Below are 122,718 nucleotides of genomic sequence, written 5' to 3' on the forward strand. Positions count from 1 at the left end.
CAAGCTCCGCTCCCGGGTTTACGCCATTCTCCTGCCTCAGCCTCCCAAGTAGCTGGGACTACAGGCGCCCGCCGCCTTGCCCAGCTAATTTTTTTGTATTTTTAGTAGAGACGGTGTTTCACTGTGTTAGCCAAGATGGTCTCGATCTCCTGACCTCGTGATCTGCCCGCCTCGGTCTCCCAAAATGCTGGGATTACATGTGTGATCCACCGTGCCCACCCCGTTTTTCTTTAATTTTTTTTTTTTTTTTTTTTTTTTTTTTTTTGAGACTGAGTCTCGCTCTGTCGCCCAGGCTGGAGTGCAGTGGCCGGATCTCCGCTCACTGCAAGCTCCGCCTCCCGGGTTCACGCCATTCTCCTGCCTCAGCCTCCCGAGTAGCTGGGACTACAGGCGCCCGCCACCTCGCCCCGGCTAGTTTTTTGTATTTTTTAGTAGAGACGGGGTTTCACCGTGTTAGTCAGGATGGTCTCGATCTCCTGACCTCGTGATCTGCCTGTCTTGGCCTCCCAAAGTGCTGGGATTACAGGCTTGAGCCACCGCGCCCGGCCGTTTTTCTTGAATTTTTAAAAAATTTATTTTTGTTTTCCTCTTAGACTCAATGGTTACTCACAAGTGTATTATTTAATTTCCATATATTTGTGAATTTTTCATTTTCTTGCTGTTATTAATTTGTAGTTTCATTCCATTTTAGTCAGAAAAGATACTTGGTATGATTTCAATCTTCTCAAATTTGTTAAGACTTACTTTGTAATCTAACATGCAATCTATCATGGAGAACGTTGCTTGTGTGCTTGAGAAGAATATGTATATGTATGCTGTTGAGTAGAAAGTTCTGTATGTTTGTCAGGTCTATTTGGTCTATGGTATTACTCAAGTCAGCAGTTTATTAATTCTGTCTGGTGTTCTATCCATTTACTGAGAGAGGGATATTGAAGTCTTCTATTATTGTATTGATGTCAATTTCTGCCTTCAGATCTGCCAATATTTGCTTTATGTATTTAGGTGCTCTAATATTAAGTGCATGTATATTTACAATATTTATGCTTTCCTGTTGAATTGGCTCTTTTATCATTACATGATGACATTATTTGTGACAGTTTTTGAGTTAAAGTCTATTTTTTCTGATATGAGTGTAACAACTTCTGCTTTCTTTTGATTACCATTTGTATGGATTATCTTTTCTATTCCTTAATTTTTAGCCTGTATCTGTCCTTTAAGCTAAAGTGAGTCTCTTATGGAAAGCATATTACTAGCTCTTTTTTCTGTATCCATTTGGCCACTTTATGTCTTTTGATTGGGGAATTTAATTCATTCACCTTTAAGATAATTATTGACAGATGAGGACTTACTATGGACATTTTGTTGTTTTCTGTCACCTTTGCTATTGTTTTGTTCCTGTCTTCCTCTCTTACTGTCTTTCGTTATTTGATGACTATCTGTAGCAATTTCTTTGATTCTTGTCTCTGTATTATATATATATCAGGGTTTTTGTGCCTACCATGAGACTTGTATAAAGTATCTTGTAATCATGACTTTTTATCTTAAGTTGGTAATTTAACTTGAATTGCATACAAAGGCTTTACATTTTTACTCCACACTCTTGGTGTTCTTAAAGTCAGTTGATTCTTTGTATAGTATGTATCTATTAACAAATTTTTGTGGTGTTAGTCATCCCTAACATTTTTGTCTTGTAATTTCATGTTTATGTTAAAAGTAATTTATGTTCCACCATTACATTGTTGCATTGTTCTGTATTTGTATATATATTAACCTTTACTAGCAACATTTATGCTTTCACATTGCTCTTTACTATGTTTTTATTTCAATTTGAAGAACCCCCTTAGCATTTCTTGTAAGGCAGTTCTGATGGTAATGAACTCCCTCAGTTTTTCTTTGTCTGTAAAAGACTTTCTCCTTCATTTTGAAAGGATAGTTTTGATTAGTATAGTATTCTTGATTAGCAGGGGTTGGTTTTTTTTTTCAGTATTTTCAATATATTATCTATCCTGCTCTCTCACGGCCTGCGAGGTTTTTGCTGAGAAATCTGCTGACAGTCCTGTAGAAGTTTCTATTTATGTGTATAAAACCTCTTCTTATTTTATTTTTATGGACTGCTTTCAGCAGGTAAAGACCTTCTCTTGCCTCATTCTCAGACTGATGGGACTGCTTCTTGGATCACAGTCAAGTGGGGCTAGAAGTGGGTCACATGGCTATAGCCTGGTCTGCAGTTAGTTCCGCAGTCTGCAGTCCTGTTACGAGGGGTATGGGCAAGCATGGTTCCTGCCATGTCGTTTTGTTCTTGCTGCTTTCAAAACTCTCTATTTTTGACTTATGACAGTTTAATTATAATGTGACGTGTTTCAGCATAGGCCTTTTTATGTTCAACCTATATGAAGTTCTTAATTTCTTGAATCTGGATGTTTATTTTCTTCCCCAGATTTGGGGGCTTTTCAGTCATTTCTCCTTTAAATAAGCTTTTTGCTCCTTTCTCTTTCACTTTTCCTTTTAAGACTTATACAATGTACATGCAGACTGGCTTGAAGGTGCCTCATAAATTCTGTAGCCTTTCTCATTCTTTTTTAGTCTTCTTTTTTCTCCCGTGGCTGGATAATTTCAAATGGCCTGCCTCTGGGCCCAGTACATGAACAAAATGAGAGTTATGATTTCTACATCTTTGTTAAACCTCTCATTTTGTTCACATACTGTTTTCCTGAAATATTGATTTAGTTGTCTGTTGAGCTTGTAGCTCACTCAGCTTCCATAAGACAATCATTTTCAATTTGTTGTCAAGAAATTCATAGATCTATACTTTTTGGTACTTGGTTACTGGAGCTTTATTAATTTCCTTCAGTAGTGTCTTGTTTGCCTGGTTCTTCATGATTCATATACCTTTGTATTGGTATCTGCTCACTTGAAGGAGCAAACACCTCTTCCTGTTTTTATAGACTGCTTTCAGCAGGTAAAGACCTTCTCCTGCCTCCTTCTCAGACTGATGGAACTGCCTCTTGGGTCAGAGTCAAGTGGGGCTGAAGCTAGGTCACATGGCTGTGGCCTGGTCTGTAGTTGGTCCCACAGTTGACAGTCCGGTTACCAGGGGTGTGGGCAAGCATGGGCGTGGTTCCTGCCAGATCCCCAGATTGATGGAACCACCTCCAGAACCACAGTTGAACAAGGCTAGAGCCTGGTCATGGAGTTGCTTCTGTTTCTGCAGTTGAGTCTGCAGACAGTCGGTCTGCTGCCAGAGAATACCTGCTAAGTGTGTAGCTCCACCAGGTCCCTGACAGAACAGACTCCTGTTAGGGCCCTGTTTAGGTCTCTGGGCAGGAAGGACTTCCCCCAGTATTGTGGTAGAGCAGTGCTGGAGCCAGCTCACAGGACTGCAACAAGGTTTACAGTCAGGCTCAAGGTCAGTGGGTCTACCATGAGGGGCATGTATGCCATCAATTCTGTGAGCAGGCAAGATTACTCTGAAACCATGACAGAAGGAGGCTGGAACTGAGTCTCAGGGCTGCTTCAGGGTCCGTAGCCAACACTGACTTAGGGTCCACAGCAGGGACTGAGGGCAGCAAGCCTGCTACCAGGGGCATAGACAGACATTACTTGGTCTTTGGGTGGGCAGGACTGAGAGCAGGGCAGGAGCTGGGTCACAGGGACTCTTCAAGAGCCACAGTAAGGACCAAGGTTGGTGAATCTATAACCTGGGGCATGACAATGTGTGTTTCACAAGATCCCTTCGAAGGCAGCACTGACTCCAGACTGGTGGTAGAGCAGGGTTGAAGCCAAGTCACAGGGCCATTTCAGGATCCACAGCCAGGTCTGTGGCCAGTAGTGCTGTTACCAGAGGCATAGATTGATGTGGCTCCCCCAGGTCTCTTGTTGGATAGGGCTAGTTGCAGCACTGCAGTCAAGCAAGGCTAGAGCCACATCCATGGGGGGACGGGGCTGCTTTGGGTCTCTAGCTGGAACCATGCTCAGTGAGCCTGCCACTGGGGAATTACCTACCTTCTTGGAGTAGCTCTCCGCAGTCTTGAACCACGCTCAGTGAGCCTGCCACTGGGGCATGTACCTGCCTTCTCAGAGTACCTCTCCTCAGTCTTGAGCTTTGCCAGGGTTTTGTGACCTCTTATCTGGATCCCAAAGCTCCCACAAAGGCAGTTTTGTTCATGAACAGCTGCCAGACCATTGTTTGTGTTGGGGAACATGAGCTGGAGACTTATTCTGCATCTGCTGGCAACTGCGGCCATTTACATTTGGCCATAAGAAACTAAAGCTCTCCATAGCCAACATATTCCCACGACTCCACACAATTTCCACACATCTGGAAATAAAGGTGACATTCTTCAAAATAATATTTCAATAAAACCTGTTCTCTGACTTTTAAGGGACAAATGATTATTATGATCAAATTATTAGCTGACTTATAAAGTTGGTTTGCCTATTTTGAACCCAATTATTGTCAAGCCTCCTGGAATGTACTGGTTAAATATCTGACACTTCTCTTTTCTATCTTTTCCTACTGCCAGTACCCTGGTTCAAGTGCCTATGTTTGCCCTTCAGCAAATCTGTCTCTTAACCTCCTAATTTCTCTAAATAAAATAAACTCTTCATTCCTTCCAGTTCATTCTCCACTCCAATGCCACAGTGATTTGTGTTAATGCAAAAGTAATCATATCACTCCTAAACTCCAATTAACATCCTTCAGTAATATCCCACTTCTCCTAAGAAAAGTTTCCCAGTCCTAACATGGCACATAGCACTGTCCAATACAGTAGCCTCTGCTGTACAAGCCACATGTGATTATTAAGCACTTGAAATGTGGCTTATCCAAAATTAATTACTGATATGCCACCCCTCACGGCCTGTTTGCATTTATATAAAACCATTCAGCACCTAAACAAAAATAATTTACAGTAAAAAGCTTCTAGTCTCACCTCTGCTATATGGGAAGATTGGAAGTCATATCTCCCATCTTACAATAAGAAAAGCTGAACAAACTGAAAATCTGTGACTTTAGTTGGACCCATCAGAGACTGAAGTAGCAGGGCAAATCACTGCCCTGAAATCTAGAGAGACAAGTACATCCAGAGACTCATAGCCAAGATCTGCTTACCTGGAGCAGAAGCTGCTGGGATCATAAACGCAGCCACAGGTTCCACACGGTGGCTATAGTTAGATTGAGGATTTGATTTCTCAGCACCTGGCAGATGTGGAAGGCTTTTTAAAGAAATGAAACCCAGAAGTAAAACATTTTACACAAGGCATGAAACCTAAAGAAGAAGAAGAAAAAAGTGTGACTACATAAAAATGAAGAACATCTGTATAACAGAAGAAATGTTAAAAGATAACAAGAGGCCAGGCGCGGTGGCTCACTCCTGAAATCCTAGCACTTTGGGAGACTGAGGCGGGTGGATCACGAGGTCAGGAGATTGAGACCATCCTGACTAACATGGTGAAACCCCGTCTCTACTAAAAATATATAAAATTAGCCGGGCGTGGTGGCGGGTGCCTGTAGTCCCAGCTACTCTGGAGGCTGAGGCAGGAGAATGTCGTGAACCCGGGTGGCGGAGCTTGCAGCGAGCCGAGATCGCGCCACTGCACTCCAGCCTGGTATCAGAGGTGGTGGGCGCCTCTAGTCCCAGCTACCAGGGAGGCTGAGGCAGGAGAATCGCTTGAACCCAGGAGACAGGGGTTGCATTGAACCGAGATCACGCCACTGCACTCCAGCCTGGGCCACAGAGCAAGACTCCGTCTCAAAAAGAAAAAAAGAGATAACAATAAAACTCGAAGGAAATGTCTGCAATATGGGTAACACAAGGTCAACATAGATAATATTACGTTGGTGCAAAAGTAATTGCGGGTTTTGCCATTACTTTTAATTACTTTTAATGGCAAAATCGCAATTAATTTTCCAACAACCTAATACATAAACAGTACCTACAAATAATCTTTTAAAAGACAACTCAATATATTGAAGGGTAAGCAGGCATTTTGAAAAGTATATATTTTAGAAGGAGTCTAGTAGATTGAGAAAAAAAAATTTTAAAGAGAATGCTCAGTGTTCATAGAGATGTGGAGAAAAAGGCATTCTAAAATAGCATTAGCAGGAATGTATATTAGTAAATCTTCTTGGAAGGCAGTTTTTTGGGCCAGGAATTTCCACTCCTAGAAAGGTATTAAATTCTAGTGTGGACATAAGACACATAAATAAGAGCAAGTTCTTTTCACATTGTTTCTAATATGGAAAAATTAGAAACAAACTAATATTCACTACTAAGGACTGACATAAGTAGGATATACCCATTCAATAAGATTCTGTGTAACTGATAAAAGGATGGTTGTAACTCATCTATTCCCCTCGTAAAAATGTCCACAATTTGTATTTCAACAGCAAAAGCACAGTAAATATTGAGAGTTTTATTATCTCAAACCAAGGGATTTAATTTATGTATTCAAGACTTCTTTAATGGCCCCACAATGGAATTTCACAGTTTTCTTCCAAAAGGTTCTTTACGTTTTTGGTTAAGCTTGTTTCTGGATATTTTATTTTGTGATGCCAATATGAATGGAAGATTTTCTTCCATTAAATTCCGTATGTGAATTTCTGTATAGCTTATATAAAACCTCTTACTGTTCATGTAAGAAATCTTCTGATTTTGTATATGGGCACCTTAATAAATTATGTTATTGTTTCTAGTAGTTTGATAGCTGTACCTACCCATTCTGTTTTTTATGTTTCCTTTGGTATTCCTGGAGAAGAGCTGTTAAATACAATTGTAGTTCAGTGGAATGTTATTGCTAAACACCTGGGAAAAGAGAAAAGGAAATCATAAAATTTGGAAACAAAGGTTTTTTTACAAAATCAAGCAACTACGTGGCTCCCGAAATAAGGTTCCTAAAGTTGTTCTCAGTCTAGGCAGTGATGTTCCCTCATTTTTTTTTTTTTAGGCAAGGAGCTCTTTCTCCCAGTGAAACTTTGGACAGGAGCACAATGTCTGCAACTGAGCTGATTTGACTGACACTGTGGTAAGGGCAGCTGCCTGGGTAAAGGAGAAGCCTCCTCTGAATCCTTGAGAGACTTGAGAACAATGCACCAAGCACAGTCTGAAAATCTGTACAGCTTTCTGCTCTCCTTCCCCTTTCATTTCTGAATATGGAACTCCTGAAGTTGAGCACGCATTTTTTTTTCTTCTTTAGTCCCAACTCTTCTCTAGAATCTGTATTTCTCTTCTGCCATAAAGATCAGTCTATTTCAATGATAGGGGTCCCAAGATAACTTTTAGACACAAAAACAGGGAATTTGTTTACGGTCTCGATGGAATGTTTCATGATCACCATATCCTGGGATTTGATTTGGCTTCAAGGAACCAGAAAACAAAACACTGTTCATGATGATTCTTTGCTTTAAAATTTATTTAATCAATTCTTGAGAATTCTTACCTTTTTAACCTTAAAAATATAGCACAGTAATGAACATTCCATTGTTTCTGCTGATTCCGTGTCCTCCTGCAAGTTATCAATTTAACAAAGGTCTTATTCTGAATGCCCACCGTTGCTTGATGAGGGAGAGCTTCTCCACAAGTCAGGAAAATCAAATCAAACAGAACTGGAGGAAAAGCAAAAATATTAAAACAGTCTAGATCCAGGATAAGGCTTTACAAGAGCAGGGCTTTCATCCAAAACTGTTCCTGGTACAAATCATTCTTCAAGGCCCATTTACATAATTGGCTTAACTGAGAGGTCTGCTGTCTGGCAAGCACCCGCTTATAAATTTGGTTCTTCCAGTCCTATGTTAGGCAGAGCTGGCAGCTGTGCTTTGAAATTTCTCCTTTTACTATCCTGGCACACTTCTACATGTGCTTGCATAAAATTCCATCTGGTAGTATATGGGGTGCTTTTCACTGGAAGACTGCGTTTGGTGAGTAGATGAGATAATGCATCAAAAGTTTTCCACATGATGAAATTGCCGCTCCTAGCATTATACTTTTTGATTAACTGACTAGGCTACACTACATTGTTTTCGAGCAAAAGCTTTCTGTTCAAATCATGTCTTATGGCAGAAGGAGCTGTCATGCTCTGAACTATCACACTGACCGGGGGGTTTTCCGTAAAGTAAATTCTGTCAGCTGCCAGAGACTCTACAGAAAGTAAAGTATGGCATAGAGATCCAATGAGTATGTTTGATAACTGCTCTGCCACAACTGGTGTAACAAGAATAAATATCCAGCTGAGAAAATTATAAGTATCCAAACTCACATTACTTAATTAAGCTTAGCCAGGACTGAATGCACTAGTCATTTTGCCCAGAGCATGCCCCGGTTTCACTTCCCTTTCTTAAAATGTTCTTGTACACCCATCCCCAGACTGAAGATAAATTCTAGCTTTCTCTTTGGATTTAAGTGTAGACTTAAAAGTCAAAAATGCAATACTTCATAGCTCGATGCCGTATATACAAGTTCTATTGGTATCATTTTCTTTCTGTCCAGAGAACTTTCCCATTGATTCAGACTATATTCCATATTTGTTTTATGCATCAAGTGTTGCTGATGAAAAGTCTGATATCATTCTGTTTTTCTTTCTTTTGTAGACAGTCTGTGCTTTTATCACTTGTAGATTTTTGGAATTTTTTTTTTATCCCTAGTGTTTTCAGGGTTTTCCCCCGCTCCCCCACCACCCCCGCCCCCAGTGTTGGGTTACACTACACTTGGTTAATATTTGTGAAAGGTGTAAGGTCTGTGTTTAGGTTCAGTTTTTTTTTTTTGCTATGGATTTACAATGGTTCCAGTACCATTTGTTGAAAAGGTTATTATTCCCCTATTGAATTACCTTTGGATCCTTATTCTGTTCCATTGATCTATGCCAATCTTGTATGTCTGTTCTTCCACTAATATCATGCTATCAGTTTTCCCTGTGTCTTCATCCATTTTCTGTCACTATAATAGACTACCTAAGGCTAGGTAACTTATAAAGAAAAGAGATTTATTTCTTCCACTTCTGGAGGCGGGGAAGTCTATGATCAGGAGTCACATCTTGTCAGCTTCTGGTGAGGGCCTCCTGCTGTGTCATAACATGGCAGAAGGCATCACAGGGCATGATGGGTACACGGAGAGCCAAACTAACTTTTATAACAGACTCATTCTTACAAGCCCACTCCTATGATAACCTGTTAATCCATTAATCCATGAATGTATTAATTCATTCATTAGAACAGAGCCCTCATGACCCAGTCACTAGTTTCGTGAAGAACGACATTGGTACTTTGACAGGAATAATGTTGAATCTGGTAGCGTTTTAAGTTATTTGAGAAATCTTCAAATTGCTTTGGGCACTATGGCCATTTTAACAATATTGACTTGCAGGACTGGGCACAGTGGCTCATGCCTGTAATCGCAGCACTTTGGGAGGCCGAGGCAGGTGGATTGCCTGAGGTCAGGAGTTAGAGAGCAATCTGGCCAACATGGTGAAACCCCATGTCTACTAAAAATACAAAAAAATTAGCCAGGCGTGGTGGCACATACCTGTAATCCCAACTACTCGGGAGGCCGAGGCAGGGAAATTGCTTGAACCAGGGAAGTGGAGGTTGCAGTGAGCCGAGATTGTGCCACTGCACTCTAGCCTGGGTGACAGGGCAAGGCTCCGTCTCAAAAAAAAAAAAACAAAAAACTTTCAATCCACAAGCATGGGATATTTTCCCATTTATTTGTGTTGTCTCTGATTTATTTCAGAAGTGTTTTGTAGTTCTCTTGTAGAGATCTTTTGCCTCCCTGGTTAGCTGTATTCCTGGGTATTTCATTTTCTTTGTGGTTATTGTAAATTGGATTATGTTCTTGATTCGACTCTCAGCCTGAACATTGTTGGTATATAGAAATGCTACTGATTTTTATGCATTGATTTTGTATCCTGAAAACTTACTAACATTGTTTATGAGTTCTGTAGACTTTTGGCAGAATCTTTGGGGTTTTCTCTGGATAGAATTATATTGTCAGTGAAGAAAGACCATTTGGCTTCTTCTTTTCGATTTAAATGGAATTCATGCATTCTTAGCCCAGGTATACAGAGGGGTCAACATTAGTGAGACCATCCTTGACCATGGGGGACAGAAGCCAATGAGCAAAGTCTCTTTTCTTGCACTTCCCAAGCAAACAGTTTATTTTATAAGACTCCTCACAAGGTTCTGCTGGATCCAAAAGTGGACAATTATAGCACTGGGCCAACCCAACAATGACTCCTTGTACTGGCTTTCCTCCTTCCCTGTTGCATTCCTCCATCCTCCACCCCTGCTTCCTGGGATTATATTTCCAAATAAACAGATTTCACACAAGTTTATATCTCAAGCTCTGCTTTAAGGGAAGCCAAGCCCAAGACACTTCCTTACACTTTCAAACTGGTTTTTTATTCCTCCAGAGTAGAGCCCCCTAGAACATGGCACCGGCCTGGAATCTCACAAATTGTCACATTCACCTGACTTTTACTGACAGCCAGCTTTACTCTGATTGCCCCTTCAGTTCCTTCTAGTTTCCAATTACCTTTCACTACTCCTTGGCTGAGAGGCAGAAAATAAAACTACACAATAGACGGCCACTAGATTGCGAAAGCTTTGGATGCCATGCTTAGAATTTATAGGCAGAAGAGTTCCATTGAGTATTTTTAATCAGTGTGATCATGTTTTAGAAAAATAACCAATGGCATTATATAAGTTGGATGAGAGGAAGAAAGTCTGGAGCCATGAAGATTAGAAACAAAAAATGTTGAGAGATATCTGCTCTGATGGTTGCTATTTTTCCCTTCAAAACGGTCATCTGTCAATAGTGCTGGGCATAAAAGTAAAGCCAAGGCCTGAAGAGACGGGTAGATGTGCCCTTCGATGAGATCCTCCTATGAAGAGTTGGGTTACTCTGGGTTCGGGGCTGTCATGGTAGGTGCAGTAGAAGGATAAACAGATGAAGGAACCTGGTGATGTGAGAAATATGGCTGAAGGGATGGATCATGAGAGTCAGATTGGATAGGGAAGGTAAAGAAGTCAGGAAGCAGGACCGATAAATTCCAAGAGTAAAAAAGTGATGACTTCAAGAAGGAGAAAGGAGGCAAAACCTTACAATGTCCATCTTGTTCCTTTATTACAATTCTGAGTGGAAGGATTGTTATAGAAAACAGGGATACTAATCATTTAAATGAGGTTTGAGGATTATCTCTGGATTTCTAAGATAATTGGATTGAATATGCAATGAAATTCAATCCTGCTTAACTTGTAGGAACTATCTCATTTTAAAGTCTAAAGTGAGAACGGACAAAAACTTCTATTCATAGAATACATTCAGCAGAAATATTAATATGGATCAATAGTTGTAGAGCTAGAAAAGTGAGGCCAGAACCAACAAAGAACCTTGGTATTGGCAAATAAGAGTTTTAGCAATTATTAAAAATAAAATCCTGAGCCATGACCCTAAATTTATTGAGAATAATGCTCATCGTGGTCAGCAACTTAAATCACACAGCATTTGGAAGATTAAAGAAGCTGATAAAAAATGCAAGAAAATTAACATCTTTCAAGTAAACTTTACAAATCAATTTGGTCCTCTAATTTGGTAATTTGCCCTTGGTTTTAGTAATTTAACTTTCCCATTTTCTTTCTGTAAATGGATAATTAATTACTTCTCTTCTTTTTCACTATTAAAAATATTTTCATATATATATTTAAAGCCAAGATAAATGCAAAAAGCAAAGTTAGAAATCAGGTTTAGAAACTATCAAGGAGGAGAGAGGGAAAAAGGGAGGTAGGGAAGGAGGAAGGGAAGGGAAGGAAAGGAAGGGACGAAGAGAAGAAAGAAAGTAAGGGAGGGAGAGGAGAAAAGGAAAAGAAATAAACTACTAAAGAGGTTTTCGCTTGCTTGTTTGTTCTTTTATCCAGTTTTAATGTGTATTGTCACTTCAGCACGACTGCATTTGCTACTTCAAATAATATCCAGAAAAATATACCAAGGCTTTAAAAACTACAAACTAATACAAGTACCAATTTAAAAAATGGTTAAATTCCACTGTATCAGTTGCCTATTCCCACATTAATACTGTGTAACAAACAACCACAAATCCTCAATGACATACAAAAACGAGTGTTTAGTCTTAACCTGCCTGTGGGTTAGCTCCATAGTTCTGTGATCAAGTGGCTGTGAGTTGAGCAGGTGGCTCTGATTTAGTCAGAACTTTATTGCATCAGCTTAGCTGGGGAAATCATGCTTCTATTGTTCTGGAACTAGAAGGCTAGCTAGGAATGTCCTTCACATGGCAATGTCAGAAGGCTAATTGCAAAATCACTTTTCAAATCTCTGCTTGAGTCACATTTCTAAGATTTCATTAGCCAAAGCAAGTCATTTGAGCCTGGGAGTGGTGCATACACTCCTGCTCACGGTGGAAGAAGGCTGATCACAGCCACCGGTGCAATCTAGCATGTCCGTTTTTAAGAATTTACTCAAGGAAATATTTTAACAAGATGAAAAGCACAACTATACACAGGGATATTCATCAATATAATGATTACAATATGGAAAAATTGGACACCTAAATATCCATGAATAGGGGCCTCTTTAAGCGCATCATGATGTAAGAAAATGAAAAATTTGGCAACTATTAAAATTGTTGTAGATTCTTTTTTAATGCAAAGATGTCCACCACATATTGTAGGGTAAAAAAAGAAAAGCCTTACAGAATAGAATTGATGTTATGAACCCATTAATGTAAAATGCATACATACAAGTATTTCCACATATATTGACACATAAGAAATATCTGAACCATGTGATCCACAATTTTCTCTGAACTGCAGATTTTCAGATGCTAGTTTCTTTCTCTGCGTTATTTAATTTTTTGTAACGTACAAGTATTATTTTTATAGAAGGAATAAAGTACTCAAAAAGAATAAGCAAACAACCCACCATTAAGATTAAATGTAGAAAAAATAGGCTTTTTCTCTTAATTTAATTCCTAATTTATTGTCAAAATTTAGATGGGGAGTCCTAGTTTTTATCTATAAAATAGAGAGTAAGTATTTATTTCAGAACAAATTTTATTTTTTATTAAACTGGGTGAAAAACACAAAACTTTTTGTTATGCTATGCTTTATTTCTTTTGTATGTCTTAATTATTTCACAATAAATATTTTTAAATTGTTTTAAAGCATATCTGTTTCACTACTTAATATGTTTATATTACAAATGCAATGTTTATTAGTTCTGAGGACCTTAATGCCCAGTTAGGAAAATGTTCAAATTTGAGACTGTTTTTAATAATTTGCTAGAAGTCTTTAAAAAACAAGCACTCATTTAATAAAAGATTTATTAAACTTCTGCTATATACAATGCACTATATCAAGGACTGTGGGTGTTTTGTTTTATTTTGTTTGTTATTGTATGTGACAAAGAGTCTACTCTCAAAGAGCCAAAAACTTTGTATTTTGAAGAATAATTAAGTGTGAAATGATATAAAGAACGTTTTCCTCTAAAAATATCAGTGAAAGCTAGATTTCATAGAGAAGATTGATTCCATCTATGAGACTCTCATGTTAGACTTCAATGATTTGAAATGACCACATAGATGTTCTGGACCCATCCTTCAAGTGGCTTGAAAACTTGCTCCAAAAACTGTGGACAGTCCAGCTGCCAACTTTGATTGTGCCCCAACTGCAAGCATCCTGGTTATGGGATACCAAAAGGAACATGTATTAAAGAAAAAGAACAAAAGCAATAATCATATATTAACCAGCAAGCCTAGCACAGTGATCCAAAATTGCCTAGTGTCTCAAGGTGACTTTTTCTCAAGACTACTTAAAGTTCTCAAGGATGGTTTATTGTCCAAAAAGTCTAATATGCTGATCTTGGCTTAGTATGACTGCACACAAGGTTAGCCACCACATTTTCAATTCATTGTCTTCTACTTCCTACCAAATATGAGGATTCCAGCTATCTGTATGTTTATGTACAGTGCAGGAGCTTTGTATCATTACCAAGCAACATATTGCCCCCAGACTTCCTAGTAAAATACTGAATAGGTAATACCTTCATCTTAGTTCTTAAATACCAAACACAAGCTAGAGGTGATATTTGTTTCTTTAAACTTCAGTAGTTCATTTTTCAGTACAATCACACTTATATGTTAATTTACATTTAAAGAGACATTTGCATTCAGGTCCCACCTTTCTTCACTGATTGTATGTTCTTTGAAAGCAAGAACAGCCTCTATTAATACTGATAGCCCCAAAACGTCTGTTACAATGTCTGGTGAAGAGCAGGCTTTCAATAAATAGCTTCTAAACTAAATGAATAATTCTAATTCTATTTCTGTTTCTGAGCAATAAAAATAAGTCTGATGAAATAAAATTAAAAGAGCTGAACAGTGAGTGAAGAGATATAGTAGACACTATTTACTATCAACTCCACATTCACTTCCCAATACTGTTGTCCTTTACAGCAAGATCTGCCTCCAACAATGGACATTAAAAATGTCAGACATTTACTTTCACAGCCTTTCTTGCAACTAGGAGTAAAAATGTAAGCAATTCTGGCTGATGAGCTATATGGGAAAAATCTTTGAAGAATGATTTCTCAGAAAGATGTTTCTCCTGATTAAAGGAGAGGGGAGAAAGAAGGAATGTGAGCGAGAAAGACAGATGGAGAAGGGAGAAAGAGAGGTACAAGCAGAGAAGAAGAAAGAAGGAGAGGAGAGAGAGACAGAGATGGGAGAGAAAGAAAAAGAGGGAGGAAGTGAGAGAGAGAAAAAGAGGAAGGGAGGCACAAAGAAAGAGAGAGGTTTCCCCCTCCCTTCTTGCTTTTGATTCTATAATGTGAAGATGTGATGTATGGAGCTGCTGCAACCATCTTGCAGCCTTGAAGGAAAGATCAAAAAAATTAGAGACACAAATGTAGCTTCTTGAACTAACCAGGAACAACTTGCCTCCAGTCTTTTTCTTCCCCAGCCCCAGCCCCACCCTTTTTTTTTTTTTTTTTTTTCCAGACAGAGTCTTGCTCTGTCACCCAGGCTGGAATGCAGTGGCATGATCATGGCTCACTGTAGCCTTGACCTCCTGGGCTCAAGAAATCTTCCCGCCTCAGCCTCCTGAGTAGCTGGGACTACAGGCATGCACCATTACACCCAGCTAATTTTTAAATTTTTTTGTAGGGATGAGGTCTCACTATGCTATTCAAGTGGGTCCTGAACTCCTGAGCTCAAGCGATCCTCCTGCCTCAGCCTCCTAAAATGCTGGGATTACAGGCATAAGCCACCGTGCTCAGCCCAGTCTTCTTTTTATGTGAAATTCTTTATTGTTTAGTCACCATTCACCAAATATCTTGTCAAGTGTAGCTGTATCTCTGATTCTTCATTCTCTATCAAGTCCTTCCTCATAGCACTGGTGTAATGAATGGGAAAAACATTGACGACAGTAAATGGCTATGAAAATTAATTTATCTACAAATTGAAGTGAAAGATATTCTCACATTTTTTCAATAATTGTTGGATTATTTCCTCAAATCCCAAAATCAACAAGTAAAGAAAAGCATACCATAAAAGCAAAACCATAAATGAAAAGCAAAATCTCCTGAACAATTATTAAATTTCACATATCTCTAGATTATCTTCCTTTCAAAGTGAACTCCCAGAACCTCATTTGACCAACTCCAAGAATTAAGTTTTCTGATGCTTACAGCATGATTTTGAATAATAGAGATTTTATTCTCCTTAAAGATGGCCAGGAGACATTTTTCTGGAATAGTTATAGCAAATATGTACTAATTACAGGATAACTGCGAAGGATCTTTTTCTATGACAGATTGTACACTAACCTGCCATAGCTAACTTACTGTGGGTAATGGCTTAGTCACCTACACTAGCAATATAATGACTCAGCATTTACAGCTATGCCTTTACCAAGTGAAGTCATGTAAATACTATAGAATAGACTGTAAGTACAGCAAATGATTCAGGAAAGGCGTAAGTGGTTTATTTTCCAGTTGTCTAGTCTACGATTCAGGATGATTTGTTCCTCTCAGATGCACATATTTGTGTGACTGATCCCAAACTACTTGAACTCAGACATCCAAACCAAATGAGAAGGAGAGAGAGAAAGAGAGAGAGAGAGAGAGAGAGAGAGAGAGAGAGAGAGAGAGAGAGATCTAGCTCAATCTTCCCCTGAACTAAGAGGCTCAGGCTTGAAGACTTCATGCTGGTTAGAGTAGCCTGCAGTGACCACTATTTTCATCTGCTCGGTATACACAGTTTCCTCTGTTCTTTTTGGTAACATACTTTCCACTAGCCACAGGGTTGGCAGATGACCCAAACTGAGTCAGTCAAGTGCCACATACTACTGACCCCAGTAGTATTCAGGAATGTGCATGTGACCTAAGCAGGACCAGTCAGAATCTTGCTTTTGGCTTACTATATGAATGTTAGGAGAAATCCATTTTCAATCAAAGTGAATCAGCTCAGCATACAGAGAAAAAAAAAAAAAAAACTAGTTTCATTGTTTGGGTCAGGTTTTTAGCTTTTGCATAACTGGCAGGTTGCCAATTCAGATGACTTCTGACAAATATGCACCAGTTAATGCAAGGATGCTCCTAGGATTGCTGCTCCAAATTGCTTCAATTGCTCCTCCAAAAGGTAGCAAATAAAAAGTAGATGGTGAATTCAGCTATAATCTGAATTGAGAGAGAAAGAAAAGATTTGGATTAGCTATGCCATTGAAACAATGATTAACATAACAAAGAGAAGTAAAGAGTAATTGAGAGTAAAAATTAATTGACCCAAAGAAGAGAAGAATGTGAAACAGCAATATCGAAATATAATATAAGCCTTTATGTAATTTTAAATTCTCCAGTAGCCACATTTCAGAAAGCAAAATAAAGTGAAAAAAAATTTACAACGTATTTTATTTAATCTAAATGTGCCCCAAATCTTACCATTTCAACATGTAATCATTATTTTTAAGTTATTAGTGAGATACTTAACTTACTTGCATTAGTACTAAGCCTTGAAAGCCTACATGTATTTCATACTAACTTATAGCTCTTCTCCATTCAGACTACCCACATTTCCAGTGCTCATATTATCTGTATCCACATGTGGCTAGCTAGTGGCTGCCATATTGAATGGTAATAATCTGGAAAATACAACATCTTGGTTTGTAATTTTTGATGGCAGGTCCCTAATATCTTTTTGGGCTAGGAACCAGAGTGATCCCCTACATCCAAAACGCCACTTACTGGTACAATAAGTGGAGTAAAAATTCCATCCTGGGGATTTAAATGGCAAGTTCCATTATTACAAGTGAATATGGGTACACCCAAGACTGTGTGCCAAGAATCTCAGACATTTCTTGTGGACTACTATGCCTACCCTGTGAAAACACAAATATGAATTCCTACTCAGCACTTACACTCAGTTTATTGAGCTCCCTCGGAGAAATTAACATAACCATGAGCACTGGTACCATCACAAATTCGAGGCTTTAAACCTCAGTGGAAACTCAGTGTGAGTCGGAAATCCTGTCCCTGATCAATTCCCTTTCCTGTTTTTAATAGCTACTTACATCTTCACCGTGTTCCTTAAAGCCACTACCTTTGTATACAACCTTTTTTAAAAAATCATTTTTCCATGAGCAACCCTAATCTTTCTTCACAGAGAAATGGAAACCTCAAATAAGAATTCCATTTCGCTAAAATTCTGTTTCCTAATTCAACCTTCAAACTTACATACTCTTCACTCATCCTTCTTGCCTATTGTCTGAGTCTCATTCCAGTCACCTCCCATTTTCTTCAAAATTGTTCTATCAACTACTTCACCCCTTGCATATTCACCTTTTCTTTTCTTCTCTGCTTTCTCTTTCTCTTCAGCGTATAAACACGCTCAAATTTCTCTTGCTTGAAAGTTATCCACATCCAGTTATTGCTACTGCTTGCTTTCTCTGCATTTTTCACTGAAGCAATCTATCCTCCTTACTCCATTAAAACTGCCCTAAAATAATCAGATACTTCCTTTTGAAAAATCCAAAAGAGCCCGTTCTATCTTTAACTTTCTGTTTCTCAGCAGTATCTGACAGAGTTGGGCACATCCTCTCTCTTGAAAATCTTCCCACCATTGACTTTATGACGCCAATATCTCTCTTGACTTCTTCCATCTCTGCCACTTTTTAACATTCTCTTTGTAGCTTTTTTACTTTTGCCTATTATTTAAATGGCGTTGTTACTCAAGTTTCAATCATCTACCTCCTTGGTTTTCCAAGTGTGGACTGTAAATAAGCAAAAGTAGCGTCACCATCTGTGAGCATGATGCAAATTCAGAATCCTAGGCCTCACTCCGGAACTTCTGGATCAAAATCTGCAATTTAACAAGATACCCAGGTGATCTATGTGCACATTCAGCTTTGAAAAGTGCTGCTTTACTCTTGACTCATCTCATTCTAGACTTTCTCCCTGAGTAATCTCATCCTCTGTGACTTTCATAACTACCCATGTATTAATGACTTCCACATTTGTATCTCCAGCTCAGTTCTCCCTCATGAACTCTACTACATATATAGAATTTTTCACTGAACATCTCCACCCATTTGCATGACAGGAATACCAAGCTAAGTATGACTCCACAGACATACCTGGCCACATGTGTTCTAGTAAGAGAGTAATCATAAGGGATTCCGAGTGTTTGGATAAGGAGATCATGAGAGAAGGGTAATTATAAAAGACCTTATGTTGGCTTTGGAACTTGATCTGAACCCTAATGGATAGATTGGAATAGAGGAAGGGATTTAGATAAATGGAAGATGACAGAAAGCAAAAAGCACATTTTATCTTTAGAACTGATAAGGAACCCTTTCTATCAAGGCAGTAGTCTTCTGCCAGGGAAACTAAAGAAAAGGAAGCTACTCAGGGTTTCTTTAGCTTGTGTGAGAAGTCACCTAAATATCTTGGTCTCTGTCACCTACTAATTTCTTTTCACTTCTTGAACAGACATTTATTGGCTTCTACTACTATGTCAGGTACTGTTCTAGGTGCTCGAGATAAAGCAATAAATAAAATAGACAAAAATTGCCGCACTGACATTCTTGCTAGCAATATTAATTTTCTTCCCTTAATGGGTCATTTGAAAGTGAATTGTCATGCAGGGTGAGTCCCTTTGTGATCAACTCCCTGTTAAGCTCCAGGGTTCAGAAAGAATTACAAATCATCACATGAAATAGTGGAAGGCAAAGGCTTTGTATTGGGGAAACTTACAAGCAAGGTTCAGTAGGGAAAGAAAGCCTGGATCCCTCATGTTCTCTTTGCCCCCACAAAGAAGCTTGCTGGAAACTGATACCCTTGTCACCCAAAAACGACTGATATGACCGCAAAATGTGCTTACATATGCTGGACCGTGATATCACAAAGAGGAATAATATCTCTGCCCCTTGGCAGGGACGTGAGGCAAAGTGTGAATGGAATGGTGCAAATCTACCACCAGAACTGAGAAACTTTTTCAAAGTAGATGAATAGCGTCATCAGTCTATATAAAAACAGTATGAAACATTCTGTTATATCCTTATTTTATACAGATTTGACTTGCCATACATTCCCCGTTGCTTTGATAGACTAACTAAAACCAGTACCAGGGTTCAATTACAATAGTGCATCATAAAACTAGAAAACATAAAACTAGTGACACACACCCACAAATGTGAAAGTAATCTATTTGAGTTCAGTTATGAGCAGACAAAAATACTGATAACAGAACACTAAACCACAGAAAATTTACAGGTGAATTACAGAGTAACTGAAATACGGGTCATACTCCTGACACTTCCATTAAATAATGTTTTCCTCAAACCCCAAAGGTCTTGCTCTTAAATATGTTTGATAATTGTAAAAAGTTTGACTACCACACTCATCTCTTTACATTTCTGTTTTTATATTGCATTTTAGTGCTGACAAAATAGAGGAGAAAAAAGTAAAGCTTTGATATCAGGCTGCTTACTGTTTCGTTTGATTTCAGCCCCATTATCACACATTTCCAGAAATACACAATAATACCAAATCACTTTCTCCATTTTGGGTTGGTTTCTCGACATATTAGCTGTCAGTGTAAAATTATTGTTCCTCCTACACGGCAACTAAAATCCCAAACAATGGTTACTGACAAATTTCTCTATAGTTCACTGATTCCTCAAAGAAAATGAATTTTCTACCCAGCTAAGATTAATTACCATTGTTACAGAAATTGGAATGCATCTGACAGCTTGCACAGAAAACACTGTGCTTTGCTTTCCTTTCTATTGTGTCAGTAATCACATGCTCCAAAATCAATTAGAATCACATAATCTTCCTAAAGAAATGCCTACCCACTATAAATGCTTAACTGCAGAAAAGTCAGGAGATGTGAAAAGTGGAGACGCAGGTTTGGGGAGGCGTGTTGGAGGCATCTTTTCATTACCTCTAGCCTGCCCCAACAGTATGCAAGATCTGGGAAGATGATACTATGGTTCTAGGCAGCCCAAAGTGGGAAGTTCCAGGCTGTTTTTGAAGGGAGAGAGTTCCCTGCCCCCCCCCCACAGGATATGCGACAGGGATGTGACTCTCTGTTCGGCTACCACAAGCTCAAACCCCTTACAGAAGGGAGAGCATGCAGATGGGCAGGTGCAAGAAGCAGGGCAAGTGTTTTGGGGCTCTGGCCCCACAGCAGCTTATAGGGGTAGGTGTCTGGTACTCCCAAAGCCCAAGTGGGCACGTGTTACAGTGCACCCTTTTAGCCTTACTGTCTCTGGATGGCCTAAGGGTTAACCAACTCATTGGACCCTCTGCCTTTTTGTAAAGGGAAGGGTCCAGTATGACAGTTTTCTGTATCATGAGCTCTTGTGCAGCATCCCAGAAGAATCAGGTCACACATAGACTTGAAGGATAAATACGGAGATTTTATTGAGTGGTGGAGGTGGCTCTCAGCAGGATCGATGGGGAACTGGACAGGGGATGAAGTGGGAAGATAATCTTCCCCTGGAGTTTGGCCATCCAGTGGCCTATTCTCTGACCATCCCCAGCCAAATTCCTCCCAACATTCCTTCTTTTCTCTCCTTCTCTGCCTCACCATTCTGCCATTCATCTATTCATCCCCTCATCTCCTTGTCTGCTCCTGGAGCCTGGAGTTAAGGGTTTTATATGGGTACAGGATGGGGGCATGGCAGGCCAAAAGGCAACTTTGGGGGCATGAAAACAGGAATGCCTGTTCTCACTTAGAGCCACAGTTATCCAGGCTTGAGGGTGGGGCCTTTGCCAGGGAACCACCCTCTTCTACCCAGTATTTCCCTGTCTCCTCTCCATATCATTTTTGTTAGTATATCTGGCTAACAAACCACCTAAACTTTAGTGGTTTAAAACAACACGCCAGGTGGTTGGTGCACACCTATAATCCTAGTTACTCCAACGGCTGAGACAGGAGAATCCCTTGAGCCCAGGAGTTTAAGTCTGCCATGACCTATGATCGTGCCACTGTACTCCTGCCTGGGTGGCAGAGGAAGACCCCATTTCTCTTAAAAACAAAACGAATTGCTTTCCACAGTGGCTGAACTAATTTACGTTCCCACCAACAGTGCATAAGCGTTACTTTTTCTCTGCAGCCTCACCAGCATCTGTTGTTTTTGACTTTTTAGTAATAGCCATTCTGACTGATGTGAGTATCTCAGTGTGGTTTTGACTTGCATTTCTCTGACGATTAGTGATGACAAGAATTTTTTTCATGTTTTTGGCTGCTTGTATGTCTTCTTTTGAGAAGTGTCTGTTCATGTCCCTTTGCCCATTCTTTAAAAGGGTTAATTTTTGCTTGTTGATTTGTTTAAGTTCTTCACAGATTCTGGATATTAGAACTTAGCCAGATGCATAGATTGTGAATGTTTTCTCCCATATTGTAGGTTGTCTGTTTACTCTGTTGATAGTTTCTTTTGCTGTGCAGAAGCTTTTTAGTTTAATTAGGTTCCACTTGTCAATTTTTGTTTTTGTTGCAGTTGCTTTTGGGATGTAGCTGAAATTTTTTGCCAAGGCTGATGTCAAGAAAGGTATTTCCTAGGTTTTCTTCCAGTATTTTTATAGTTTGAGTTTTGCATTTACATCTTTAATCTATTTTGAATTAATTTTTGTATTTGGTAAAAGGTAAGGGTCCAGTTTCATTCTTCTGCCTATGGCTAGCCAGTTATCCCAGCACCTTTTATTGACTATGAAGTCCTTTCCCCATTGCTTGTTTTTGTCAGCCTTGTCAAAGATCAGATAGTTGTGGGTGTGTTGCTTTATTTCTGGGTTTTGTACTCTGTTCCATTGGCTTTTGCACCTATTTTTCCTCCAGTACCATGCTGTTTGGTTACTGTGGCCTTATAGTATAGTTTGAAGTTGAATTGCGTGATGCTTCTGGCTTTGTTCTTTTTGCTTAGGATTGGTTTGGCTTTTCCGGTTCTTTTTGATTCCATACAAATTTTAGAAATCTTTTTTTTTTTCTAATTCTGTGAAGAATGACATTGGTAGTTTGACAAGAATAGCATTGAATCTATAAACTGCTTTGGGCAATATGGCCAACAATCCCATTACTGGGTATATACCCAAAGGAGAATAAATCATTCTACCAAAAAGGCTTGTGCATTTGGCTGGGTGCAGTGGCTCAAATGCCTGTAATCCCAGAACTTTGGGAGGCCAAGGCAAGCAGATCACTTAAGGCCAGGAGTCTGAGACCAGCCTGGCCAACCTGGTGAAACCCCATCTCTAGTAAAAATGCCAAAAATTGGGCAAGGCTAGATGGCTTATGCCTGTAACCCCAAAACTTTGGGAGGCTGAGGCGGGCAGATCACTTGAGGTCAGGAGTTTGCGACCAGCCTGCCAACGTGGTGAAACCCCATCTCTACCAAAAATATAAAAATTAGCTGGGCAGTGGTGATGTAGCACCTATAATCCCAGCTACTCAGGAGGCTGAGGTAGGAGAATTGCTTGAGTCTGGGAGGCGGAGGTTGTAGTGAGCCAAGATCACATTACTACCTCATGCTACTTGGGAGACTGAAGAAAGAGAATCGCTTGAAACCTTGAACCCTTGAACCCAGGAGGTGGAGGTTGCAGTGAGCCAAGATTGCACCATTGCACTCCAGCCTGGGCGACAGAGCAAGACCTTGGGGGAAAGAAAAAGACACGTACACTCATGTGTTCACTGCAGCACTATTTACAATGGTAAAGACATGGAATCAACCTAGGTGCCCATCAGTGGTGGATTGGATGAAGGAAATATGGTACATATACACAATGGAATCCCACATCGCCATAAAAAAAAGAACGAAATCAAGTCCTCTGCAGCAACATGGATACAGCTGGAGGCTACAATCCTAAGTGAATTAACACAGGAACAGAAAATCAAATCCCACATGTTCTCACTTTCAAGTGGGAGCTAAACATTGAACACACATGGACAGAAACACAGGAACAAGAGACACTGTGAACTACTAGAGGGAGGAGGAAAAGAGGGGGGCATGAGTAGGAAAAGCTACCTATTCGGTACTGTACTCACTACCTCGATGAAAAGATCAGTACCCCACACTTCAGCATCACACAATTTACCCATGTAACAAACCTGCATGTATAACCCTGTATCTAAAATAAAAGTTGAAATTTAAAGGAAAAAAAAAAATTCCTGTGGTTCAAGTGACAAAAAATGAAAACAAAAAACCAACATGTATTAAGTCTCATATATCTATAGGTCAGTCAGGCAGGTTGTCGATCTGAGCACACTCCTGTAAGCAGTTAGCTGGTAGGTTGGCTACGGACTGGGTGATCAGTAATGGCTCCAGCAAGGACAGCTAGGAGGTCTCAGCTCTGCTCCATATGGTCTTCTCACCTTTCAGTCAACTAGATCAGGCTGATTTGCATGGTAGTAGCAAAGAGAGAACAAAAGCACACAAGTCCCCTTGATGACTAGGCACAGAATTGACACACCATCACATCCACTGCATACTATTAGCCAAAGCAAGTCAGTCACCAGTCAGTGTAGACTCAAGAGGTAGGGAAATGGACTCTACCTCTTGACAAGGGGATCTTTAAAGTCACATTGCAGATTGTTTAAATATAGAGGTAAAAAAATAAAGTATTTCAGTTATAAATCTACTACCCATGAGAAATGTCTGGGTAGCCTCTCTAGGTATCACATTTCAACATGGCACTTCCTTGGGGATCATAGTCTTGCTGGGACTATATCTTACTGTGACCCTGTTTTGCACATGCTGTTACACTCTAAAGGGAAAGTCAGAGAAAGGATGAGGCAAGAGGAAAAGAGGAAGATGCTGCCTGTGTCTGTGGAATTGTATTGTCCTTCAGCACCCACCAAAAATACATCCAAAACCTTTTCTATGGCCTTACGGTTGGTAGAATAAGCTTGCCTGCCCCTCAACTTTGAGAGGGGCCATGTGCCTTGCTTTGGCCAATGGGATGTGTGATCAAAAAAGGCATAAAATGTGCTTATGCATAAAACTTATACTACTGCACTTAGTAGAAAAACAGACCCCATGTAGATACTATCTTTTCAGCGTGGAGCAGAATCAGTCCTGCCAACTTATAGGTGCAAGGGCCAGAAACAAATACTTACGGTTGTATGCAACTGAAATTGTGAGGTTGTTACACAGCAAAAGTTGATGGATAAACTGAATTAGAAGAGTAGAAGGAGGCAAGGAGGAAAATGGGGATTCTAAAGGCAGAAATCTAGCAGAGAAGGGATGAAATCACCATCTTCATTACAAGTTCGATGAATACACAAATTTTCTGGTGAGAAGTCATGCAGAGAGCCTTTTTTTCCTCACTGAGCATTACAAGCACTGATCCAAGAGTATCTTTTCGTGTGTGTGTGTGTGTTTAAATATGTTTCTGGTTTAATAGTAGGTGCTGGTTGTAGCCACCCATTAGGAGAGAACTTTGCACTATTTTTGTTAGCATAACAGGATATATTGTTGTTTGCTTAAGAACTGTCCCATATTCCCCCATCTGTGAAATGGAGATTAACATGCTAAGACACCTCAAAGGGTCTTGTTTTATGGTTTGCGGGGTTTTTTTCCCCAAAGAGTAATGGAAAAAGTAATTGAAAACATTTTAAAAAATACAAAGGGATATAAACACTAAATAATAATTACTTGTGAGAATTGAAATGAGAATTGCTTTGCCAAGAATCTTGAGTTGATTATAGTCCCAATATTTGTGAGGAACAGCTAATAAGAATCTTCATTAAAATTTCTAATTTTCTACTGACTGCCTCCTTATCAGGTGAAAATTATTAGCAAACCCATATCAACCGTCATGGAATGGAATGATTTTCAGGGCAACCAGCTTAATTTTCTTCTGGGATGCAGTTGACCAAGGTTGTTTGAAGTCACACAAGCATTGCAGAAAGAGGTGCTGCTTTCAGTTAGAGAGGAAAATAATCTTTCCCCTGGCAGATAAAGTTTCACAGGAATACTCTTGAATCATGGTTGGAAGGCTAACTGATGTGATATGGGTACTACTACCATTCCAACATACTTATTATTGATTACTTATGCACGCTGGTAATAATAATAATAACAATAATAATAGCTGCTACTTATTAAACAACCATTGTCAGGCCATATATATATATTTATATATATATATTCTTATTACAATACCTATTATGTACAGTTCTTTGTATATAAAAGATGCCAATAAATGCTTAATGAGTGAATGAATAAATACTTACAAGGTAAGAATTGTTAACTCTTTCTTACAGATAAGAAAAATGGCATTCAGATAACTTAAATAATTTGGGTACTAAGTCACAGAGTCAGAAATTAAATAATTTTTTTTTTTAACCCAAAGCCTTGTCTCTTTCTGTCTCACTCTTTCTCCTGTACACACCCAAAAACTAGAATGTAAACTAATGGAGTTCTCATGCTTTAGATATTCTGGTCTAAATTACAGTAAAGTTACCTACAATAACTTGAGTTCTGCTGGGTCCAGCTGTCCCATGCCAGGAAATGTAGAGGGACATGGACCAGATCAAGGTGACTTTCTCTATACCCTTCTCTCATCCCTTTGAGGCTGTGCCCTCTGAAAATCAGTTTGAAGTAAAGTATCCTGGTGTTTACAAGCAAAGTCCACCCAGCTGGTCTCTCAACTTCACCCCTTTCCTATTTCTTCTAACTGGTCTACTGGCCTTCAAAAGTACTGACCTTCCCTTGTTCCTCTTGTCCTACCAAGATGTTCCCATTGCCCAGCTCTGGGAAAATCAATGGGTCAACTGGGGTTTCCAGGCTCCCTTTATCTTCCTGTCTAATTTTCCTCTTATAGATATGGCTGCCTAGAACACTCCCTCATCCCACTTAGTTCATCGTGTTCTTTTCTGATGTTCGCTATAGTATAACGAATACAAAATTTGGAGCCAGAAATCCTAGCTCTGCCATTTACTAACTGACTTTGAGAATGTCTCAAAATCATCCTGGGTGATTACAGATGGTTTTCTCATCTATAAAGTAAGGATGAACCTAAACAGAAAAAAATGCACTTTAATGCAACTTTGAAGTCTCACCAAAGGTATTATTAATTCAGGTACTTCAGATAGAATATTATGACAAGTTGTGGTGAAGGGGAGCAATTTTTTATCATGTGAGCTCACCCTATGACCCTAAAATCATTCCCTCTAGGAGAATGACCGGCCCCCTTCTATATTAGCCCTGAATCATACATCTTAAAACAGTTATAATAAAAGCTCGGTGAGGGCAAAAATTTTTGTTTCGTTCACTGATTATATCCTAAGGACCTGGCATGTAGTCAACACTCAACAAATATTTGTTGAATAAGTGAATAGAGAAATTGTCATAAGTAGCGAAGCTTAGAGCAAAGCCATCCACTGGGGAAATATTACGTTTGTGGTTTAAGGTAGATATATTTGAGTTCCAGTCCTGGGTCTGCATCTTTCCAGCTATGTGAGCTTGAGCAGGAGCTAAACTTTCCTAGACCTGAGTTACATCATCTGGAAATGGGAGTAATAATTTCCTGTTTTCTTAGGGTTGTTTGAAGGATTAAATGAGATGATACTTGGAAACTAGTTCACATAGCACCAGGCACAGACTGATTGCCTAGGAGGAAGAAAGATACACAGTATTTGGAAGGGGATGATCAGAGGTCCTTTAGCTCATAAAATACATTTGTTTTCTCTTCGTAGGTATAAGTGATAGCAATTCAGTCACTCATTCAACAACCATGTTTTAGGCACCTCCTGTGTGCCAAACATTGATTTAGGCACATGGGATAGGATAATTTAGTGAACAAAACAAAGAATTCCACCATTAGGAAATTGACCTTCAGGCAGGAACAAATAAAAAATAAACAGTAGACATAATAAGTAAATTAAAAGGTGTGGTGGTAGAAGATGACTAATGCCTTAGAAAATTAAAAAGTGAGTGCGTTAAGAGTAATCAGTAGTGTGGAGGCAGGGGGCCAAATGCAATATTTACTAGAGGAATCAGACTAGGAATTTTGTTTTTGTTTGAGACGGAGTCTCGCTCTGTCGCCCAGGCTGGAGTGCAGTGGAGCGATCTAGGCTCACTGCAACCTCTGCCTCCTGGGTTCAAGCAAATCTCCTGCCTCAGCCTCCCGAGTAGCTGGGACTACAGGCGCTTGCTGCCATGCCCAGCTAGTATTTTGTATTTTAGTAAAGACGGGGTTTCACCGTGTTACCCAGGTTGGTTGCAAACTCCTGAGCTCAGGCAATCCGCTCGCCTCGGCCTCCGAGGATTACAGGAGTGAGCCACAACGCCCGGCCCCCAGACTAGGAATGTTTTAGAAGACATTTGAGCAAGGACTTGAAGGAGGGAAGGGAATAAGTCATGTAGATGTCTGGGGGAAGACCACAGAAGGGAAAGGGAAGAACAGGTGCAAAGGCCGTAATGGGGTCTTCATGATGGGTGCATCTAAGGGTCTGCGATTAGATGAACAAGTCTGGAGCAGGAATGAGCACAGATTATTTAGGGCTTGTGAGCTATGATATGGACTTTAGTACTTATTCAAATGATACAGGGACAATAGGAATGTTTTAAGCCAAGTAGTCATGTCACATGACTTGGATTTATTTATTTATTTATTTATTTATTTATTTATTTATTTATTTAGATGGAGTCTTGCTCTGCCACCCAGGCTGGAGTGCAGTGGCGCGATGTCGGCTCACTGCAACCTCCGCCTCCCCAGTTCAAGTAGTTCTCTCCCTCAGCCTCCCGAGTAGCTCAGATTACAGGTGCCCGCTGCCACGTCCGGCTAATTTTTTTGTATTTTTAGTAGAGATGGGGTTTCATCATCTTGGCCAGGTTGGTCTTGGAACTCCTGACCTTGCCTCAGCCTCCCAAAGTGCTGGGATTACAGGCATGAGCCACTGCGACCATCCATGACTTGGATTTTAAAAGAGGTAGTCTGGTTGCTGGGTTGAGAATAGGTTATAGCAAGCCAGTACAGAAGCATGGAGACCTGTTAAAAGGCAACAGCAGTGATGCGGACAGGAGATGACACTGGCACAGACCAGGACAGCAGGAGTATGGGAAGTAAAAGAAGTGGATGGATTCCAGATACATTTTATTTTTATTTTTATTTTATTTTATTTTATTTTATTTTTATTTTTATTTTTTTAAGATAGAGTCTCACCCTGTTGCCCAGGCTGGAGTGCAGTGGTGCAGTCTAGGCTCACTGCAACCTCCGCCTCCTGGGTTCAAGCAATTTTCCTGCCTCAGCCTCCTAAGTAGCTAGGACTACAGGCGCCCACCACCACGCCCAGCTAATTTTTGTATTTGTAGTAGGGACGGGGTTTCATCATATTGGCCAGGCTGCTCTCGAACTCCTGACCTTGTGATCTACCCACCTTGGCCTCCCAAAGTGCTGGGATTACAGGTGTTAGCCACCGTGCCTGGACCCAGATATATTTTAAAGGTCATTAGAATGGGCACAATTCAGAGGTTTGTCCCCTGTGAAGGACTGCTAATCTCCACCTATTTACAGCTGCCATGATAAATAAAGGTACATTCGAATAATTTTACAATATTTTAGTAGGCAGATCTTTCTCTTGTTCAAAAGGGCACTGCCTCCATTGCTGATTTTTATTCAGAACTTGTCAGAACTCTGCCTGTCTGCTAACATCACAGATAGACATTATTTGCTGCCTGATGGAAGTACACATTACCCTTGAATGGTATGTGTTTCTGTAAACTTCAATCAAGTAAAGTCTCCAATTCCAACCACCAATTTATAGGAAATACAAGGGATGGAGGATACCACTGACTTACAACCAGTAAAATATAAGCATGGAAAACTCTAGAGGACAAATGACCTGGTTTTTTTTTTGTAGTTGTTTGTTTTGTTGTTGTTGTTGTTGTTTATGAGACAGAGTCTTGCTCTGTTGCCCAGGCTGGAGTGCAGTGGTGTGATCTCTGCTCACTGCAACCTCTGCCGCCTGGGTTCAGGCCATTCTCCTGCCTCAGCCTCCCGAGTAGCTGGGACTACAGGTGCCTGCCACCACGCCCGGCTAATTTTTGGTATTTTTTTAGTGGAGACGGGGTTTCACCATGTTAGCCAGGATGGTCTCGATCTCCTGACCTCATGATCTGCCCGCCTCGGCCTCCCAAAGTGCTGGGATTACATGCGTGAGCCGCCATGCCCAGCCATGACCTGTTTCTTTAACAGATTAATTGCAAGGGGAAAGAGGACTGATTCTCTTCTATTTCAGTAGAAATAGCTCTGACTTCAGAGCTACGTCTTCCAAATGTATTGACCTCTTTTGGATCTCGATTTTCTGGTTTTTTGTTTGTTTGTTTGTTGTTGTTGTTTTAGAGACAGAATCTTGCTCTGTCATTGTCTGGAGTGCAGTAGCGTGATCATAGCTCAATGCAGCCTCGAACTCCTGGAATCAAGTGATCCTCCCACCTCAGTTTCCCAAGTAGTTAGGACTACAGGAATGCGCCACCACACCCGGCTTTTCTTTTTTTAAGTTTTTGTAGAGACAGAGTGCTGTGTTGCCCAGGCTGGTCTTGAACTCCTGTCCTCAATCATCCCACCTTGGCCTTCTAAAGTGTTGAGATTACAGGCATGAGCCACGGCTCCCAGCCTGGATCCCAATTTTTAATAAATCATTTTTTTAATGTATAAGACATTTGAGAAAATTTGAACACCATTTGGGTATTTGATTATATCAGCGCATTGTTATTAATGTTTTTAGGTGTAAAAGTGACTATGGTTATCTTTTTAAAGGAGAAAGAGAGTCTGTTTGTCTTTTAGGTAAAAATTGTCAAACATTTTCTATAAAGGGCCAGATGGTGAATATTTTAGGCTTGGTGACCACACGGTATCTGTCGCAACTACTCAGCTCCACCATTATGGCACGAAAGCAGCTACACACAGTAAGTAAATGAAAGAGCATAGCTGTTGACAGGGAGGAAAAACTTCCTCTTAGTTTTACTGATTAGAGGCCTGTGAATTATTAATAAATTGACAAATGACAGATTTGCAAGAGAGAAGATAGACTTTTACTCACATATGTAAATGGGAGTTCATAGGAAAATGTGACTTGAGGTGGCCATTAGAATTTGTGGCTTATATACTATCCTAATGGGGAAAAGTGGAGGGAAGTATTCATGGAAAAATAAATTACTTTTAGGAAAGATAAATGGGCTTTTATATGGAAGACAGGATAGTTTCTTGACAGTTTGTTAGGTGTGGTGCCAGCTTCTCAACCTAGTGTTAAGAGTCAATATTCCCTGGTTGCAAAACTCCTGGAAAAGGAATTTATGAACATTGATTGAGCTCATTTGAGAGGCTTTTTAGCCAGGCAAGGGAGTTCAGGGGGGAAAAAAAAAAAAGCTTATTCTCAAATGCTTTCAGTTCAAAATAATGTTTATGCCACAGTTGCTTATTCTGCAACCCTTCACTAAATTATAAGAAAACTTTACTTATAAAACAGACATTGGGCTATAGTTTGCTACCTCTGTTTTAGAGATACACATTGAAATATTTATAAATGAAATAATATGATGTACGAGATCTATCTCAAAATAATCACATAGGAGTAGGCATTTAGGTAAAACAGGATTGCCCGTGAATAGATAACTGCTGATGAGTACATCGGGGGTTATTATACAGCACTTCTCTGTTTTTGGATGTGTTGGCAACTTTCCATAATAAAAAATGAAGAAACAAAAACAAAAGTCAAACACAATAAAACACAATAATACTTAATATCTTGAATTAATCACTATTATCAAGCACACTATATTCCAGGCACTGTGCTAATCGCTTTACATGTATTCACTCACTCAATCTTCACCACAACCCTAAGAAATAGGTTCTTGTGTAAATGAATGTGAACTTGATTGGATTGAAGGATACAAAATATTGATCCTGGGCGTGTCTGTGAGGGTGTTGCCAAAGGAGATTAACATTTAAGTCAGTGGGCTGGGAAAGGCAGACCCACCCTTAACCTGGGTGGGCATAATCTAATCAGCTGCCAGCACAGCTAGAACATAAGCAGGAAGAAAAATGTGAAAAGAGAAACTGGCCTAGCCTCCCAGCCTACGTCTTTCTCCGAACCTGGATGCTTCCTGCTCTCGAACATCGGACTCCAAGTTCTTCAGTTTTGGAACTCAGGCTGGCTCTCTTTGCTTCTCAGCCTGCAGACAGCCTATTGTGGGACTTTGTGATCATGTGAGTTAATACTTATTAATACTTAATAAACTTAATAAATACTTAATAAACTCCTCTTAATGCTACATATATATATATATATATGTTATTAGTCTGTCCCTCTAGAGAACCCTGACTAATACAGTACTATTAGTATCCCCACTTACAGATGAGAAACACAAGGTACAAAGAGGTTAAATAAATTCCCAAGGTCACAGAATGCATAAGGGGCAGAGCCAGTAGCTGAACCCAGGCAGGATAGCTCCAAAGCCTATTCTCCTTAAGTATTATACAAGTTACTTGTTAAATACAAGACACTTATGGATTTGGAGAATTCTCTCTCTGCTCTCCTCTAACAATGGCTCTTTTCTAGTTAATATGCTGCTCCAGCAATGTCTTGTCTAGGGGATTACCTCCTGGATCTTTGCACTCTACATTATTATTCATTCATTTTTCTGAACCACAATATAACTGAGCTTAGTTATTAAAATAATCTAATTCCTTCTATAACTGAATGCATTTTTATCAACCTTCTCCCTCTTGCTTTAGAACAGAAGACAACCAAGAAAAAATCTTCTTGAGAAGAAAAAAAAAACCCAATGGCTTGTATAAAACATGAGCATTTGAGCCCTGTTAATTTCAAGTATACAGTTTTAACCAGGCAGGCAAAGATTCAGATCACGAGCCAGTGTTTTCAACCATCCTTGTGTACAAAGGATTTCACATCAGCAATATTAGCATAATCTTTAAGTAGACATCAAAAAACAAAACCATAGCTAGAAAGAACCTTGAGAGGTCATCTAATCCACCCCTACTGCTAAAAAGGGTGGGCATAAGCTAGACAAGAAAGGCAGCTTTCTAACCTTTCATCTCTACAGAAGGAATTTCATAAGCTTCTTTTACTATATCAATGCCTTAGACTGCTTACTTTTGGGAACATTCCTAAAGTCTGGATATGGTTCTTTTTGCCCGGACAAAGCTTTTCTCCATTTAATAATAGGTCACACCACGCACGGTGGCTCACGTCTATAATCCTAGCACTTTGGGAGGCCGAGGCAGGTGGATCATAAGGTCAGGGGTTTGAGACCAGCCTGGCCAACATGGTGAAACACCGTCTCTACTAAAAATACAAAAATTAGCCGGATATGGTGGCACATGCCTGTAGTCTCAGTTACTTGGGAGGCTGAGGCAGGAGAATCGCTTGAACCCAGGAGGTAGAGGCTGCAGTGAGCCTAGATTGAGCCATTGCACTCCAGCCTGGGTGACAGAGCAAGACTCCATCTCAAAAAAAGGAAAAAATAGGTAACAAGGATAACACAATAATAATAATAGTAGTAGTAATAATAATAAATTGATATAGATATATACAAATGATAAAATACCAATGCATTTTTCTGTACTTAGCAGTGAAGCTCCTGGATAATTCATCAATATGAAAAAAAACACACTACTCTTTAAATATAACATCCACTCTTTGTATACAGTATTATATTTAGTATATTGAACTACTGGATTTGAGTCTCAAGACCATTGTTAAACAGGTAATATATTGACTCCATTTAACAGATTGACTCTATCTTCATGAGAAAAATTAGGCTCAGTGATAGTGATTTAGATCAGGCTTATTAAGCCCAACTCTCCCATTTCTCCCATCACACCACTCTGGAAAAGCAAACAGATCTTCTGGTAGGTTATTCACTACCAGAATACCTTTAACAGAGCTTGGCCATTGTAGAATTAAGCAGTGAAAGGATAAAGAAAGTTCTTATATGCTGTTTGCTGACGTTAGACTAGATCAAAATGGCAACACATATTTTAGTTCACTGTGAGGTTGTACAGTGTTACTGACAAGCGGTCAGGGATGTGGAGAAAGGACTGACATAGCTTCTGCACTATTTCACATTTTAAAAATGAGCATATATGAGCACATACTATATACTATCTGTGCTTCTACCTATGGTATAAATAATATATATATTAAATGCCTATGATATTTTTATATGCATAAAAATATACCACTGGTGTTTTTACCTGTAAAGAGTCCTTCCCTTAAAGTACTGTGATAAAATATTTTAAAAATTATAAATAAAGATTCACAAACCATTAACCTGAAAAGAATAGAATATTTATACCTAGAGAGGGATCATTTTAATTTTTAGGTTGGGATTTGGTTATCAGACTTTATCCACTTAAATTATTTGTCAGTAACTGCGATAACAAAACAGATCACATCTTTCTTCTTTTCCAAAGAAATAAGATGAGGTGGTCAATCAAAATCTGAATCGTTCCTTTTCCCAACTCAGTACAGGGTCCCAAAGAGTTAGCTCTGCCCCTCGCTATAAGATTTCAATGCTTGCTCTGTGGGAAGGTAGCATATTCATGGGGTTAAAAACCTGCTCTTTGGAGTCAGATGACAGTTTTCAGTCTCTACTTTGCCAATGTTTGGCTGTGTGACTGGACCAGCTTTTTAATCTCACTACACTTCAGATTTCTTATCCATAAAATGGGGACAACAATATTACTTAAATTACAAAGCTGTTGTGATAATTAAATGGGTTATTAAGAAAGGCACTTGAAACAATGCCTGGCACATAAACACTAGCTATTTATGGTGGTGGTGTTGTTGTTGTTATAGTTGTTATGATTACAGTACCAAAATCCAGCTGTCTAATCTTATACTGCAAAATTTCTGGATACTCCACTGACATAGAAAAATTAGCCGGCTAAACATTTCAGAGAATGTACTTCCTTGCAGAGTTAGCGCAAGAGTCAAAAACCACAGCCCATTGGGCAAATCTGGCTTCTTGAAGGCCAAAACCTGCCATACCCATTTGTTTTTGTATTTTTTTCCTATCGCTGCTTTTGCACTATAAGGGCAGAGTTGAGAAGCTGCAAATGAGACCATATGGCTCACATAGCCAAAAATATTTACCATCTGGCCCTTTACAGAAAAAAAAATAAATAAATTAGCTGATTCCTAAGCTAGAGGCATTTTTGTTCAAGATAACATATTTAGTCTCTTAGAATTCAAGATATGTTGCTTGTGCTAAGCAATTCTAAAGAAATCGCCAACATAACCATCATCCTTTCTTCTTTGGTACCAAAGATCAAACATGAGTCTCAAGTAACTAGACAGAGAATGAGCATCAGTGCCTCCACTAATTATGGCTGCAAGATCCATTCCTTGCACTCACTCTTGACAGTAACAACAGCTCTCTTACTTTTCTAAAACCATGGAAGAAATTCTCCTCTTTGTTGTCTTTCCTATAACATAGATATTTTCAGATACCGTTGGAACAAAAATTTTTGTTTTTGTTGGTATATGTGCTTGTGTGTGTACGTATATATGTGTACACATGTGTGCCACATACTTTGCTGAGTTCTGGGAATACTATTCTTGTTCACAAGGTTGATAAGATCTCTCTGCCATGAAGCTTACATACTACTAGAGAGGAGAAAAAAGTCCTAAAGATATATTTTTTTCCTTAAGATAATTTCTAACAGTGAAAGAGATGTGAAGATTATATTTAGTATATTGTGCAACTGGATTTGAGTCTGAAAACCATTGTTAAACAGGTTTGACTCCATTTTACAGATTGAATCTACTTTCATGAAAAAATTAAGCTCAGTGACAGTGATTTAGATCCAGGCTTATCAAGCCCAGTCTCCCATTTCTCCCATTGCACTACTCTGGAAAAGCAAAGAGATGTTCAATAAAACCACTGGGATGTGGATGGAGAAGGATTGAGAAGGAACAAAAGGGGTTACTTTAGAATTGGTGGCTACAGAAGGCCTTCTCTCAAGAAGAGATATTTGTACTGAAACTCAAATAGAAAGAGGAAGGTAATTTTCACATAAATAAAAATGTGTTCCATACAAGAGCAGAAATAAGCTTGGTGTTTTTGAGGATACACATGCTGATACGCCAGCACAGCTTGAAGACGAGCAGTATGAGGTGAGATTAGAGAGGGAGGTCCTGTGAGGTCTCATAGACCTTGGTAAGATGTTTGAATTTGACCTAAGTCAAATGGGAATCCATCAGAAGATTTTCAGTAGGGAAATAACATGATCTGATTTATATTGTAAAAGATCAATTTGTCAGCTATTACAAGAATGAATAATACTTAGAAAGCAATGGAGAGTGGAAGCAGGAAGACCAAAAAGTTGGTGCTTGCAGTTCAGGGAAGAAAGGATAACAGTGGTAGAAATGGAGAACAGTGACTACTCAGGGCATATTTTGAAAATATAATTGGCTAGACTTGTTGAAGGATTAGGAAAGGGAAAGATAAAAAGGGAGAAATCAAGAATGATTCTTACTAGTCTTGTGATCTGAGCTCTAGGTGGTTGGTGGAGCAATATACTGAGATTCATTCATTGTTCACTCATCAATGTTTGTTGAGACCAAGTTTGTGCCAGGTACTGTTCTAGACACAGGAACTATAGCAGTGAAAGAAGTAGCAAAAATCCCTCCTCTGGTGGAATTTATCTAGGTGGGGATGGAGAATAGGGAAGATTAAGAAGCAAGGAATTAGATGGGGAAGGTGAAGGTATCAATTACCAAATCCTGTTGATTCTACCTCCTAAAGATGTCTTGTAGTAGTTCAAGTAGAAAATGAATGGCAGCTGCATCACAGCCACCTTCAAGGGGTAGCCTTGAAAGGTGTTGGGAAGGAAAAATCTTCTCAATAGGCAGAGCTTCATCTGATCACTCACTTCATACAGTAGAAGTGGCCCAAGAAGTAAGCATATATAAAAATTCCTGGGAAGTGTCCACAGGCCTAGCCTTCAGTCAGGGGTCTAGAAGGAAAAGGACTGAAAGAGCAGAACCATATCTTGAGTAGAGGCAGGTGGATGGACATATAGACACTTAATGAAGGATAAAGACTTCTGCGTCACACAATTATACCTACCAGGAAGTATCTATCATAGTAGAGGGACTAAATAGCCAAGTAGACAAAATGACTTTGCCAACTGACAGTAGCCAGCCTTTGTCATTGGCCGCCATATAACTTACATGAAAGGCATATGAATCAAGAGGCTACAGTGGCAGAAATGAAGGCTACCTGTGGGCTCAACAATATGGACTTCCACTTACCAAGATATCTCACTACTGCTGCCTCTGCGTGTCCAACCTAGCTCAAAAGGAAGTACCTGTGGTTCATCTTCATAGGTATAGATAGATACCTATTTCAGATGTGGGTTTGCCTTTCTTACCCACAGAGCCTGAGCCAGCACCACTATCTGCAAGCTTATGGAATAAATAATCCACAGGCATGGAATCCCTTATGACATAGCACCTGAGCAGGGGGACCTATTGCACAGCAAGTAAGATGGCCCTATGACCACGGTTCCATAGTTTGTATCACATATTACGTCATCCAGAAGAAGCCAGCCTCAAAGAAGCTAGAACTGGCTTCTAAATGCACACCTGAATCACCAACTCAGTGATAACTCTGACTGGATGTGGTGCCATCCTCAAGATGCAGCACATGCTTACATCAAAAACTTTTATATGGGGCTAAGTCTGCAATAAGAAGAACATGTAGGTTTAGAAACAAAGGGAGTTGGAAAACATGAATGGCCCCACTTACTGTCATTTCCAGTGATTCAATCACAATAAGGAACTTCATACTTCCTATTTTGCAGTTCTTGGCTTTGCAGAGATGTATTACTGCAACTAGATAAGATTTTATTTAAGCTAACTAAATAATTTAAGTGGGAAGTCCTGGTCTCCAAAGGATATGCACTCTTGCCAGGAGACGCAAGTATTACCCTGAACAACAAGATGTAGATGCCACTAGGACACTTTGGAGTTCTTGTGCCCAGGAACCATGAAGTCAACATACTAACTGTGATAGTTGATCCGCTAGAGAAGGTAGTGTTGTGTTCACACAATTAGGACAGGGAGAATATATGTGGAAGCTAGATGATCTACGTGGGTATCTTGGCATTTCCTTGCCTCCTGATCCCAGTGCCCTATGATACACGCAGCTGCCACTGTCTGAAAAGGGAATGGTATGATTGCCAAGGGCTTACATTCCTGAGGACTGAAGGTTTGGGTTATACTACCCAGCCACCAAGGCCTAAAGAAACGATAGCTGAGGGCAAGGGGAATTTAGAATGAATAGTGGGTTAGAGAGAGGAGCATTTGTGGACCTGAGACCAACTGCAGCCTCAGAGGCTATTATTTATCCTACTAACCACCCTCATCTACATTTTTCCTCAGAAAGAGAGGCCCACAGGAACCATAAAGGAGCTGTCCCATGAACCTGCTTGGAGAAACAGGTCTCTGTGGTGCAAGGGGTAGATTATAATGGCCATGAAAAATGGACAGTTCAGATCTCCTGCTGTGCCTGGGCAGCTCACAGCCAATGACCACGCGTGGTATGAGTCCTAATGCAGGACCATTCTGGAGAGATGTGGAACTCCTTTAACAAGAGATTTGGACTGCAAACTGCCCATTGGCCTGGCCAAAACTTTATTAGAATGGCACTTCAGATTGCCACCCTTCCTACCCAATCCTTTCATTCCTGTGCCCCTCTCCTTCCTAGTTGTGGGAAGGAGAGATCTCTCTGCCTTCTCCTGCTCTCTCCCTCTATCCTTCACAACAAGTTTCTTGCACAGAAATTTGTTTTGATGTCTGCTTCCGAAGACCTGAACAAACATATGAATCAACTATTATAATTTTTATCTGAAGTTTTATTTCTTCCATAAATATAAAGACCCTGGGGATAAGGTTAGGATATTTGGATCCAAAACTCGTCATATACTCACGGCACTAAATCACAGGAAATTCCAAAATTTCTAGCAGTATTTCTGGTAATCTAAATAATATTTATAAAAGTGTGCGTGCACGTGTGTGTGTAGGTCCTTTGTTAAACCCTTGTACATTTGTGATTTGGGGCAGAAGAATTGTTTGCTTTAGAAACTATCTTGGTTCTGTAATTTTTTTGAAATCCTGTCTTTTTTCTGTTCAAAAGGCAATACATATTCTTTTTTAAAAAAAACAGTGACGGTAAAAAGTTAAAAAAAATAAGCTAAGTAGGGATTAAGGAAAGAGTAAAAGTCAAGGGTATCTATACTGATTAAAGAATTTTTAGGGCCAGGCGTGGTGGCTCACATCTGTAATCCCAGCACTTTGGGAGGCTGAGGCAGGTGGATCACCTGAAGTCAGGAGTTTGCAACCAGCCTGGTCAAATTGGTGAAATCCCGTCTCTACTAAACATACAAAAATTATCCGGGCGTGGTGGCAGGTGCCTGTAATCCCAGCTACTCAGGAGGCTAAGGCAAGAGAACTGCTTGAACCCGGGAGACAGAGGTTGCAGTGCGCTGAGATTGTGCCATTGCACTCCAGCCTGGGCAACAGAGCGAAACTTCATCTCAAAAAAAAAAAAAAAAAAAAAGAATTTTTAAAATTCAGCAATAAAAGAGAAATGAATTACTGACACAATAACATGGATAAACCTCAAAAATATTATAAGAAGGCAGGCACGAAAGGTTATATTCTGTATGACTCCGCTTATTTAAAATTCTAGAAAAGTACATCTTACCTATAGTAACAGAAAGTTCTTCAGTGATTTTCTGGAGCTGGGGGCACTGACTGCAAAGGGGGCAAAAAGAATTTTGGGGTATCAGAAATGTTCTTTGACTGAGGTGGTGGTTCCACGTGTGTGCATACTTCTATCAAAATTAATTGACCTATATACTTAAAATGGCATATAAATGTATTTTATATATAAATTATGCCCTGGTAAAGTTGATTTTTTAAAAACACATGATTTTCAATTTTGGAAGAAACTTGGGTCAAAATATTCTTCTTCATCCAGGCCACCATCTTTTCTTACCTACATTTTGCAACACCGTCTGACTGTATTCCCTTATGGGAATAAAGCTTCCTTCCCAGCTGTTCTTCACTCTGCAGCCAGGCTGATGTTTCTAAAAGAAAATATGATTATGTCAGCCCCAATAACCCCTTCTTCTTCACATGTATCAGTCAGTGTTGACTCAGAGAAATAGAACCACTAAGACAGATATAGATATCTGCTACAGGAATTTGACAGTTTGTGTAACCACACAATTGTGAGAACAGGTTAAAGTTTCTGTAATGCAGTTATGTTCACCTGTTATCTTCCGATGATGGAGTTTGAAGTCCACAGGGCAGGCAGTTGGGAAGGGAAGACGGATGTAAATTCCAGTAACAAGATGGAATCCACAAAGTGACAGAAAGAAATCTGTCAGTTCTCATGGCCTCTGACTTTGGTGGTATGAGGCAGAAGGTCAGGTCCTTCATTATCATGGAACTAAACACACACCTGGTCCAGGAGTCAGGGAAACTGACAGAGGATCCAGGGAAAGGTGAAGCAGTTGAAGGCTCAGCCAGTCTCACACCAACATGAGCTAACAGATAAGTAACATGCATGAGCTACAAAATAGCTGCTGCTTCACTTCCATCCTCCAAATCTCCCACAAGAATTTCTTACGGCCCACCCTAACCAAAAACATACAATAAAAGGAATGCTGTGAAATGTAGGTCAGCCTAGCCAAACCGACACATTACAAAGCCATCACACCATCCCAAACCTTAAATGGCTTCCTATTACCCTCACTGCCTTGAACAAAACTTGTAGTTATTTGTGACCTGCCTTTCCAGATTTTCTGCCATTATTTCCTAATCCATCTCAGGGTATACGTACCTATGTTTAGTACAAATGTTGTGACTTCTAAACCTTCCCACATTGAATTCTCTGACTGGAACACGCTCCCTTCTCTATCTTCTCCCTCAACCTGGCTAAGACCTCTTCACCCTTACAGCCTCAGTTTCCTTTAGGAAACCTTCTCTGACATACTCTCTTCATCACTGGTGACCAGTACAAAGTCAGGTCTATGTTAGCACCCAACAGACTTCAGTTGAATGAATAAATGTGTGCTCATGAAAATTAAAACCGATTATAGTTCTATGAACACACAGCTGGAGCCTTTGGCATAACGGGGATAAAGTACTACAGTGAAAGTCAGTGGGCAGGCAATGTGTCCAGTCTATTGCAATGTGGGAAACTCTATTCATTTCAGCAGAAATACACACATCCTGTTTATCCCCTATTCACTCTATACCAGTGATATATAAACCCCACTACAACATAAACGTCCTTAGTTTGAGTTGCCCAGAAAGCAGAACCTGAGAAAAAGCGGTTTGTTTGGGAGGTGATTCCTGGGAACAAGATTAAAAATCAGGGAGGATGGGAAAGGGAAAATAAAAGCCAGTGAACAAGTGTTAGAGCTAGCTAATACTGTGGGTAACTAAAGCTCTGTTTCACTGGGGACCCTGGGAAGAACTGTGGAGAACCACAGATACCCTTCTGAAAGGAGGCTGAGGCACTTAGCCACCAACTGTCCTCATCCCTCACTGGTTGAGTATTGCCTCTGGGGAATACGTTCCCTTCCCTCTACCAACACTTCCAGGCTGCTGGGGATGAACAAGATCCCTTGGCTTTAGAGAAAACAAGGCAGAGAGGTAGAGGGACCACCAACACATGTAGTAGGATGTTGGGAAAACATAGGAAACTAGCAAAGCTTCAAAAAAGTTAGGAGAGCCAAGGGGACGTGGCCCGAGTCTCGAACAATTTCTGCTCCACGTCCCAAAGATTTTTTATCTCCGTTAATCACTAGGTGCCAACATAAAGACAAAAAGAATAAGAAATGTCAAATCAATTTCAGTTTCTTCTTTCAGAGAACTGATGCTTGGGAGTTTAGAGAAATTTCATTATACTGAATTACAGTATGAATAATATGAAGAAAAGAGGGCTAGGTGTTTAAGGAGTAAATAGATCATTACTGGCTGACAGTTTTACTCAAAGAATGCTGATGCAAACTTTGTTATATTCCTTCCTATGTATTGTATGGAAATGGTATGCCTGGAGTTCTACAGTATAGCAACCCTGCCTAGCAAAGAGGAGTTGAAAGGGACAGGAGCAGCTCAAATGTTATAGAAAATTGTTTGACCTAAAGTATTAGGAAAATATAGATCCATGGTTCTCATAGGCGGTGGGGTATGGCGGTTATTTTGTCCCCCAGAAAACATTTGGCAATATCTGGAAACACTTTTGGTTGTCACAACTGGGGAAGAGAGTGCTATTGGAATAGATTAAGAGATCAGGATGGCCTTAAACACCCAACAATGTACAGTACAATCCCCCTTTTCCCAACGAAGAATCATCTTACCCAAATATTAATAGTGCCAAGGTTGAGAAACCCTAACATAAAGGATATCTGGGTATCAATGTATAAATATATAATTTCTTCACATATAACATTTAAAAATTCATATTTAATTACAAATGATTTGTTCTACATTCCAGCAATACAAAGTGTTGCATTAGTACCACCAAAACCAAAGGAATTGGTGAGGCCAATAAATCTTTTCTCAGTTTTCCATTCCTGTGCCTTTAGTGGAACATAGTTGAGATCAAATTCTGGTTCTGTACAATCCAGGTTTAAAGTAGGTGGTAGTTTTTGATAATAACAAGCTAATGTGGTAAAAGCTGCCTCGGCCGCCCCTGCAGCTCCCAGCAGATGTCCTGTTGCTCCCTTAGTTGAGGAAACTGCAAGGGCATATGCATGGTCTTTGAAGAGATGTTTGATTGCCTTGTTTTCAGCAGCATCTCCCAATGGTGTGGAAGTAGCATGTGCATTTATATAGGATATCTCTTCAGGCTGTACACCTGCATCTTTTAAAGCAGCAGCCATACACCTAATAAAACAAGAAAAGACATCAGGACCAAGTTTAATTTTAACAAAAGTCTCTTCATCTGTATGGCTTATGTGAAACAAATGTAGGTATCCAAGTACACTGGATGAAAAGAATCCCTTATTCTAGTAATGGAATGCCATCTTGGATTACCATGTGAGTTAGGATGTCATCTCTACGGGAATAATGAGTCACACTCACTACCTTGGACTGGTTCATCACCAAGAGTTAAACACACAAGCTAATGCAAGATTGTATAATCTCAAATAAAATATAATTTCATTTATTTGCATTGGCATTTTTCCTTGGGGAAAAAATATCATCTTGACTCAAGACTAGAATAATTTTTCTTCCAGGGATTTTTGGAGTGTGGCAATTTTTTATGAGAATTGTAATTATGATGTTTTTCACATTTAAATTTAAAACTTGGCATACTTCCCAATAATCTACTGTTCCATTGTTTCAAATAACCTTTCAAAATCCTCTTTTATTTAGGCCATAAGAATTCTAAACAAAAAATTACAAAGGCAATCTAAGCCAAACAAACTTAAGAGTAAAAAAATATATCTGAAAGAACCTCTGAAAACGTTTTGGATGTCATCTTCCTTTAGTTCCTAAGAGAAATATACAGGTATGTATGTGTGTTTGTGTGTATATATATTTCTTAACAGCCAGTTCAGGGTATAATTTGAAGTACGCTGAAAGGTTTCCTGTGAACATAACCATTTCTTCATCCATTTTGTTACTATGCTTGACATTTTTAGCACTAGCAACTACTCACTAAAATTCAAAAGTAGGCCAGGCATGATAGCTCACGCCTGTAATCCCAGCACTTTGGGAGGCCAAGGCAGGACTGCTTGAGGCCAGGAGTTTGAGACCAGCTCTGGCTCTGGCAACAGAGCAAGACCCCAACTCTATTAAAAAAAAAAAAAAAAGAAAAAAGAAAAACAATCAAACAAAAACAAAATAAAAATTCAAACATATAATTTAGGGGTAGGTAAACTATGGCCCTGGCTAGATGCCTATTTTTGTAAATAGTTTTCACTGGAACACATTCATGCCCACTCATTTACATACTGTCTAAGGCTGCTTTCACATGACAATGGCAGATGGATTAGTTGCGACAGACTCCATGGCCCACAAAGCCAAAAATATTTACTATATTTTTCCCATTACAGAAAAGGTTGCTAACTCTGGCTAATTTAACTAAGTAAAACATAGTATGATTTAATAGCTATTAGCTATCTATTAACACATTATCAGGGACTTTTTTATTTTCATTTTAAAAGCACTAATCTATAACAGTTAACTTAAATGTAGTCCTTAAACCAGCAGTATCACCATCACCTGTTAGAACTACAGAATCTCCCAGTCTGGGAAATAAAGTGAAACCCCATCTCTACAAAAAAAAACAAAAACAAAAACAAAAACTGGTCTCAGTGGTGCATTCCTGTAGTCCCAGCTACTCAGGAAGCTGAGGTGATAGGATTGCTTGAGCCCAGGAGTTAGAGACTGCAGTGAGATAAGACTAGCATAAGCAATAAAGAGAGACCCTGTCTTTAAAAAAACAAAACAAAACAGAATTTCAAGCACCACCCTAGACCTACAGAATCAGAATTAGCATTTTAAATAAGATCCCTAAGTGATTATAGTTTGAGAAGTGCTGATTTGAAAAGAACAGAATTCTGTTGAAAAGAACAGAATCCTGCTGAAATGGAGCAAAGACCAGACACATCTAGAAGGGTTGACTTTACTTTCCAAGTCTGATGAAGGGTCAAAGAAGAGGACTTTGTGAGGGAGCACACTGATGCTTAAGCACAAATGGAGGCGTGAAAAGTTGGCAAAGGCACACATGGTCTTTTTCGCAACTCCACTGGTTTTAACTCAAATGCAATTTTGTAAGGATGTTCAAATGCTTTGAAATACTTCAAATATCTTAAGCAAAGAATTAAATAATCTTGTTTAGTCTAAAAATTAAAACAATAGAGATTCGGTACACCAAGGACAGACACTACAATTTTCCCTAATTTGGGACTCCCATTAAAGTGTCTTATTTGGAGAAATATTTTGAAGGAAAAAACCCATTTTTACCTTAAGGCACCTTCTCCTTCAGGATCAGGGGCAGTTATGTGACCAGCATCACCTGAGAGTCCATAGCCCAAAACTTCTGCATAGATCCGGGCTCTTCTTTGAACAGCATGTTCATATTCTTCCAGCACCAGCACAGCTGCACCTTCTCCCATTACAAAACCATCTCTCTTTGGATGAAATGGTCGACAGGCCAACTTGGGATCTGAGTTTGTGCTCAGAGCCCGGGCTCTGGAAAACCCAGCAAGAGATAAAGGGCTAATACAAGAATCTGTACCTCCAGCCACCATCACATCAGCATCACCACGGGCTATAAATCTAAAAGAGTCTCCCACAGCATGAGCTCCTGTGGTACAGGCTGTGGATACTGCATGATTTGGGCCCTTGAGTTTATATCGAATGCTGACCTGGCCTGCTGCCATATTGATCAGAATCTTAGGGACAAAAAATGGGCTAACTCTATTGTAACCTTTTGTCTGAAAATTCAAAGCAGTTTCAGAAACAACTTCAAGAGGAATCATTCCCATGCCAATTGCAACACCAGTAGCCACTTGATCAGCTTCTGACTGAGGATGCCAGCCAGAATCCTTCATGGCTAATTCTGCAGCCCCAATGGCCATGATGGTGGGAGAAGACATGGACTTGATATCTGATTTGGACACAAAGTTTTGTTCATTGAACTGACCTTCATCACTGCCTCTTGGCACATAAGCAGCAACACTGCAAGGGATACTCTTATACTCTTCACCAACCAGTGAAACAATTCCACTCTTTCCTGCGATAAGACGATCCCAAACCAAGTGAGTTCCAACACCAAGAGGAGTCACTAAGCCAATACCGGTAATGACAACTCGCCTATGCAATCTGTTTATTGGCTCAGTTCCGAAAAACTTCCTTTTACTTCTTGTTACCTGTTGGCATAATCTTGAACACAGAAGACGAGTGCTTGTAATTTTCAGGAAATTTTGCAGGCAATTGGACATGATTGAGATTCAGATGATCAGAAACACATTCCTGTAAAAGACCACAACACACCCAGGAGGTATTCTTTTATATAGCTTAAGGGCCTAAGGAAAGACATCCAAGGTGTTCCTTTGGGTGCTTGATATGAGCTGCTAACGAACACAGGGAAAATGTTACATAATTTCAATTTATACCTTAACATCAAACTACCTGTTTAAACTTATCTCCTTTTCTAGACTGTAAGTGCCCTCAGACATTTGAAGACAAATAAATGAATTGATGATTCATTCGATTCACCAAAACAGTAATTCAATGAAAAATATAAAGGCACCTCCAGCCTGATATGAGTTGCAGGAAGCATCCTTTGTCAGGATTACTGATAACTTCTTCTAAATAGCATTTCTGGTGTCAGTGGCACAGAAAACACATTTCAGGGCATATTATCTTAAGTAAGTGGGCTTTATCAATCTTTAATAATTAAGGATAACGAGCCTTTTCAAAACGCCACCCAGGGCCAAGAGCCCTAGACTGAGCGTCTGGATACGTGGGTTGGCAACAGACTCTGTGTCCAAGCTTGCGACTGGGGGAAGGGGGCGAGTCTTTCCACCCCTCTAAACTTCTCCAATTGAATCATCTGTGGAAGGAGGGGTTAGGACTGGTGGATCACTTCAAGGGTACTACAAAGGCCAGGGGCGGGAGTAATAGGGCGTAGTCACTCCCTGTACTGCCTCTCAGTCACCACCACACATGTACACAACTGAAGAAGCATGGCGACAGAAAAAGAAATCAGGCCCTAAGTCCTCGGACTTCCCTCTCGAAATTCAACCCCGACTTGATTTGACTGTAAAGGAGGAAAGGAGGGTCGAAGGAGGAGGGTAGCGAGCGATACCTGTAACACGTTTACAGCTCCAGACACACTCGCCACTGTCCTAGGCGATGACGCGCTCGAGCGCACGCGCACGCGCACGCTAATGCGCGCTCCCGCGCACGCATCCCGTTCGACTCCCCTTCCGCCGGTTGACTTTACGCCGCGTCACCTTGGCGGAGGTCAGACCTTGGGAGGCGGCTGGGTCGCTGTTTGCCTTAGCAGAGACTCTTCTCTCGGAACCTCAGTGACTCGCCGATAATTAAGGACCTGCAAATAACGCGATGAGATAGCATTTTCACCCATCAAAAAGGCATTTTTCTTTGCCAGTGATAATGCCCAAATATTCCTTTTTGTCGGAGAAGGGACACCATCGTATTCTACTGGAATTGTAAGAAAGAATTAAGGAAATGACTGCAGTCACAAAGTTATTGCTATAGCTCGGAACGTTATTAGTAATTGTGAGTAAAGTAGAACTAACCAAAATGGCCAACATCAGGAAATTTGTTGTGTATCTTGTGGTACATCCAAATGGCATGCAGCCGTTTAAAATAACTCTATGGGTGAATATTTATTAATGAGATGTTGAGACTATTTGTTAGGAGACATAGTTACAAAACAGTATATATCCGTTTTTTCAAAAATAATTCTTTAAAGAGCTGCAAGATATATAATGATTGTGATCTTTCCCTCATTTTTGCTTAGCTTTATTTAATAAAGCTTTTCTACAATAAACAAATGTTTTTGTAGTAAAGTTTTTACTTTTTAAAAGTTGTCACCAGGCTGCTCTGCTTATGGAGTAGTCATTCTTTGTTCCTTTACTTTCCTAATAAACTTCTTTCACTTAAAAAAAAAATTATCACCGGATTCGAGACAATACTTAAAAATATCACACCCATTGTAACACTGGAGACATTTGTTTCTAAGTGTCTGAAAAATTCATTAACTTTGCTCAGAGCGGATTGCAAATCGATAAAGGGAAAATACAACATGAAAAAGTAAAAAAGGCAAGAAGTCGACAAGATGGTATTCATTGAACATCTGTTTTTCACATGCTATCCCAGGCGTGTTTAGTCCTTGCTCTTCTTTAGAAAAATGGTTGACCATAGAATCTTCATCTGGACCTTCTAGTCATATTTATGTTTCTTTCTGGGCAATGCCTCTTGAAGCCATTGTTTCCAAGTAGAGTCCTCTGCATTCTTTCCTACCCCTACAGAAGAATGTGAGTCAAGCTTAGCTTTTCCAGGTTGGTCCTGGATTTAAATGAGTTTGGAAATCTATTTTGTTTAAAATAATTAAGCAAAATCCAGTTTGACCTTCGTCCCAGGCCTAACCAGTCACCTCTAGTATGATCCTCATCCAGTGACAAATAGAGTTACTTTAAGAAGAATTAAACACATGTGTTATAAAAAAACTAACACTTGATGAGTAAGTACCTAAACTTGATCTCTTTTCATTGCTGTCTTTAAAATAATAGTGAGAAAATACCTACAATATTTTTTCTGAAGCTGAACTCATATGAAACATACAATTTTAATGTGCTATTTCTTTTGTAATATCACAAATCATCTTGGCTAAGAGGTGACAAATTAAAATCTTTCAAAAAAGTAAAAAGACCATCATTTTTGTATCTACCTCATCACCTTTGATCTGGAAAAGGGTGGGAAATTTTATGATATTTTATAGCTTTACGTTTTTGGTACCGTATTTCCTGCTACAATCCCATGGTGTCTTCTTGCACCAAAATCTTCAAATGGGCTCTGCTTATCCTACCTTCCTATTAAGACTTTTTAGGTCTGCCTTAAATTCTTTGTAATCTGATTCAAAACTATCTTTCCAGTTATGGCTCCCATTCTCTACTGAGCTTTCCACCCAGCAAACTGATTTTCATACTATACATGTCTTGATTGACCCTAACTTTTCTCATCTCTGTACTTTTGGTATTGTCAACAACCATTCATTTTCTTCCTATCGATGCTTGAAGTTTGAATGCAAAAATGAGTAGAGGTATGGCTCTTGCTTTCAAGAAGTTCATGGTCTAATAAAGTTCATGGTCAACCCATTAGAAACAAGTAAGTGCAAACTACTGAAACAGGTGCTGTAGCGGAACTATTACAACACAAAAGGGACAATGAGGTCTGTGCTACCTTGTAAAATCAGAAAAGGCTTCAGAGAAATGATCCTTGAACTACATCTTGGAAATGAATATTTGTCTAGTAAATTGGGTGGGAAAGGGCATCCTGGCAGGAAGAGTAGAACAAAGGCCTGGAGAAATGAAGTGTCATGGTATCTTCCACAAACAGTTAAGTATGTGGCCCATGTCAAATTTGAAGTGTGGGACAAAGCAACAGTAAAAGCATGAGAGTAAGACAGGCCCAGGTCACAAAAGCCTGGGGTATCATACTGAGGACTTTGGATTTAATCCTGTAGTTCAGAGAGCATATGCTAGCCTCCATGGTATAATTTGGAGTGCAACATTCTTTTATTGATTCTAAACTCCTCTAGAAAGGACATGGTAAACTCTCTCATTCCCTTCACCGGAGTCTCTCTTACTCCTCTTTGTCTTGAACAAAGCCACTTAAAATATTTAAGTTACCAGCCTGGTTCCTGACACCATTTGACTTTAGAATGTGGGTAGAGGGAGCCATAGAAAACTTTTTACCAGGAGAACAACATGATCAGATGGCTGCTTTAGAAAGATCACTGTTGCACAAATGAGCAGGGTGGATTGGAAGGATGTGGAAATGGACACAAGGAAGAAAGTTAAGAATGGACGCAACACGATGAGGCTCTGAGGGCAATGGCAAGGAGAGATACAGGAGATGTTGAGAAGGAAACATTACTAGGATACTGTACATGATTTAAGGAGGGTGGGGAGTCTCTCACAGCTAGCAAGTCCTCTCCTTTCTCACCTTCTCAACCTCTCAATTTAAGGCCTCTGTTCAAATTGTCCCCCCTCACTGAAACTGCAGCTCTCAATGAAATTTCCCTCCCTCTAAACTAGTAGTTCTCAAAGTTTCCCGTGTATCAAAATCACCTGAAGGGCTTGTTATCACACAGATTGCTGGGCCCCACCTTTAAAGATGGAGCTTCAGAATTTGTTTTCCTGACAAGTTTCCTGCTGATGCTGCTGTTGCTTGTCCAACCACTGCTCTAAACTTATGACTTCTATGAAAGTAGGGACCATACTTGTCTCCTTCACAGTGCTGAGCAACTAGTAGTCACTTCATAAATATATGATGAATAAGTGAATTATGGAATGAATAAATCAACATTTATCCTTATATTTGAGAGTACACATGCACTTTTTGTGCATATCTCACCAAATGACTTTTGCGAAAACCAATGCCATAGCATTAATATTGTGATAAAAATGTAGTCCATAAAATCATAGAAATCACCATTTTAAAAAAATCATCTGAAATTTAAGTCCTTCCAAATAACTCTTTAGTAACACTTCCGTTAAAGTTCTTGAGTAACTATAATCTCTTTTGAATACCGCCATTTATAAAGCTATTAAGGGAATCCATTATAATAAGGGACTTTGTCTCTCATTTTCCTGGCTGCTTCCTCCACTTCAGTCAAGTTGGAGATATTCTAATTCTTCCGTTTCCTTTAGAAAAGCTGAGTAAGTTACCCTACCTTTTATACCCATCGTTGTTTCAAACAACCAAAGAATGGTCTAGTACTAAATCAGCATTGAAATTCTTGTTCTTTTATTTTATTTTATTTATTTATATTTGTCCCAAAATAAAGATATTTTTTTCCAGGATTTCACTTTTATTAAAAACATCATTTTTAGAGTTGACATATCATGGCATTGTTCTTTTTTTTTTTTTTTCCTTCGTTTTGAGAGAGAGTCCTGCTCTGTCGCGTAGGCTGGAGTGCAGTGGGGCGATCTCAGCTCACTGCAACCTCTGCCTCCTGGGTTCAAGTGATTCCCCTGCCTCTCAGCCTCTCAAGTAGCTGGGACTCCAGGCGTGCTACCGCGCCTGGCTAACGCTATTCTTTAATAAAACAGAAAAAAGAACTCTCTAAATTTTTCCCAGGATTGGTTTGGTGATATTAAAAAGTTAACCTCCATAAAAACCATCAGCAAGGAGAGGGGTTGAAGTCTTTCAGGAATTTATATAGGGATTCACTATTGTGTGACTACATTAAGTGATTAACCAACAACTCTTTATTCAGAATCTGCTGTGTGCAAAGCAGTCTGAGACAGGTGGCATAAGAGACTTTTAATCAAATAGGGAAGACAAAACTAATGATAACTTACAATGAGATAGCGTTTTAGTTGAGGAAACAAACTATTATGAAGAGATAAACAAGTCATTTTGTTCCCCCACAAAAGTACCCTATGACCATTCTATCTGTCAGAGGGAAGCCTGAGCTAGCAGCTTTCTGCCCTTTACTTGACACCTCTGCTTCAATACCAGAGCATTTCCACTTTGGTGTTTTGTATACAGACAATCTTCCTATCTTTTTTTTTTGGTAGAGATGGGGTCTTGCCATGTTGCCCAGGGTGGTCTCAAACTCCTGGGCTCAAGCGATTCACCTACCTCAGCCTCCCAAAGTATTGGGATTATAGGCATGAGCCACCATGTCCAGCCCCTAAATTTTTATTTGGAAAAATATAAAAAAAAATCTGTTGCATTTTAAAAAGTCACAAATACTGTATAATATATATTATTCTCATATAATTAGTAAAGTATAAATAAATGTATCAATGGAAAAAAGAAACCCAAATGAAGAGGAATAAAGTTTGTGATAGCTATATCCCCAGACCCAAGCCCCCAATCCATTGTGTAGTTATAGGAGACTACATTTCCCAGACTCTCCCCTTTTATCTTTTTATGTTTTATTTTTATTTTTATTTTTTGTAAATCTGGCCTTACTGAAATACCCTCTTTTATCTTGATGAGGCCTCATTCTTAGCAATGATATGGTAGAGAAAATGCTGTATGTCATTTCTGGGCTTATGTGGTTAAAAGTAGGTGTGACTTTTTTTTTTTTTTTTGTCCAAGCAGGCTGCCTGGATTTGTAAATAAAATTTCACTGGAACATAACCATGTCCATTTATTTTCAAGTATTGTCTGTGGAGCTACAACTGTAGAGGCAGAGTTAAATAGTTGAGACAGACCTTATGGCTCACAAAGCCTAAAACACTTACTATGTGGCCCTTTACAGAAAAATGTTTCTTGACCCCTGTTCTAAGGGATGGAAGGAGACTGGGTCCACTGACATTATGACACCTGCATTATTAAACTGTTATATGAGCCAGAAAGAAATTACTCTTGTGTTAAGCCACTGAAAATTTTAGTTACAGAAGCTAGCAACATACTACTTTCTGTTGAACACACCATACTTGGAAGCTGGTCCAAAGATCTACATATTTATTAAAAGCGTACGTATATCTGGGAGACGAATAGTCATTGAAGTGGATTGGCATAGCTTAGGGTCTTGCTCGGAGATTCTGGAAGAAAATTTCAAGTCTTAAAAGCCAACAGATGAAACATCAAGAAATGTAAAAGAAGTTATTCAGGCAAATCACTTATCTTAAGAAATAAAGTCAAGACAAATACTTGGTGAGGTTGAAAAGGGATTTCTGCAAAGAAGGAAGCCAGTGGTAAAGTACACTTTCAAGGACATGGTGGGGCAGAGACTGGATTAAAGTAGTTAGGGATGCATCTTCTAAGAGGAATAAAAGACCTTGATCATATGATATACCTAAAAAACAAGTCACAAAATAATACTTACCCTTACTGTGTGGGATGCAAATTTTTATTTTCTTCCCTTCCCGCCCCCGACATTCTATAATATCGCGTAATTATTATGCATGTGTTTTACGCTGGTCACCACGCAGTAAACCGAATCCACAACCCATTATTACGTTGCAACCTATGGTTTAAAAATACACTTCCTTACAGAGGAATCATATACTAGTTGAGCTGGGACTTAGATTTTCAGTCATTCGCCAAATTCTGAAAAGAATCCACGTAACAAACCCAGCAGAGTTTATAGCCATGGTTTTGTTTTTGACGTTTGTTGCTCCTTCCTTCTGGGGTCTTTCATCCACATCTATGTAGAACGTCCTGACAATCTGCGAAGTGAAGGCGCTAAGGTCGTTTTATTTGTGGGGAAAGGAGAGAGGTACATGCGGTTTCTCCACCTTAATAGCTGGATCGATTAGGCTGGCCCCGGGGCGCAGAGGGATCCGGGTTTCTGAGAGGCACGTGCCAGCACTATTCTCCCGGTACCTCTAGACTAAAGCCGACCTCCCCTCCAGCCGAGCTCATCCGTCCTAAGGACTCGACAACCCCCTCCTCCAGCCCCACGCCCCTCAGCCCCGGCGCCCAGGCCCCGCCCTCCCTGCGGAACCCCTCCCCAACCTGTACGACCAGGCCCCAACCCTGGGTCGAAGCACCTCGCCCCAGCCGGCCGAGGCCCCCCAACGTTGCTCCGAACAGCCCCTCGCCCCTCCCGAAGGGGCAGCAGTAGCTCCCAGCCGAGCTGCCCTGCTCACGCCCCAGGCCCCCGACCCCGCCCCAGGCCCCGACCCCGCCCCTCCCGGTGGCTGCGGTAGCCGCTGCGCGCTGAAGCGCCTGCTCAGTGTGGGACACGGAGCGCGAGGGGCGGCGGCGGCCGCTGGCGCTCAAGCATGGCGGCGGCGGCTCTGGGCAGCTCCTCAGGCTCGGCGTCCCCGGCCGTGGCCGAGCTCTGCCAGAACACCCCGGAGACCTTTCTGGAGGCCTCCAAGCTGCTGCTCACCTATGCTGACAACATCCTCAGGTGCAGGGCAAAGGGGTCGAACGGCGGGTACCGGGGTGGGTGGGCCGCGGCGCCTTGCTCGGCTAGGGACTGGGGGCGTCCGGCCTGAGCTTCGGAGGGCAGCGACACCCGGACAGACCGGGACCTGGAGCTGGTTCTGCTCCTAACGTCCGAGCCCGCCAGCCAGGGGCCTCGGGACCCGGCCAAGTCCCACCCCCGCTCGAGAAGAGGAAGTTTCTTTGCAGTTGTGACTTGGCACCTGCAGTCAGGGTGCTGCGGGTGGACTGGAGTCCCGGAAGCGGGGCCGGGCGCAGGAGAGGTAGGAAGGCGTGCTGCGGACACTGCCGCTCTTCTCGTCGTTTAACGACCTCAGATATCAGGACACAACCGTAACCGCACCGCGCGTGTCATTCCCCCTGCGTGCATTTTTTCGAGCGGAGTGGCTTACATTTCCACATACTTACCAGAAGTTAGTCACTGACAAAGTGATGTTTTCTTCCCATGTTGAGACTATCCGAGTACTAAAGCATAATGCTTCTGAAGTGGTGGGTTTTAAAATTTTTAATGTTTTCTTCTGCCCACTTTTGTTGATCGAAGCATTATAGTATTTTGAAGTTACGTTTTTTATATTAATACCTGGACTCTACTATATAAACTATTTAAGAATTCCTGGAGGTAATCGCCTTGGATGAGAGTAATTTGCTTCATTTTCCTGTCAGCAAAATTGCACTTCTAGAGGTCTAGGGGACCTTGTAGATTTCGGGAATTGGGGGGCAAGTTTGATTATTCATTTTGAATGAGTACCCATCTCAACTCTGCAGATCAAATGATGTGTCTTAATGGAGAGACATGGTGTTGGGGGAGGGAAATGGAACTGAGGTTAAAGGAGTGCCACTTGCTTTAGTGATGTTACCTCATTTATCAGGTCACCGTGATTAATTAATTAGGTTCTCTGTTCCCATCAGCCCCTGGTGCATTAAGTGGTTGGTAAATTATCATGAAGTCTAAGAGGAAATTCTTCTCAGTTTCAAGGTTATGTTTCATGTGACCCAATTTTAGACATTAGTTACATGTGCAGTTTTTAAAATCCATGTCAGTAATATTTCATTTAGGCAATGGTAATGATGTTTAAAGTAAATTGAAGGGAAAATATGTTGAGCCCTTATTTTGTGGCAGATGCTATGAAGGATGCAACATATAGCCTGTTCACAGCTACATAATTGTGACCTGTGTGGGGACCTCCTTCGTGCTCTGTGACACCTTCTCAACTCACCTTTTTCACCCTTTGGGGCCTTACAGCTCTTCACAGTACAAGGATGCCAAGGGACTCCATAAATGAACTGATAGGCTGGGTTCTCCAGAGCCCATTAGCTGGGACTTACCGCCTGGAAAGCCACCAAGCTATTTAAACCCCACTAGTCAGAAAAAAGAGGTGCCCTTGTAATGAAGACTCACTTCTGCTTTAAATCTAGTGAAACCGAAAATGCTGAGGTTTAGCTTGAGGAGGAAACCTTTGCATGCAAATAATGACATTTAACATCATAATCTTCATTAGGAATGTTTACTAATGGCTTGTTTCTGATTTTTTTTTTTTTTTGGAGACGGAGTTTGCTCTTGTTGATGAGGCTGGAGTGCAGCGGCGCAATCTTGACTCACTGCAACCTCCGCCTCCCGGGTTCAAGATTCTGAAAGATGAGGGGTGTGGCAGTGAGCTCAAAGGATAGTGGACACACTGGAATAATGCTGAGAAGAGTTTAAGAAAGTCTTTGTGCGTTGCTTTTCCAGGGATAGGAAAGAGGATATGATGGGTTTGAAGTCTAAAGTCCCTACAGCCCTCTAAGTCTTTGAGGGCTTCAGGGTGAGGCCTTTGGTATCAATCTATGCACAAAACCATGGTCAGTTTACTCAACATATTTAATAAGAAAAAAGATAGAATTTGAGGAACTGGATGTGACTGTCATTGCTGGACCCTGTTTGCAGTATTCTTTTACTGAGAAAAATAGATTAATGTGAGGTCCACAGATGATATAAAAATAAAATTGCTCACTGGGCACGGTGGCTCACTCCTGTAACCCCAGCACTGTGGGAGGCCAAGGTGGGCGGGTTACTTGAGCTTAGGAGTTAGAGACCAGCCTGGGCAACATGGCGAAACCCCGTCTCTACAAAAAAAAATACAAAAAACTAGCCGGGCGTGGTGGCGGGTGTCTGTAGTCCCAGCTACTCTACTCGGGAGGCTGAGGCAGGAGAATGGGGTAAACCCGGGAGGCGGAGCTTGCAGTGAACTGAGATCCGGCCACTGCACTCCAACCTGCGCGACAGAGCGAGACTCCGTCCCCCCCAAAAAAATTAAATTAAAAATAAATAAATAAATAAGTCAAGCGTGGTGGCAGACACCTGTAGTCCCAGCTATTTGGTGGGCAGAGGTGGGAGGATGGCTTGAGCCCATGATTATGCCACTGCGTTCTAGCCTGGGTGGCAAAGTGAGATCCTTTCTCAAAAAATAAATAAATAAATAAATCTCACTAGAAATTAAGGAGGAAAATCTATATTGTATATCAATAGTTAAATGGAAGCAACATATATCAAAATAACAAAGGCCAGTCGAAGTGGCTCCTGCCTGTAATACCAGGGCTTTAGGACACCCCAGGTGGAAGGATTGCAGCTGGGTCAACACAGTGAGACCCCATCTCTTCATGAAAAAAAAATAGCCAGGTGTGGTGGCTTGCCTGTAGTCCTAGCTGCTTCAGAGACTGAGGCAGGAGGATTGCTGAGCCCAGGAGTTCTAAGCAGCAATGAGCTTTGATAGTGCCATTGCACTCCAGCTGGAGTGACAGAGCAAGACTTTGTTTTTTAAAAACAAAACAAACCAAACTATATGAGAACGGATGTGTATTTTATAAGAATTTTTAAACAATTGTGAAAGAAGGAAGAAACTAGAAAATTCGCCCAGAGAAAGACCGAGCATGTAGAGATCTGAAAGCTGTAAGGAAAAGAATAGATTAAAATAGCTCAAGCAGTTTTGAACCAGTAGGTTATATCATCCTGGTGGTACTGACATGTTTATCACCCTGTGAAATACATTGAGTGTCAGGAAAAGATGCCTCATTTATCTAAAACTAGCTTTGATAAATGTAGGATTATTTTATAGTTCAGTTTTCTTAAGTGGTAAGAAAGAGAGGCTCACTTGTAACACAGTGTAGCATGGAAGCCAGGAATGCTGAATGTTCTGTAGTGCTCAAGGAAACTCCACTAAGAAAAGGTCCCACGTGTTAATGGTGCTGAGACTGAGAAACCCTAATCTAATACACAGAATAAAGAGTTGAGAATAAAATTTTCTTTGTATTTAACAACCATCCGTGATTCTCAAATTACATACAGTAAAGAACAATGTTTTTGTTTTAATTTCCAATCCCTTATGGACCAATAACTTTTGTAAAATACACTGAAAATTTCATGGCAGTATCAAATTGCTATATACCAAACATTCCATTTCTGTACTTCTTGCTTCATTTTTATGCCCTTGTAAACAAACAAAAGATTTCTGTACTTCTTGCATATGGGTAGCAAATAATTTGTAGATTAGCACCAATCTGTGGACATTTTGAATAGCACTATTTCGAGCTTTTGTCTCTGAATATTCTGTAATAAACTTACATGATTTTTGAAATTAGGGAAAAGTTTAAAAACATTCATTGAGTATTTATGACATTTGGCAATAGGTAGTTGACTGGTGAAAAACAAATGCAAAATTTGTTAAAACTTATAAAATTAAAATATTTGCTTTTTGGTTTTGTTTTTATGTCAGAATACCTATGGAACATGTGTAGATAGGACAAAGTTGATAAGTCATTTGCTAGCATTTGCCTACTCACCATACCATACCCCAGGCTGATGGCTTCTTATGGAAGTACATCTTCCTGTGGATCCCAGACACTGCCTCAGAATCCTCCTTAACATAGTACTTAAAGAAGTCCTATCACTTTAAGGCAGTTGGTGTCAGATATGAAAGTTATCATCCTAAACTATGTTCTGAGAGTCTTTTGTATATAATACTGTCTTTATCTTAACCTTATGTTCTTTTAATGTTTTTTTCAAACAATTCTTCTGATTTATCAAAGTAATTAAAAATCTCAAACAAAAACTTTTCATGTGCTGGTTTCTTGTCTCAAGTATGCTATTCAAAATCTTAATTATGGTAAAAGAAATTTATATCTTCCTTTTATTGCTGTACTGTGTTGAGAATGTGTCTTGGGCCAGGTGCGGTGGCTCACGCCTGTAATCCCCAGCACTTTGGGAGGCCGAGGCAGGTGGATCACCTGAGGTTAGGAGTTCGAGACCAGCCTGGCTGACATGGTAAAACCCCGTCTCTACTTAAAAAATGCAAAACTTAGCCAGGAGCGGTGGCGCGCCCCTGTAATCCCAGCTACTTGGGAGGCTCAGGTGGGAGAATTGCTTGTACCCAGGAGGCAGAGGCTGTAGTGAGCCGAGGTTACACCACTGCACTCTAGCTTGGGCAACAGAGCGAGACCCCCTCTCAAAAAAAAAAGAATGTATTTTAAACTGAAGGGAGACCCCCCACCTCAAAAAAAAAATGTACCTTAAACTTAACAGCACAGAATGTAACTTACTGTTTTCACTTACAGTAAGAACAATCACTGATTTAGGGAAGAAAGAAAATCAAGTGACTATAAAGGTATACCTAGGTCATGTTTGTTGAAAGTAAAGTCTTTGAAGAACTATGACCTGTTTTGTTTGTTTGTTTTGTTTTGTTTTGTTTTTTTGGAGACGGAGTCTTGCTCTGTCACCCAGGCTGGAGTGCAATGGCACAATCTCAGCTCACTGCAACCTCCGCCTCCCAGGTTCAAGCGACTCTCCTACCTCCTACCAAGTAGCTGGGACTAGAGGTGTGCATCACCACGCCCAGCTAATTTTTGTATTTTTAGTAGAGGCAGGGTTTCACCATGTTGGCCTAGATGGTGTCAGTCTCTTGACCTCGTGATCCACCAGCCTCAGCCTCCCAAAGTGATGGAATTACAGGTATGAGCTACTGCACCCAGCCGTGATCTGTTTTTATATAACTTTTTAGTTTCTTTCATTCATTTCACGAATATTTGTTAACCACCATCTATGTGCCAGGCACCATTCTATATGATGAAGATTCATCAGAACAAAACAGATAAAATTTTTTGCCCCTGTTCAGAGATTACATGGATTTTTTTTTAAACAGCCTAAAAGACTCATTAAGGTGTCTAGACTTAACAGCACAGATTTAATATGTCACATGGATTTTCTTTGTGGCAGCATTAATATTATGAGGTGTGAAATTAAACAGTGAGGTGGTGCTAGATGTGTACTGAAGTAAGAGTCACAAAATTGAACTACTTTTCCAGACTGCTTCCTATTTATTTGAAGTTCAAGCCTATGCTACCATGTAGGAATGTAGCCAGTATAAAATATTAAAAGGAATACAAAAACACTATGAAAAATATAAATTACCATATATAATCAAACTTTTGTTTTTTGTCAGAAACCCTAATGATGAAAAATATAGATCTATCCGGATTGGAAACACAGCTTTTTCTACTAGACTCTTGCCTGTCAGAGGAGCTGTTGAATGTTTATTTGAAATGGGCTTTGAAGAGGTAAGTATGTTCGAGGATTTCCTCTCCCCTCTTCACGCACAAAGCAGTCGTTATCATGTTAGTGAATAATTGTTTGAATAAGATAATGTTTTTTAATTTATCATTTTGGGAATCAGTAGAAATAGTTGTTTCTTCACTGATTGGACATTTAAAAATCACAGCAAGTATAGTTTAAAATTTCAGTAAAGTATAACAACGCTCCAAAGAGAAATTCTTACGAGTCTTAATTCTTGAGAAGAAGGGAGGGTCAAACATGCAACCCCAGGACCAAATGTGGTTCACTTTAGGCTTTTAGCAAAAACCTGATTTGTGAGCACACGTGAATACTAATAGATCTAGCTACCTGTCTCTAGTAGGAAATGAAAAGAGTCTGAAGTAAACAGAAAAACTGAGTTCAGTTACCACACAGAAGGGGTTTCTTCTGTGACAGGAGAGGAGTCTCAGTATGTTTTTTTGTTTACTTCAAACGAATATTTTGGTGTTACCTTTTGGAATCTTGTGGTGTAGTTTAATTTTATGACACATTGAAAGTAGTTATTAAGATTCTGAATTTTCTTTATGTTTATATCCTTAACTAGTTCTCCTTTGTAGAGTGTTGAAAGAATTTGAACAGGTTACAGAGACTCAGTAGTCAGTAGTAGTTAGAATAGGCAATCGTAGAAATTGTTAAAGAGAGATGCTGAGCTGCTATGTAAGATTCAATTTCCTTCGTGCCTCTCTGCTTGCCTCCCCAGGTTCCATTTCAGTCCCTGAAGTAACAGTAGTGAACAAAGTAGTAGATATAGTCCCATCTCACGTGGAGCTTACATTTCTAATAGTTTAAACAGCCAGTAGATGTGAAAACAAGATGAGTGCAAAGAAGAAAATAAGACCAGGTAATAGAATAAAAAGTACTTTGCATGGCAGGTAGTGGTCAGGGAAGGCCTCTCTGAGGAGATGACATTTGAGCTGTGACTTGAAAGATCTCAGGTACCTGAAACTCTCAAGTAAGAGTATTTCAGACAGAAGGATTAATGTGTGTAAAGGATTTCCTGCAGGAGTAACCGTGAAACAGAAATAAGCTGCATAGGGAGGCAGAGACCAGGACATGTGGGGTCTTGAGGACTGTGGCAAAAGACTTAGACTTTATTCTAAGTGAGATGAGAAGCCATGGGGAATTTTTTTTTTTTTTTTTTTTTTTTTTGAGATGGAGTTTCGCTCTTGTTGCCCAGGCTGGAGTGCAATGATGCAATCTCGGCTCACCATAACCTCTGCCTCCTGCGTTCAAGCGATTCTCCTGCCTCAGCCTCCCAAGTAGCTGGGATTATAGGCATATGCCACCAAGCCTGGCTAATTTTGTATTTTTAGTAGAGATGGGGTTTCTCCATGTTGGTCAGGTTGGTCTCGAACTCCTGACCTCAGGTGATCTGCCCGCCTTGGCCTCCCAAAGTGCTGGAATTACAGGCGTGAGCCACCGTGCCCAGTCTGGAAAGTTTTAAGTAGGGAAAAATATTTTTGAAGATTATTCCAGCTTGCTGTAAAGAGAATTCTTGGAGGTGGTGGGATGGGGACAAGGGATGAAGCAGGGAGACCAGTTAGAAAGCTTATTATGTTAGTCTAAATAAGAAATGGTAGTGGTTTGTGTAAGGTCCATGAAGGCAGGGCTTTTTGTCATTTCTGTTCCTTGTGTTGCTAGCTCCTGGAATAATGCTGGTACCTTAGAAATGTTAGGCATTCAATAAAGATTTGTTGAATTAAGTACTGATGGTGGAGATGGAGAGAAGTAGATGGATCCAGGATTTCTTTTTGTGGCAGAATCAACAGGACTTGCTGGTGATTTAGATGTAAGATATAAGGGAAAGGAAGGAATCAGGGACTTATCTATGTTTTGGTTTAAGCAGCTAATTGGATGGGAGTATCATTATTTGAGATAGAGAAGCCTTGGAGGGTAGCAGGTTTTAAGGGAGAAACCACCACCTGTCTTTGGACAATTGTGACTAATTTGCTGTCAAATATTCAAGTAGAGATGTCAAGCAGTTGGATATATGAGTTTACAACCCCAAAGGAGAGACTAGGCTGGGGATATAAATTATGGTGTCATCTGATTGTAGATGATACACAGGCATCTTAACATAAAGAATTTAAAATTCCTTGTTCAAGGAAGTGCCAGTTTTCAAGATTCAAATTGGTTGGGAAAATTGAGTAAATGGCAACTGAAGGCTCTACCCATTTCTCATGTTGAAGTGTCACATATTTAATAGAATTAGATTTGTCTTTCATTCAGCAAATATTTGAGTGCTGAGTAGGATAGCCAGCCATTCCAGTTTGCTCAGTGCTGTCCTGGTTTTAGCAGTGAAAGTCCCACATCCCAGAAAACCCCTCAGTCTCAGGCAAACCAGTGTTGATCACTCCAGTGCCAAATAACAGGCCACACTGAGACTTGTAGTAGTATTTGATGCAAATGGAGTCACAATTTCAGAAAAGATTAACAGGTTTTGATATGACTAATTTATACTGTTTCTGTTCGGCTTTAGACATCGCATCTCAGGACTTGTCTGAAGTAAATGTTTTATCAGCGTGGCTAAGTTTAGGAAGAACTAATAGTGCTGAAACTGAACTCTACCACCAAAAAGAAATTTGGTGGGCTTTTTAAAGAATAATTATATGGATACATGATAGTTGTACATTATGGGGTGCAGGTGATATTTTGATGCAAGCATACAAATGTGTAATGATCAAATCTGATTAAGTGGAATATCCATGATCTGAAGCATTTATCATCTCTTTGTGTTAGAAACATTCAAAATTCTGTCTTCTAGCTATTTTGAAATACACAATGAATTGTTCTTAACCATAGTCACCCTACTGTGCTGTAGAACATGAGAAATTATTCCTCCTATTTAACTATAATTTTGTACCCATTAACCAATCTCTTTCTATTGCCCAGTCCCTTCTATCCCTCCAAGCCTCTGGTAACTGCCATTCCACTCTTCTTTATTTTTTTAAATTTGTATTTAATTTTGTAATATATTTTTACAATCACTCTTTTCTTCTATGGGATCAGTTGTTTTAGCTCCCAAATATGAGTGAGAACATGTGTTATTTGTCTTTCTGAATCTGGCTTACTTAACATAAGGTCCATCCATTTCCATCCATGTTGATGTAAATGACAGGATTTTGTTCTTTTTTATGGTGGAATAATATTCCATTGTGTATATATACCACATATTCTTTATCCATTTATCTGTTGATGGACAATTAGGTTAATTCCATATCTTGGCTATTGTGAATAGTGCTGCAGTAAACGTAGGAATGCAGATATCTCCTCAATATGCTGATTTTGGAAAATGGTGGATAGGAGACAGGACTAACTTGCAGCTCCCAGTTGGACTGACAGAACAGTGCCTGGAAACTCACATCGTGAACTTTTGCTCTGAGAACTGCCACAGGAACATTCCAGGAAAACCAAAAGATTTCACAGATCCTTTGAAAAAAGCAGCTTGCTGCTGCAAATTCCATGAGACAGAGGAAAATCTGTAAGTGCCTGAAGTGTGAGGGGGGAAAGTCCACTGGGGAACCTGAAAATCCAGATCATGGGAGAAGGGTTTAACTTTACCTAGAGCTGAAATGAATTTAGAGAGCTGAGCGAAATACAAAAGTAGAACAAGTGGCGAGAAGAGCCTGCAGGCACTCCTGGCCACCAAGGAAGCCATTTCTGACTTTATCTCACAGGGGTCCTTGGGGAGGGCTGCCAGTGGAATTGGGGAAGGACCACAGGGAGAATGAAACTTGCAGCTGAAAACGAATTTTCCTGGACTGGGGAGTATAGGGGAGGTGGCAAAGAGGAAATGCAGATAGAAGCACAGAAGCCAAGGCAGACGGAGAGGGGTGAAGCCTGAAAGCCCTGATTGCTTTATCAGTGGGGAGACTTGTAGCCTGGGGCAAAATCTCAGTGCTGCGCACACTGTCTGGATATAAACATGGTGCTATGGGTGGCTCATGGTGAGAGTGAGACTGGCCCTTCTGGCTGCGTGGGAGTGCGGTAAGGCCTGTTATTGCTGGCTTTCCCTCACTTCCCTGGTAACCTGTATGACGCAGCAGAGACAGCCATAACCTCCCTGGGAACATAACTCCATTGGCCTGAGAACCACACCCCCATCCCCCACAGCGGCCACAACAAGCCCAACCCAAAGAGAGTCTGAACTCAGACACGCCTAACCCTGCCTTCACCTGATGGTCTTTCTCAACCCATCCTGGTAACTGAAGAGAAAAGACATAATCTCTTGGGAGCTCTATGGCCCTGCCCACTGCCTGAGAAACCCAAATGCTTATCCAGGCAACCCTAGGGCAAGCTTATATCCTCTTGATACTACTGTAGCTGATGCTGTCTTGAAAGCATCACCTCCTGGCTGAGCATCACTTCCTTTCCAAGAAAGGAAAAAACAACAGCTGATTCCACCACCTGTAACATCCTGGTTAACCAGAGGTCCTGAGTCTGACCACGTGACAGCTTTACTGCCAGCACACCTGGAATTCGAGAAAACCAACACGCTAAACAAAACTACAACCAAGGTCCCACACAGAGTCCACTTCACTCCCCTGCCACCTCCATCAGAGTAGGAACTGATGTCTATGACTGAGACTTGAAGACAGATCACATCATAGGACTCTTTGCAGACACTCTCTAATACCAGTTCAGAGCCCAGTAGCTCTACTGGGTCGCTAGACCCAGAGGCGCAATAACAATCACTGCAGTCCAGCTCTCAGGAAGCCCCATTCCTAGAGGAAGGGAAGAGCACCACATCAAGGGACCACCCTGTGGGGCAAAAGAATCTGAACAGCAGCCCTTGAGCCCCAGATCTTTCCTCTGACATAGTCTATACCTAAATGAGAAGGAACCAGAAAAACAATTCTGGTAATATGACAAAACAGGGTTCTTTAACATCCCCAAAAGATCACACTAGCATAGTAGCAATGGATCCAAACCAAGAAGAAATCTCTGAATTGCCAGAAAAAGAATTCAGAAGGTCAATTATTAGGTTACTCAAGGAGACACCAGAGAAAGATGAATACCAACTGAAAGAAATTTAAAGAGTTATACAGGATATGGATGAAAAAAAATCTCCAGAGAAATAAATAGTATAAATAAAAAACAATTACAGCTTCTGGAAGTGAAGAACACACTTAGGGAAATACAAAATATGTTGGAAAGTTTCAACAATGGAATTGAGCAAGTAGAAGAAAAGAACTTCAGAGCTCGAAGATAAGGCTTTTGTATTAACCCAATCCAACAAAGACAAAAAAGAATTTAAAAAATGATCAAAGCCCCAAGGAAGTTTGGGATTATGTTAAACGACCAAACCCAAGAATAATTAGTGTTCTAGAGGAAGAAAATACATCTGAACATTTGGAAAACATATTTGAGGGAATAATTGAGGAAAACTTCTCTAGCCTTGCTAGAGATCTACATATCCAAATACAAGAAGCTCAAAGAACACCTGGGAAATTCATCTCAAAAAGATCATCACCTAGGCACATAGTCCTCGGGTCATCTAAAGTCAAGACAAAGGAAATAATCTTACAAGCCCTTAGGCAAAAGCCTCAGATAACCTATAAAGGAAAACCTATCAGATTAACAGCAGATTTCTCAGTAGAAACCCTATAAGCTAGAAGGGATTGGGGTCCTATCTTTAGCCTCTTTAAATAAAATAATTGTCAGCCAAGAATTTTGCATCCAGCAAAACTAAGCTTCATAAATGAAGGAAAGATAGTCTTTTTCAGACAAATGTCAAGAGAATTTGCCACTACCAACCTAACACTACAAGAACTGCTAAAAAGGAGCTCTAAATCTTGAAATAAAACCTTGAAATACCAAAATATAACCTCCTTAAAGCATATATCTCACAGATCCTTTAAAACAATAAATAACATGATTAAAAAAAAAAACAGAAAACAAAGTATTCACACAACAACTAGCATGATCACTAGAATAGTACCTCACATCTCAGTACTAACATTGAATGTCAGTGGCCTAAATGCTCCACAGAATGGCAGAATGAGTAAGAATTTACCAACCAAGTATTCTCTGTCTCCAAGAGACTCAATGCATAAAGACTAACATAAACTTAAGGTAAAGGGGTGAAAAAATATATTCCATGCAAAAAGCCAGCAGGAGTAGCTATTCTTATACAAAACAGACTTCAAAGCAACAATTAAAAAAAAACGAAGAAGGGCATTATATAATGATAAAAGGCCTAGTTCAACAGGAAAGTATTACAGTCCTAAATATGTATGCACCTAACACTGGAGCTCCCAAATTTATACAACAATTGCTACTAGACCTAAGAAATGAGATAGACGACAACACAATAAAAGTGGAGTCTTCAGTACTCACTGATAGCACTAGACAGGTCTGCAAAATTGACATAGAAGGGACATACCTTAAGGTAATCAAAGCTGTGTGTGACAGACTCACAGCCAACAGTATACTGAATAGGGAAAAGCAGAAAGCATTCCCTCTGAGAACCAGAACAAGACAAGGATGCCCACTTTCACCACTTCTATTCAACATAGTACTAGAAGTCCTAGCCAGAGCAGTCAGACAAGAGAAAGAAATAAAGAACATCAAAATTGGTAAAGAGGAATAAACTGTTGCTCTTTGCTGATGATATGATCGTATACCTGGAAAACCCTAAAGACTCATCCAAAAAGCTCCTAGAGCTGATAAGTGAATTCAGTAAAGTTTCAGAATACAAAATTAATGTACCCAAATCAGTAGCACTATTAGTGCACCACAGCGACCAAGCTGAGAATCAAGAACTCCTTTTATAATAGCTTCAATAAAATAAAATAAAATACTTAGGAATATACCTAACCAAGCATGTGAAAGACCTCTACAAGGAAAACTACAAAACATTGCTGAAGGAAATCATAGACAACACAAACAAATGGAAACACATCCCATACTCATGGAAGGGTAGAATCAATACTGTGAAAATGACCATACTACCAAAAGCAATCTCCAAATTCAGTGCCATTCCCATCAAAATACCATCATCATTCTCCATAGAACTAGAAAAAAACAGTTCTAAAATTTTTAAAAGCAGCCTACATAGCCAAAACAAGACTAAAGAAAAAACAAATCTGGACAAATCACATTACTTGACCTCAAAATATACTACAAGACTATAGTCAACAAAACAGCATGGTACTGGCATAAACATAGGCACATAGACTAATATAATACAATAAATAACTCAGAAATTAAAGCCAAATACTTACAGCCAACTGATCTTCAACAAAGCAAACAAAACATAAAGTGGGAAAAGGACACCTATTCAGTGGTGCGGGGATAATTGGCAAGCCACATGCAGAAGATTGAAACTGGATCCTCATCTCTTACCTTATACAAAAATCAGCTGGAGCTGTATGAAAGACTTACATCTAAGACCTGGAACCATAAAAAATTCTAGAAGATAACACCATAAAAACCTGTCTAGACATTGGCTTAGATGAAGACTTCATGACCAAGAACCCAACAGCAAATGCAATAAAAACAAAGATAAATAGATGGAGCTTATACTAAAAAGCTTCTGCACAGCTAAAATAATCAGCATAGGTAACAGACAACCCACAGAATGGGAGAAAATCTTCACAAACTAGGCATCTGACAAAGGACTAATATCTAGAATCTAGAAGGAACTCAAATCAGTGAGAAAAAAAATCCCATCAAAAAGTTGGCTAAGGACGTGAATAGACAGTTCTCAAAAGATACACAAATGGCCAATAAACATATGAAAAAATGTTCAACATCTTTATCAGGGAAATCACATCAAAACCACAGTGTGTCACCACCTTACTCCTGCAAGAATGGCCATAATTAAAAAATCAAAAAATAAGAGATGTTAGTGAAAACTTTTACACTGTTGGTGGGAATGTAAACTAGTATGACCCCTATGGAAAACAACGTGGAGAGTCCTTAAAGAACTAAAAGTAGATCTACCATTTGATCCAGCAATTCCTGTACTTGGATATCTACCCAGAGGAAAAGAAGTCATTATATGAAAAAGATACTTGCACACGCGTGTTTATAGTAGCACAGTTTGCTATTGCAAAAATATGGAATCAATCCATCAGTCAACAAGTGGATGAAGAAAATGTGGAGGCCAGGCCGTAGTGGCTCATGGCTGTAATCCTAGCACTTTGGGAGGCCATTGTGGGTGGATCACTCAAGGTCAGGAGTTCAAGACCACCCTGGCCAACATGGTGAAACCCCATCTCTACTAAAAATACAAAAATTTGCTGGGCATGGTGGTGGACACTTGTAGTCCCAGCTACTCAGGAGGCTGAGGGGAGAATCACTTGAACCCAGGAGGCAGAGATTGCAGTGAGCTGAGATCATGCCATTACACTCCCACTTGGGTGACAAGAGCAAAACTCTGTCTCAAATAAAAAAGTGGAATACTGTGGATACTACTCAGCTATAAAAAAAGAATGAAATAATGTCATTTGCAACCTGAATGGCATCAGCAACCTGAATGGAATTGGAGACCATTATTCTAAGTGAGGTAACTCAGGAATGGAAAACCAAACATTGTATGTTCTCACTTATAAGTTCTCACTTACAAGTGGGAGCTAAGCTATGTGGACACAAAGGCCTAAGAACCATACAGTGGACTTTGGGGACTTGGAGAGGGGAAGAGTAGGAAGGGTGCGAGGGATAAAAGACTATACATTTAGTCGGGTTATAAGTGCATCAAAACCTCAGAAATCACCGCTAAAGAAATTATCCATGTAACCAGAAACCAACCCCTTCCCCAAAAACCTATTGAAATAAAAAAATAGAATTAAAAAAAATTAAAAATGCTTAAAAATTAAGCATAAGAATTTTTTTTTAAATTAAAGATCATTTAAAAATGATTACTTTTTTTGGATATGTGCCTAGCAGTAGGATTAGTGAATCATATGGTAGTTCTATTTTTAGTTTTTTTGAGGAAACTTCATACTCTTTTTCTTAGTTTACATACTAATTTGTATTCCCACTAACAATGTATAAAAGATTATTTGCTCTAGATCTTGAGGAATCACCACACTGTTTTCCACAATGGTTGAACTAATTTACAGTCCCACCAACAGTGTAAAAGTGTTCCTATTTCTCCACATCCTCTCCAGCACCTGTTGTTTCCTGATTTTTTAATGATTGCCATTCTAACTGGTGTGAGATGGTATCTCATTGTGGTTTTGATTTGCATTTCTCTGATGATGAGCATTTTTTCATGTGTCTGTTGTCTATATGAATGTCTTTTGAGAAGTGTCTGTTCATATCCTTTGCCCACTTTTTGATGGGGTTGGTTTTTTCTTGTAAATTTGATTGAGTTCTTTATAGGTTCTGGATATTAGCCCTTTGTCAGATGAGTAGATTGCAGAAATTTTCTCCCATTCTGTAGGTTGCCTGTTCACTCTGATGGTAGTTTCTTTTGCAGTGCAGAAGCTCTTTAGTTTAATTAGATCCCATTTGTCAATTTTGGCTTTTGTTGCCATTGCTTTTGATGTTTTAGACGTCAAGTCCTTGCCCATGCCTATGTCCTGAATGGTATTACCTAGGTTTTCTTCTAGGGTTTTTATGGTTTTAGGTCTAACATTTAAGTCTCTAATCCGTCTTGAATTAATTTTCGTATAAGGAGTAAGGAAAGGATCCAGTTTCAGCTTTCTACTTATGGCTAGCCAATTTTCCCAGCACCATTTATTAAATAGGGAATCCTTTCCCCATTTCTGGTTTTTGTCAGGTTTGTCAAAGATCACATGGCTGTAGATGTGTGGTATTATTTCTGAGGGCTCTGTTCTGTTCCGTTGGTCTATATCTCTGTTTTGGTACCAGTACCATGCTGTTTTGGTTACTGTAGCCTTGTAGTATAGTTTGAAGTCAGGTAGCATGATGCCTCCAGTTTTGTTCTTTTGGCTTAGTATTGTCTTGGCAATGTGGGGTCTTTTTTGGTTCCATATGAACTTTAAAGCAGTTTTTTCCAATTCTATGAAGAAAATCATTGGTAGCTTAATGGGGATGGCATTGAATCTATAAATTACCTTGGGCAGTATGGCCATTTTCACAATATTGATTCTTCCTATCCGTGAGCATGGTATATTCTTCCATTTGTTTGTGTCCTCTTTTATTTCACTGAGCAGTGGTTTGTAGTTCTCCTTGAAGAGGTCCTTTACATCCCTTCTAAGTTGGATTCCTAGGTATTTTATTTTCTTTGAAGCTATTGTGAATGGGAGTTCATTCACTAGAAATACCATTTGACCCAGCCATCCCATTACTGGGGATATACCCAAAGGATTATAAATCATGCTGCTATAAAGACACATGCATACGTATGTTTATTGTGGCACTATTCACAATAGCGAAGACTTGGAATCAACCCAAATGTCCATCAGTGACAGACTGGATTAAGAAAATGTGGCACATATAAACCATGGAATACTGTGCAGCCATAAAAAAGGATGAGTTCATGTCCTTTGTAGGGACATGGATGCAGCTGGAAACCATCATTCTCAGCAAACTATCGCAAGAACAGAAAATCAAATACCGCATGTTCTCACTCATAGGTGGGAATTGAACAATGAGATCACTTGGACACAGGAAGGGGAACATCACACACCAGGTCCTGTTGTGGGGATGGGGGAGGGGGGAGGGATAGCATTAGGAAATATACCTAATGTAAATGACGAGTTAATGGGTGCAGCACACCAACATGGCACATGTATACATATGTAACAAACCTGCACGTTGTACACATGTACCCTAGAACTTAAAGTATAATAATAAAAAAAAAATTCAAAAAAAAAAGATTCTTTGCATCCTTGCCTGCATTTGTTTTCTGTCTTTTTGATAATAACTATTTTAACTGGAGTGAGATAATATCTCATTATGGTTTTGATTTTCATTTCTCTGATAATTAGTGATGTTAGGCATTTTTTTCATACACCTGTTAGCCAATGGTATGTCTTCCTTTGAGAAATGTCTATTCAGATCTTTTGCTCGTTTTTATTTTTATTTTTAATTATTTTTTGAAACAGAGTCCCACTTTGTTGCCCAGGCTGGAGAGCAGTGGCACAATCTCGGCTTACTGCAGCCTTTACCTCTCAAGTTCAAGTGATTCTCCTGCCTCAGCCTCCTGAGTAGCTGGGACTGCAGGTGCACGCCACCTTGCCCGACTAATTCTTTTGTATTTTTTGTAGAGATGGGGTTTCACCATGTTGGCCAGACTGGTCTCGAACTTCTGACCTCAAGTGATCCACCTACCTCTGTCTCCCAAAGTGCTGGGATTACAGGCGTGAGCCACCACACCGGCCTCTTTTGCTCATCTTTAAATGAGATTTGTTTTTAGCTATTAAGTTGTTTTGGTTCCTTTTGTATCCTGGTTCTTAATCCCTTGTCATTTGAATAGTTTGCACATATTTTCTTTCACTTTCTAGTTTGTCTCTTCACATTGTTTGTTCTTTCCTTTGCTGTGCATAAACTTTTTAATTTGATGTGATGCCTTTAGTCAATTTTTGCTTTAGTTGTCTGTGCTATTAAAGTCATACTCATGAGGGCGGGCGTGGTGGCTCACGCCTGTAATCCCAGCACTTCGGGAAGCCGAAGTGGGCGGATCACGAGGTCAGGAGATTGAGACCATGTCTAACACGGCGAAACCCTGTCTCTACTAAAAATACAAAAAATTAGCCGGGCATGCTGGTGGGCACCTGTAGTCCCAGCTACTCAGGAGGCTGAGGCAGGAGAATGGAGGTTGCAGTGAGCCAAGATTGCACCAGTGCACTCCAACCTGGGCGACAGAGCAAGACTCCGCTTCCAAAAAAAAAAAAAATCTTACTCATGAAATCTTTGCCCAGACTAATTTCCTGAAGTGTTTTCCCAATATTTTCTTCTAGTAGTCTTATAGTTTAAGGTTATAGTTTAAGGTCTTACACTTAAGTCTCTAATCCATCTTTTTTTTTTTTTTAGATGGAGTTTCGCCTCTTGTTGCCCTGGCTGGAGTGCAGTGGCACAGTCACCGCTCACTGCAGCCTCTGCCAGGTTCAAGCGATTCTCCTGCCTCAGTCTCCCGAGTAACTGGGATTACAGGTGTCCACCACCACGCCCAGCTCTTTTTCTTTTTTATTTTTGGTAGAGACAGGGTTTCACCATGTTGGCCAGGCTGGTCTTGAACTCCTGACCTCAGGTGGTCCACTCACCTCGGCCTCCCAAAGTTCTTGGATTACAGGCATGAGCCACCGTGCCTGGCCCATCTTTTTTTTTTTGAGATGGAGTCTTGCTCTGTCACCCAGGCTGGAGTGTAATGGTGTGATCCTGGCTCACTGCAACCACCGCCTCTGGGGTTCAAGTGATTCTCTTGCCTCAGTCTCCCGACTAGCTGAGATTACAGGCACCTACCACCACGCCCGGCTAATTTTTGTATTTTTAGTAGAGACGGGTTTTTGCCATGTTGGCCAGGCTGGTCTCGAACTCCCTACCTCAAGCGATCCACCTGCCTCAGCCTCCCAAAATGCTGGGATTATAGGCACGAGCCACCGTGCCCAGACTCTAATCCATCTTGATTTGATTTTTTTATATGGTGAGAAATAGATGGGTTCTGGTTTCATTCTTTTGCGTATGGATATCTGATTTTCCCAGCGTGCTGGGCTTTTGAAAATGGAGTATGAACCTAAGACCTATCCCAAAATTTTCAACTATGTTAAAATTCTGGTTACTTTTAGGCCCACTTGTCTCTGAGGCTGCATTCTTTTTTATGACAGTTTCTGAGAGTGATGTTGAAATGAAAAAGATTGGGTTCCAAATGGATATGTGACCCTACAGTTTATCTCAGTGAAGTAGTTTTCCACTACGAGCCATACCTGCCCCCTCCACCTGCACCTCTTTCTTCAACCTGTTGAAGATGAGAATGGGAAATTTGCTAGGGCAGTTTGGTTGTTCTGTTGACTGGATGATATTTTCAGCATTTAGTAGTCAGGGTCAGGTTTGCTAAATATCCTGTAGTAAGAATTGTCTCAACAAAAATTCCTTGAGAAACAAATTTGTTAAATACTAGAATTCTTTTTGATTTCTCTTTTTTTTTTTTTTTTTTTTTTGAGATGGAGTTTAGTTCTGTCGCCCAGGCTGGAGTGCAGTGGCACGATCTCGGCTCACTGCAACCTCCGCCTCCTGGGTTCAAGTGATTCTCCTGCCTCAGCCTCCCAAGTAGTTGGAATTATAGGCACCCCCCAGCCAATTTTTGTATTTTAGTAGAGACGGGTTTCACCGTGTTGACCAAGCTGGTCTCGAACTCCTGACCTCGTGATTTGCCTGCCTCAGCCTCCCAAAGTGCTGAGATTACAGGCGTGAGCCACTGCGTCCAGCCTTTTTTTGTTGTTGTTTTGTTTTTTGAGACAAAGTCTCGTTCTCGTCCCCCAGACTGGAGTGCTATAGCGCTGTCTCGACTCACTGCAACTTCCACCTCCTGGGTTCAAGTGATTCTCCTGCCTCGGCCCCCTGAGTAGCCGGGATTACAGGCACCTGTCACCATGCCTGGCTAATTTTTGTACTTTTAGTAGAGACAAGGTTTCACCATGTTGGCCAGGCTGGTCTAGAACTCCTGACCTCAGGTGATCCACCCGCCTCAGTCTCCCAAAGTGCTGGGATTACAGGCGTGAGCCACCGCGCCTGGCCTCTTTTTGATTTCTTAAAATGTTATTACATCTAGTGCATTAAGCTTATAATTTTGTCCATTTATGAAAATAACAGTGCTGTTGGTTAAATTTTTTGATTTAGACACTTTGACTATAATTATATCTTCTTTTAGGACTGGTTGTAAGGAGATTGAAGGGAAGGGAGCATGGCATGAGCAGCATTTCTGTCTTAATGGGGCCCTCTCTGAGTTGTGGACTGAGACTGTATCTAAATAACCTGTCATGCTCTTTTTCCTTCTCTGTCCATGGAGTTATTTGCCTTTCTCAGTGCTGTTCCAGTAACAGTATGAGATCAGATGCCTCTATATTTGGTTTTAAACCAGATGTCTGGTTTCTCTTCCTAGGCCTCCTCCTAGATGTAGGAAGATTCTTTCTAATGTTGAAAAAGCATTGTGTTACAATTTTTGGCAGTCGTCTAATCGTTACAATTGTACAAATGTTGTCTGCTTATTCCCTTCAACTATTTGTTTAAGCTCGTGGGTTTTGCTCTCTGTTCAGTAGAAGATGGAGTCAGTTATAGCATAACGATTAAGGTCATGGAGTCTGAATCTCTGCTCTGCCAGTTATTCTGTGGCTTCGAGCAGGTTGTTTAACTTCCCCGAGCCTTTGTATTTTCATATAATAAATGCGTATTGGCCAGGCGCGGTGGCTCACGCCTATAATTCCAGCATTTTGGGAGACTGAGGTGGGCAGATCACCTGAGGTCAGGAGTTTGAGACCAGCCTGACCAACGTGGTGAAACCTTGTCTCTACTAAAAAATACAAAAATTAGCCAGGCGTGGTGGCGCATGCCTATAATCCCAGCTACTCGGGAAGCTGAGGCAGGAGAATCGCTTGAGCCCGGGAGGCGGAGGTTGCAGTGAGCCGAGATCGCACCACTGCATTCCAGACTGGGCAATAAGAGCAAAACTATCTACCAAAAAAAAAAAAAAAAAAGTGAGTATTAATCTAATACCTACTTTTCAGGGTAGTTGTTAGTATTACTTGAGATAATGTGTTTAAAATGCTTAGCATTTTGCTTTAGGAGGCTGAGATGGGAGGATCATTTGAGGTTAGGAGTTTGCAATCAGCCTGGCCAAAAGAGAAAGATCCCTGTCTCTCCAAAAAATAAAAAAATCATCCAGGTGTGGTGGCATGCACCTGTAGTCCTAGCTACTGGGAGGCTGAGGATGGAAGATCGCTTGAGCCCAGGAGTTTGAGGTTATAGCTTTGATCACTCCACTGCACTCCAGCTTAGGTAACAGAGGGAGACCCTGCCTCAGAGAAAAAAAAGCCTAGCACAGTACCTAGAACACACGAAGACAATACATTGTAGTTATCTTTGTTATAGCAATTATGAATCATACATGGAGCTTGCTGGTCTTTTCCAGCTTTTTAAAAAGGATTCAAATGAAATTGACTTTCATGTCATTGAGTAATGTCTTGTTCAGTTGATTCCTATAGGTCTGCCGTCACCAGGGAAATTCAGTAATATTGTCGATTTTGGAGTTTAATTTAAATGCTCATGATCTGCAGGTTGTGTACTGCAGGCTCTAGCAACTTTTTTTTTTTTTTTTTTTTTTTGAGACTGAGCCCGCTCTGTCACCTAGGCCGGAGTGCAGTGGTGTCGTCTCAGCTCATTGCAACCTCTGCCTCCCAGGTTCGAGCAATTCTCCTGCCTCAGCCTCCCAAGTAGCTAGGATTACAGGCACCTGCCACCATGCCCGGCTCATTTTTGTATTTTTGGTAGAGACGGGATTTTGCCATGTTGGCCAGGCTGGTCTCGAACCCCTGACTTCAGGTAATTCACCCATCTGGGCCTCCCAAAGTGCTGGGATTACAGGCGTGAGCCACCATGCCCAGCTGCAACTTTTTATCTCATTTGCAGTTGGAGAAATTACTGTTTTAACATTGTTCTCAGTATCCAGAAATTTGATCGAATAAATTTTCATTTCATTTCACCTTTTTTCTTGTTTTGTAATTTACTGTTTTACATTATAGAATTTGTTGTAGCATTTTATTTTAAAGCATTCTCAGCATATTTGTAGGTATTCTTTAAATGAATCGTTACTCAAAGACATAGTTTTAATTTTTTTTGTTTTCTTCAGATTACCTTTCTATTACTGTTAACCATCCATACTTTTGGATTGACTATCAGGGTGTACTTTTTGTTACCTTGGAAAAATTAGTGGGCCCCATACACAGACTTCTAATCATGTAGCTATTCTTTAAAGACTCAGATTAACAAGATTCAAAGGTTGTTAGATAACTTCTTATTGGTTTTATGTGACCCTGGGTTCTTTTGTGTGGCTGTATCTCTACTGTCATTATTATTTCATAGGGAATTTCATAGAGAATAGTAGTATCATATACTATTGCAGAGAGGATAGGAATATGCATTTTTGCAACCGTTATGAAGCCATCTGACTTATTGTTTCTAGAAGATCAAATATTTTTTCCTGAAGGTCCTTTGAACCACATTAAATAGGCTAAAGATTAAATGCCCAAAAAGAGATAAATTTTTTTTATAATTTTGTGGTTTATGTTTAGGCATTATTTACCTTAGACTGTATTTAAAAATAACAATAATGGTAAGAAAACAGTATGATTTTAGAAACATGCATTCTATACTATTGGTTTCATTATACGTCTGTGTGTGTGTGTGTGTATGTGTGTGTATGCACAAAAGAATGACTGCATAAAGCAAAGGTTCACATTTTTTCTAATTTTATAAATTCCAGGGAGAAACACATCTCATCTTTCCTAAAAAAGCTTCAGTGGAGCAGCTGCAAAAAATTCGTGACCTGATTGCCATAGAGAGAAGCAGCAGATTGGATGGCTCAAATAAGAGCCACAAAGTAGAGTCATCTCAGCAACCTGCAGCCAGTACCCAGCTTCCTACAACACCGTCTTCAAATCCCAGTGGGTTAAACCAGCACACAAGGAACCGTCAAGGGCAGTCACCAGATCCACCATCTGCTTCAACGGTAATGTTAGAATTAAACCTTCTTTAACTGTTTCTTTCAAAATGTTGAAATAGCAAAAGCTTTGGAATGTGTCATGATTTATTCCTCAATTTATGCACCATATTTTATTCTTGGTTCTTATAACTCTAAAACATCCAAATTTCTTCAGCTCTTTAAAAAATTGTCAAATTTCCTCTACTGCATTAATACTTCTGATCTAAATTATACCTGCTGCCATTCACTGTGGGGATATTTCCAACAACACAGCCATTATCAATACCTTAATTCAATAAAAAAGCTTCTTTAGGTTTAAGGTAATTAAGAATGCGTTAATTTAATGATAGTGGATGCTGGCAAATTAGTGAAATTTTGTTATTGGTATACACCGTATATATACTTGTGAAGAACTAAAGTCAAACTTACAGGCATTCTTGATAAGCCGAAATGATTCTATTTGATAGGAAATTATCCTGTTTACAAAAATCCCTTTTGACCAAGGTCTTTACATATTCTTCTCCTAAGTTTTTACTGTCAGAAAAATTCTTGTGATAGTTCTGTAAGTCTAACAAGCACCTCAATGGATTTTTATGCCCCCTGAGATCATGTGCATTCCATTTTGAATACCTTAGGTCTTCATCAGTTTTGCAGTTAAGGTTGGTACAGTTACAGAAGCTCACTTAACATCCTTCTTGGTTTTTAACACCTCTTCTTAGGAGTTTTCCAATTACAGTGTTAGAATAAGAATTTCCTACTTTATCTTTTTAATTGCAGTATTACAGTTTAAAATGCACATAGTGCAAAAAGTTTGCAAACTTTTTTTTTTTTACAAAATATCTCTTTCCTGGGCTAAGTAGTATTTTGTTAGTGTTCTGGCTCAGGAAAGCCATTCACATTTTCTGAATCTTCTTTAAACTCTTTTTTTGTTTGTTTGTTTTTTTGTTTTTTTGTGGAGACAGAGTCTCATTCTGTCCAGGCTGTAGTGCAGTGGCACAATCTTGGCTCACTGCAACCTCTGCCTCCCAGGTTCAAGTGATTCTTGTGCCTCAGCCTCCTGAGTTGCTGGAACTACAGGCACGTACCATCACTCCTGGCTAATTTTTGCTTTTTTTTTTCTCTTTTTGAGATGGAGTTCTTGTTGCCCAGGCTAGAATGCAATGGTGCGATCTTGGCTCACTGCAACCCCCCGTCCCGCGTTCAACAGATTCTCCAGCCTCCGCCTCCCGAGTAGCTGGGATTACAGGCACCTGCCACCACACCTGGCTAATTTTTTGTATTTTTAGTAGAGACGGGGTTTCTCCATGTGTGCCAGGTGGTCTCAAACTCCTGACCTCAAGTGATCTGTCCACCTTGGCCTCCCAAATGGCTGGGTTACAGGCGTGAGCCACCTCACCCAGCCCTTTTTTTTTTTTCCAGTTCTTAACCTTACAATTCAGATATAGTTTCAGGTGTTTAAAATCCTGTCAGTCACCAGAAAGCCTCTAAACACTACACTAAAAACAGAATGTCGTTCTACTGGCAAAACACATTCTAGTGTAGAAGAAAGTAAACTTTCTCAAAGAGGTATGCTATTAATAGGCTAGTATATATCAATTCTTACTACTCTAGTCCTTCAGACAAAATATCTTCTGTATTTCTTAAAGAAGTTGAGAGAAATTAGAATGAATCTTGTTTTTCATTGACAACTCTTGGTTATTTGTGGATCACTTGAATATACGTATTTCTTAAAAGTGTTTTGTTAATTATGCTTTTATCATTAGTTGCTATACTACAGAATTTGACAGTTTTCTTCTACCTTGCCCATTTTGAGTGGAGATACTGAGAATTAAAATGTACCAAAGTCAGGGAGCCAGAGAGATAGTTTTTAAAGCATTTGACCTGTGTATAAACTAGATAAGTCCTAGTGAACTTATAACTATTTTTTTTGTTTTGTTTTGTTTTGTTTGTGTTTTTTTGGTTAAAACTATATCAAGTAAAATGTTGATGTATAAGTCAAGATGATAGTCACTGATGTTGACATTTGCCAGTAAGCTTTTAAGATACAAAATACTGGAATATATTGATGCTGAATAAATGATGATAGTGGTGGTGATTATTAGAAAGTTAATCTTGCTACTTTTTCTGGGCATTTTATGTTAATAGAATTACATAGTATATAATCTTTTGTTTCTGACTTTTACTTTGTGTAACATTTTTGAAATTCTTCATATTGTAGGATATATCAGTATTGTGTTCCTTTTTATTGTTGAATAATATTCCATTTTAAGGATTTGCCACATATTGTTTCCATTCATCAGTTGATGGACATTTGGGTTGTTTCCCATATTTGCCTATTATGAATAATGCTGCTGTGAACATTCACATACAAATTTTTGTGTAGACATGTGTTTTTATTTCTCTTGAGTAGATTCCTAGGAGTGGAACCACTGGGTTGTATGGTAAGTTTATATTTGTTTTTAAGAAATTACCAAGCTGTTTTCCAAAATTGTACCATTTTACCTTCTCATCAGAAATATGTGAGGCTTCCAGTTTCTTAGTATCCTCACCAACCATTGTTACTGTCTTTTTTAGTATACCCATTTTAGTGGTTGTTAAGTAGTATTTCATTTTGGTTTTAATTTGCATTTCCCTAATGACTTAATTGATTTTCAAACTTGCTGGTTGTACATGCTAAGTGTTTAGTGTTCCTAATGGAAGTAACTTTCTGATCATCCTTTATTTTTATACCTGTTGCCTTCCAAAGGCAGATTCAGAACAGCAAGGACAATTTTTCAATGACGTGGTACCTCAGCGTGTTAGAAGCATTGTTTCCAGCTTCGCAACTTTATCTAGGTTAAAGATGTGATTCTGAAGTATAATATGCTTAAATTATACAGTCAGTACTTTTTTACTCAGGTAATCTAAATGTATGCTTTTATTTAGCACATGACTACTTTGAGTATGTATATGAAATTGGTAGGAACTTTTCATCAACTCTTTATTGCTCCAGAAATTACTACCAATTTATATATGGGTATATGTTTATTTAAACCAGTTATCATAATTTGTGATTATTTCATTGAAATTATAAAAGTCATATATTATCAGATAATGATAAATAATAAAATGAACTAGTTAATTTTAAAACTAATTTTATCTCATAAAGCAACAATAAGGCAACCTCTTAGTCTTAGTCTAGATCTATGTGTGAGTTTTTTTTTTTTTTTCGGAGACGGAGTTTCGCTCTTGTTGCCCAGGCTGGAGTGCAATGGCGTAATCTCGGCTGACAACAACCTCCGCCTCCTGGGTTCAAGTGATTCTCCTGCCTCAGCCTCCCTATAGTTGGGATTACAGGCATGTACCATCATGCCCAGCTATTATCAATACCTTAATTCAATACCTTAATTCAATATTTTTAGTATTTTTAGTAGAGACGGGGTTTCTCCATGTTGGTCAGGCTGGTCTTGAACTCCCGACCTCAGGTGATCCGCCCGTCTTGGCCTCCCAAAGTGCTGGGTTACAGGCGTGAGCCACTGCGCCCGGCCTATATGCCAGCTTTGTAAGAGAAGAAACCTATTTGAACATAAGATTTAAACATCCACTTTCTTTTTCATGAACCTACCACTCTTAAAAGTTAACTAATACCTACATGCCCTTTGATGGGGGATTACATTGTATCCTTATATCAGCGTACTTAGGGTCTGTTAAAAATGAAGATGTGGTCTGTTTTGACATGAAGAACATTATTATATGGAAAAAAGGTAAACTGAGAATTCCAAAATTAAACAATATATGTTGTCTGTATATGTGTAATATTTTGATTTTTCTTATATATGTGTATATATATGTTCATTTTTTTAAAGGTTTGGAAGGCCATACACAGACATCTTAACCATAATGTACTCTGAGTGATGAAATTATGGGTGCTTTCATATTATTTATACTATTCAGTATTTTCTGAAGCAACATGTATTACCTTTATAAATAGAAAAGTTTTTCTTTAAATAAGTTTACTGAAGTCACAAGTTGATTAAAACATATTTAAAATAACAGAACTTTTATGTCTAAAAACAGGTTTTAAATTTTAAGGTCTCAAAGGGTTGCATAAAATTAAAGAGAGGGCAAGTAGGCTCAAGCCTTGATTTGTTTTGTGTGTGTGTGTGTGTGTGTGTGTGTGTGTGTGTGTGTGTGTGTTTTAACTAAAGAAGTGAATTTGCTAATCTAACTTCCACTTATTAATTCCCATGATTTGATAAAATTATACACATTGTACTTTTTTTCTTATGAAAAGTCTTAAATATATCTCATATCAGAAATCAAAATAATTAGAAGTATGATTAGTGAAGATAAAAACTCTTTGATCTAAAACCAGCAGATTTCACATTTCAAACTTCCATTTATACTCCAAGTAACTTTAGTGTCTCAATTAACTGCTGCCTTCTGTAGCATTAGTACATGGTTACCCAGCTGCTGTAATCGCCATGTAATCAGCAACCTTCTATTTTTATGACTTAGTTTTTTCAGAGTTGTGCCAATGAATATGTAAAGAAATAAGGCAAGAAAATAAACTTTATTGTTTAAAATATTTTGAGTGCCATTAAAACTACAGTGAATCAGATAATTTTCAGATTGAAAATAATTAAATTGAAAATAGAAATACTCCGGATGAATTCTTACCTTCTTGGTAAATGAAAGTCTGCATTTAAGAAAAATGAGACACTATAAGTGCTTCATTTTAATATGAATTCTTTCAAATAAAAATGGAGACATTCCTTTTTTTTTTTTTTTTTTCCTGTTTCTATACTAATCCTAGTAAAGGAGCATATTTGTTTCCATGACGAATTCCCTGGACTTGTCATCACCAACTCTACATTTCTTCTGTCAGCTGTTGCACAATCTCTTCTGTAATGGAGGCAATGTGTCTGCTCTTAATAAAGGCCAGTTGCTCCTCTCTCCCTATATCCCTTCTACTCTGTTCACCATGGAATCTCACATGGACAGTGCCCCTCTTGTACCTGTTCTTTTCTTGGGGAATCTTCCTAGTGGTATGTAAACCTTGTTTTAGGCCAGTTTTCGTTTGAGATTGTTCCACTGGCATCACATGCAAATTTCTGAACATAATTCCAGGCTGGCTGAATCAAAATGGAAGAAGAGTGAAGTTTGGAATCTACATTTTTTAACAAGCAGGTTAATGTTTAAGAGCTTTACCTTTAAGCTCTCCTATCTTAGGAACAAGGTGACATAGAAATATCCCTGGTCCTCCATGCCCTGTCTTTCTTGCTTCCTCTTCCCAGTACTCATTATTGCATCTTTATTTCTTACATACTTTTCTAGTGGGTCTCTATACTTTAATTATATGCCCTATCAGTAAAATATTTTTGAGCACATATTGTCAATACATTTGTGTTCATTTGTTTATATGTTATATACATGTACTACTATGGCAATATACTGTACATATTATAAAACAATGTAAAGAGGATCTAAATATTAAATAATATGTTTAATTCAAAAAAATTTATTTATTTATTTTGAGACAGGGTCTCACTTTGTCGCTCAGGCTGGAACGCAGTGGCATGATCACAGCTCACTGCAGCTTTGACCTCCTGGGCTCAAATGATCCTCCCACCTCAGCCTTCCAAGTAGCTGGGACTACAGGTGTGTACCCCAAGCCCAGCTAATTTTTCTTTATTTTTTGTAGAGATGGGGGTCTTGCCATGTTGCTCAGGGTGGTCTGGAACTGCTGGTCTCAAGCAGTCCGCCTCCCTCAGCTGCCCAAAGTGCTAGGGTTATAGCCATAAGCCACCACGCCCCACCAAAAAATTTGTTAATACTATATTATCTAATGAATAAACAAATCCATATTTCAAATAGTCTTGATAATTTTGAATTTAAGGGGCTTTGTTAGATCTCATTAGATTGTTAGTGATTTTCTTTTTTGCACTAAAATGTAGCTGTTGAAGTGCTTATGCTAAAAAAGCAGATGATGTGGTTGCCCTGTCATTTTCTCCTTGTTAATGTGTGCTTTTGTTATTAGTATTAGCCTCGGGGCCTAGAGTTCTTTGTAATCTTTTTAAGCTAGATTGGGGGTTAATTTAGTTAAAATGATATAATCCGTAATTCCACTTAATCCAGCACATTTGAACTGCACAACTTTGTCACATGACAGCTGCAGAAGTAGGAGTGCGGGTGCCACTGTTAACCCTTTGACTTTATGACATTTTTTCTCTTACATCAGGGTAGCTTCTCCAGTCTGTGAGGGAGGCACTGTTAATCCAGATAGTAAATATTATTATAACTTAATTGTTTTACTTGTCGGACAAAATAGAAATAGAAATTCTCATACTTTCCACATCCCTGTGGACCATCTCGTACAGCTCCTTTGGTACAGCTTAGCCAGCCCACTGTTGCACATCACTTGTATAACTCAGTCTCTTGCAAATTGTTTTCCTTATTAATGCTATTGTTAGACTGTATTCTTACTACGATCAGTGATTTCCATGTTGCCAAATTTGACTTTTTTCAGTTGGTTTTTACCATTTGGTAGTCTTTTTTCTTTTAAGCTCAAATTTTATTAATAACCTTGGAACAAATACATTAATATTTCCTTATAGTCATATAGCATTTTACAAGTTTGAAAGAACTTCCTTACAACAGCCCTGTGAGGTAGGCAGGATAGGTGTTTTTTTTCCTACTACTATTTAGAGCAAGGCTAACAGGTGAAGTAAGGGCACACAGCTGGTAAATGATAAAGCTGGGACTAGAACCTAGGCCTTTTGACTTGCTGCCTCCCTGAGAACATTCAAGTAATGATATCTCATGCTATATAGCAGATATCTCCTATGATGTTGATCAGGTCTGTTTTTATACATTTTACCTGTTTTTCTATTACCTTTCCCTAATATCAAAAAACTCTAAAACTGATGAGACATTTGAGACATTTCTTCTCTGTTACTGAACTTTTTCTTAGATATATCAAGCACTATCCTAAGATGAAACTTCTGTTTTGAGAATCCTTGGCTATAAATTCTAAATTATGATATGAACATTTATTTTACAAAATTCTGCAAATATATGTTGAACTTAAGAAAAACAAAACAGGTCTGTTTATATTCTCAAAAGCTTTGCCGTCTTTCCCAATATGACTTTAAGATGTGTGTAAGAGGAAAACAGGGAAAGTGTTCAGCAATATTACAGTATTATCGGGAAACCAATGCAGAGTGCACATAAATGCAAGTCACATCACACTAGTTTGTTTTCCTTGTTTTTAGAGGATGGAGAACCATTAGTGTCTTACTTTCAGGTTTGATCCCATCTTATATGTGATATCCTCAGCAACAAGCTAAAAATATGATCTGAATTATACCAATAGGAGGACTCAAGCAGCAGTGATCAAAACATATATGTATGTGGTAAAAAGGAAGAAAACACTTGTTCTTCAGTGGTTTTGCCTAGGTCCAGTGTAATTACTTATCAAAACAAATTTTAACCTACAGCATCTCTGTTAAATTTAGAAATGTGAAATATGGTAGAGTTATCAACTTGGAATGTAAGACTAAAACTGTAACTGACCCAAAACTACCTGTCAAAAGCACAGAAAGCTCAACAGGCATAAAAACTAAAGAGTAAAACCCAACCGTTCTGATGTAGAGTGAAAAACAGCAAATGCAAACCATCGGGTTAAAATGAATCACGAAACATTAGGCATGTAGAGAATGTTTTAAAAATATGAAAATGACAGTAAGCTGTATTACCAGGAATTATATTTTTTAAATTCCAGGTATGGCCTTTTACATTTAAGAACAATGGAGAGACAGAAACAAGCCTATGGGGTAGGTGCAGAAAATGGATGGGATTTAGAAAGGGAGTTCAGTTGGGGAATTAAAGAAGGCCAAGAAACAAATACATTCAAAATGGATTTAGAATCTCTCCTCTAAATCTACCCTTTCCAAAAATGTTTCCTAAATTGAGAGATTTGGTAAAAATGAAAAAGCTAGTGACAATAAAAGTGACTATTTAACCTTATAAAATAAAGTAGTATTTAAATGTAGATTAGAAATTATGCTGTAAAAGATAAATCTGCTGACCAGGCTGTAGAACCTGAGACTTAGGTGCTACTGTCAGTGATAGAAGGCAGAAAAGTGTCTCAAAACCAGAATTACCATACTAGGACTCAACATTAATGAAACTTAAGAAACAAGTACTTAACTGTTGGTAATTGAAGTCCAATGAAAAACACATTTGTATGTTTACTAAAGCGATCTAACAGTTTTAGCTAATAGGAAAAATGCTGCAGCTACATTTCAGTCTTTTAAGGTAAAATGAGAAGATCTAGAATATTCTAGTTCAGTATATTGGGCTCAAAACCAGCTTTCCTTTTGAAATGCATCTAGACTAGACTATAATTCCTTACGTAGTATCATTGTATTCATCATCTTCATGTTTTTCTCTTCAGTGGGTTTGCTTCATTGACTGTGTTCTATGACAAAACCATGTTGGTGGTAATAAGAATATTTTGGGGCCCAATCATTGTGGGATTAGTTGGAACATTTTGAACTGCAGTTGTTGCGGGAACTGCTTTGACAGGTGTGGACTGAGAAGGTGGAATCTGCACTATTAAATCTTTGGCTTGTCACTGACATTGGAGTTGAAACTTTATTCGGGACAGACACTGTTTGTGGGGTCGCTGTGATAGGAGTGGTAGGTTTGCTAACAGCACCAACAGTTAATCGTGAAACTAGTCTCCCTTGGTTAGGTCCCTTTTTAATTAAGGACTTCAACCTATAGTTTGGAGCTGTTAAGCAGTATCTATCATCTGCATCAACATTAGGTTTCTTAGCATGGCTTGAATAAATTTTTGCGTCATGCAGAGTTGTCACATTTTGGAAAGCAAATTCCAAAATTTGATTTATAACCTTTGGTTTGTAGTCTGTGATTCCCATATCCTTCAGGATCTGTGCCATCACCAAGGCATCCCTTGGAGCGTTCTTGGGAGGTGCCATCTTGCCTCACTCCATGTTATCCAGACACTTGTCATCCAGAGAGAGAGCCTATTGATATTCTTTAACTGAGTTGGTCATTTCATGGTTTTTCTCCTGCTGCAAGTGGTTCAAGTGCTGACCCAGTTGCTCATATCCAAAAACAGACAAACAAACAAAAAAGCCATGAATCATCTCTAATGTGTTTTTTTCCTTTTCCAAATACTCTTGACTTCATAGTACAGTCACCAAAACTTATTCATTTTACTTCCTAAGTTCTTTTCATGTCCATTCACTTTTTTTTTCCTACCAGTTGTAAAACTACCCTAATTTAAGCCACCAGCTCTTTTGGAGTTCTGCAGTAGTCCCCCATGGGGTCTTCTGATACCTGCTTTCTCTACATAGCGGCTCAAGTGATATTCTGAAAACAGATCAGATTGTTCTACTCTTCTTACTTTCATCTCTGTAATGGCTTACCATTGCAATGAAAAGCGACCAGAATGATCTTTATCTCTCCACTGCTTTCCCCTTGTTTCTCTTGGTACTCAACACTGATCTCTCTGATCCTTCAAAATATGCTAAGCGATCCCCAGCTACCTTTGTGCTGTTTTCTGACAGGAATGGTCTTTTCCTTCCCTCTTCACTAGCTTTTTCTCATCCTTCCTATTCTGCCACAAATATCATTTCTTCAAGGAAGTTCAGGTTCAAGGACCTTGTTGTAAAGTCTCATTTTATGCTACATATTTGCTTAATAATATTTATCCGCATGATTAATTTTTAACCATTATATCCCCAGCACCTAGCAAATAAAGGATAAATAAATATTTGAGTAAATGAACATTGTTTATCAGTATTTGCTTGTTTTTGTATCCATAGACTACTTGCTGTGTGAGGGTAATGCCCATACTATATCTATTTTGGTCTCCATTTTTTTTCCAGTATCTAACACATTCACACACAAATATTTTTCAGTTACTGTGGTGGGTCTGTCATTATTTGTTTAATACCTTTTCCCCATAGACCTTAAATTGATTATGTCTGTCTTGTGCACCTATTCCAGTGCTTAATACAGTGCCTGACATGTAAGTATTTGGTAATTTTTTTTGTTGTTGTTATCGACCTGTCTCTACTTTGCACTATGCACATTTAACCCATTTACATTTATTCTAATTGCTAATATGTTTAAACTTACTTCTGATATCTTATTTTGTGTTGTCTATATTCTTGCTTTTTTTTTCTTTTCTCCCTGTTTTGTTTAGATCAAGTTTTTTTCTATAATAGGTTTATTCCTGTAAGAGTTAGGAATTAAATATAATCTTTTTAATCTTTTAATTATTGACCTGAAATCTGTAATGCAAATTTTTAATTTTATATTTTTCTACCAACATCTTACCATAAGAAGAACCTCTGTTCTGCTCCCTTCCTTGCTACTTTTCTTATGAAAAAATTGAGATTTTGCTTTCCAACTGTGATTATCTATACCAATCAAAACTTGTACCAGTACTTTTATTTTAGATCCTACTCCCCAGTATGTATTTATTTTTAAAAATTAATGTAGGCTATATTTATTTTTTGGCTATAATAACTTTCTTCATAATTCTTTTAGATAGGATTTGAGAGTGATATAATTTCTGTATTGTCACATATCAGAAAATGTATTTATTTTGCCCCTGTACATGATTAGTTTGACTGGGAATGAATTCTGCATTCCTAATCATTTTCCCTCAGATTTTCAAAAAATTTGCTTCATTGTTTCCAATGAAATATCTGACATCAAATAATTTTTTCTTTACATGTAATGTTTCTTCTTACTTGAAGACTTTTAGGATTTTGTTTTTAGCCTTGCTATCATAAAATGTCATCATTATATGCTTAGCATTTGTTTTTGTTTTGTTTTCCATACATACTAGCTCTTCAGCTATAAGAAATTTATTTCTGTTATTTTTTTGAGCAGTTGCCTTCTGCCATTGTTTTTACTGTTTTTCTGGAATTTCCATTAACTGGATGTGAGAAGTTTTGGATTTATCCTCAATGTCTATTTGTTCTTTTTATGCCTCATTCTCAGAAAATGTCTTTGGTTACTAATTAACTGATCACTCTTTAGCCGTGTTTATTCTACCGTTTGACACCATCTATGCTTTCTTCTTTATTTTATATCGTTAATTTATTTTATATTACTTATTAATTTATTTTTGAGACTACATTGCCCAGGCTGGAGTGCAGTAGGGCAATCACAGCTCACTGCAGCCTTGACCTCCTGGGCTCAAGCGATCTTCCCACCTTAGCCTCCTGAGTAGCTGGGACTACAGGCACACAACACTATACCTGGCTACCTAATTTTTTTTTTTTTTTTGACCCAGGTTGGCCTAGAACTCCCAACTCAAGTAATCCTTCCACCTTGGCCTCCCAAAGTGCCTGGCTTCTTCTTTATTTTAATGTTTAAATTTTTTATATCCAGCCGGGCGCAGTGGCTCACGCCTGTAATCCCAGCACTTTGGCAGGCCAAGGCAGGCGGATCACAAGGTCAGGAGTTTGAGACCAGCCTGGCCAGTATGGTGAAACCCAGTCTCTACTAAAAATACAAAAATTAGCCGGGCGTGGTGGCGGGCACCTGTACTCCCAGCTACTCGGGAGACTGAGGCAGGAGAATCACTTGAACCCAGGAGGCAGAGGTTGCAGCGAGCCAGGATGGCACCACTGCACTCCAGCCTGGGCAACAGAGTGAGACTCCGTCTCAAAAAATAATAAATAAGTAAATAAATAAATAAATAAATAAATAAATAAATAAATAAATAAAATTTTTCTATCCAAGATCCATAGTTGAGTCTTTCTCTGAATATAGTATACTATTGAAACTTTTTAAAGTTTCTTCTGTATTTCTGTCATTGCTACAGGATTAGTTCTTCTGATACTGATTCTCATGCATCTCCCCCACAGTTGTTGTGGATCCATATGTGTTTGAGAGGTCCTGCCAGCTTGTCTGTGAATACTGCATTTGCTTCTGACAGCTGTGGAGAAGGGCAGTACATACCGCACAATGGGATGTGCCAGTGACAGCAGTTCTGAGCTTGGTTACTCCCCTTTCCTTTTGTGACTCTAAGCATGCACGCTCACTGCTCAGAGGCAGACCTTTTTGTTGATGAGGTGATAAGGAGGGAGAAGCCAAAATAATTAGCTGTTCCTCCAGAGTTCAACCACTCTCCCTAATGCTTGCTCTGAGGACACTTCCTATTCTGTAGATCCTCTGGCTTCTCTGCCCTTGGGATTGTTTTGGAAACTTTTTTTACTTTTCATCACCACCCTCTCTGGAGGTTTCTCCCTTAAGTCCTTTCATATTTGCCTTTTCTCTTTCAGGAATTTCTCAAAATTCCTGATTCTTTAAAAGCACACCTCTTTTGCTACTGCTGTACATTACAGGGATTTAAAGTGGAAGGGGCCATTAGCTCCTTAGATCAGAGCGCTGTATTGATCCATGCTTGTATTCAAGAATTCTGCATATCCTTGTTTAAATATATCCTTAATAGTATATACAAAGGGAAAAAAATAGATAGATCTTAGGATCTGACACAAATGTGGCTGTATCCTAATACTAATGTTATGAAGGTCGTGGGTATTATTATTATATTTAAGTGAATCCATACATTCCCTTCTACCTATAAAATCATAAAACCACAGTGCTCTTTTATTATATATTATTTTTGTAACATATAGTGAAAAGTTAATTTCAGTATTTTTTTTCTTACTAGGTTACTCCTGATTCAGCCATTCTAGGAGTTCTTCAGTCCAACATTCAGCATGTGCTGGTCTATGAAAATCCTGCTCTTCAGGAGAAAGCGTTGGCTTGTATTCCAGTCCAAGAACTAAAAAGGAAATCACAAGAAAAGTTATCAAGAGTTAGAAAATTGGATAAAGGTAGTAGCTTTACATAATCATTTATTGCTAAATGTAAATCATTGCTAAATAAACAGAAAATACTGAAATACAACTGACCCTTGAACAACACGGGTTTGAACTGCATGGGTCCACTTATACGTGGATTCTTTTAAACCAAATGTGGATTCACAGGATGCAAAACTCATACGGAGGGTCAGCTCTTTATATACATGGGTTCTGCAGGGATGACTGAGACATGAATATGTGTGGATTCTGGTATAGGTGGGGGTCCTGGAACCAGTCCCCGGCATATACCAAGGGACAGTTGTAGTGCCTTTTGCTCTTATACATTGTTTTACAGTGTTATACATTATAAATATTTAACCTATTTCAATTTGAATTTTTAAGAAGTATAATAATAGTATAATTTTATTGCATATATCTCGTGGGCACATAACACCCTTTTTTTCAATTTTTTAATTGAAGTAAAATACATATAACAAAATTTACCATCTTACCCATTTTTAAGTGTACAATTCAGTGTTATTAAATATAGTCATAATGTTGTTCAGCTATTACCACCATCTATAGCTTTTTTTATCTTGTAAAACCGAAATGATACTCATTAAATAATAATCCTTCCCCAGCTTCCAGCAACCACTATTCTACTTTGTTGCTGTGATTTTGACTATTCTATCTCATATAAGTGGAATCATACAGTATTTGTCTTTTGGTGACTGGTTTATTTCACTTAGCATAATGAACCTCAAGGTTCATCCAGTGATATGGTTTGGCTCTGTGTGCCCACCCAAATCTCACCTTGAATTGTAATCCTTATAATCCCCATGTGTCAAGGGTGGGACCAGGTGGAGGTACTTGAATCATTGGGGTGGTTCCCCCATGCTGCTGTCATAATAATAAGTGAGTCTCGTGAGATCTGATGGTTTTGTACGCATCTGGCATTTCCCCTGCTTGCACTCATTCTCTCTCCTGCTGCCCTGTGAAAAGGTGCCTTCCGCCATGATTGTAAGTTTCAGGAGGCCTCCCCAGCCATGCGGAACTGTGAGTCAATTAAACCTTTTCTTTATAAATTACCCAGTTGCAGGTATTTCTTCATAGCAGCATAAGAACAAACTAATATATCTAGGTTGTAATATATTGCAGAATTTCCTCCTTTTTTTGGGCAGTTTTTATAGTTTTATTTAAACACAAAACATGCACATGGGCTGTCTACTCATTTTCTTAGCTGTGCAGCCTCGCATTGGGGTTGGTGACTCTGATGGCTAGCTGGGTGGCTCTTTCCATGATGGCTTTGCAGTTCTTGGAGGAAACGTTGTGAGCATTCTCAGCACAGTAAGATTTGTTGCACATCAGCAGCACTTACAGCTCCTTGACGTTGTGGACCAGGAACTTCTGGAAGCCACTGGGCAGCATGTCCTTTGTTTTTTTGTTGCTCCCATAACTAATGTTGGGCATCAAGATCTGGCCCTTGAACCTTCTATGAACCCTGTTGTCAATACCTCTGGGTTTCCGCCAGTTACACTTAATTTTGACACATTGGTCAGACTGGTGCCAGATGAACTTCTTGGTTCTCTTTTTCATGATCTTGGGCTTCACAAGGGGTCTGATGGCTGCCACCTCTGTAGGCAGCGCTGAGGAGGAGAGAGCTTCCTTTTTAAGGTGAATAATATCCTATTGTATGTATATATCACATTTTGCATATCCATTTATTCATTCATTCATGGATACTTGGGTTGTTTCAACATTTTGGCTATTGTGAATAATGTTGCTATGAACATGGGTGTGCAAATACTTTACTCTGAAATCCTGGTTTCAGTTATTTTTGGTATATACCCAGAAGTGGAACTGCTGGATCTTACGGCAATTCTATTTTTAATTTTTTGAGGAACCACCATACTGTTTTCCACAGTGACTGTATCATTTTACATTGCTAACAGTGCACAAGTGTTCTGATTTCCCATGTTCTTACCAACACTTACTATTTTCTGATTTTTTCAATAGTAGCCATGCTAATGGGGATGAAGTGGTATGTCACTGTAGTTTTGATTTGCATTTTCCTAATTCATGATATTGAGCATTTTTTTCATGTGCTTATTGGTCATTTGAATATCTTCTTTGGAGAAATGTTTATTCAAGTCTTTTGAACATTCTTTTTAACAACTTTTTTTTTTAACCTGAATATGTATTTGCAGTTTAATCATTGGTATATGAATATTTTAGGTAAAGTAGAACTTTAGCCCACAGAATATATGATAGCATCACTAGTGAATTTAAATTAGTGAATTTTAATGTGAATCTAACAGAAACCATATTCAGAATTAATCCATATGAATAGACCACTGACTCACTTTTGTTAGTAGAGAGACATTATTTATTAAGAGTAGGTTTTGGAGTCAACTGTCTTTGTATAAATTCAGCTCCGCTACTTCCTGTGCGTCACTGAGCAAGTAATTTAATCTCTATGACTCAGTTTCTTCATGTAGAAATAAGAATGATAATTTTTAGAAATAAATGAAATAATACATGTAAAAGCTGGGCTTGATGTACTGGATAATAGGAACTGAGGTAAACAGGCCTTTCATGTAAGGTTTTATGCTAATCTAGGAATTAATCTAACTAGAGTTGTTTTCATGTTTGCTATAGCTGTAGGTATCAGAGGCTTCAAATTCCTCCAGTGTTCTTGTTGTCTCCCGCATTGTCTTTAGGCTTCCCTAAGAGCTCCTCCTTAGGGTCTGCATTTATCCTGCTTGGTGTTTGTTTAGTTGTAATCCATTGTTACTATACTGGAGCCCTATTGGTGTGATGGTAAGGTATCAAGGAGAAGGTTCTATAATCTTTTGATTAAATCTCGGTATTTTAGTGGGCCTATATCTCTGGGCCTGTGCCTGTCACAAGTGTTTGTTAGCCTTTTTACCCCCATAGGTGAGACAGGAGGGCTACAAGGGGCTGGAGTCGGGGGAATGTATGTCCTTCCCCCAGTTCAGAGAAGACTCTGGTAAAATCTTTTTCCCTAGAGAGTAGGCCTTAATTGTGAAGAACACTCTGGCTATACCTCACAATTCTTACACATCTCATCTTTTCTAGAGCCACAAAGGATTTTTCTTGGTTTTTATTGTGAAAACCTGGTGGGCTTCCTGCAGGCAAAATGCACAGAAGTGTAGGGACCTCTCCCAAGACTGAATTTCTTACTTCCAAGCTAGTCCATACTCAGCTTGCAGCAGTTTGTCAAAATTGCTATTTAAATATCCTTACCAGTTTATGGCTCTAGTGACTTCTGTTCCATTTAAGCAGATTTGGGCTGTGATTCTCTTTATTTGTCTTTTTGGATTTTGGGGTGATAGTTCACTCTGTGACCTCAGTTCTCTAATGGGTCCAAGAAAAGTCACTGATTTCAGTTGAGCTTTTTATTGTTTTAAAGGTGGAAGTATTGACCTCTGCTTGATAGAAGCTGGAAGCTGAAACCAGAAATCCCTCTGAAGGCTTAACTATGTGTATCTCTTCCTTTTTTAACCATTTGATCAATTTTCACATATGTCATTTACATATTTTGCTACCCATTGTATTTTGGTGATTTGTATTTTGGTGATTTTTGTCTTTTTAAAAATGTTACGCTATGCCATTTTTAAATTTTTGATGACTGGCTTGGGCCTTAGATTTACTTCTGTTACAGGCCTGCTAACTTTAAGACAGTTGTTCTCTTCTTGTATTAACGGTTTTTTTCCTGTGTGTACAATAAGAATACTTTTTAATATGTGATTATACAGGCCCTGTCCAGCTTCAAAGTACTGTGGTCCTTTATATGATGCCTTACATAAATGCCTGTTTATCAGGTACTTACTGAACATGTTTTGTGTTTGAGTCGTTGGGCTGGGCCCTGCAGGGGAGAGACAGTATAATAATATAGCCTTGCCTTAAGAAGCAGCTGAATAGAAGATGAGAATTCAAATATACAGATCAACTGAGTGTAAAGCAGAGTCCAACAAATGTAATGTATGAGGTATAATTTTTAAAACATGTTGTAGACCAACCTGGCCAACATGGTGAAACCCCGTCTCTACTAAAAATACAAAAATTAGCCAGTTGCAGTTGCCTATAATCCCAGCTACTTGGGAGTCTGAGGCAGGAGAATTGCTTGAAACCTGAAGGCAGAGGTTGCAGTGAGTGGAGATTGCGCCACTGCACTCCAGCCTGGGCAAAAGAGCGAAACTCCGTCTCAAAAAGTAAAAAAAATGAAAATAAAAAAAAACCATTATGTTGCTAAATGAATAAACTTCAATGAGAAATAGCATAGAGACAGAATGTTCCTGTTTGTGTCCATCATATTTTCTCTCTCTCTAGGCAAATAATAACCAGGAGATTGCTCAAGGAGCAAGAATCTACAATAAAGAGCATTAGTTAGGTGAACGTTATGTTTATCCTGATGCATTTGTCCATCTGTCCTCACAGTGGGAATGGTCTTATCAGTGGACCAAGAATCCTTCAAGTCCATTAGCTAAGACTTAAAGTCCATTTCCCATAAAAATCTGCTGATGTTCCCTGCTAACATTTGCTCCAGCATTTTTTCTTTCTAATTATAAAGATAATACAGGGGTTGTAGAAAATTTGGAAAATAGGGAGAAGATAAACATCAATAACTTCATCACATTGGAGTATGACTTTTAAGATCTATGTATACATTCTTTCACACTTAAAAAGTTTTAATTAAAATAGGAAAGAAATGCCAGCAGATGAGTAGTGAAAATTATGAAAATCAGTACAAGACTGGGCTTTTTTTTTTTTTTTTAGGGCGTGAAGGATGAGTGGGATTTATAAAATATGTCAAAGTACATACTAAGAGATTGGGGATTTTCTTCCAAATGTAGTGGTCAACATGCATAGAGGCAGAGAAGGACAGGCTCTATTTGGGAACAATGAATAATACAGTTAGACTGTGTGTAGGGTAGGGTGTATATAAAGCAGTGGAAGATCAAGTAGGCTGAAACCGTGTTTTGGTTGACATTGAATTTCAGACAGAGCAGTGTATACCAAGTTCATTTTTAATGTTTTCAAAAAGAATTAGCAGTAAAATGAAACAAAGCATATTTCTAATAAGGTTTGAAATTGTAAAGACCAAAGAAATTCAAAGGAAACGCAAGTCTTGGCAAAAAGACTAATGTTATATTGTGACTGTAATTGAACACATAGCAGAAATGTTACATAACCTTTTTCATCAGAAAGCAGAAAATGATATTTCAGGTGTTCTTGAATAGGTAATTCAGCAGGATTGACTACTGACGCTTTGAGTGAGTGACATCAGACTGTATTTAAGGAAGATTAGTAATAACTTGTGGAATGAATTAAAATCAAAAGAGTACAAAGAGAGAAAAATTAAAACACAATAGTAATCTAATTTACATAAGAGGGGTAAGAGGGTGAACAAAGGGTTGAGATTACAAGGGAGAAGATGGATGTGAAAGTTGTTGGGGTTATAGAATATGTGTAATTGGCAGTCGATAGGATAAGGCATCATGTATATATAAGGAAGATGTCAAAGATGACTGGGTAACTTTGAATCTAGGCAACTAGGAAATTAAAGGAGTTAGTAGAAACAGGTTTTGAAGGGAAAGGAAGAGCGAGTTGAGGTGCCTGCTATCTGGACTGTCACTGAAAACATAGGCCTGGAAATTCAATAAGAAGTCAAGCCTTGAAATACACTTTAGGATGATAGGTAAAGCCATGCAGGTAAATGAGATTGCTAAAATTGAGAGGACAGGGTGGAGAGGTAGGATTACAGAGGTTCTAGAAAACAGTGTAGCACTAGCCTGGATATTTACATTTAAATTAAATTGAGATGAAAAATCAAGTTCTTCAGTCACATTCAGCACATTTCAGCTACTCAATAACCTCAAGTGGTTAATGACAACCTTACTAGACAGTAGGAATAGGAATTATTTCCATTATTGCTGAAAATTCTATTGGATGGTGATCGTTTAGAAACACAACAGGATATAGGAAGAGGAAGAGTAACAAGTGAAGGAAACTTAAACATACAGTGAAATAAGTGGTACAGCAGGCACAATGAGTATATCAATTAGGATTAGGTTCTGCTATGAGTAAAATGACTGGTGGCTGAGATATTATTTTCTCATGTAAGAAATTATGGAGGTAGTCTGGTGCTAATGGTGAGCTATCATCAAAGACCTAGGTGCCTTCTGTCTTTCAGCTCAGACGTACATGTTTTCCATCCTTCACATCACCTTGTAGTCCAAAATGGCTGCGGCAGCTCTAGCCATTACATTTCCAGACCAAACATCAGGAAGAAGAAATGGAGAAAAAGCGTAAAGGTTTTATCTCTAATTTGAGCTCCTTCTCTTGAAGTTATCTTCTTGGAGTCACGTGAAGTTTAGTCATTTAGCCACACTTAGTCGCAAGGGAAGTTGGGATCTGTAGTTTTTTAGCTGGTGCATTGTCATCCCTCCAAAACTGAAATTCTACAAATGAGGACGAAGTGGCAAGTGAATATTATATGGCCACCATCAGTCTCTGCCCCAGTGAGTGAATGGCACTGAGATGATGACGAAGCCCCCGCTGGCCAAGTTGGTGATTTTCTTTCATTAGTGCAGTGGACTGTTTTTTCCTTTCCAGACAAAATCATGTTCTGGGTCTATGGACTGGGGAAAGTGTTTTGGTTTGATGCAGAAGTGGGGACCTTGTGACACTGTCAAATGAGATAGAGAAGCATGGTTTGATAGCTCTGGCCTGGTAGACTGAAGGTTTGTCATGATTGCATGTTTCAGATACAGGTGAAACACCTTTCTGGAGGAGGAACCTAGTTTTGAAAAGTGGTAACAAAATGTGTCTTGGCCTACTAAATTGCATATGAAGATATGAGATGGAGAACATGGATGAGGCTACCTCTACTGATGTTTTTACCCATTTTCTCATTCTCTTGTACATTGAAGGGGTTTTCAGAGAATGGAGTTGGGGCCTAAACTTGTTGATTTTATTTTGTCACTGATAAGTTACTAGAAATCTACATTTATATGGTATTTTTGAAGATGGTAACTTTAGAAATTTGAAGTCTTAATTTTTGAAGTAAACCCAATATTGTCTTCACAGAATTTAGCATCTAAATCAGGCTTCCCTTATCTCTGAAATTTCTGAGCTTTCATCATACAGGAATCTACTTTTATTTTTTCTGAGCCCCTAGTTAAGGATATTGCTTAAATGAGAAACATTGACCCTTAATTGGGTGTTACTGTTTGGTGGTCGTACTTTCAGCTGGAGACGTGCTGATTTATACCTGGAGTATGTAACAGAAGTACAAATACGCTGTTATCCTTTCCTTCTTGGTCTTGATAATGACTAGTGAACAATTGCAATTCTAAGTAATATTTTGAGGCATGTTTGTTCAGTCCCTTCATCATTCAAGTATTTATTAAGCATCTAGTGTATAGCAAGCAGAACACTAAGTGTTGGAGATATAGCAGTGAACAAAACTAAGTACCTACCATTATGGGAACACAACACACACACACACACACACACACACACACACTAGTGAAAAGTGCTAGGAAGACCAGCGGGAGAACAGAGAGTGAGTGATGATTAGTAAGATGCTGTTTGATACAAGATTTTCAGGGATGGCTTCTCTAAAAAGCAATGATTTCCCTTTTAGGTAGAAGGCATGAGCAGCTGCAAAGGAGTGAGGTTGGCAAGTTTAAGAGATGGCAGGGAGAGCATGGTGGCTACAGCCAGTGAACAAGACAGGAGGAAATAGGGTTTGAGGTCAGAGAGGTAAGAGGGTATTTACATTTCCTGGGGCTACTATAACAAATTACCACAAACTTGGTGAAATAAAAAGAAATGCATTCTTACAGTTCCAGAAGGCAGAAATCCAAAATCATTGTCACAGAGAGAAATCAAAGTATCCCCAGAGCCATGCTCCTTTTGGAGGGGAGAATCTGTTCTTTGCTTCTTTCAGCTTTTGGTTGCTGCTGGCAGTCCTTGGTTTGTGGCTGCAACAGTCCGGTCTTAAGGCCAGCATCTTCAAATCTCTCTCTGTCCCATCTTCACATTGCCTTCTCTGTGTGTAAAATCTCCGTTTACTTGCTTCTTATGAGGTTACTTGTGATTGGATTTATCCACATATTCCAGGATAATCTCCCCATCTAAAGATCCTTAACTTTATAACATCTGCAAAGACCTTTCTCTTTTTTTGCCACATAAGGTAACTACATTCATAGGCTACAGTGATTAGGACATGGATATCCTCTGAGGGCCATTTTTTAGCCTACTACAGGGGGCCAGCTGAAAGAACAAGAGTTGGGACTTTGAATTTTATTCTGAATGAGATGGAAACCCATTGGAGGGTTTTTTAAGTCATATAATCTGGCCCGTACTTTAAAAAAGATGACCCTAGCTGCTGCATGGTAGGCACTAGACCGAGAAGGAGAATGACAGTCCTCTGTTTCTAAAACTTTGTTTTTAATGTAACTAATTCATGAATATCTTCCTGTTGGAAAGCTTTCATATTATATGGGAAACTCCAAACTCTCCCTGCCATTCAGTTCTGTTCCTTTTCATGTCTTGTCCTGGGTATTTATACCTGTAAATAATTATCTATAAAAATAGTTTAAGTTGTGTGGGGTTTATGTAAAATTTATCATCTCATCTATTCAGCTCCTTGGTGTTTTTCATTTACAAATATGTATTGGACAGCCTTTTCACTCCATAGTGTTTGATTGTACATATACTATTATTTATACAATTCCCTATTGATGGACAAAGAGGTTGTTTCCATTTTCTCTGTTCTAAATGCCACCACAGTGGAGAGTCTTGTAAAATATCTTTTGACACACATGCACAAGTGTTTCTCTTGGATGGATACTGAAATGTCAAGTGCGTGTAATACTTTTATACTATAATGGATCCTGCCAAATTGCCTTCCAATTTATACTAGAAGTGTCTAAGAATATTTGTTTCCACTTAATGAAAGTATTGAATTTCTTTTATGGACTTTGTGAATTTTTCTAATGGGTTTCTTAATGTTCTTACTGATTTATAGAAGTTTTTTATGTATTTAGAAATTTTTTTTTTTGAGATATCGCCCAGGTTGGAGTGCAGTGGCGTGATCTCAGCTCACTGCAGCCTCTGCCTCCCAGGTTCAAGTGATTCTCCTGCCTCAGCCTCCTGAGTAGCTGGGAGTACAGGCACCTGCCACCACGACCAGCTTTTGTGTGTGTGTGTGTGTGTGTGTGTTTTTAGTAGAGGTGGGGTTTCACCACGTTGGGCAGGCTGTTCTCCAACTCCTGACTTCAGGTGATCTGCCTGCCTCAGCCTCCCAAAGTGCTGGGATTACAGGCACAAGCCACCGTGCCCGGCCAGAAATTTATATTTTCTTTGTTAGACATGTTATAATTTTTTCCTCCCAGGGTTCTTTAGTATAGCTTTTGAAATTCAAAAGTTTTTATTTTTAACATAAGAAAATTTTTTTTTATTATTGATTTAATGGTTTGTATCTTGCTTAAGACCTTCCCTAACCCAAAGTCATAAACATAAACACATTCACCTATAAACTTCTATTATTACTTTTATAGTATTCTGGAGAAGGAGTTTTTTTTTTTTTAATGAACTATAGTAGGGATCTGATACTTAGATAGCTGTTTGTCCAAATATCATTTATTGAAACAGTCCATCCTGTTAAAGCTGCTTTAAAATGCTAACTTTATTAAATACTGTGCATTTGCTTAGAAATCTGTCTTTCAGGACTCTTGTTTCATTGATCTGTTTGTTTATTCCTCACTAATATCACAATGTTTCAATTATTAGAGTTTTGTAATATGTCTTGATACACTGTAGGCAGATTTACCTCATGATTCTTATTCAAAGTTGTGTGGGGTTTTTTGTGCATTTTCTCTTTCACATGAGATTTTGTAGTTAGCTTGTCAATTTTTTTTTTTTTTTAATGAGACAGAGTTTCGCTCTGTCACTCAGGCTGGAGTGCAGTGGCACAATCTTGGCTCACTGCAATCTCTGCATCCCAGGTTCAGGTGATTCTCCTGCCTCAGCCTCCCGAGTAGCTGGGATTACAGGCGCCTACCACCACACCCAGAAAATTTTTGTAGTTTTTAGCAGAGACAAAAGTTTCACCTTGCTTGCCAGGCTAGTCTTGAACTCCTGATCTCAGATGATCCGCCTGTTTTGGCCTTCCAAAGTGCTGGGATTAGAGGTGTGAGCCACCACGCCTGGCTAGCTTGTCAAATTTTATGAAAAAATATTGTATAATTTTATTTGGGATTGTATTAAATTATAGATTAATTTGTGGAAGGTTAACAACTTTAGAAATATTGAGTTTTCCCTCCAGGAACATTAATATTTCTGACCTTTTTACATTCTCTGTAGTTTTTTTTTTTTTCTCTGTAGTTTTTTATTTTGAAACACATCAAACTTAAATACAAGCACAAAGTATAATGTATCATACACCTATGACCAACATCAAGCTTTTTTAGATTTCTATGCTATATATATCCTTCATATTTATGTTTTATCACTCTATCTTAATCATAAAACATTAAAGATAGAGATGAGAACCCCCATATATGTTTTTAAGATTGATTTTCCCTCTCCTTCCCTTCTTGCCAGAGTTACCATGGTCTTGAATATGATCAAGAGAGATCTGTTTATGGAAAAGTGGGTATAATATTATCTGTCATAATATTAGGATTGTTATATATACTAGAGATATGGTTGTGTTTTTATGTGTTTGGGGATGAGTATCCATAGATGGATTATATTGTACAGTTGAAGCCCTAATAGAAAGGCTAATAATTAGGATGATTTTTTAAATGTCTGGAATTCTGCGATTTCTGCCTTTTGTGATTGTTTAATGTTTACTTGTGTATATACCTGACAACAAATTTAATGTATCCCATTTTTAAATGTTTTTAAAAATCAAATTTATTTTTCTACCTCCCTTGTACTTGAGGATCAATTCCTAACTGACTGTAGTTCCCTAAGAGGTCATTGTGTTTAGCTCACTTGCTAATGCATAATGTCAGTTAGAGGATATAAAATGGTAAATGTTCTACTGTTTTTAATGTGCAGTTATACATGTCATTGTATTTCAGCCTAGTGCATAATAAATGACAGTTTCTTCTTGTCTCTTATTAGTGAAAACCTTTAAAATCATCTTACGTTTTCATATTTTTCAGGTTCATATTTGAGAATAAATATGTGTGGATATTTTAAATTTTGCCAGCTTTAGCTCTTACTTGGTTCTCCCTTAATTTCTCAGGTACTAATATAAGTGATGAGGATTTTCTTTTGCTGGAGCTTTTGCACTGGTTTAAGGAAGAATTTTTTCACTGGGTGAATAACATTTTGTGCAGCAAATGTGGTGGACAGACTAGGTCTAGAGATAGATCATTACTACCCAATGACGATGAGCTGAAGTGGGGCGCAAAGAAAGTGGAAGATCATTACTGTGATGCCTGCCAGTTCAGCAATCGATTCCCAAGGTGGGTGCCCAGGACAGTAAAGTCAGAATAATCTCTTAATGAAATAGTTAGAAGAGAGTTTTTACTAAATGAACTTTTTAATATTTATTTTAATTATCAGAAACGTATTCCTCTGAAACACAGGTGAGCAAACTGGCTGGCAGGCTAAATCCAGCCGACATCCTGTTTTTGTCAGTAAAGTTATATTAGAAGATAACCATGCTGATTCATATACTTGTGGTCTGTTTTTATGCTGGAACAGCAGAGTTGAATAATGGTGACAGAAATGATATGACCCACAAAGTCTGAAATATTCACCATCTGTCTTGTATAGGAAATTAGTTGACTCTTGTTCTAAAGTATAACTTGAGTATAGTCATGTTTAATGCTATATATCTTGTATTACTTTTTTAATTCCTAATTTTTAACTGTCTGGTAACTAACAATACTGATAATAATAATGCTGAAGTATACTTTAACCTTCCATATTATCATCGGATGATTATTTTAAACACATAATTGTATTTACTCTCACAATAATCAGCATTATTATTATTATCAGTATTATTAGCAGAAGTTTGTTTTAGTTAGGTGCTTCCCCTGCCCAACCTAACCTACTCCTCATATCTCTTAATTTTAAACTAAGGACATTTTAAATTTTAAATTTGCATTCTTTCATTTATAAGCCTGTTTTCAGATTTTCTGAATTGGCGATGCTTATAAAGTTTGGTTGTATTATCAGTCAAGAAAACATACCACGTCTTAAAAATATCTAATTTTTTTTAGCTCAGGACATAGTTTCTAATCATGTGCTCGTTTCAATCTCTAGCTGTTCTCTATATGAGGAGGCTGAGGCAGGAGGATTGCTTGAACCTGGGAGGCAGAGGTTGCAGTGATCTGAGATTGTGCCACTGCGCTCCAGTCTGGGCAAAAGAGTGAGACTTCATCAAAAAAAAAAAAAAAAAGAAAAGAAAAAAGTTATTTAATTACCTAAGTTCTGAATTCATTTATTTAGCTTAAGAAATGTTTCATTAAGCGTTTGCTTAACAGACTTGTCATCGCAGAGCCCATTCATTTATGCCACTGTTTCCTTTCCTTCCAAAGCACATCGCTGACCTCGCTGCTCAGCTGCAGCACTTTTCCTGGTCAGCTCGATCAGTTCAAAACCCATCTCAACACAAAATGCAAAATTTAGTGTTCTCGAATTGTCTGGTAATTTTATAATTGGAGTAACTTCTGAAAAGAATGTTACAAATAGATCCCAAAAAACAACTTCTAAATTAGCAGGCACCTTTAAATACTTCAAAAGAGTAAAATTTTAATAAAAATGATTATTAGAAAGAAAGATAATATTTTAGATAAAATTGAATTTAAGCTAAAATTTTTGTTGAGTAATTTGTTAAAGTTGTTTACCTTTTAAATATAGTGAGCTAGTTATACCAGTTTGCTTGTCCAAATCTTACGTTATTCAAAACACAGGTCAAATAAAAGCTCTCCTCCCCAGCCACTTTCTGACTTGTTGTATTTTTTGATCACTAACCTGACCTGTTGTATTGTTTGATCACATTCTGCCATATATTAAACACTAAGTCTGACCTGTTGCATTGTTTGATCACATTCTGCCATATATTAAAATTATTTGTGTTCATTCCTTTCCTCAGGATTGTAAACACCTTGAAAGCAGTACTACTGTTTATTTTTCACCAAAGATTCTAACATTGTGCCTCATATATCCTAGATTCCTAAAGCAATATTTAAAAACAAATTAAAGACTGGGCGCAGTGGCTCACGCCTATAATCTCAGCACTTTGGGAGACTGAGGCAGGCGGGGTGGATCATGAGGTCAGGAGATCGAGACCATCCTGGCTAACACGTTGAAACCCTGTCTCTATTAAAAATACAAACAAAATTAGCCAGACCTGGTGGCACGTGCCTATAGTCCCAGGTACTGTGGAGGCTGAGGCAGGAGAATCACTTGAACCCGGGAGGCAGAGATTGCAGTGAGCTGAGATCACGCCACTGCACTCCAACCTGGATGACAGAGTGAGACTCCATCTCAAAAAAAACAAAAAAAAATTAAGAAACGTTTCTGTTTAGCATAGAGGTAATGTAAATTATCTTTAAAATCTTGATTTTGATAATCAAAGTTTTTTTTTTTTCTTTTTAAACCAGATATAATAACCCTGAGAAACTTTTGGAAACAAGATGTGGACGGTGTGGCGAGTGGGCCAATTGTTTTACACTGTGCTGTCGAGCTTTAGGATTTGAAGCTCGCTATGTTTGGGATTACACAGGTACAGAATGTGGAATGAGCAGAGGGTAGTAGGGCTTTGCAGGCTTACAGGTTTGGGTTTACATTCTGAGCCCAGCATTCTCTGTTACTTTTTGGCCTTGTCAGTCTGACCTTCCATTTGCCTTGTGTAAAACAGTAATAATACCAACCTTCCAGGTTTTTTGAAGGGATCACAAGAGTTTTGTAAAACACCTAGCGTTGTGCCTGGTGCTTTGCACTATAAATATTCTTTTTTTCCCCTTTATTTTATTTTTATTGATGCATAATGGATATACATATTTGGGGACTACTTGTAATAATTTAATGCATTTATATAAATTCCACAGAGCAAATCAGTATTATTGGGATATCTGTGATCTTAAATATTTGTCTTTATGCTGGAAACATTTGAATTACTCTCTCCTCTCATATGAAATATGCAGTAGACTATTGTAAACTATAACCACCCTATTGATCTATCAAACACTAGGTATTATTTCTTTTATTAGCAATTTACCATGGCATTTATAGTGATGCTATTTATATATGGATAAAAACATTTAATAATGTGCCATAGAAATCTTCATTGCTATAGGGATTACTATAAAAGATTTAGTAAACTGTAAACTTAAATCGCAGTATACAGAAATAATAAAATAAAAGTCATGTGATATTTGTGTTGTCCCTATTTAGAAATGACTTGGTGGTCTACATGTTAAAAAGTTGTTTTCCTTGTGTTTCCATTTTCTAAAGAATTAAATGAAACCTTCCGTTAATAGTTAGTGTTCTCTTAAAATCAAATATAAAGCATATATTGACCAGAGATTCTATTAGGCTTCCTGCTGGTTCTGGGTCTTAACGTCCAGCGAGAGAGACTGTAGTTTCAAAAGTGGCATTAACTCCTTCATGATGGTAAAATCGGAATGATACTTTTTATGCTGCTGTTTAATATGTCTACCTTCTTAAGAGATAAAGCGCGCAGTAAGCCTAAAACTGACTACATTAAAGGAGATTGGAAAAACATTTTTAAGATTTCAAAGAGACAGAAATTAATACAGGTATTCTAAAATCCTGTGTGCCACAAAATGCACTTATTAACTAAAATTCAGAATATTACACATTACTTTATGATTCTTAGGGGTTTGTATATAGTTATTAGAAGTCATTCTGATTTCATTGTCTTTTTTCCATTGTTCTCTTTTCTCTTACTTGAGTAGACCATGTCTGGACAGAAGTCTATTCTCCTTCTCAGCAGCGGTGGCTACACTGTGATGCATGTGAAGATGTCTGTGACAAGCCACTTCTTTATGAAATAGGATGGGGCAAGAAGCTTTCCTACGTCATAGCATTTTCAAAAGATGAGGTAGGGCATAAAAGAAAAAAACTTTTTTCCAAAAATAAAATACAGTTTTTTCTTTTTTGACAGTTTTATGAATGTAAAAATAACATACGATAACCTGCATATATTTAAATTGTACAGTTTGATAAGTTTTATTTGTATACACTGAAATCACCACTGTAAATCAGTATTCATTGTATGGATGTGCCATAGTTTACCATTTAACCTGTTGATGGCTATTTGGGTAGTTCCCAGTTTTTTTCACAATTTCAAACTAAGCTGCCATGAACAATCAGTCACACAAATCTTTATACGGGCATATGCTGCCTTTTCTCTTTGCTTAATGCCTACGAGTAGAATGGCTGCATTATATGGTAGATATACATATAACTTTTTAAGAAACCACTAAACTGTTTTCCAACGTGATTGTGCCATCCACAGCAGTATGTGAGGGTTTCCGGTTCCTCCATGTCCTTGCTAACATTTAGTATGATCTGACTTTTTAATTTTATCCCCTTTAATAGGTGTGTAGTGGCATTTCATTATGGTTTTTATTTGTACTTCCCTAACGACAAATAATATTGAGCATCTTTTTACGTGTTTGCTTACCATCCATATGTCCCCTTATTTTTTTTTTTAATTGGGTATTGTTTTTTCTTACTGTTGGGTTTTGAGAGTTCTTTATATAATCTTACATAAGTCCATTATCAGATATGTGCTTTGCAAAGATTTTTCTCCCTATCTGTAGTTTGTCTTTTCATACTCTTAATAACTTTTGAAGAGAAGAAACTGGTGTTCAGTTTACTAATTTGTTGTTTTATGGATTGTGCCTTTTGATGTTATATTTAAGAAATTTTGCCTAGCCGTTGGTCACAATGATTTTCTCCTATGTTATGTCTTAGAAGTTTTATATTTTTAGTTTTACATTTAGATCTGTGATCCATTTTGAGTTAATTTTTTTATAGGATCTAAGGTATGAAGGGTTTTTTTTACATATGGATAATGAATTGTTCTAGCACCATTTACTGAAAAGATTATTTTTTCTCCATTGAATTGTCTTTCCACTTGTATTAAAAATCAGTTCTATAATATAAATTTAATATAATAAAAATGGATAAAATTTTTATTTATTGAATTTTGTGAAATCAGCTTTGCAGATACATTTTAAAAAGGTAATGTTTTGAAATTTTCACTTTTTTATCATAGCATTTCTGGTTAAACTATCAACTGTTTAGGAATGAATAAGTGACGAATTCAGTTTATTTTACAGACTTTTAAAGTTTTATTTTATTTTATTTTAATTTTTCGAGACAGAGTCTCACCCTGTTGCCCAGACTGGAGTGCACTTACACAATCCTGGCTCACTGCAACCTCTGCCTCCCAGGTTCAAGCGATTCTCCTGCCTCAGCCTCCTGAGTAACTGGGATTACAAGCACGTGCCACCATACTTGGCTAATATTTTTTTGTATTTTTTTTTTAGTAGAGATGTGGTTTCACCATGTTGGCCAAGCTGGTCTCAAACTCCTGACCCCAAGTGATCTGCTCACTGCAGCCTCCCAAAGTGCTGAGATTACTGCACCTGGCCCCATGGCTTTTAAATTTTAAACAAAGGATAGTATTCTAAAAATTGCATTTAAGGCTGGGCATGGTGGCTCATGCCTATAATCCCAGCACTTTGGGAGGCCAAGGTAGGTGGATCACCTGAGGTCAGGAGTTTGAGACCAGCCTGGCCAACATGGTGAAACCCTGTCTCTACTTAAAACAATACGAAAATTAGCTGGGCGTGATAGTACATGCCTGTAGTCCCAGCTACTCGGGAGGCTGAGATACGAGAATCACTTGACCCTGGGAAGTGAGACTACAGTGAGCTGAGATCATGCCACTGCACTCTAGCCTGGACAACAGAGCGAGACTTCCAGAAAAAACAAAAACAAAAAAAAAGCATTTAAAAATTACATACATTTTAGGTATCTAGTAAATAAAGGTCGATGGTTGTAATCTTGTTAATTATTTGTAGTCTGTTATTTCTTTCAGGTAGTTGATGTTACTTGGCGATATTCCTGTAAACATGAAGAGGTGATTGCCAGAAGAACTAAGGTTAAAGAAGCATTACTTCGAGAAACTATTAATGGGCTTAATAAGCAGGTATGTGGTGGCTATCTTTTTTGAAAGAACAGTTGACATTTTTTATGTAATCGAGAATAGCCATTTATTAGCCTATTGAAATTCTTAAAGTAGTAGCATTGTTTCATAAGCAAGAATATTTTAATATGTTCTGTCTTTCTGTTCATTGAAAATTTTGAGGACTCATTTTAAATATTACGAGTTTTGGATTAAACTGTCTCATCTCAAAGTTCTATGAAACAAAATTTCAGTGTTGGTAGTACCTGACAAAAAGTGTGTTGTGTTATTTATCAATGTAACTGTGCTTTGGATATGACACAGACTCATATTTATGTAGTATGTGTGTACATACACACACACACACGCACAAACACACACACATGTGAGGACATTTCTGAAGCAAGGCACAGGAAATTATTAACAATGACTACTTCCGAGGAGAGGAACTGGGGTTCCAAGATGAAAGGTTCAATTTTTATTTTATACCCCATGGATACTATTGAAAAATTTAACTCTATACATGTGGGGTTTTTTCATAAATTAAAAAATAAGCAATGAATTTTGCTGTAGCAGGCAGTCAGAACAGAGCAGAGCACATTAATCCAATCAGTGATTATGATTCCAGGTGAGGTTTCAGTCTATTTTGAATCTGCACTTACGCCTAATGTGTAGCCCTTCAGAGATCTCTACCTGAAAACCTGGAGTATTTGCTAGACCCCCTTGCTGTAGAAGACTCTGACCCTCAGTTTATTTTTACCCCAGCACTGTGATTCTGCTAAAAATTCTGGTTTGATTTCCAGCACTTTAGTCACTATTTTGTCCTTGGCTTCTCAGACTGTTCTCATGCCACTTAATAATTGACAAATGACTGGAAGGGAAAAGGGTGCAGTATGTGCCCTTCACCTGAATTCTTTTCTTCTCTTGGAGTCTTAACTTCTCAAGTTCTGGCTGCCTTTGCAGCTTTCTGTTGCATTCAACAGGTGTTTATATGTGAATGTTCTGTGTGTGTGTTTCTACTAGCTTTTCTAGCTTTTCTCAGCAAGACATTCTGACACAAGCCAGTCTATCATATCCAGAAACAGAAGTTGCTACCTTCATTATAAATAAATCTAGGACAGTAGAGCTCATGGAGAGTTGGAAATAGGTGTTAAATGATTTCCCAATGTAAAATTTATAAAATTATTTAACTTTTCCACAGTGTCCTTTTTATTTTCTGAATTAATATATGTTTGAAAATAAAATTCAATACTTGTTTCATGACCTCTTAAAATGCAAGTGTTTTAAGTATATTCTTGCTTAGAGATGGACCTATACATTCCCCTAATCTTAACAACTTTTTTAAAAAACATGAATTACAGAGGCAACTGTTTTTGTCAGAAAACAGAAGGAAAGAACTTCTCCAGAGGATAATTGTGGAGCTTGTTGAATTTATATCTCCCAAAACCCCTAAACCTGGAGAACTTGGGGGAAGAATATCTGGGTCAGTGGCTTGGAGAGTAGCCCGAGGTGAAATGGGTCTACAGGTATTTAATTCATTCTAGCATGATGATCATTTTACTTTCCTGCTTCCTATACTATGCTTTTCCTGTACTATGCTCCAACTGCATTGACTATGACCTTTCAGTTAACTTGAGAGTAATTATTTTAAAATGCAAACATTTGAAGAGAACCAGTAATTGATTGACATAGCATAATCATGTGTAAGAGTTAGCAAAGCATTTTTAAAATGGGACTTAAAATTTTTTTTACCTTATGTAAATTTTTAGTGTAGTATAACTTTTACTGAAGAATATACAGGAAAATGCACAAATTACAAATGTACAGCTTAATGAATGTTTACAAATTTAACACCCATATAATCACCAACCAGAATAAGAAATAGATCACTGGAACTGTAGAAACAAGCGTGAGTTTCTTTCCACACTGTCTTACACTCTTGAAAGTAATCATTATTCTGGCTTCTAACATCATATATTAATTTTGCCTGTTATTGTGCTTTATATAAATGGAATCATATAGCACGTACTGTTTTGTATATAACTTCTTTTGTGCAACTTTGTGTCAGTGAGTTGCATGTTGCAATATGTATGGTATGTTTAGTCTCATTGCTGTATAATTCATTGTATGAATGTAATTTTTCACTGTTGATGGCTATTTGGGTTATTTCTAGTTTTGGCTGATATAAATGGTGCTGCTCTGAACATTTATATTCATGTTTTCAGTGAATATGTTTAGGCATTTTGTTGGATGTATACCTAGGAATGGAATTGATAGGTAATAGAGTATGAGTATGTATTCAGCTTTAGTAGATATTGCCAAACAATTTTTCAAAATGGTTATGCCAGCTTATACTCTCACAGCAGTATATGAAATTTTTCGACATCTTTGTGTACACTTGGTATTGTCTATCTTTTCCATTTTAGCAGTTCTGGTGGCATATAGTAGCATCGTGATTTTAATTTGCATTTTGGTGATGACTAATTATGTTGAATATCTGTTCTTTAAACTTTTGGATGTCCTCATTCTCTTTTGTGAAGTGCTTATTTAGGTCTTTTAAAATGAGATTCTAATGCATTTAGAAGACTGCTGTTTCACTTTTATCCTCTCCAGATGAAAACTTTATGGAGTGGGGAAAATACAGAATTTGGGGAATTCAGCAGATGAAAGTGTTTATTTCTTGGTATATGCTTGCATATATCTGATATTGGCTAGAAATTATTGTTGGTGGTATAATTACTGTTATATTAAAACTTATTTTTTAAGATATCACATGATTAATCTCCCAAAAGTAAATAACAATAGAAATATAATTTCCATAGTTAGGTCCTAAAGTTAAGTGACTAGGTAAAAATCAGTGTGCTAGGCTTTGTAACGGGCATTAGGACAGTATAATAGACTTTCCTTTGCCTTTAGGGAGCTAAAGTTGAGTCACTGGAGAGCATTTAATATAAATGTTTAGGAAATTTGCAATGAAAAATGCTTGAAAGGAAAATAACTCATCACAATATCAATATCAAGCAGTTCCAGAGTTTTATTTATCTACTTTTTCTAAATTTGCCATTGTTGCAGCTCATTTCTCTAGTAACAGAGTATGTTTTAAAGGAGCGAATTATCCCTAATAAATTTTATGTTTGCTTTTTAATTTGTCCTATCGTCTGTAGCAGGCAGTTAAAAGTGTTGGTTCAGCCATAGGATTACAAGATCCAAATTCAACAAATAATTCAAATCACTGCCAATGCAGTGTGTTACAAGTATAAATCTAAATACAGCCAGTTAAAAAGAGCTAATTTAATTCACAGCTGTGTTCAATTTAAAACATGGATATTATTTAGGTCTTCATTTCTTTTTATGCATGGGTGTGCTACCTCTTGCATGGCATGGAAGTTGATTAACTTTAAAAATATGAATTGGGTTGCATACCACATTGTTTTCTCTTTTGAATTTTTTTTTTAAGTTTCTTAATTGCTGGAGACCATTTTAGGGCCATGGATTTAAAAAGAAATCATTTTTTCCTTTAGAAATAGATGTTTGTTTTAAAAGTAAATAGAGAAACATTGATCCTAAATACTTTTGGAATTAATCTTGCAATCAGTTGGAAACAGAAGGAACATTGGTGATATCATTTCCAGAAAGAAAAGTTTTATTTTAATCTTAGAATGAAAATATTTTGGCCGGGCGCGGTGGCTCAAGCCTGTAATCCCAGCACTTTGGGAGGCCGAGACGGGCGGATCACGAGGTCAGGAGATCGAGACCATCCTGGCTAACACGGTGAAACCCCGTCTCTACTAAAAAAATACAAAAAAATAGCCGGGCGAGGTGGCGGGCACCTGTAGTCCCAGCTACTCAGGAGGCTGAGGCAGGAGAATGGCGCAAACCCGGGAGGCGGAGCTTGCAGTGTGCTGAGATCCGGCCACTGCACTCCATCCTGGGCGGCAGAGCGAGACTCCGTCTCAAAAAAAAAAAAAAAAAAAATTTATAAAATATTAATGTTATTTTGGACTAGAATGCAAAGATTGCCTGGGATTTTAAGGTTAAAATGTGAGCTTTTGTAATAATTTTACACATGCAAAAGACTGTTTCATGCTACACCTCTCAGCTGCTCTCCTACCTTAGGGAATTAGGAAAGGACACTGAAGAAATGGTTGAGGACTGAGGATGAGAAAGAATCAAGTATGTGGAGAGTAGAAAGAACAGCATCCTAGACGAAAGAAGCAGCATGTCTCAAGGCCGTGAGGCAAAATGAGCTGGACCTTTTTGAGGAACTAAAGGAAAAGTAATATGATGTGAGTGTAGAAATGAAAGGGAAGAGTAACAGGACATCTGGTTGGAGAAGCAAACAGGGTGAACCATCATAAGGCCCTGGTAGCCTTGGTAAAGAGCTTGGAGTTTAAGTCACTGAAGTGAGTTAAGCAGGAAAATGACATATCCTAGTTTACATTTTTTTAAAAATCAATTTCATTGCTATGTGGAGCATGGATAGGAGAGGTAAGAGTTGAAAGCTGGGAGTCAGCTTCAGGAGACAGTTGTAGAAGTCCAAGTAGAGGATAGTGGTGGTAGTAGAAAAGAATAAAAATTAATGAATTCATTGAATGCAAAATCACAAAAATATAAGTCAGAGCTCATACTTCTTGTTTTTCTCTCTAGTAATGTTTAGAGCTATAATAACATCATACTGATTATATTTAATTTATAAAATAATTTCCAAATTTTCCAATGGCACCAATTTTTTCTTTTCAATTTTGAAGGATTCTCTTACCACTCTGCTTAGTAATTTCTCTTTTTTCTTTTTTACATCTTTCATAATGTTGAAAAACTAATTCTGCTTTCTTTTTAAGAGAAAAGAAACCTCGTTTATTCCCTCTGAAAATGAGAAGATTTCTAAACAGCTCCACCTTTGTTATAATATTGTGAAAGATCGTTATGTTCGAGTTTCAAATAACAATCAAACCATTTCTGGATGGGAGAATGGTGTGTGGAAAATGGAATCTATATTCAGAAAAGTTGAAACAGACTGGCACATGGTAACTTAATACATAAAACCGTTTAAAACTTTTGTCATTGTTTAAGCAAATATAGATTGGCTTCATTTTTCAGTTGTGCAAAATATGAAAACTGATATATCATACTTATTTTTAGTAATCCTTTAACCTGGAAAAGAAAATTGTGTCCCCAGTGTGTAATCAAAAGTCCACTAGAAATTCTTGCATTTTTATCAAGGAAGTATCTGTTTTCATCTAAGAGGATGAATTTAATTCTTTCATGGGGAAAAATAATCAAATGTATGATGAAGTCATGTGACTGATTTTTGCATGAATATATATATTCTATTCAATACTATATATATACACTATTCAATACTATAAATATATATATAGAGAGAGAGAGTGAATTAATTCCTTCACAGATGTGTATTGATTACCCATTAAATACAGGCTATTTAGGGAGTATAATAGATTTAGTTCAAAATTTCAGAAAGCTAAACATCTAATAGGCAGTCACTTCAAAGAATGGATGATTGAGCAGCAATATTGGTTATTTCTTCTCTGTATCTTAAAAAAATAAGTAAGTAGAGGTTAGGACTATAGCAGTGCATTTATACCAAGTTGCATGTTATCATCACATGCTCTCAGTAACAAATAAGAGGCTTTGCTTTAAAACTGCCTGCTCCTTAGAAATACACCAAAAATAAACTTAAAGCTATTCACATGACCTCAGTAGATCTGATCTTATTATTGATAGAGTTTCATAGGAATTAATTAACTTATAGGAAGCTTTTAAAGTTAATTTACCAAGATACTTGAGTGGGAAGTTGTTCACTTGTAAAATATATTGGATAGATTTAAAAAGTGAGACACATATAAACAGCTGCTAGTGTTTATGAGCATCTATTATATTCTGTCACCATACTAGGCATTAGTCAAATTACCAAAGACGTCTATACAGTGATAAGGTCTCTGCTTTTCTCTTTTTCAACCGTAAGTTTTTGTTCAAAAACTTACCTTGCTGCTTAAACATAGAAATACTCCATTTATATCACATTGTCTAATACTAAAAAAGTTGAGGCATTTTTGTATTAATAACTTATAGGATTATTCTAAATTTTGGAATTTTCTTCTTTAGCTAAAGAAATGCATAAAAATAGAGATAAAATTTAAAATTTCAAGATATCTGTAATTAGTTAGGTAGTTGATGAGAGAGGATGAACATCTTCTAGAAGACTATCCTTAGCCTAAGAATTTCTCTGAACAGAAAGCAAGATAGAATAAAAGTGTTATTTATCCAGTGACTATACTTGCTGAAATGGAGAAAAATCATGTGTTTCCTCCTAACCAGCAACATTAGTAAAATAGTAATGATGGGGAAAATAGTGATATGTTACAGAAGATGTGATATGCCAAGAAACAGAACTACTCTATGGAGTATTCCTTCTTTGTCTTATACACTCATTTGTTCATCAGCAAACTTGTACTGTTGTGCCAGGCATTATTCTCAGCTACATGGACAAAAAGATGATTCCTGACCTCACGATCTAAAAGGGGAAGCCAAAGCATAAACCGCCATCTTAACCATGATGCAGAGTGCTATAATAAGGATATCAGCACATTGCTATGGAAACAGCGAGGTGGGAGTGATTAGCTCTGGCTGTGGGAGTTGGGCAAAGCTCCACTGAGCAGACGACATTTGAGCTGGACGCTGAAGGTTGAGTAGGTGTTCATCAGGCAAGGAAACCAAAACAAGGCATGGAGTACGTGGCATGTTTCAGCATCTCCAAATAGAACATTTTAGCCACAGAGGGTCTATTGTATGAGAAAGATTTAAATAATGTAAATGATAGACAAAGGCCATTAAATAGAAAACACACCCCTATTCAAGTAAAGCTTATGCCTTGATATACTTTTATGAAGGGTACCATTTTTTTTAAGTTGAATAAGTTTCTTTCTAGCTACATATATTTAGTATCAAATGAAGAAAAATACTAGAATCTTGTAGACAGTGATAACTTGGAAGTAACAATTGTCATTATAATTTGGGTATTCCATCTAAATCAGTATTTCTGGTTCTGTACTAGCACGCCCCCAATTAGGGATTTTCTAGCTCTGTTGAATAGTAAATGTATTTTTCACCACACTTTCTCTTGGTAATCTCCAGCCAGGTGTCATGACAGATCACATGCAGCCTGCTTTCAGAGTTTTAGAACAGATTCTTTACCTCTCAAAGAGGTATCCTCCCAGGAGCACAAAGATTAAAATTTGCTATTTAGCAAATAACATTGTTCAATAATATCTGAATTGAAAAGAATATAAAAACTAAATCAAGAAAACCAGTATGCTTTTTGGGAGGCAAGTGATAGCACCTTGATAAAAGTAGTATTAATAGCTTCCTTGCTAATCTCCATCTGCCCTAATCCTTTCAAACCTGTGATCCATGCTATCGCTAAAGAAACATTTACAAAAACTTAATCCTTAACTGAGTGCTCTTAGAGTAAGACATAGCTCCAAGTCTTTTCCAAATCTGCTCCTTGCCTTCTTCTCTGGCTTTGCCTTGCACTATGCTACCCCTTGCTCTCTGCATTGCAGATATATTGCCCCTTCTCCCTTCTTCACAGAACCTCCTATACTTCTCTTTTTTGATTAATGTATTCTTAACCTTGCCACTTGGTCCAAGCCTCACTCCCTCAGGTCCCAGCAAACTGAATCCATTTCCCTCTTTATAGGTTCATTTGTACCATGTATCTCTCTTTCATGGCATGTATTCAACAAATAGGTATGAGAATAAATTATTTGTCTCTTTCTGTAACAATGTTTACATTAGATTGTAAACAATTCCCAGGGGGAGACCTTGTCTTTTTCTACTCACTTTTGTACTCTCAGTATTCATACATCTGGCATAGTACCCGATACATAGTAAGTGTTTAGTAAAGATTGGTGAATGTAAGAATGTATGTGGCATAAATTCTGCATCACCCCTAGGACTATGTAGAGCACTGTAAAAACTTCACTTTGTTGAGTGTCCTTTAGATGGTCTTAGATACTTTTTGATTTTGATCAGTTTTCTCTCTCTCTTTGTCACTACAGTCATTTTAGCATTTTGATGGAGGGGGCGGGTGCATGGCATTATGTCAAGAATTCATTCAGCACTTAGCGAATATGCACATTGTCAAATATTGTGCTTGGCAGTCAGATGTAATGGTGAATTAAGAGGCAAGCCTCAAGGTGCATATCAGCTGGTAAATGAAAGACATGTGTGGGCCAACCGTTTAGATTAATGGGGTAAATGGTAGAAGAGTATGTGTTTGTTTATGATACTGAGAGAAAGAAGACAGAAACAAGAGCCACTAACACCCTGAATCTGAGTGAAAAAAACCTCATACTCCAAGTATTTTGTTTTGTTTTTTTTTTTGTTCACTCTACACGTATTTTGTTTTGTTTTTCTGTTCTCTCTACAACAATCAACTCAGACCTCTGTGACCAAATATGTGGGGGGTGGGTTCCCCCAAATAAGCAAGCAAGCAATTCTGTAGCAGAACCAGCTGAGTGACCTCTAATGCAATCAATTCTAACATAATCTTCATGGAGATAACATTAGATCCCAAATGTTGAGGGCTTAGTCCCCAAGACTGTCTCCTCCCCACTTCAGATGCCAGTCACAAGCTCCAGTTTGTTTTACCTGTGCTTCTTACCAACTGACTGTAAATCAGGTTCCTATCACTCTCTCCTTGGAGTCAATTAATTTGCTAGAGTGACTCACAGAACTCAGGGAAACACATTTAGTGGTTTATTATAAAGGATATTACAAAGGATGCAGATGAAGAGATGCAGAGGACAAGGTATAGGAAGGCACATGGAGCCCCTCTGCCCTCCCCAGCTGCGCCACCCTCTAGGAACCTCCATGTGATCAGCTCTCCAGAAGTTCTCCAAACGCTGTTCTCATAGGCCTTTTGTGGAGGCTTCATTGGATTTTCATAACCATGACAACAGTGTAGAAATATGTTTGGATAAAAAGGGTGTGATCTGATACTAATAGCCTGACAAACCCCAGCGAAGCCTATCTGTTCAGATTCTTCTTGGTCTCTGTGCAGCATTTCCACCTCCAGGGTATGGAACAGGACACTTTCTGAAACGGGTGTTATGACCCACAATCAGACAAGGTAGGTCAGATAAATTCTTTATGGTCAGCTCCAAGACAGAAAGTTGTGGGGAGAGTAGAGTATATGTTTCGTTTCCATGGCCTGCCTTAGAAATAACAAAGGCTATGGGAGTTATGAGCCAGGAACCGTGAATGAAAATCTGGAGAGAGATATATACACACACACATATCATAGTATCACACTGAGTCAGGGAAGGCCTTTGAGAAGAAGTAATATCTGAGTTGGCTTTTGGAGAGGAGGAAGAGGGAGAGTTTCTTAGTATGAGGATAGGATATGGAAGGGGAGGTTGTTTGGGGACCTGAGAAATAGTGGGTTTGAAAGCACTGAGGTGAGAGACATCTGGTGTATTCAGGAAAGAGTGAAAAGTAGAGAGTATGAAGGAGAATAGTGAGAAATGAGACTAGAGAGGTAAATAATCGTCAGGTCCCAGGGACTTTGATTACCTTGCAATTATGTAACAGGAAACCATGAAAGTTTCCTATTTCACATGGAGTAAATTGGAAGTATACATGGAAATCTTAAAAATTCTAACCAGATTCTCCAAATGGAATAAATTGGAAGTATACACAGAAATATTTAAATACAGTGGGAACTAGGAGTGGATTCATGTTTGATTTTCAAGATAAAATGGAATAACCAAAAATAAGACTCATTGCAAGTACCAGTTTACCAGCAACAATTTAAGATCCCTTGAAATACAACTATTTTGCTCTATATCTGTAGGAATGACGACCATCAGGGTGCCTGCTGTATGGTGAACTTAATTTGAGTGAATCTTAGCAGCCTAAGTAGAACAATAATTTTAAGAATGTATTAAAGAAGAGCTTCAAACAATATAGTACAAACTGAACCTCTAGGGAGCCATAGCAGCCTGACATGTAGTAATCAAAAAATCTTTGAGCAAAGATCTTCTATAGAATATTAATTACATAAAGAAGCCAACATGCAAATTGTTCAGTCCTGAAAATAGTGGTTACAGCCACAACCCGAAGGACAAGTTCTATTTGTATACATTGTGAATAGTATGGCTTATGCCTAAACCCTAGACACACAGGTCTTGTTCTCACCCAAAGGTATATGCCCATATGTGCTTACAGACATCAAAAAGGAGCAAGGATGGGTCACTGGTGGGAGGAGGGTTGGGGTGGTATATATAGAATACGGGAGAAAACCTCCGTGATTTCTGACTTTACTAGCACTCCTGCTAAAGTAGGATAGCAACACTCACCTTTTAGAGACCTACAAATTACAAAACCGAGCTTATAGAATGTACACAATAAATTTAAAAAAAAATTTTTAAGCCAACAGGCAAAAATGTGTCTATCAAATAACTCATGATGTTAGGAATAATCAGCAGTTATAAAAAAATGTTTTTTCTCTACACTAAACAAGTGAATGTTTGCCTTTTTTCCCCCTTTTAAATAAAGGTATAGTTACTGATTGTGTTGGTATTATACATAGACAGGACCAGATTTGGAGGTTTTTTATAAATTCCATTGTTTTGGCACATTTTAATTTACCAAACTGAGTATACGTATTCTTGGTAACTTTCTACCACCTCTAAAAATGAGTCTTTGACAGAATATATTGTGCAAAAAAGATGATAGGAATTTTCTATATAAATAGGGTGTTTGATCTCCATATACTGTTTCTTTAGCATGAGACATTTTTTATTTTGCTCATAGTATGTTTGAATGTTTAAACATGTAAGTATTAAATCATGACCTCTATCTTATTCTTTAACTTTCTAGTCTTAAAAGCTGATGATGCCTTTAGGACTGAAAATTTTAAGTCTTTAATAAATGCTGTCAGGCATGTTCAACAGCTACTATAAACCTTCTCTTACAGTTAAAACCACAGTTCTGACCCAGACCCACACAGTATAATTAAGGCAGTTATTGGAGTAAGCTAGATTTGAAGTTAACCTAATTCAACCTATCATATTTTATACCCATACTTTTGAGGGACATTTGAATCTAGTGAGCTCTGAAAATACACAAGATACAGAAATGCATGTTGAGATATAAATTTTTATGTTTTAAGATTACTTTCCTCAAGTCTTTTAGTTCTTTTAATTCACCTTTCTTCCAGTAACCTCTCTGTTTGGCTCTTCTTTCCCAGATATCCCCCTTTGGTAGCCATTCCTTTAAAGGAGCGATTAACCTGTGTGTAACTCAGATGTCTAATAGTTTAGGATGGGTGAAACTAATGACTCCCAGGGAACACCGGTGGAGTCCTGAGTCCCACGTCCTCCTTACAAACGGCTTTAGGAGGAGCATGCAGTAGGAACATACATGAACACTAGAGGATGTTATAGTGACGTTGTCCAAACTTAAATGGAGCAATTGACAGTTCCACGTCTAGGTTTGTCAACAACAAACAACAGTTGGCTATACATACCTAGTTTAAGTAGTAGTTTCAGATCATTTTCTTTGGAGAGTGATTGCTCAGTTGTTACATAATCTCTAACTCACTGATTCTAAAATTTTTCAGATTAACGGGCACACCTGGAAGAAAAATAGCTATAGGTTGGTTGTCAAATAGATGGTGATTAGAATACTATTGGTGATTGATGTTTTTACTTGATGAGTAAAGACCAGAATACAGAATAGTACATGTAATAGGATATTCCATGGCAGATGTGTTTTATATGGTACTTTCAACTATTTTCCCCTGAGCTAGAGTATGAGTTAGATGTTCCTAAAAAGATCAAGTCTAACATGAATATATATACACACATATATATATATTTGCATACAGATCTTTAATACTTAATATTTACTAAATGTTTTTATTTTATTTTTTTTTTTTAGACAGAGTCTCGCTCTGTCACTTGGGCTGGAGTGCAGTGGCACAATCTCACTCACTGCAACCTCCGCCTTCCTAGTTCAAGCAGTATTCATGTATCAGCCTCCTGAGTAGCTGGGATTACAGGGGTGCACCAACATGCCTGGCTAATTTTTGTATTTTTAATAGAGACGGGGTTCCACCACGTTGGCCAGGCTGGTCTTGAACTCCTTATCTCAAGTGATCTGACTGCCTCAGCCTCCCAAAGTGCCAGGATTACCGGTGTGAGTGACCGCGCCTGGCCCTAAATGCTTTTATGAATCCAGAAACTGTGCCCCCCAGAGAGCTTATGATTTGATGAAGGTAGGTCAGAATATGGGCAGTATCAAGGAGTATAGTATACAAAAATATAAAGGAGCATTGGCAATTCAAGGTGGGATGAAATTGTGGAGTATTTTCTTTTCTTTTCTTTTTTTTTTTTTTTTTTGAGATGGAGTCTTGTTCTGTCGCCCAGGCTGGAGTGCAGTGGTGCAATCTCGGCTTACTGCAAGCTCTGCCTCCCAGGTTCACACCATTCTCCTGCCTCAGCCTCCCGAGTAGCTGGGACTGCAGGCGCCCGCCACCATGCCCGGCTAATAGTTTGCATTTTTAGTAGACACAGGGTTTCACTGTGTTAGGATGGTCTCGATCTCCTGACCTCGTGGATCCGCCCGCCTCAGCCTCCCAAAGTCCTGGGATTACAGGCATGAGCCACCATGCCCGGCCTAATTGTGGAGGATTTTTAAAGCTAATAGATTAGACTTAATGTAAGAACCAAGTACTTGCTGTACCTTTCAGACCAGGCAGATGACATAAAGAGAGTGGGATTTTAAAACATTAACCTGATCAGAGCCAGGCACGGTAGCTCACACCTGTAATCTCAGCAACTCAGGAGACTGAGGCAGGCGTCCAAGTGAGACCCTGCCTCTAAAAAATTTTTTTAATTAGCCAGGCATGGTAGTTGGAGGCTGAGACAACAGAGTCATTTGAACCCAGGAGTTCGAGGCTGCAGTGAGTTATGATCGCACCACTGCATTCCAGCCTGGGTGACAGAGTGAGACCCTGTGTCTAAAATAATACACTTGAAAATAAAAATATGATCAGAGCAATTGGAATTGCACAGCAGTAGTCAATTGCAGCAAGATGAGTGTAAAGTCCAAACTGTAGTAGTAAGTGCAGTATTAGTGAAGAAGGGGTTTCTTTCCAGGAATTATTTCAAACAAATACATAGAATTTTGTGGGAATTCAGATGTAAGGGATGAACAACTGAAGAGTCAGAGTCTTAAGAGTTTGAGCATGGTTGAATAGAGTGACCTGTGAAAGACCAAGGCTATGGATGTCAGTTTTCATGGCAATGTTTTGAGGAGTGTAGATAGAAGTATGAGAGGGAATGAGCTGGAAGCAGCCAGTAGGCTTAGATGCCTTCAATAGTATACATTTAATGTGCTAAAGGGTATTGATGAAGGAACAGGGAGCATGCCATTTAGAGAAGTGAGCACGGATATCACCTTTTAAACCGTTAGTTAGCAATGGCTGAGGTATTTTCTCGATTTAGAGGCTACAGCATATCACGTCACGCTAGGAAAGCGTATATGAAAATCCAGACTTAGAAAAGAAATAAAAATTAAGGAGTAGTTGCATTTAAAAGGATTCTTCATTTTCAGCAGGATTAATCATAAAACTCATTTTAAAAAGTTGTCTTAATATAAAAGAATATGATTTACCAAAATTTGGTTAGTATGCAGTCCTTAGAATTGCACTTATTGGGGACATCTGCATTCAAAGATGCCACGGGAAAAATTGCCAAAAAAAAAAAAAATGTTAGCAGTTAAAAACCTTTTCAACAGGGAAAAGTTGGTTTTTAAATAACGACTTGTACATACTACCCTGTGACAGTAATATTCTTCACTAAGTTTGTTTTCTGTATTATTTCATTATTTCTGACAGTTCCTTTCTCCCCATCCCTACTCCTTATAGGTATATTTGGCCCGAAAGGAAGGATCATCTTTTGCTTATATTTCCTGGAAGTTTGAGTGTGGGTCGGTTGGCCTAAAAATCGATAGCATTTCTATTAGAACAACTAGTCAAACTTTTCAAACTGGAACAATAGAATGGAAATTGCGATCTGATACAGCACGAGTAGAACTGACAGGCGGTAAGCATTTGACTGGAGAATTAATCATGAAATATATATTTACCACTCTGAAGACCACTTGTACTTATTTGAGATGTAGTTCTTTTTTGTACCCAAGAGTTATTGATACTATTTCAGTTAAAAAAAAAAAAAAATTTAAATAAAACCTGTGTGATCCTATTGTAACAGAAAGGCCGATGTTTTCTGTTGTGAAATACAAACGCAAGGAAAAAAATCATTTCTTTGTTTCAAAGGATGCATTTCTTCCATAAAGAATAATTTGTATTTATTTTTAAGGGTTTATTTTAACTTATACATCAGCCTATATAAAATGCATTTCAAAATGATCTGTGCTCTTTAAATTACCAAAAGCAAAATGTTAATTTTTTTCCCCTCAAACAGATAACAATCTTCACTCCTATGCTGATTTTTCTGGTGCCACTGAAGTTATTTTGGAAGCAGAATTAAGCAGAGGAGATGGTGATGTCGCTTGGCAACACACCCAGCTGTTTAGACAAAGCTTAAATGACCATGAAGAAAATTGTTTGGAGATAATTATAAAATTTAGTGACCTTTGAGATCCTGAACATTATAGAAAAGCTAGCAATAATCAAGGACTTACTAAAGTAGTCTGTTGGTTCAGTGCATGCTTAGTTGGCAGTTACCACCCTGTGCTAGCATATTTCTTTTGCTAGCTATCCATCATGTAACCCTCATGAAAATTATCTTTATACTGTGGACTATAATAAAATATTGAATTAAAAACTTTCTTCCATATGTGACTATAATTTGGAGTAAAGTCTCATTGACCCAATATGGGATTTTAATCTAAAAACTATAAATATAGTTTTAAAAGTTAATGATATTCATGATTAAATGCTATTCATGATTATGATAAAATCTTGGGCTTGTGATAGTAATTTGACATTTTCTGATCAGCCATTCATTTCTTCAGAAGTGGTTGAATTAGTCTCCTAATATTTTTAATTTTTAATTAATGTGAAAGTACAGTATCTCATACATTATATAATGCATGAAAATTTATATGATTATAAATATGCAGGCATTTAAGAAATAAAATGAATTATTTTGCCTTACATCTTTTTAGTTTTTATTTTGGCTAACAAAAATCTTTTTTCTAAACATTGAAAAATACTTGAATAGATATGAGTTATGAAAACATTTAACATTGACAACATAAATTAGGATACATTTTAAATTCCATAATACGTGGACATTTTGAAAATGCCTTACCTTTGAGTTATATTTTTATCTACCTCATTGAATAAAATATTCTTGATTTTGAAAATACGTAACTATATTTTACAGTATCTATATATTGTATCAAGAGTTTTTGTGTATGTTCTCTATAACCTCTCAAATTAAGTTTAGTGAACATTTATTAAGCATTTATGTACAAAGCATTGTGATAGCACTGTGGAAGAAGCAGTGGTGAAAAACATAGCCCCAAGCCTCCAGATTCCTTTGTGCTGTTCTGCAAAGTGAGTTCTCAACTCTTTATACAAGAAAAAGACATACTCAGAGTCTCACCCTGTGCCACTCAATAGAACGTGACATGTATTGTAAAATACATAATAAGATCCTGAAACAAAGGTCTTATATTTATTCTCTTTTTCTTTTTAGAGATGAGATCTTGCTATGTTGCCTAAGCTGCTTGGAACTCCTGGGCTTAGGCGATTCTGTCACCTCAGCCTTCCAAGTAGCTGGGGCTATAGGCATGTGCCATTGCTCCCAGCTTATGTTTGCTTTACAATTGCAGTAAAACTCTGCTGAGAATCTTTTTTTGCTAAAAAGTTATATTTCAAGAGAAGTAGTTTATACATCTGAAATTATTAATATATCTTGAATATAAGAAAGTTTTCTGGAACTCTCAGTCTCGAAATTTTAACCTATAGTGGCCAAGTACTTAAGATCGGAAGGACTTGACACTTACCTGTCTTGTGGTGTCTGCTGTTGGCACAGTGAGTATTTTCATGATCATATGGGCTGATCCTGTTAATCAGCATGAAAAAACCTAGAACTGTTCAAGCAGTTTTATAAAGATGGTAATAGAATGTAGGAACTCAACTGAATGGATGCATTCTAACTTTTACTGTGGCTTTAAATAGAAAAAATGATTCGAGTTCAGATGGTTTATGTTGTTAGTTGAACTGTCGAAGAGAAAAGGTAGTTGCACACTTTTTTTTTTTAAATACTTTTCAATATATGTACATATTTTTCATTTTACTTTAAGTTCTGGGATACAAGTGCAGAACGTATAGGTTTGTTACGTAGGTATATATGTGCCATCATGATTTGCTGTACCTATCAACTCATCATCTAGGTTTTAAGCCGTGCATGCATTAGCTGTTTGTCCCAATGCTCTCCCTCCCCTTGTACCCCACCTCCCAATTGGCCCCGGTGTGTGTTGTCCCTTCCCTGTGTCCATGTGTTCTCACTGTTCAACTCCCACTTATGAGTGAGAACATGCAGTGTTTGGTTTTCTGTTCCTGTGTTTGCTAAGGATGATGGTTTCCAGCTTCATCCATGTGTCTGCAAAGGACATGATTTCATTCCTTTCTATGGCTGCATAGTATTCCGTGGTGCATATGTACCACATTTTCTTTATCCAGTGGGTCATTGATGGGCATTTGGGCTGGTTCCATGTGTTTGCTATTATAAATAATGCTTCAGTAAACATATATGCACATGTGCCTTAATAGTAGACTGATGTATATTCCTTTGGGTATATACCCAATAATGGGATTGCTGGGTCAAATGGTATTTCTGGTTCTAGATCCTTGAGAAATCGCCACACCGTCTTCCACAGTGGTTGAATTAATTTACATTGCACCAACAGTGTAAAAGCATTCCTGTTTCTCCACAGCCTCACCAGCATCTGTTGTTTTGACTTTTTAATAATACCATTCTGACTGGCATGAGGTGGTATCTCATTGTGGTTTTGATTTGCATTTCTCAAATGATCAGTGATGTTGAGCCTTTTTTCATGTTTATTGGCCGCATAAATGTCTTCTTTTGAGAAGTGTCTGACCATATCCTTTGCCCACTTTTTGATGGGGTTTTTTGTTTTCTTCTTGTAAATTTGTTTAAGTTCCTTGTAGATTCTGGATATTAGATCTTTGTCAGAT

At 38.5% G+C, this 122,718-nt stretch overlaps 2 protein-coding genes and 2 pseudogenes across 4 annotated transcripts; 1 reads left to right on the forward strand and 3 right to left on the reverse strand.

Moving 5' to 3' along the window:
- Positions 1-41,991: 41,991 nt before the first annotated feature.
- OXSM (3-oxoacyl-ACP synthase, mitochondrial) lies at positions 41,992-46,435 on the reverse strand. Its single transcript, XM_001091681.5, has 3 exons — positions 46,370-46,435; positions 44,521-45,531; positions 41,992-42,432 (listed from the first exon to the last, which is right to left on the reverse strand). Exons 2-3 carry the CDS (start codon positions 45,498-45,500, stop codon positions 42,030-42,032), a joined length of 1,383 nt encoding a protein of 460 aa, XP_001091681.1. The 5' UTR covers positions 45,501-45,531; positions 46,370-46,435; the 3' UTR covers positions 41,992-42,029.
- Positions 46,436-52,979: 6,544 nt separating this feature from the next.
- On the forward strand, positions 52,980-120,334 carry NGLY1 (N-glycanase 1). Of its 3 annotated transcripts, XM_015132298.3 has the most exons (12): positions 52,980-53,131; positions 58,638-58,752; positions 75,177-75,422; positions 88,102-88,267; positions 99,525-99,747; positions 101,899-102,020; positions 103,216-103,361; positions 105,372-105,482; positions 106,820-106,984; positions 110,297-110,482; positions 119,413-119,590; positions 119,972-120,334. In XM_015132298.3, the coding sequence occupies exons 1-12, from the start codon at positions 53,001-53,003 to the stop codon at positions 120,145-120,147; spliced, it is 1,965 nt and encodes a 654-aa protein (XP_014987784.2). In that variant the 5' UTR covers positions 52,980-53,000; the 3' UTR covers positions 120,148-120,334. The 3 variants fall into 3 exon arrangements, with proteins under 3 accessions (XP_014987784.2, XP_014987786.2, XP_014987788.2); XM_015132300.3 differs by lacking the exon at positions 106,820-106,984; XM_015132302.2 differs by lacking the exon at positions 119,413-119,590 and having other exon boundaries at positions 119,972-120,110.
- Positions 83,787-84,394, reverse strand: LOC114676108 (transcription initiation factor TFIID subunit 9B pseudogene; annotated as a pseudogene).
- Positions 89,459-92,738, reverse strand: LOC106997138 (large ribosomal subunit protein eL32 pseudogene; annotated as a pseudogene).
- Positions 120,335-122,718: the final 2,384 nt, after the last annotated feature.

The sequence above is a fragment of the Macaca mulatta genome, chromosome 2 (genome assembly GCF_049350105.2).
Source record: "Macaca mulatta isolate MMU2019108-1 chromosome 2, T2T-MMU8v2.0, whole genome shotgun sequence".
NCBI lineage: Eukaryota > Metazoa > Chordata > Mammalia > Primates > Cercopithecidae > Macaca > Macaca mulatta.

What these genes read in the sequence shown, in the direction of transcription:
- OXSM (XM_001091681.5), bottom strand. Translation starts at nt 45,500, where the DNA reads ATGTCCAATTGCCTGCAAAATTTCCTGAAAATTACAAGCACTCGTCTT. An exon ending in GAAGGAGAAGGTGCCTTAAG is followed by an intron (nt 42,433 to 44,520) that starts GTAAAAATGGGT and finishes TTGTTTTATTAG; the next exon opens with GTGTATGGCTGCTGCTTTAA.
- NGLY1 (XM_015132298.3), top strand. Translation starts at nt 53,001, where the DNA reads ATGGCGGCGGCGGCTCTGGGCAGCTCCTCAGGCTCGGCGTCCCCGGCC. An exon ending in ATCCACCATCTGCTTCAACG is followed by an intron (nt 75,423 to 88,101) that starts GTAATGTTAGAA and finishes TTTTCTTACTAG; the next exon opens with GTTACTCCTGATTCAGCCAT. An exon ending in TTAATGGGCTTAATAAGCAG is followed by an intron (nt 105,483 to 106,819) that starts GTATGTGGTGGC and finishes CATGAATTACAG; the next exon opens with AGGCAACTGTTTTTGTCAGA.